The sequence below is a fragment of the Triticum urartu genome, chromosome 4A (assembly GCF_056163025.1).
Source record: "Triticum urartu cultivar PI428250 chromosome 4A, HENAU_Tu73, whole genome shotgun sequence".
Taxonomy (NCBI): Eukaryota; Viridiplantae; Streptophyta; class Magnoliopsida; order Poales; family Poaceae; genus Triticum; species Triticum urartu.
In genome coordinates, this window is record NC_141876.1 from 65595657 (window position 1) to 65739113 (window position 143457).

At 46.3% G+C, this 143457-nt stretch overlaps 8 protein-coding genes, 1 long non-coding RNA gene and 1 pseudogene across 11 annotated transcripts; 7 read left to right on the forward strand and 3 right to left on the reverse strand.

Moving 5' to 3' along the window:
- Positions 1-3562: 3562 nt before the first annotated feature.
- Positions 3563-5550, reverse strand: LOC147974797 (uncharacterized; annotated as a pseudogene).
- Positions 5551-35337: 29787 nt separating this feature from the next.
- Positions 35338-38328, forward strand: LOC125553551 (B3 domain-containing protein Os03g0619600-like). The gene is made up of 8 exons (XM_048717323.2): positions 35338-35407; positions 35486-35588; positions 35705-35825; positions 35926-36376; positions 36471-36673; positions 36945-37293; positions 37379-37587; positions 37962-38328. The coding sequence occupies exons 3-8, from the start codon at positions 35724-35726 to the stop codon at positions 38223-38225; spliced, it is 1578 nt and encodes a 525-aa protein (XP_048573280.1). The 5' UTR covers positions 35338-35407; positions 35486-35588; positions 35705-35723; the 3' UTR covers positions 38226-38328.
- Positions 38329-46291: 7963 nt separating this feature from the next.
- LOC147974798 (uncharacterized) lies at positions 46292-47008 on the forward strand. The gene has a single exon (XM_087520143.1). The coding sequence runs from the start codon at positions 46292-46294 to the stop codon at positions 47006-47008; it is 717 nt and encodes a 238-aa protein (XP_087376269.1).
- A 1425-nt stretch (positions 47009-48433) lies between these two features.
- LOC147974799 (uncharacterized) lies at positions 48434-49480 on the forward strand. The gene is made up of 2 exons (XM_087520145.1): positions 48434-48871; positions 49367-49480. Exons 1-2 carry the CDS (start codon positions 48434-48436, stop codon positions 49478-49480), a joined length of 552 nt encoding a protein of 183 aa, XP_087376271.1.
- A 1438-nt stretch (positions 49481-50918) lies between these two features.
- LOC125553550 (B3 domain-containing protein Os03g0619600-like) lies at positions 50919-53207 on the forward strand. 2 transcript variants are annotated; one of them, XM_048717321.2, is made up of 5 exons: positions 50919-51108; positions 51558-51678; positions 51776-52229; positions 52307-52524; positions 52704-53207. In XM_048717321.2, exons 2-5 carry the CDS (start codon positions 51577-51579, stop codon positions 52962-52964), a joined length of 1035 nt encoding a protein of 344 aa, XP_048573278.1. In that variant the 5' UTR covers positions 50919-51108; positions 51558-51576; the 3' UTR covers positions 52965-53207. The 2 variants fall into 2 exon arrangements, with proteins under 2 accessions (XP_048573278.1, XP_048573279.1); XM_048717322.2 differs by having other exon boundaries at positions 50919-51678.
- A 23206-nt stretch (positions 53208-76413) lies between these two features.
- Positions 76414-83830, reverse strand: LOC125550691 (uncharacterized). Of its 2 annotated transcripts, none has more exons than XR_007301788.2 (5): positions 83332-83830; positions 79796-80129; positions 78248-79362; positions 78078-78164; positions 76414-77133 (listed from the first exon to the last, which is right to left on the reverse strand). It is a non-coding gene; the product is annotated as an uncharacterized LOC125550691 (long non-coding RNA). The 2 variants fall into 2 exon arrangements; XR_015600274.1 differs by having other exon boundaries at positions 78244-79362.
- On the forward strand, positions 80142-81161 carry LOC147974800 (uncharacterized). Its single transcript, XM_087517783.1, has 2 exons — positions 80142-80492; positions 80566-81161. Exons 1-2 carry the CDS (start codon positions 80142-80144, stop codon positions 81121-81123), a joined length of 909 nt encoding a protein of 302 aa, XP_087373909.1. The 3' UTR covers positions 81124-81161.
- LOC147974801 (uncharacterized) lies at positions 81296-82287 on the forward strand. The gene is made up of 2 exons (XM_087517784.1): positions 81296-81829; positions 81934-82287. The coding sequence occupies exons 1-2, from the start codon at positions 81296-81298 to the stop codon at positions 82198-82200; spliced, it is 801 nt and encodes a 266-aa protein (XP_087373910.1). The 3' UTR covers positions 82201-82287.
- A 1409-nt stretch (positions 83831-85239) lies between the features above and the next one.
- LOC125550690 (uncharacterized) lies at positions 85240-86670 on the reverse strand. The gene is made up of 2 exons (XM_048713743.2): positions 85996-86670; positions 85240-85759 (listed from the first exon to the last, which is right to left on the reverse strand). The coding sequence occupies exons 1-2, from the start codon at positions 86552-86554 to the stop codon at positions 85680-85682; spliced, it is 639 nt and encodes a 212-aa protein (XP_048569700.1). The 5' UTR covers positions 86555-86670; the 3' UTR covers positions 85240-85679.
- Positions 86671-102668: 15998 nt separating this feature from the next.
- On the forward strand, positions 102669-108196 carry LOC125550689 (pfkB-like carbohydrate kinase family protein). Its single transcript, XM_048713742.2, has 11 exons — positions 102669-102966; positions 104978-105054; positions 105122-105231; positions 105306-105420; positions 106064-106126; positions 106206-106369; positions 106434-106495; positions 106662-106728; positions 107583-107648; positions 107729-107854; positions 107930-108196. Exons 1-11 carry the CDS (start codon positions 102690-102692, stop codon positions 107958-107960), a joined length of 1158 nt encoding a protein of 385 aa, XP_048569699.2. The 5' UTR covers positions 102669-102689; the 3' UTR covers positions 107961-108196.
- Positions 108197-143457: the final 35261 nt, after the last annotated feature.

The window sequence follows — 143457 nt, forward strand, 5'->3', positions numbered from 1 at the left end:
AAAGAAAGTTGTGGACTCCTTAGCCGTGTAACTATGTTTGGTTTGAGTCTAGGATTGGCCTGCCAAAGTTTTGGCAAAGGTTTTTTCTATCTCATGCTCACGAGTTGGCAAATATAGTGGAAAAAAATTCAACTAAGGTGGACAGAAATACATGGCATGCCACAGGATTGGGCACGCCTCTTCTCGGTGAGCTTCCCCTTCCTTTACGTTCCTTCAGTGACTTTTCCCATTGTTAGCATGAGGCTGGCCATAATGAGGGTGACATAACTAGTACTCCCTCCGTTTTTTATTTACTCTGCATATTAGAGTTGACTGAAGTCAAACTTCGAAAAGTTTGACCAAGTTTATAGAAAACAATATAGACATTTATCATAATAAATATATACGATGTGAAAGTACATTTAATAATAAATCTAATGTTATTGATTTGTTATTGTATATCTTAATATTTTTGTATATAAACTTGGTCAAAGTTTGTAAAGCTTGACTTTGACGAAAGCTAATATGCGAACTAAATAAAAACGGAGGGAGTATCATGTATTTGGAACTCGCAAACATGCTTATGTGGCAGGCAATTAAAAAAGAAAGAGAAGATTATAGTAACATAAGTAGATACCTTCGTCCGGGTTTATTGGGCCTCTTAGCAAAGTAACCTTGTCCCATTTTTGTAAGGCCCCAAAACTTTCCCAGTAAATTTCCCTCGATTCTCTCTTATGCATGCGCGCATGATTGGGCCAAATCCTATTTGGCGCCTTAAGCGCCTGATTTAGTTGTTCCTGCAATTGGGCGCACACCCCCGCTTCCTTCCTTCGCTACTAAAATGCCGGCCCACCTTACCTTTCGTACTATATGTTTTCATAGCCGCAAAAGAGTATGCTTGAGGGAGAATCGAAGCAGTGACCTCCTGCATAGAGGGGGGCCACGACAACCAACGCGCCACCAAACCCACTGCGACATCACACATCGTTTCTTTCCTTTCTTGTCTCCCCTTTCATTTCTCCATTTCCCTTTTCCCTTTTTTAAAATTCGAGAAAATTTCTTTCTTCATGTTTTTTTTTCTGCAAATGGATGAACTTTTTTTCAAATTCGATTAACTCTTTTTATATTTGATGAACTTTTTTCAAATTCGATGAACTTTTTTTCATATTCAATGAACTTTTTTTCAAATTCGATGATCTTTTTTTCATATTCAATGAACTTTTTTCAAAATCGATGAACTTTTTTTCAAATCGATAAACTTTTCTTTGAGTTCGATGAACTTTTTTCAAGTTCGATAAACTTTTTTCAAATTCGATGAACTTTTTTCGTATTCAATGAACTTTTTTCAAAATTAATGATTTTTTTTCAAATTCAACGAACTTTTTCAAATTTGGTGAACTTTTTTTCAAATTCGATAAACTTTTTTTTGAATTCAATGAACTTTTTTCATATTCGATGAACTTTTTTCAAATTCGATGAACATTTTCCTAAGAACAAGAGTATGTACTGTAGCAACCCGGTTTGGTTTTTTCTAAGAAAATCATGACATAATGTAGCAATTTTTGGGAAAAGAAAAAAAACAAACGAGCGTGCGTGAGCCAGCGATCGAGAGTGGGCGGCTAGCGAGCGAGCGGGAGCCAGCGCGAGCCAGCACGCGTTGCTGGGCCAGGCCCATGCAAACGACGCAGTGGGCGCTGCGTTCGCTAGCAGGCGCTGAAGGCGCCAAGGAGGAGCTCTCCAGGATTGGTTAAGCAGCCGCATCATTAGCTGCATGCACTACGCAATAACTGCTCAGCTAGTGCTAAATGTGGGCGTTATTGGCCAAGTGAAAAAGGGAAGCGGGCCAGCAGCTGCATGCCGTATATTGAGCTACTCTGGTTGGCCATTGGCATCCTCGGGACAATGCATTCTTAGCATTAAATCACCGATCATCTGTATTAACTTTTTTCTTTGGTACATGAGTTTTTGCGCCTAATAAACCCGGACGGAGGGAATATGTGTCATGCATGACAATAAATGAGACCACTTATGATACTAAGGGTCTGTTTGGTTCCAATAAGTCACCTGACTTATAAGTCAGGTGACTTAAAACCAATGACTTATAAGTCACGCCTGTTTGGTTGTCACTTATAAGTCACCTAACCATACATTTTCACCTTGTTTTTTTAATGTAAAGGTGATGGGACCCACGCAAAAGGAGGTGACTTATAAGTTTTAAGTTGGGATGAAGCAACTTATGACTTATAAGTTGGGTGACTTATAAGTTGGATCTGTTTGGCAAAATAAGTCACTTCTTTTTCATTTTTTGACTTATAAGTTGGTGACTTATTTGAAACCAAACAGGACCTAATCTACTCCCTCCATTTCCTTATACAAGGCCACAATGGAAAATACAAATTGCATCAATACAAGGCCACCAACACAAAACAAGGCAAAAATTAATGAGGGCTCCTCGTACAAGCAAACCTGCATGCATGCAACGATAAAGACGCTAGCTACTTCCTACCTCCCCTCCGTTCCCTATTCATTGCTTGCGTCTCCTCATCTCCTTCTCTCCTTCTTCCTCCCTCGTCCATCCCATCATCTTCTTCTTCTCTATGGCTAGTGGAGGCAGCGGCAGCCGAGGCTGGGCTACAGGTGTCGATGGCAGCAAGTCGGATGGAGGTGGTAGCTCGGTTTCAAGCAGCGGCGGACGCTGGGCTGCAGGCCACGACGACTCTGTTTCAAGCGGCGGTGGGCGCTTGGCCGCAGGCCGCGGCGGCTACATTTCAAGCGGCGTCGGCCGCTGGGCGGGAAGCAACGGCCGCAGCTATGTTTCAAGCATCGGAGATGGCAGAGCTGCAGGCAGCGACATGGCAGCCGCAGTTGCGGTCTGCCACGACGGACTCGACTTCATCACCGGTCTTGTCGACTCCGACACGGAGACAGAAGACCAGCAGCTAGGCGCCGTCGACGTACATGTTGCAGACTTCACCGTCGAGGGCACGGTACAGTTGCCGGAGAAGATGCCGACATGGAGCATGAGATCTCTGAATGCGTTAGGAAGGTGGCTTCACGTAGAGAAGGAGACCGAACATGCACAGGTGCTGCTCGTCTACAAGGAGGACGACCTTGATACCGATGAGGAGGAAGAAGGTGTCTTCATTGACGACGTAACAGAGATGTATCCACCCCAACAAGTGGTACATATTCCTGATTCCGAAAACTACAACCGGCAAAGTGAGTACGTACCCGATACATTTGATCCGGATACGGTAGTGCCAGATTCCATTGATATTGAACTAGTAGATGAGAAGTAGTCTGGTGTTTTCATGTGTCTTCGATCATTGTTTTGTCAAGTTTGAAGTGTGATTCCATTGTTGGATTATGAACGTTGCTAGCAAGTGTTGTTTAAGTGTGATTAGTTTGTCTTTCATTGCCTTTTTGTTCTTATGATTCATGAACAGTGCTACTCTTGCTTAAGCTCGATGAGTAAGTGTGACAATGGAGTATACAAAACAAGTTGAATCTGAATGATAAAAAACATGCATCATTAAGGCATAGATGTTTCCATTACAAAAGGGTTACGTTGATACAACACCATCTACGAACTGAGAAATTCTTCAGCAGCTAAGATATACGACGGCTCACACTTAAGCCTAATCGGTAGACGGCCTTCCCTCTCGAGCAAATTTTTCTTAATGTGAGGAACAACATAGTGAATTGAACCCTTAAGCCTGAGTGTCTCGCGCATGCAAGCTTGATGACTTAGCCAAATCCGATTCATCCGTTGAACAGGATACTGAACAAAAGATTCCTCCACTTTATCCAATATTTCCTGGATATTTTTTGGCATATTTTTGTGAAACATGGCATGAATAGACGCAAAGTAGCCAAGATCTAAAATGTTTTCATCCGGAGAATTAGGTGCGTGACATACAATCCTAATGTCCCAACCACCCGCCTGCGCCGCCTCTAAGACTTCCTTGTCATTCACCGAAACATGAGTTTTGGCATTGTCCTGCTGGATATATATGGGACGATGACGGTCCTCAGCAGGCCACTTTGCCTTTATTGCAGGAATTACTCTCGTGATGAGGAACGTGCGACTAACTTCCTTGTTCACAACTGGAATCGGCTTGAGCTCCAAAGTCCCACGTTTTCTGTTCTTGCTCTTCTTCAAGGTAGCTTTCTTCTCAACAAATGCCCACACACCTATCTTGCCATCAAAAGTGCAATTTCCAGCAGCATCAAACCTCGGTCTCGCAACGGCGCACAAGAACATCACTTTCTTTATGTAGTTCTTGTTCCTCAAGCTTCTCTTCGGATTTGGTTCTGTGGGGCCCAAGTAAAATTTCTGCTTTTCTTCGTGCGGTAGAACCACTTTTCATCTATATGAACTTGATCATATCCTGCCTTGAACATGGGATTTTCTGGACAACTCTCGGGCACCAGCTGGGAAAGGCAGTACCATACACGTTCCTTCATGTTTTCATGTGTTAAGTCAGGCTTAAGGGCATTTGAGTGACGCCTGATCTTCTTTTCCTTCAACCGCTTGAAAACAGTGGTGCTCTTCATATGCATTGACGCCAAAAGATCACATATAGTTGTCCGTTCATCTAAGGGTATTGCCTCCATCACGGCAATGTCTATCTCAACCCTTTTTTCGTCCACAATTTTTTGCCTTCTTGTTGATCACAGAGTTGACTCCATGAAGAGTTCGGCCTGTATTCCATATGCGCCTAAGACTCCTCGGCGAAACATGCAAGAGTTGTGCCAATCTTTTGGGAAGACCACGCTTCAACCTACCATTACCATTTGCCGCCAAAATCTGTGAATATATGTTGCGCTTGCAATCATCGGAATACCATGTCCTCCTTACAATGTTTCCAAAACGATCTGCACACAAATGGTCATAGTATTTAGTTCATTGCTTACCGTTGAACTTTAGAACTACTGTTTCATACTCACATCCGTTTTGTCACTTGTTGTGCATGAGTAACTAGGCTAATCATCATCTAACTACAGACTATGTACTCCCTAAACATCAGAGAGAGAGTGAAATAATGCAACCTCTATCATGGCAATCTTAACGAGTACGCATGCAAAACCGAAGCTAACACATAAATGGAGCTAAAAACTTACTGAGATCAATGCCCTTGCTGTTCATGACGTCAACCGTTTCTTCCCCGTTGCCGGCCGTGCTCGACGAACCACCCGCACCGGAGGTGTCACCCCCGTGCCAGAACTGCTGCCCGCACTGTCCGTGTCGTCGGACCTTGCCGTGGGATAAATCCACATAGCATCTCCAATGCCCCACCGTTCTTTGGACGGCACGCCCGAAACCATCACGACCCATGACGACGCCGCGGCCTCGACCAGTAAGTCCAAGACTGCCGGCACCGCGTCCACTGCTGGCCTGCTCGAAGCCGCCGTGCCCGCGACCGCTGCGGGCCTGCTCGAAGCCGCCGTGCCCGCGGCCGGCCAAACCGAGACGCCCGCCGTTTCTTCCACCGCCTCGTCCAGTATAGCTCGACGAAGATTGTGCATCGAAGCCGCCTCGTCCGCGGCTAACCAGCCCGAGGGCGGCATGCCCACGTCCGCCCAGTGCGGCGTTGGACGAGGTCTGGCCGGCGCGCCAGCCTTTGGCGATCACGCAACCGACGAGGCCGAGCCTCCCACGTCCGCCGGCTCCACGGCCTGCTGCACCACTTGAACCTCCGCCACCGCCACCATGGACGTCATCTTCAACCTCCTCTACACGGACGTTCAAGTCAGGAAACATGCTTTGGTGTACAGCTGGTCTACAACTTGATGCGCTTTCGTATGAAAAGTGGCCGAGTATAAATAGACAGACTAGTGTTGGCGCCCACGAATGTTTGAAGGAAATGGCGCCGGCGAGTTTTTGCAAAAAAATGGCGCGGGCGCAACGCGCGCAGCCGTTCTAATTCATCAGTTTTTTGGAGGCCCAATGCATGCTCGACATGCTGGCTTGCATGGCTGCATGCAGCGCGCGAAAGAGGCGGGAGAGAGAAAGAGAGAGAGCAGTGTGCGGGATGAAAATTTGCTGACCACGGGGGAGTGAGAGGAGTGAGTGATTTGGCTTCCTGCGCGCGGGAAAGAAAAGGTAGACGGGAGGACCGAAGAGTTTTTGCATGCCACGGCATTAATGACTCCGGTAAAAGAGAAGAAAAGTTAGCTTGTGAAGTGGTCATTAAGTTTTGCCTTGGTACCTGGCCACAAATACAGGTACCAAGGCAAAACTTAATGACCACTTCACAAGCTAACTTTTCTTCTCTTTTCCCGGAGTCATACTCCCTCCATTCCCTTATACAAGGCCACAAACTCAAAATACAGGTACCAAGGCAGAACTTAATGACCACTTCACAAGCTAACTTTTCTTCTCTTTTACCGGAGTCATTAATGCCGTGGCATGCAAAAACTCTTCGGTCCTCCTGTCTACCTTTTCTTTCCAGCGCGCAGGAAGCCAACTCACTCACTCCTCTCACTCCCCCGCGGTCAGCAAATTTTCATCCCGCGCACTGCTCTCTCTCTCCCGCCTTTTTCACGCGCTGCATGCAGCCATGCAAGCCAGCATGTCGAGCATGCATTGGGCCTCCAAAAAACTGATGAATTAGACCGGCTGCGCGCGTTGCGCCCGCGCCATTTTTTTGCAAAAACTCGCCGGCGCCATTTCCTTCAAACATTCGTGGGTGCCAACACTAGTCTGTCTATTTATACTCGACCACTTTTCATACGGAAGCGCATCAAGTTGTAGACCAGCTGTACACAAAGCATGTTTCCTGACTTGAACGTCCATGTAGAGGAGGTTGAAGATGACGTCCATGGTGGCGGTGGCGGAGGTTCAAGTGGTGCAGCACGCCGTGGAGCCGGCGGACGTGGGAGGCTCGGCCTCGTCGGTCGCGTGATCGCCAAAGGCTGGCGCGCCGGCCAGACCTCGTCCAACGCCGCACTGGGCGGACGTGGGCATGCCGCCCTCGGGCTGGTTGGCCACGGACGAGGCGGCTTCGACGCACAATCTTCGCCGAGCTATACTGGACAAGGCGGTGGAAGAAACAACGGGCGTCTCGGTTTGGCCGGCCGCGGGCACGGCGGCTTCGAGCAGGCCCGCAGCAGACGCGGTGCCGGCAGTCTTGGGCTTACTGGTCGAGGCCGCGGCGTCATCATGGGTCGTGATGGTTTCGGGCATGCCGTCCAAAGAACGGTGGGCATCGGAGATGCTATGTGGATTTTGAAGGAAATATGCCCTAGAGGCAATAATAAAGTTATTATTTATTTCTTTATATCATGATAAATGTTTATTATTCATGTTAGAATTGTGTTAACCGGAAACATAATACATGTGTGAATACATAGACAAACAGAGTGTCACTAGTATGCCTCTACTTGACTAGCTCGTTGATCAAAGATGGTTATGTTTCCTAAACCATAGACATGAGTTGTCATTTGATTAACGGGATCACATCATTAGGAGAATGATGTGATTGACTTGACCCATTCCGTTAGCATAGCACTTGATCGTTTAGTATGTTGCTATTGCTTTTTTTATGACTTATACATGTTCCTATGACTATGAGATTATGCAACTCCCGTTTACCAGAGGAACACTTTGTGTGCCACCAAACGTCACAACGTAACTGGGTGATTATAAAGGTGCTCTACAGGTGTCTCCGAAGGTACTTGTTGGGTCGGCGTATTTCGAGATTAGGATTTGTCACTCCGATTGTCGGAGAGGTATCTCTGAGCCCTCTCGGTAATGCACATCACTTAAGCCTTGCAAGCATTGCAGCTAATGAGTTAGTTGCAGGATGATGTATTACGGAACGAGTAAACAGACTTGCCGGTAATGAGATTGAACTAGGTATTGAGATACCGACGATCGAATCTCGGGCAAGTAACATACCGATGACAAAGGGAACAACGTATGTTGTTATGCGGTCTGACCGATAAAGATCTTCGTAGAATATGTGGGAGCCAATATGAGCATCCAGGTTCCGCTATTGGTTATTGACTGGAGACGTGTCTCGGTCATGTCTACATTGTTCTCGAACCCGTAGGGTCCGCACGCTTAAGGTTTCGATGAAAGTTATATTATGAGTTTATGAGTTTTGATGTACCGAAGGAGTTCGGAGTCCTGGATGAGATCGGGGATATGACGAGGAGTCTCGAAATGGTCGAGACGTAAAGATCGATATATTGGATGACTATATTCGGACATCGGAAATGTTCCGAGTGATTCGGGTATTTTTCGGAGTACCGGAGAGTTACGGAAATTCGCCGGGGAGTATATGGGCCTTATTGGGCTTTAGGGGAAAGAGAGAAGAGAGGTTGGGCGCCCCCCCAAGGCCTAGTCGGAATTGGACTAGGGGGAGGGGTTGCGCCCCCTCCTTCCTTCTCTTCTCCCTTCCCTTGCCTTGACTCCTACTCCTACTACTTGGAAGGGGGGGGGGAATCCTACTCCCGGTGGGAGTAGGACTCCTCCAGGGCGCGCCATAGGGGCCGGCCCTCTCCCCCTCCTCCACTCCTTTATATACGTGGCCAAGGGGCACCCCATAGACACAACAATTGATCTCTTGATCTCTTAGCCGTGTGCGGTGCCCCTGATGAAGACATGTACCTAGGGTAGGGACGCGGACCTGACCGAAGAGTCCTACTCTAGGACACCCCTGGGAGAAATCACCTTTCAATCGACTTGAAGGCATCCCACTCGACAGGTTCAAGACACTCGACCAAGAAGCTACCACTCGACCAAGAAGCTACCACTCGGCCATGAAGCTATTCACTCGACTGCCAGGAGATCTACAGTCACTCCGCAGGCAAACGGTCAACTGTTAAGTAGTCTTCATGGTCATTACAGCACTTTATTAGAGGCGTTACCAGTAACGCCCCATCCTAAATGTACTTTACACCCTGCATTACTGAGGGCAGGAGGGGGTCGGCGAACTCTATATAAGCCACCCCCCTCCTCAGTAGGAGGGGTTCGCACCCCTGTAATCCATACACGCATAATCCAGTCGACCGCCTCCGGGCTCCGAGACGTAGGGCTATTACTTCCTCCGAGAAGGGCCTGAACTCGTAAACCTCGCGTGTAACAACTTCCCAATAGCTAGGATCTAGCCTCTCCATACTCACCCCCCTACATCACTGTCAGAGTTAGAACCACGACAGTTGGCGCCCACCGTGGGGCAGGAATCTTAGCGCTTAGTTGGAGAAGTTGTGATTTTTCTCGATCCCTTTGATCATGTTTTCTTGCGGAGTTTTGGTGGAGGACCGCGAGATCCGTCTCGGCGCGCTCACCTTCATCGTCGACGACTCCGCCTAGCTTCAGGAGGCACCGCTCGACATCGACGCGCTCCCCGCCCGCGGTGCGACACATTTCCGCGCATGCGTTCGTGGCGTCCTCCTGCGGCAACCGTCGACCCAATATGGGTCGGCCCCCGTATCGTCTCCCCACCCTGTCTCCCACCAGCGCAAGCGCTTCAGTCGGTCAAGACTTCAGCGGTGGGTGAGGCACGCCGTGGCCCGCCAATCGGCAGCCCCGCAAGTCGCGGCCATCGAGCCCGTCGAATCCCTCTACGGCCTGTTCGATCTGTCGACTGGCTCCGTGGAGACCGCATCCGAGTGCGACAGCAGCGATCCAGCGGTTGAGGTTCTGGCGGTCGATGGAACACACAGTCCCCCTGGTTTCCCTCGCACTGATGGAGGCGCCGGTGGGGGCGCTCCGTCGCATCCCCACGACGAGTATCTCCCCGAACCTCTCACGTCATTGCAGCGAGAGGAGCTTCGCCGCCGGAACATGGACGCGCTCCGCACTCCTATCGTCGGAGAGACCCCCGAGGCCCGGGCCTTGGAGGACGCGCGTTTGGCCAACTTGGCTGAGCGCACTCGACTGGAGAATCTCCAGCGAGCACTCGACGAACAAGCGCGTCGGCGGGCTCCCGAGTCTAGTCGACGCCAGCTCTTCCCGCCGACGCAGGTATATCGAACCCCAGTTCAGAATCTGGCCGCCGCGGCCCGTATAGCAGAATCGATTCAGCCCTCCCAGTCGGAGGCTGGCAGGGGCTTGTTACAGATCAGATCATTGCTCCGGGCGGCGGGAGACCAGAATTCCGCTGTCTCACAATCGCAGAATAGGATCCACAGTCGGTCTGCCGCAACAGATACAGTCGAGTCAGCTCACAGCCCGAGATCGCCCCCGAGGCGTGAGGGACGTGGTGGCCAACATGATCAGTACATGAGGAATGAGCAGTATGATCACCGATTCGACCGTGATGATCGACGTCGAGTGCCAACCCCTCCCCCGAGGAGTGGGTCATATGCGCCTCGACGGCAAGATGACAGACGCCCTCATAGTGTTGGGCAGAGGATTCCAGTCGACCCCAGAGACCCAGGCTTTGATGCGAGATCCATCCTTGTTCAAGGTTTGGTTGGCAGGAACAGAGCTCATCGAGGAGACCACAACAGAGATGCGCCTGCCAGCAGCAGAGTACGCGCTTCAGGGCCAGAGTGCTTCAGTCGAGCCATCAGAGCCGCGGTGATACCTCCCAATTTCAGGTTGGCGACTGGAATCAGCAAGTTCACCGGTGAATCTAAGCCTGACACCTGGCTCGAAGATTACCGGGTGGCTGTACAGATTGGCGGTGGCAATGACGAGGTGGCCATGAAGCATTTGCCTCTCATGTTAGAGGGCTCGGCCAGAGCATGGCTAAATCAGTTGGCACCCAGCAGCATTTACACTTGGGAGGACCTCTCCCGAGTGTTTATCACGACCTTTGAAGGAACATGCAAGCGACCTGCAGGCCTAACAGAGTTACGGTCTTGTGTGCAGAAGCCGAATGAAACTCTGAGGGAATACATCCAGAGGTGGATCACGCTGCATCACTCGGTTGAGAACGTGCCGGACCATCAAGTAGTTTGTGCCTTCAAGGAAGGTGTTAAATACAGAGAGTTGAATCTAAAGTTCGGTCGAACTGGAGAGATGTCTCTGAATCGGATGATGGAGATTGCCACCAAGTATGCTAACGGAGAAGACGAAGATCGACTCCGGAGTGGCAAGCAGAAAGCAGTCGCCCAGGAAACTGGAGGCAATTCCAGTCGGAAGCAGAAGCGGAAGGCCGAGCCAGCCGCTCCTGGGGAGGCCCTGGCCGTAGCCCAGGGAAACTTCAAGGGAAAACCCAAGGGCACCTGGAAGCCCCAAAAAGTCAAGGATCAAGACGGAAATGATGTTTTGGATCTGCCATGTCACATCCACACCAAGAAGGATGAAGAGGGTAATTTTATTTACCCAAAGCATACCACTCGACAGTGCTGGCTCCTGATCCAGCAGTTCCAAGGAAAACAGTCCAAGGATAAGGAAAAAGAGTCGGACAGAGTCGAGGACAAGGAAGACAGTGACGGTGGATACCCCCAAGTCAATTCCACCCTGATGATTTTTGCCGATGTCGAAAGCAAAAGTCGACTGAAGGTCATTAACCGAGAGGTGAACATGGTTGCCCCGGCAACACCCAGTTACCTGAAGTGGTCCCAGACTGCCATCACATTCGACCAGTCTGATCACCCGACGCACATTGCCACCCCTGGGAGGCAAGCTTTGGTGGTTGACCCAATTGTTGAAGGCACTCGACTGACTAAAGTCCTGATGGATGGAGGCAGTGGCCTGAACATACTGTATGCTGAAACATTGAAAGGAATGGGCATTCCGATGTCCAGACTCAGCACCAGTAACATGAGTTTCCATGGAGTCATTCCTGGGAAGAAAGCCCAATCACTCGGCCAGATCGCTCTCGATGTGGTTTTCGGTGATTCAAAGAATTACCGCAAGGAAAAGTTGACATTCGAGGTCGTGGACTTCCAAAGTGCTTATCACGCCATTTTGGGCAGGCCAGCTTACGCACGCTTCATGGCCCGGCCATGTTACGTGTACCTCAAACTGAAGATGCCTGGCCCCAAAGGTGTGATCACTGTCACGGGAAATCGGAAGAAGGCGGAAGAATGCTTTCAGAAAGGCTCAAAGATTGCAGATGCTCAGATGGCAGTGGTCGAGCTGCAAGAGTACCAAAAGACTGCCGATCCGAGCGAATTGCTACGGGCCAAGAAGCCCGCTTCAGAGTCAGCTTTTCAGTCGACTGGTGAAACGAAGATAGTCCACATTCACCCGACCGACCCCGATGCTGCCCTGACTCACATCTCAACAACGCTTGAATCCAAATAGGAAGAAGCGCTCACCCAGCTCCTCCGTGAGAACTGGGACATCTTCGCATGGAAACCCTCTGAGCACCGTCTGCGGGTCGACCCAAAATTCAAGCCTGTGAAGGAACATCTTCGACGGTCCGCCGTCCAGAAGAAGCAAGCCATTGGCGAGGAGGTGGCTCGACTCTTAGCAGCGGAGTTTATCCGAGAGATTTACCACTCCGAGTGGCTCGCCAATGTAGTCATGGTCCCCAAGAAAGACAAGTCACTTCGCATGTGCATAGATTTCAAACATATCAATCAGGCCTGCCCGAAAGACCATTTTCCTCTCCCTCGCATCGACCAAATAGTCGACTCGACTGTGGGGTGCGAGAGATTGTCTTTTCTAGATGCTTATTCCGGGTACCATCAGATCCGTCTGTATGGACCCGACGAAATCAAAACAGCTTTCATCACCCCATTCGGATGCTTCTGTTATGTCACCATGCCGTTCGGCCTCAAGAACGCCGGAGCCACGTTCATGAGAATGATTCAGAAGTGTTTACTCACTCAAATCAGTCGGAATGTGGAGGCATACATGGATGATATTGTGGTCAAGTCACGGAAAGGTTCCGACCTGCGAGCTGACCTTGCCGAAACCTTTGCCAACCTCAGGAGGTATGATATCAAGCTCAATCCATCAAAATGCACATTCGGAGTTCCAGGCGGAAAGTTACTCGGTTTTCTCGTTTCCGAACGAGGGATCGACGCCAATCCTGAGAAAATTGGCACCATACTCCGGATGAAGCGTCCTGTACGCGTGCACGATATCCAAAAGCTTACAGGCTGCTTGGCCGCTTTAAGTCAATTCATTTCTCGTCTCGGTGAGAAGGCATTGCCTCTCTACCGACTGATGAAGAAGTCTGACAAGTTCGAGTGGACTCCAGAAGCTGACACAGCGTTTGCAGAACTCAAAGCTCTGCTCTCCACCCAGCCGGTGCTTGCTGCCCCAATCAGCAAAGAGCCTCTGCTGCTGTACATTGCGGCCACGGGACAAGTTGTCAGTACAGTACTCACGGTCGAGCGGGAAGAAGAAGGAAAGGCCTTCAGAGTTCAGCGCCCAGTCTATTATCTGTCTGAAGTTTTGACCCCTTCAAAACAAATATACCCTCACTATTAGAAGCTTGTATATGGGATTTACATGACCACAAAGAAGGTTGCACACTACTTCTCTAACCATTCCATTACAGTCGTCAGCGACGCCCCACTATCAGATATTCTGCATAACAGAGATGCAACTGGTCGGGTGGCCAAGTGGGCGATTGAACTCCTTCCCCTAGATATCAAGTTTGAAGCAAAGAAGGCTATCAAGTCCCAAGCAATCGCAGATTTCATCGCCGAGTGGATTGAACAACAACTTCCGACTCAAGTTCACTCGGAGCACTGGACCATGTTTTTCGACGGATCTAAGATGCTGAATGGTTCTGGTGCTGGGGTAGTTCTAGTCTCCCCCCGAGGAGATAAGCTCAGATATGTTCTCCAGATTCACTTCGATTCCTCCAACAATGAAGCAGAGTATGAAGCACTTTTGTATGGGTTGCGCATGGCCATTTCACTCGGCGTCCGTCGCCTCATGGTCTATGGCGACTCAGATTTGGTGGTTAATCAGGTGATGAAGGAGTGGGACGTCAGAAGTCCAGCTATGACTGGTTATTGCAATGCAGTGAGAAAGCTAGAAAAGAAATTCGAGGGGTTAGAGCTTCATCACATCCCCCGACTGAAAAACCAAGCAGCTGATGACCTGGCAAAGATAGGCTCCAAGCGAGAAGCCATTCCCAGCAATGTGTTTTTGGAGCACATCCGCTCGCCGTCAGTCCAAGAAGATCCTTTCACAGAAGAAGCCCCACAACCGAAAAGTGCCACAGATCCGACTGAAGTCGAAGTTCCTGCTGTGGTCGACCTGATCATGGAAGTCTTGGCCATCACTCCCGACTGGACGATACCATACATCGCGTATATCCTAAGGAAAGAACTCCCAGAAGACGAGGAAGAGGCTCGACAGATCGTCCGCCGATCTAAGGCCTTCACAGTCATAAAGGGACAGTTGTATAGAGAAAGCGCGACTAGAATCGGTCAGAAGTGCATTACACCAGAAGAAGGTCGGATAATCCTTGATGATATCCACTCGGGAACCTGTGGCCACCATGCGTCCTCTCGGACCATTGTGGCTAAAGCATACCGAGCGGGATTCTTCTGGCCTAGAGCAAATGAGATGGCAAAAGAGATAGTCGACAAGTGCGGAGGCTGCCAGTTCTACTCCAACATGTCACACAAGCCTGCATCGGCCCTGAAGACCATTCCTCTCGTCTGGCCATTCGCTGTCTGGGGACTGGACATGGTTGGTCCACTGAGAACAGGCAGGAGCGGGTTCACGCATGTGCTTGTGGCAGTCGACAAGTTCACCAAATGGATCGAAGCCAAGCCTATCAAGAACCTCGATGCTAGCACTGCTATCAGTTTCGTCAAAGGACTAACATTCAGATATGGAGTCCCTCATAGCATCATCACCGACAATGGGTCAAACTTCGATTCGGACCAGTTCAGAGCTTTTTGCGCCTCTCAAGGCACACGAGTCGACTACGCATCGGTCGCGCATCCTCAGTCAAATGGGCAAGCTGAAAGAGCAAATGGTCTGATTCTTAAAGGACTGAAACCTCGGCTGATGCGTGATCTCAAGAACGCGGCAGGTGCTTGGGTCGACGAGCTTCCGTCAGTTTTGTGGGGATTAAGGACCACCCCTAACCGGTCGACTGGAAGAACCCCATTCTTTCTTGTTTATGGAGCCGAAGCCGTTCTCCCAAGTGATCTCCTTCACAACGCTCCCCGAGTCGAGCTTTACACCGAAGATGAAGCAGAACAGGCTTGGCAAGATGCAGTAGACCTCCTGGAAGAAGAAAGAGAGATGGCCATGATCAGATCAACCATTTATCAGCAAGACTTGCGTCGATTCCATGCCCGACATGTGAAGAGTCGAGCCTTCCAAGAAGGAGATTTGGTCCTCCGAGTGGATCAACAGAAACCACACAAGCTTGCTCCTACTTGGGAAGGCCCCTTCATCATCACTAGAGTCCTCCACAACGGAGCGTATCACCTCTACAATGTTGATCGCCAGATTGACGAGCCGCGAGCTTGGAATGCGGAACTACTCCGCCCCTTTTACACTTAAATTCCTTCCCATAAAGATGTAATAAGAGAAACTTCCGCAGTTCATTTTTATCAAAGTCAAGAGTGTTCCAATGATTGCTGTCACTTCTGTTTACATACGAGAACCCCCAGTGGGTGACTTAGCCGCGAACCCGTTTCGCCTAAGTTCAAAAAAAATCCTACCGAGTGGAGAGCAAACCTCCCACTCGGAGGCTTAGCTGCAGTCCAGCACTCGCCTAAGTTCTCTTGCGAAGAGACTTAGCTGCAGTCAGCACTCGCCTAGGTTTGAAAAATCCTACCGAGTGGAGAGCAAACCTCCCACTCGGGGGCTTAGCTGTAGTCCAGCACTCGCCTAAGTTCTCCTACGAAGAGACTTAGCTGCAGTCAGCACTCGCCTAAGTTTGAAAAATCCTACCGAGTGGAGAGCAAACCTCCCACTCGGGGGCTTAGCTGCAGTCAGCACTCGCCTAAGTTTGAAAAATCCTACCGAGTGGAGAGCAATCCTCCCACTCGGGGGCTTAGCTGCAGTCCAGTACTCGCCTAAGTTCTCTCATTTAGAGACTTAGCTGTAGTCCGGCACTCGCCTAAGTTTGAAAAAATCCTACCGAGTGGAGAGCAGTCCTCTCACTCGGGGGCTTAGCTGCAGTCCAGCACTCGCCTAAGTTTTCTCATTCGGAGACTTAGCTGCAGTTCGGCACTTGCCTAAGTTTGAAAAAATCCTACCGAGTGGAGAGCAAACCTCCCACTCGGGGGCTTAGCTGCAGTCCAGCACTCGCCTAAGTTCTCCTACGAAGAGACTTAGCTGCAGTCAGCACTCGCCTAAGTTTGAAATCCTACCGAGCGAGAGCAAACCTCCCGCTCGGAGGCTTAGCTGCAGCCCAGCGCTCGCCTAAGTATGAAACACTTCCCATGTCCCAAGGACGACAAGAGGCAGGTCGACTGCCACCTTCTCCTTCGGAGCTGCACCACAGACACAAAGTTACTTCGAGTGAAGATCAAATCCCACTCGACGGGTCATCCACAAAGAGATTCAACGACAAATCAATTACGGATGAAGCCTAAAATATCCGAGAGACCTCAGATCGAAGTACTCGAGCCCACAGCTCGGCAGAGTTTAACTGTTACACTTCCACTCGGCATTCCGAGGCAAATTTAAGGCAGAGTTTAACGGATTACAAAATACACTCAGCATCCCGAGGCAAGTTTTTTCATTCCTCAGGAGGAGGAGGACTGGCAGGGGCGACAAACTCATCCAAGTCGATCCCATCTGTGATGCGGGTAGCAGCAGCAATAAATGTCTCCATGAAGTCCTGGAAGTTGTGCTTCCTCGTGTTGGCAACTTGGATGGCGGCCAGCTTCTCCTCCCGCGCCTCCTTGCAATGGACGCGGACCAGAGACAGAGCCACGTCGGCACCACACCGAGCTGAAGACTTCTTCCACTCTTGCACTCGGTCAGGGATTCTGTTGAGTCGAGTCATCAGAGACTCGAGATTGTTCTGGAGCGTGGACTCTGGCCAAAGCGTCGGGTCGATCCGTGTCATGACGACCTTTAGTCGAGCCAAATAATCCACGACGCCGTCAATGCGGGATTCCAGTCGGAGCAGGTTCATGGCAGCTTCGTCCTGCACCGGAGAATTGATTGGATCCAAACCTGTTTCGATCCGCCCGGTCTCCTCTTCGAAGTTCTCGCAAAGTTCTGCATGCACGGCCCAAGGATAAGTCAAATTTCATAAAACTGAGTCGACACAAAAAGATCCAGTCGGAACTGATTGTGCACCTTCGAGCTTGATGTACAGCTTCTTGGCAAAGCTCCTCAAGTAGCTCTCCAGGTCGTCTCTCCTGCGAGCGACGCTTTCCATCTTCTCGCTCAGAGTGAGGTGCTCCTTCTTCCAACGCGAACACTCCCTGTTGGCTTCCTTCAGAGCGGTCTTCAACTTGGTGTTCTCCCCTTCTAATTGGTCGACCGAAGCCAGCTTCTGCGCGGCCAGAGCGGTCTTGTCATCAGCCTCCTTACGGGCAGCAGCCAAGTCCTGATCCTTCTTCGCCAGAGCTTCTTTCAGTTTTTCTGCAAAAAATGACGGTTGAGTCGGAGAAAGCGAAAAGATACTCAAGCCTAAAAACCAACCAGTCGACAAAGGTGTCTTACCTGCGGCGCCGTCTCTGACATTCTGCAGCTCTGTCCTGGCCAGCTCCAGATCAAGGTTCATTTGAATTTGCTGCTTCTCCAAGTCAGCCAAGCGGGTTCCAAGATCACAAGATTTCTGAAGTCAAAGAGGAGGAGTTACAATTTCAGTAAAAAGGAAAAAGCAACAAAGGCAATAAATACTAAGACTACGGTCGACTGCCAGCAGTCCACCATAGTCTCGGGGACTACACCCAGTGGGTGCACTTAGCGTGCCCCCACTGTTTCCTATCCCACTCGACCGTTCCCTGAAGTCGAGTCCAAGACAAGCTGCTTCCGAGCAGTTAAGAGACAATAACAGAGTTTCTAAGACTACAGCCGAAGCAAAACATTCGACAGTAGCCTCGGGGGCTACACCCAGTGGGTGCACTCAGCGTGCCCCCACAGTAAAAAAAGAAGAGAAAAGACGTCGACTGCCCACAGTCGACGAGGTTCCATTCGGCACGACCCGATCAGACAGAGCGAAGAAACTCAACTATGACTCAATTTAAAAAGACTACAGTCGACTGCCAGCAGTCGACCGTAGTCTCGGGGACTACACCCAGTGGGTGCACTTAGCGTGCCCCCACTCGTCCAAGAATTGGCAAAAACACCCAGTGGGTGTGCAAACTTAAAGATCTTCGGAAAAGAGATTCTTCAAAGAACATACCAAAACAGACCAAGTGTTGAAGTCGACTGACCTGGACATTGCTCTGAAGAGCCGAGCTTGCGTCGTAAGCCGCCTGGCAAGCCTCCCGAGCCACTTTTACCTGCTCCATCATGACTCCAGCCTGGCGTACAGCCTCCTTCGCAGCAGCCGCTTGGTCCTCAGGGACGGGGTACGCAGCAAAAAGCGAAGAAGGATCTGCAGTCGACGCTGAAGGCTGCACACTCGTCAAAGGAACAGCGAAAGTCACGGAAACCCGAGTGGGTTCACCATCATCCCGAACTGCAGCCTCAGGCGCGGGAGTGGATTGCGGAGCCTTGCCAGCCAACACCTTCTTCTTCCTCTTCACCCTCAGTGGTGTGTTGTCGTCGTCGTCCGGGAGGTCGATAACATGAGGAGGAGCTGCAAGGAAAACATTCAATCGACCAACACCTTCTTTAGTCGACTCGTAAGCAGGACGGCAGTGATCGTACCAGGGTTGGAGGTGACAGCGTCCTCCATCTCTTGGTCGTCGTTCCTGGCGGAGACCTCAGAAGTTGCACCACTGCAAATCTCGAAAGTTAGTCAGTTGGCCCAGTGAATCGACCAAGGATCCGTCCACAGTCGACAAAGGAAAGCAAGTGTTGTTGTTACCCCGAAATGGTGGGAACAACTATCTTCATTTTGGGCAAGGACTTGGGCGGCTTAGATGGCGCCGTTCGTGGGTGCTTGGGAGCCTTCCCGGTCGGCGGAGGAGAAGAAGTCCGTGGGCGTTTCGACGACTGCCCAACAGGAGCGGACACCTTGCCACGTTCCTGCGCTGGATCGTGGGCGAGCTTGGACCGTCCCTCCGGGTGGGAGGGTTCAGCCTCCTCCTCCTCCTCACTGGAGAAGATGTCGTCGCCCTCCTCTCCCTCACCGTCGGACTCCCACTCGACCTGGTCGTCCCCGCTCTCGCCTCCGCTCCCCTCACCTTCCTCGGTCGGCCCTTGTGCCCCGCTAGGTGTCGAGTACATCTCAGTGGTAGCCTGGAGGACAACGGACAGGACGAAAGTCAGTCAACTTATACAAAGACTAATACAGAAAGCCAGATATCCGACACAAAGACATACCTGATCCACTTCATATGAGTTGTCGAGTGGAATCACCCTTCTGGCTCCTCGGGGGTTGTCTTTGTTCCCCGTGATACTTGACAGCCACCCCGCCAGCATCTCATCGGTGACCTCCTCCGGGTGGATCCGAGTGGTGTCGTCAAGGCCAGAATACAGCCACATCGGGTGGTCTTGCGCCTGGAGCGGTTGAATGTGCCTCTGGAGGAAGACCTCTAACAGGTCCATCCCAGTCACCCCCTCACGGACAAGCTCAACCACTCGACCCGCCAACACCTTGACCTGGGCCCTTTCCTCCGACATGACTTTCAGAGAGACAGGCTTCTCGGCTCGGTCGAGGGAAAAAGGAGGAAGACCAGTCGACTGTCCAGGGGTCGCCTGGTCCTGGCAGTAGAACCAGGTCGACTGCCAGCCGCGAACCGACTCCGGGAAGGTGATAGAGGGAAAACAGCTCTTCCCCCTCGTCTGGATCGCCAGGCCCCCGCACAGCTGGATCACTTGCGTCTTTTCATCACTCGACTTGGCCTTTTTAACCGACTGAGAGCGGCAAGTGAAAATATGCTTGAAAAGCCCCCAATGCGGATGGCAACCCAGGAAGGCCTTGCACATGGAAATGAACGCGGCAAGATAGACTATGGAGTTGGGGGTAAAGTGATGGAGCTGCGCTCCGAAGAAATTCAAGAAACTCCGGAAGAAAGGATGGGGCGGCAGAGAAAACCCTCGGTCGATGTGGGTGGATAGGAGCACGCACTCACCGTCACGGGGTTGAGGTTCGATCTCTCCCTCCGGAAGACGCGCAGCTTCATGGGGAATGGCTCCCCCCTCGACCATGTCGTCAAGATCGTCTTGCCGGAGCACCGAGGGCATCCAGTCGCCCTGGATCCAACCTTTGGGAAGAGCGGTCCTGGAGGAGGATCCGCCCCGAGCAGATCTCTTCCCTTTCCCCGCCGCCGCCGCCTTCTTCGCGCGCTCCAAAGCGGTGGTCTTGCCCTTCACCATCGTCGCCGGAGAGATCTCGCACGGGCTCGCGGCGCTAGGGTGAGAGCGGAGGTAGCAGAGAGACTGGCAAAGGGAGAGAGGAAGAAGGAAGGAGAAGAGAGCGCATGGCTTGGAAACCCCGAGCCGGCAACTTATAAGGGGCCGCTCCCGAGTGGCTGACCGGTAGGCCCAGGCCATCCAGTCAAATCCCGCAACAGACGCGCGCGCAGTACGTGGCGAAAAAGGCGACGCGGAGATCGAGGAACTTCCTCTTTATCGCTCCCGATTACTGCGGCGGCTCCCGTCCCGCGCGCTTCCCAAAATCCAAATCCCGCGACATCCGCGGGCCGCAGAACAACTTGCTAAAAAACAGAAGACCCCGATCGCGCCGGCACTCGGTATGGCACAAACAAAGAAATTCACTCGACGGAAGGCCTGGAATGGATCAAGGCGACTGAAAAAGGTTGGCAACGTCATCCGTGACGATTGTCCCGAAACGAGGCGCTCACATAGCCCGAAGAACCAGTCGGAAAGATCTCCAACTCTTTCCCCACTCTAACCTCGATCCATTCGGGGGCTAATGATGAAGACATGTACCTAGGGTAGGGACGCGGACCTGACCGAAGAGTCCTACTCTAGGACACCCCTGGGAGAAATCACCTTTCAATCGACTTGAAGGCATCCCACTCGACAGGTTCAAGACACTCGACCAAGAAGCTACCACTCGACCAAGAAGCTACCACTCGGCCATGAAGCTATTCACTCGACTGCCAGGAGATCTACAGTCACTCCGTAGGCAAACGGTCAGCTGTTAAGTAGTCTTCATGGTCATTACAGCACTTTATTAGAGGCGTTACCAGTAACGCCCCATCCTAAATGTACTTTACACCCTGCATTACTGAGGGCAGGAGGGGGTCGGCGAACTCTATATAAGCCACCCCCTCCTCAGTAGGAGGGGTTCGCACCCCTGTAATCCATACACGCATAATCCAGTCGACCGCCTCCGGGCTCCGAGACGTAGGGCTATTACTTCCTCTGAGAAGGGCATGAACTCGTAAACCTCACGTGTAACAACTTCCCAATAGCTAGGATCTAGCCTCTCCATACTCACCCCCCTACATCACTGTCAGAGTTAGAACCACGACAGCCCCCCTCCACCATAATCCTCGATAATATTGTAGCGGTGCTTAGGCGAAGCCCTGCGATGATAGAACTTCAAGATCATCACCACGCCATCGTGCTGACGGAACTCTTCCCCGACACTTTGCTGGATCGAAGTCCAGGGATCGTCATCGAGCTGAACGTGTGCTAGAACTCGGAGGTGCCGTAGTTTCGGTGCTTGATCGGTCGGGCCGTGAAGACGTACGACTACATCAACCGCGTTGTGCTAACGCTTACGCTTCCGGTCTACGAGGGTACGTAGACAACACTCTCCCCTCTCGTTGCTATGCATCACCATGATCTTGCGTGTGCATAGGATTTTTTTTGAAATTACTACGTTCCCCAACAGTGGTATCCGAGCTAGGTTTTATGCGTTGATGTTGTGCACGAGTAGAACACAAGTGAGTTGTGGGCGATATAAGTCATACTGCTTACCAGCATGTCATACTTTGGTTCGGTGGTATTGTTGGATGAAGCGGCCCGGACCGACATTACGCGTACGCTTACGCGAGACTGGTTCTACCGACGTGCTTTGCACACAGGTGGCTGGCGGGTGTCAGTTTCTCCAACTTTTGTTGAACCGAGTGTGGCTACGCCTGGTCCTTGCGAAGGTTAAAACAACACCGACTTGACAAACTATCGTTGTGGTTTTGATGCGTAGGTAAGAACGGTTCTTGCTAAGCCCGTAGCAGCCACGTAAAACTTGCAACAACAAAGTAGAGGACGTCTAACTTATTTTTGCAGGGCATGTTGGTGATGTGATATGGTCAAGACATGATGCTAAATTTTATTGTATGAGATGATCATGTTTTGTAACCGAGTTATCGGCAACTGGCAGGAGCCATATGGTTGTCGCTTTGTTGTATGCAATGCAATTGCGCTATAACGCTTTACTTTATCACTAAGCGGTAGCGATAGTCGTGGAAGCATAAGATTGGCGAGACGACAATGATGCTACGATGGTGATCAAGGTGTCGCGCCGGTGACGATGGTGATCATGACGGTGTTTCGAAGATGGAGATCACAAGCACAAGATGATGATGGCCATATCATATCACTTATATTGATTGCATGTGATGTTTATCTTTTATGCATCTTATCTTGCTTTGATTGACGTTAGCATTATAAGATGATCCCTCACTAAATTATCAAAGTATAAGTGTTCTCCCTGAGTATGCACCGTTGCGAAAGTTCTTCGTGCTGAGACACCACGTGATGATCAGGTGTGATAGGCTCTACGTTCAAATACAACGGGTGCAAAACAGTTGCACACGCGGAATACTCAGGTTTAACTTGACGAGCCTAGCATATAACAGATATGGCCTCGGAACACGGAGAACGAAAGGTCGAGCGTGAATCATATAGCAGATATGATCAACATATTGATGTTCACCATTGATACTACATCTCACGTGATGATCGGACATGGTTTAGTTGATTTGGATCACGTGATCACTTAGAGGATTATAGGGATATCTTTCTAAGTGGGAGTTCTTAAGTAATATGATTAATTGAACTTAAATTTATCATGAACTTAGTCCTAGTAGTATTAGCATATCTATTTTGTAGATCAATAGCTCACGATGTTGCTCCCCGTTTAATTTTTATATGTTCCTAGAGAAAACTAAGTTGAAAAATGTTAGTAGCAATGATGCGGATTGGATCCGTGATCTGAGGATTATCCTCATTGCTGCACAGAAGAATTATGTCCTTGATGCACCGCTAGGTGACAGACCTATTGCAGGAGTAGATGTAGACGTTATGAACGTTTGGCTAGCTCCATATGATGACTACTTGATAGTTTAGTGCACCATGCTTAACAACTTAGAATCGGGACTTCAAAGACGTTTTGAACGTCATGGACCATATGAGATGTTCCAGGAGTTGAAGTTAATATTTCAAGTAAAATACCCAAGTTGAGATATATGAAGTCTCCAGCAAGTTCTATAGCTAAAAGATGGAGGAGAATAGCTCAAGCAGTGAGCATGTGCTCAGATTGTCTGGGTACTACAATCGCTTGAATCAAGTGGGAGTTAATCTTCCAGATAAAATAGTGATTGACAGAATTCTCTAGTCACCATCACCAAGTTAGTAGAACTTCGTGATGAACTATAATATGCAAGGGATGACGAAAGTAATTCCCAAGCTCTTCGTGATGCTGAAATCGACGAAGGTAGAAATCAAGAAAAACATCAAGTATTCATGGTTAACAAGACCACTAGTTTCAAGAAAAGGGCAAAGGGAAAGAAAGGGAACTTCAAGAAGAACGGCAAGCAAGTTGCTGCTCAAGTGAAGAAGCCCAAGTCTGGACCTAAGCCTGAGACTAAGTGCTTCCACTGCAAAGGGACTGGTCACTAGAAGCGGAACTACCCCAATTAATTGGCGGATAAGAAGGATGGCAAAGTGAACATAGGTATATTTGATATACATGTTATTGATGTGTACTTTACTAGTGTTCGTAGCAACCCATCGGTATTTGATACTGGTTCAGTTGCTAAGAGTAGTAACTCGAAACGGGAGTTGCAGAATGAACATAGACTAGTTAAGGGTGAAGTGACGATGTGTGTTGGAAGTGGTTCCAAGATTGATATGATCATCATCGCACACTCCCTATACTTTCGGGATTAGTGTTGAATCTAAATAAGTGTTATTTGGTGTTTGTGTTGAGCATGAATATGATTTGATCATGTTTATTGCAATACGGTTATTCATTTAAGTAAGAGAATAAACTGTTGTTCTGTTTACATGAATAAAACCTTCTATGGTCATACACCCAATGAAAATGGTCCGTTGGATCTCGATTGTAGTGATACACATATTCATAATATTGAAACCAAAAGATGCAAAGTTCATAATGATAGTGCAACTTATTTGTGGCACTGCCATTTAGGTCATATTAGTGTAAAGCGCATGAAGAAACTCCATGCTGATGGACTTTTGGAATAACTTGATTATGAATCAGTTGATGCTTACGAACCATGCCTCATGGGCAAGATGACTAAGACTCCATTCTCTGGAACAATGGAGCGAGCAACAGATTTGTTGGAAATCATACATACTGATGTATGTGGTCCGATGAATATTGAGGTTCGTGGCAGGTATCATTATTTTCTGATCTTCACAGATGATTTAAGCAGATATGAGTATATCTACTTGATGAAACACAAGTCTGAAATATTTGAAAAGTTCAAAGAATTTCAGAGTGAAGTGGAGAATCATCGTAACAAAAATAAAAGTTTCTACGATATGATCGCAGAAGTAAAATATTTGAGTTATGGGTTTGGCCTTCAGTTAAAACAATGTGAAATAGTTTCACTAATCACGCCACCTGGAACACCACAGTGTAATGGTGTGTCCGAACGTCATAACCGTACTTTATTAGATATGGTGCGATCTATGATGTCTCTTACCGATCTACCACTATCGTTTTAGGGTTATACATTAGAGACAGCTGCATTCACGTTAAATAGGGCACCATCTAAATCCGTTGAGACGACACCGTATGAACTATGGTTTGGCAAGAAACCTAAGCTGTCGTTTCTTAAAGTTTGAGGTTGCAATGCTTATGTGAAAAAGTTTCAACCTGATAAGCTCTAACCCAAATCGCAGAAGTGCGTCTTCATAGGATACCAAAAGAAAATGTTGGGTACACCTTCTATCACAGATCCGAAGACAATATATTCGTTGCTTTGAATGGATCCTTTCTAGAAAAGGAGTTTCTCTTGAAAGAAGTGAGTGGGAGGAAAGTAGAACTTGATGAGGTAATTGTACCTGCTCCCTTATTGGAAAGTAGTTCATCATAGAATTCTGATCCTGTGACTACTACACCGATTAGTGAGGAAGCTAATGATGATCATGTAACTTCATATCAAGTTACTACCGAACCTCGTAGGTAAACCAGAGTGAGATCCGCACCAGAGTGGTACGGTAATCCTGTTCTGGAGGTCATGTTACTTGACCATGATGAGCCTACGAACTATGAGGAAGCGATGATGAGCCCAGATTCCGCGAAATGGCTTGAGGCCATGAAATCTGAGATGAGATCCATGTATGAGAACAAAGTATGGACTTTGATTGACTTGCCCAATGATCGGCGAGCCATTGAGATTAAATGGATCTTCAAGAGGGAGACGGACGCTGATAGTAGTGTTACTATCTACAAAGCTAGAATTGTCGCAAAAAGGTTTTCGACAAATTTAAGGTGTTGACTACGATGAGAGTTTCTCACTCGTATCTATGCTTAAGTCTGTCCGAATCATGTTAGCAATTGCCGCATTTTATGAAATCTGGCAAATGGATAAACAAAAACTGCATTCTTTAATGTATTTATTAAAGAAGAGTTGTATATGATGCAACTAGAAGGTTTTGTCAATCCTAAAGATACTAACAAAATATGCAAGCTCTAGCAATCCATCTATGGACTGGTGCAAGCATCTCGGAGTTGGAATATACGCTTTGATAAGTTGATCAAAGCATATAGTTTTATACAGACTTGCGGTGAAGCCTGTATTTACAAGAAAGTGAGTGGGAGCACTACATCATTTCTGATAAGTATATGTGTATGACATATTGTTGATTGGAAATAATGTAGAATTATTCTGCAAAGCATAAAGGAGTGTTTGAAAGGAGTTTTCAAAGAAAGACCTTGGTGAAGCTACTTACATATTGTGCATCAAGATCTATAGAGATAGATCAAGACGCTTGATAAGTTTTCAATGAGTACATACCTTAACAAGTTTTTGAAATAGTTCAAAATGGAACAGTCAAAGAAAGAGTTCTTGCCTGTGTTACAAGGTGTGAAATTGAGTAAGACTCAAAGCCCGACCACGGCAGAAGATAGAGAGAGAATGAAAGTCATTCCCTATGCCTCAAACATAGGTTCTATAAAGTATGCCATGCTGTGTACCAGACCTATTGTATACCCTACCCTGAGTTTGGCAAGGGAGTACAATAGTGATCTAGGAGTAGATCACTGGACATTGGTCGAAATTATCCTTAGTCGAATAAGGATATGTTTCTCGATTATGGAGGTGACAAAAGGTTCGTCGTAAAGGGTTACGTCGATGCAAGTTTTGACACTGATCCAGATGACTCAAAATCTCAATCTGGATACATATTTAAAGTGGGAGCAATTAGCTAGAGTAGCTCCGTGCAGAGCATTGTTGACATAGAAATTTGCAAATACTTACGGATCTGAATGTGGCAGACCCGTTGACTAAACTTCTCTCACAAGCAAAACATGATCACACCTCAGTACTCTTTGGGTGTTAATCACATAGCGATGTGAACTAGATTATTGACTCTAGTAAACCCTTTGGGTGTTGGTCACATGTCGATGTGAACTATGGGTGTTAATCACATGGTGATGTGAACTATTGATGTTAAATCACATGGCGATGTGAACTAGATTATTGACTCTAGTGCAAGTGGGAGACTAAAGGAAATATGCCCTAGAGGCAATAATAAAGTTATTATTTATTTCCTTATATCATGATAAATTTTTATTATTCATGCTAGAATTGTATTAACCGGAAACATAATACATGTGTGAATACATAGAAAAACAGAGTGTCACTAGTATGCCTCTACTTGACTATCTCGTTGATCAAAGATGGTTATGTTTCCTAAGCCATAGACATGAGTTGTCATTTGATTAACGGGATCACATCAGTAAGAGAATGATGTGATTGACTTGACCCATTCCGTTAGCATAGCACTTGATCGTTTAGTATGTTGCTATTGCTTTCTTCATGACTTATACATGTTCCTATGACTATGAGATTATGCAACTCCCGTTTACGAGAGAAACACTTTGTGTGCCACCAAACGTCACAACGTAACTGGGTGATTATAAAGGTGCTCTACAGGTGTCTCCGAAGGTACTTGTTGGGTTGGCGTATTTCGAGATTAGGATTTGTCACTCCGATTGTCGGAGAGGTATCTCTGGGCCCTCTCGGTAATGCACATCACTTAAGCCTTGCAACTAATGAGTTAGTTGCAGGATGATGTATTACGGAACGAGTAAAGAGACTTGCCGGTAATGAGATTGAACTAGGTATTGAGATACCGATGATCGAATCTCGGGCAAGTAACATACCGATGACAAAGGGAACAACGTATGTTGTTATGCGGTCTGACCGATAAAGATCTTCCTAGAATATGTGGGAGGCAATATGAGCATCCAGGTTCCGCTATTGGTTATTGACCGGAGACGTGTCTCGGTCATGTCTACATTGTTCTCGAACCCGTAGGGTCCGCACGCTTAAGGTTTCGATGACAGTTATATTATGAGTTTATGAGTTTTGATGTACCGAAGGAGTTCGGAGTCCCGGATGAGATCGGGGACATGGCGAGGAGTCTCGAAATGGTCGAGACGTAAAGATCGATATATTGGACGACTATATTCGGACATCGGAAAGGTTCCGAGTGATTCGGATATTTTTCGGAGTACAGGAGAGTTACGGAAATTCGCCGGGGAGTATATGGGCCTTATTGGGCTTTAGGGGAAAGAGAGAAGAGAGGTTGGGCGCCCCCCCAAGGCCTAGTCCGAATTGGACTAGGGGGAGGGGCTGCGCCCCCTCCCTCCTTCTCTTCTCCCTTCCCTTGCCTTGACTCCTACTCCTACTACTTGGAAGGGGCGAAATCCTACTCCCGCCATAGGGGCCGGCCCTCTCCCCCCTCCTCCACTTCTTTATATACGTGGCCAGGGGGCACCCCATAGACACAACAGTTAATCTCTTGATTTCTTAGCCGTGTGCGGTGCACCCCTCCACCATAATCCTCGATAATATTGTAGCGGTGCTTAGGCGAAGCCCTGCGACGGTAGAACATCAAGATCATCACCACGCCGTCGTGCTGACGGAACTCTTCTCCGACACTTTGCTGGATCGAAGTCCGGGGATCATCATCGAGTTGAACGTGTGCTAGAACTCGGAGGTGCCGTAGTTTCGGTGCTTGATCGGTCGGGCCGTGAAGACGTACGACTACATCAACCGCGTTGTGCTAACGCTTCCGCTTCCAGTCTACGAGGGTACGTAGACAACACTCTCCCCTCTCGTTGCTATGCATCACCATGATCTTGCGTGTGCGTAGGAATTTTTTTGAAATTACTACGTTCCCCAACAGATTTATCCCACGGCAAGGTCCGACAACACGGACAGTGCGGGCAGCAGTTCTGGCACGGGGGGCGACACCTCCGGTGCGGGTGGTTCGTCAAGCACGGCCGGCAACGGGGAAGAACCGGTCGACATCACGAACAGCGAGGGCATTGATCTCAGTAAGTTATTAGCTCCATTTATGTGTTAGCTTCGGTTTTGCATGCGTACTCGTTAAGGTTGCCATGATAGAGGTTGCATTATTTCACTCTCTCTCTGATGTTTAGGGAGTACATAGTCTGTAGTTAGATGATGATTAGCCTAGTTACTCATGCACAACAAGTGACAAAACGGATGTGAGTATGAAACAGTAGTTCTAAAGTTCAACGGTAAGCAATGAACTAAATACTATGACCATTTGTGTGCAGATCATTTTGGAAACATTGTAAGGAGGACATGGTATTCCGATGACTGCAAGCGCAACATATATTCACAGATTTTGGCGGCAAATGGTAATGGTAGGTTGAAGCGTGGTCTTCCCAAAAGATTGGCACAACTCTTGCATGTTTCGCCGAGGAGTCTTAGGCGCATATGGAATACAGGCCGAACTCTTCATGGAGTCAACTCAGTGATCAACAAGAAGGCAAAAAATTGTGGACGAAAAAGGGTTGAGATAGACACTGCCGTGATGGATGCAATACCTTTGGGTGAAGGACAACTATATCCGAAGAGAAGCGTGAGGAACAAGAACTACATAGAGAAAGTGATGTTCTTGTGCGCCGTTGCGAGACCGAGGTTTGATGCTCCTGGAAATTGCACTTTTGATGGCAAGATAGGTATGTGGGCATTTGTTGAGAAGAAAGCTGCCTTGAAGAAGAGCAAGAACAGAAAACGTGGGACTTTGGAGCTCAAGCCGATTCCAGTTGTGAACAAGGAAGTTAGTCGCACGTTCCTCATCACGAGAGTAATTCCTGCAATAAAGGCAAAGTGGCCTGCTGAGGACCATCATCGTCCCATATATATCCAGCTGGACAATGCCAAAACTCATGTTTCGGTGAATGACAAGGAAGTCTTAGAGGCGGCGCAGGCGGGTGGTTGGGACATTAGGATTGTATGTCAGGCACCTAATTCTCTGGATGAAAACATTTTAGATCTTGGCTACTTTGCGTCTATTCAGGTCATGTTTCACAAAAAGATGCCAAAAAATATCCAGGAAATATTGGATAAAGTGGAGGAATATTTTGTTCAGTATCCTGTTCAACGGATGAATCGGATTTGGCTAAGTCATCAAGCTTGCATGCGTGAGACACTCAGGCTTAAGGGTTCAATTCAATATGTTGTTCCTCACGTTAAGAAAAAGTTGCTCGAGAGGGAAGGCCGTCTACCGATTAGGCTTAAGTGTGAGCCGTCGTATATCTTAGCTGCTGAAGAATTTCTCAGTTCGTAGATGGTGTTGTATCAACGTAACCCTTTTGTAATGGAAACATCTATGCCTTAATGATGCATGTTTTTATCATTCAGATTCAACTTGTTTTGTATACTCCATTGTCACACTTACTCATCGAGCTTAAGCAAGAGTAGCACTGTTCATGAATCATAAGAACAAAAAAGGCAATGAAAGACAAACTAATCACACTCAAACAACACTTGCTAGCAACGTTCATAATCCAACAATGGAATCACACTTCAAACTTGACAAAACAATGATCGAAGACACATGAAAACACCAGACTACTTCTCATCTACTAGTTCAATATCAATGGAATCTGGCACTACCGTATCCGGATCAAATGTATCGGGTACATACTCACCTCGCCGGTTGTAGTTTTTGGAATCAGGAATATGTACCACTTGTTGGGGTGGATACATCTCTGTTACGTCGTCAATGAAGACACCTTCTTCCTCCTCATCGGTATCAAGGTCGTCCTCCTTGTAGACGAGCAGCACCTGTGCATGTTCGGTCTCCTTCTCTACGTGAAGCCACCTTCCTAACGCATTCAGAGATCTCATGCTCCATGTCGGCATCTTCTCCGGCAACTGTACCGTGCCCTCGACGGTGAAGTCTGCAACATGTACGTCGACGGCGCCTAGCTGCTGGTCTTCTGTCTCCGTGTCGGAGTCGACAAGACCGGTGATGAAGTCGAGTCCGTCGTGGCAGACCGCAACTGCGGCTGCCATGTCGCTGCCTGCAGCTCTGCCATCTCCGATGCTTGAAACATAGCTGCGGCCGCTGCTTCCCGCCCAGCGGCCGACGCCGCTTGAAATGTAGCCGCCGCAGCCTGCGGCCAAGCGTCCACCACCGCTTGAAACAGAGTCGTCGTGGCCTGCAACCCAGCGTCCGCCGCTGCTTGAAACCGAGCTACCACCTCCATCCGACTTGCTGCCATCGACACCTGTAGCCCAGCCTCGGCTGCCGCTGCCTCCACCAGCCGTAGGATAAGAAGAAGATGATGGGATGGACGAGGGAGGAAGAAGAAGAGAAGGAGATGAGGAGACGCAAGCAATGAATAGGGAACGGAGGGGAGGTAGGAAGTAGCTAGCGTCTTTATCGCTGCATGCATGCAGGTTTGCTTGTACGGGGAGCCCTCATTAATTTTTGCCTCGTTTTGTGTTGGTGGCCTTGCATTGATGCAATTTGTATTTTTCATTGTGGCCTTATATAAGGGAATGGAGGGAGTACTATACATTATAGAGATAGTAACATTGACTAATAACATATGCATGTTACTAGTCTAAGTTATTTCCCACTATAACCAGCCCGAGGAAGGCTTTTGCAAGTGTATTCCAACTATGCATCTTCAATTCGCTTGCCTTTGCCCACTCGATAGCTTACTCGGATTCTATTGCTATTGTCGTCCTTTCGCACCCAATGACATGGTCGTTCCCCCGGCCGGAACGAGATCATCTGACTTGGAAGAAACTACTGCCGAGGGACGTCGTACACCCAGCGCCGTTGATCTATATCCAACGACACTCGCTACCAGCGCTACTTTCACTGGCATGGACACGAAAACAAGCAGCCCATACGGCCCAGTACGCCCAGAACTCCTCGCTCGCGCATCACTGCAGAAGAAAAAAAAGTTGTTCGGCCGATCTCTGTCGCCTCGCTCCTTCAGGCCCGACGGGGAAGAGCAGCCGCTGCTCCTTTAAGGCGCGACGCTGGCCGGCGGGGAAGAGCAGCCGCTGCTCCTTCAGGGCGCGACGCCTCCTAGCCACGCCTCAGAGCCGCGGAGCAAGCTACATCACCGCCGTCGATCTATCGAGGTCACGAAGCCCGCGCTATCTCCGTCAGGCCGCGACGCGCCTAGGTGTGGAGGGGGCGGAGCAAGCCAGTGCCCGGCGACCCGCCGGAGCAAGCATCGTCGCGCCGTCGAGCTTTCTAGGCGACGAATCCAACGCCGTTGGCTACTCAGGCTCTGGACTTTTGTTAGAAGTTCCCTGCTACTTCAGTTTTAGTTGGACAGAACCAGCAGAGGAAGCAATGGCAGCAGAGACAAAGCCAAAATGCCAATTTGAGATTGTAATTGATGTAAATCAAAAGTAATGTGTAATGAATAGTGTGACTGAATTTAAATTCAGTTTGCAATGTCATTTGAGATTGAAGTTCAGTGAATAGTTTGACTGAAAATTTGTTTGGCTGTTGAGTTCGATTTGACTGAATGTTTCATTTGAGAGTGGAGTTGAGCGGTTCCAGGACTACAAAGACGAACAAGTCAATGCTTGATTTGGCTGTTGAATGTACAATTATCATAAAAAGTGACTGAGGTTGAGCAAAATAGATGCCAAAACATATCTCTGGGAGATATGGCTGGAGATTGAGCATTTTAATTTCTACTTGTACAGAAGTTTGACTTGTACATTACTGAAGCGAATGGCAAAATGTTGTCTAGAACTGAACTTGGACTGAACTCAATGTCAAGTGTTTCCCAGAATTGAACTTGCACACCAATGCCCTCTCATTCATTTGCCCAAAAACAGCAGTACTTCACCATGACCCAATGAAAAGATCATCTGTAATTGGCCCCTGAAAATTAAATAAATAAGAATACCGTATGAGCCAGATTTTGCAATCTCTAGTTGGATCATTCTAAATTTTTAAACTACATGGGCAAGATTATACCATCAGCAACTGAGTGAAGCTAAGGTTCGTCTTGTAACCTTCAGGCACCTATGCATTATCCCTATAAACTCTATCATTTGCAACTTGTGCACCACCACCACCTGCCACTTCCCTGACCTCCTGCATCTTGTTGTGAAAGAACATTGGAGGCTGCAAGAATTAATGGACATAATGATAACACCGAAAGCATCGTATTGTTTATCAACATACCTCTTCACCCAACTGTGATGTAGCTCTGCTTTCTCTTTTTTTCGTAGCCTTGTGCTTCTTATCGAGCCAATTTTTTTCCGTTTTGAACTCTTTGTTTGGACCTCCTTTTTCTTTAGACGTGCATTAGTCAACAAGTCATTTGATGGGTTAGCATCTGTCGGAATTGTACACGGATACCCCAATGTGCTTGCACATGCATTAATTTTTTCTTCAATTTGCTTACCAAGGATGTCAAGTGTGTTGTCTACTAACATGACACATTCCGGAAAGTAGGCTGCTCGATCTGCCAAATTATGAAATTTGTGGGACATATATTTGTAGCTAAGCATGGCATCCATATTCGGATTTAAGACGATATTTCTTCCTTCTTTGTCTTGTACAGTTCCACTTCGTGCTTCCTTTGTCCAGCGCTTTAACACATAATGTGGTGGTAGCGACTTGATATTCATCAAATCGAGAACTTTAAGAGCATGGCCACACAATATCCCAATTCTATCAAATTGCTGGCAGCCGCACACAACTTGTTTCTTCATTCTCCTCCTTTTCCTTCTCTTCTTTTTCCTTCTTTTCATTCATCTCTTGCTTCTTCTGTTTTTTCTTCCCTTTTTTCTTCTCCCCATTTTTCTCTTCATATAGATGTTTGACAGCATTCTGCATAATGTGAAAGGTGCATAAACCATGTCGTGCTTCTGCAAACACGTCCTCAACTGCATTTCCCATTGTAGTATCTTGATCTGTATAGAATGTTCTTGGCCCCTTTCCTTTATGGGCTGTTAGAAAAGCCTCAAGCAACCACTTAAAGGATGCAAATGTTTCATCATACATGAGGGCAGCACCAAAAACTACAGTTTCCTTAAAGTGATTGAATCCGACAAAGACACCAAAGGGCCTACTCTCCTTGTTTGTTCCAAAAGTAGTGTCAAAACTAACAACATCACCAAAATGTGCATAGTCCATGATCATTCTAGCAACAGCCCAGAATATGGTCGGTATTTGTTCTTCATAGTCCATTTGCAATGCATATTGGAATGATGGGTTTTCAGCAATTTTGTCTTGAAAATACTTAAGCATGCTACCCACTTGGCCATATTCCATTTCTCGTTGGCGCTTGGTCCGCAAATGGTTCTTGTGATCACGGAGGGTATAACTAAGATTGAGTGGTCCACCAACTTGGCGACTAGCCAACTCATGTGCGGCTTTTGGCCCATTTCCCGCATCATCTGCTGTTGCAGTTTCAAATGCTTGTAACTCTGAAATTTTTCTTTGTGACACCATTAAGTGTAAGGTTTCTGCTAGGTGTAGTGTGTGGTTGTGTTCCAAAACAGCTCCGACACTTTGAGATTTCCCTTCTTCCGGTCCATTTTAAGCTTCATGTGCACTTCACAATCGGTTCTAGTTTCAGCTCGAGGGCGCTTTGTCAAATGATCCCTTTTGTCTTGTGCTCGCTGACCCTCATTTGCACAAACAAATTTACATGATGTAACCTTGCCTTCGGCTGAACTTCTGTTAGTGTACCTTTTCCTAACCTCAAAGCCTTTCTGCCCACCGTAGCTAAGCCAATATGACCAAGCCTCATCTGAGCTTCTAAATTCCATGCCAACATAAGGTACCAAACTAGGCAATACAACTCTGCAAAGTAAAAACACCACGAGTAAGGGGATTGTAGAAGTATCACTGAATTATCGAGAAACTTGGTAAATCTGAATATATGTGCAGAAATTATGTAATAGTAACACTTAAACTATTGAGAAATGATGTAAATCTGAATATATGCAGACTTGTATATGTGCAGAAATTATGTAATAGAACTATCACTGAACTATTGAGAAATTATGTATATCTGAATATGTGCAGACTTGTATATGTGCAGAAATTACCTATTGGAATCTGAATCCTGGTGGGCTGTGATATTGACGAGCAGAGCAAGGCATCCACCTCCGGGCTCCGGCGATCTCTTTTTCGTCGGCTGGCGCCGTCTGCGTACTCTTCGCGCCTTTTTCTGTCTCCTCGCGCCCTTTTCCCCCTCGCCTGCCTCCCTCGCTTCGTAGTGGGCCGCTCGTTTTGGTGCTGATCTGAGCGAACCAGAGAGCTGCCGTCTGATGGTTGATGGACGGTGCCAAACGAAGGACGTCCCTCTGACTTGGAATCGCCAACGTCAGAGGATCTCGTTCCGTTCCCCCGGTACCATTACTTGGACGAAACGAGAGGGTCGCATGCAAGCACGTCCGACGAGATCAAAAAGTACGTGCCTCGTAATCACCGAACCGGTGCCAGCCTCATTTTTGCCCACTTTTTTTGACCAGACCTCCCGCTTCTCCAAGACGGGCCTACAAGTCTACGACTGGACGACTAGACGTCCGTGTGATACAGTGCCTGCCACAGAGTACTCATATCAGAGTAGCAGAGACGAGGATGACAGGGCCAATCAGGGCATCCTACAGCTACAGGCGTGCGCCGCACACATCCATTTGAGACTCCATCCATTTGGTGCTTCTTCTCCTCCCTCCCTCAGAAGTTCAGGTTCTCTCCCTCCGTCTTCCCCTGCTTGGTTTTCCCTTCCGGCCGGCATTGCGGCAGGTCCTTTGCTTTTGTTTCCTGCTTAGCGTTCTCTCTGCATGTCTTGCATACATGTTCATTTTGCTTCTTTTGTTTCAGTCCTTTTTGCTGTGCTCAACAAGATTCTGCCGCTGCTTAGGTAAAGGAAACTTTCAGGGCTTTCTACAGTGAGAAGCTACAGGTTTTTCACTCGTTAAGTCAGGTAACTTGATGGGCAGTTGCAGAGTAAAATTGTAAATCAAAATTGGTGTAGAGGGCAACAAGATTTGCTTTCACTGGCAGTGCCATCTTTCACGATCTGTGTTTTTCTCCTTACAGGAGATTAATAGACGGCGATATGAGGAACTCCTGTGAGTGCTGCAAGAGATACTGGACCCATTTGCATGGAAAGGTCAAGCGTTTCATCACGCGCATGGATAGACACTCTAGGCATAGCATGGTAAGCTCAGTGCTGGGTGGCCTTGATAACTGAATTGGTAGCAATAAGGCATTTCTGAAACTACAGCTAATATATTTCCGGCAAACTAATATTTTTGCAGGTCATACCAGAGAGATTCGTGAACTATTTCGCGTGGAAGCTGTCAGGAACCATCAAGTTGGAAGCCCCCAATGGCAATGTCTACGATGTTGGAATTACTGAGCGTAGGAACAAAACAGTGCTCCGATCTGGGTGGGAGGCGTTTGTCGACGCCAATCATATTGTAGAAAGTGACTCGTTGATGTTCCGATACCGTGGAAATTGTCGCTTCAAGGTCGTGGTCTTTGATTCTAGTGGTTGTGAGAAAGTGTTTTCCTGTGCTGGCATGCTGACCAATATTAGTGATCAAGAACCAAGCACAAATTCTACGGACATTTCAACCAGTTTCAGTGATGGTAATACTCATTCGTCAGCACGACGACAATCAGATGATTGCCAGAGTGGAAGCTCAGGCCACCGTAGAAAGCGAGCAAAGAAAGATGCAATATCCTCACCTTCGGAGGATTCGTCAGGTTAACTTTACCACTGACTTGTAACTGTTTGATCACATTATATGGTAACTACCATCTTACTGCAGTTACCCTTACTCTCGAAACTATTTTACAGGAGAAGACAGTCCTTATGAGCATGAGTCATCTGAATCCGATGGTCAGACGCTCCCAACGCCTCTTTATGTGTTATCAGGGAAGTGCTATTTAACAGAAGAAGATGACGCCAATATAGTTGAACTTGTCCAGGAAATTCAACCCGAAATGCCTTTGCTCGTGGCTATGATGAGGAAGCCCAGTGTGAAACCATATCCTGATCTGGTAATATTAAGTTAATCATACGAATTCCCCATGAAACATAAGTTAACTGTATGCCTTATAACTAGTTCCATAAATAAGTATTTGTCATTCGTTACTGTTTTGAAGTAAAAATGACCAAAACAGAGAAAGATGCACACTCATTGTAGATTCAGTATACTTGGTGCTTTACATTGGAAATCATGCTATCATGGGGATCTCACTTTTATTACAGTATTAATGCTCATGATTAAAACTAGGATCAGTTTCACATTCTGCACCTTTCTCTGATCAGGTAGTTCCCAAGGATTACGCACTCGCACACTTTCCTCGCAAAAATCAGACTATCAAACTACAACTGCCTGAGCAGAGCAAGAAATGGTACTGCGAGTTCCGTGTCAAATCTGATGGAGGTCATTGCAGTCTTTATGATTGTGGCTTTGTTCGTGACAATCATTTACTGGAGGGAGATCTGTGTGTCTTTCAGCCCATGCCGAATCGTAAGGGTAGAACATTCAAAGTGATTGTCCATCTGTTTCGCAAAGCGACTATCGATCATCCCTCAAGTGAAAATATCTCAAAACGTGGTTTGCCAAGCACAAAGAATGCCCCAACATTGTGTATTAAGGAGGAACCAAATGACGGTATGCTAGTATCACACAATTATTATTTATTACCATGCCAAGAGTTTGTATCTTTTCCGTCTTGATTAATATGAAAACCTTCCAGATGAAGAAACCTTCTCTTCGGGTCATGACGAACATCGGATAAGTAAGAAGTATCTTGATCATGATGGTACAGAACCCTACATGATGGCAATGGGTGCCGAACTAACGGAAGTGCAGAACAAGATAGTTTTGGAGAAAGTTGGAGCCATTGCGTCAGATCTGCCCATTTACGTGGCAGTCATGACCAAGACCAGTGTCCACGTCTCACTAGTAAGTCTAGAAAAAGAGTTTTTTCTCATGTTGAGTTGACAATAATTTCCTTTGCAGAAAAATCAGTCCATATAAACATCTGTAAGGCAATTTGCGTTGCGGCCATGGATGTACAGTAGTAGCATAGCAGAAGCAGCAGTAGTTGTCGCAAATTTTTTTTTGATGCATAGTAGTTTTACCGAATTAGATTACCAAGAGTTATGTTTCAACCACTCATCCTTTGTATCAAGAGAAAAAATTTTAGAGGAAAATCAAGAGAAATTTGGATATCTGTACAACAGTTTTGTTCTATCAACTACTATTCCTCTACAAAATTCCAAGCTTGGCTTTCATGTTATTCTAATATGATCAATATTCTGCGTGTATATTGACAGACCTTTGGCACGGAGTACACTGCCAGGTACCTTCGAACGGGAGGCCGTAACTTGGTGCTTCAGCTGGAGGGGAAGAGCCAAAGATGGCATGGCAAGATGCGCGACAAGAAAGGTGCCCTGAGGATAAGTGGAGGCTGGACTTCTTTTGCGAGTGAGAACGGCCTGCGGGAGCGGGACATCTGCCTCTTCGAACTGATGAAAAACAAGGGGGAACTGAAGCAGAAGATGATGGTCTACATCCTTTCCAGAGAATTGTTTGCTTGAGACATGCCTCGACTCTCTGTGCTGGCATTTTGTATATCCATGGGCTCGTTGGTACTTTTGTGATTTGGAAGTGGAAACGGTGGGCATGGGACCATTCGCTGAGTATGGCCAACTACTGTAGTAATCATCATCATACTTCAGTGGCAGCTTTATTTTGTATCCTGAAGTTTAAACAAGTTAATGGTGATGAAGTTTCTATGAGGAGGAGGCCCTGAGGTTTAAAGAACACGTGATGCCTAGTTTCTTGGTTCACTTGTCTACGTCCCTTGGGTTGATATGGCTAGTATCTAGGGATGTAGTTATCTTGTATAACAACCTGTACTTATCCTCTATAAACCCTAGCGGCAGCCCTAGAGGCGCCCTATATAATGATCACGAGACCACCGTGCTAGGTGTGTCGATCCAATCTATTTTCTCTTTGTTTCACATGGTATCAGGCCATCTCGCATAACTGCACGATGGGTTCTCCCTCCTCCGCCGCCATGACCTCCTCGACCCTTGCTTCTCTGCCCATGCCGACTGGTCTCCAGGCGCCGCCGTCTTCCGCTGTTCCCCAACCCTCTGCTAGCCTCATTACTGCCAAACTCACCTCCTCCAACTACCTTCTCTGGAAAGCTCAGATCCTTCCTCCTCTTCGCATCGCCGGCGTCACCGGCTATGTCGACGGCACCACCCCTACCCCAGATCGCCTCCTCCTGCCTGATGACAAGGGGGAGCGCGCCCCTAATCCGGAGTATGCTACCTGGTTTCGTCAGGATCAAATCATCCTGAGCTACCTGCTCGCCTTGCTCACCGACGATGTGCTTCAGCAGGTCCACCTCTTCGACACCTCCCGTGCCATCTGGGCGCACCTCGAGGAGATGTACGTCACGCACTGCCGCGCCAGCGTGGTGCAGATCAAGATGGACATGATGAACTTCCGCAAGGGCAACCTCTCCATGGTCGACTACTTCTCCAAGATCCGCTCCAACGCCGGTCAGCTCGCTGCTGCGTGCCGTCCCATGCATGAGGAGGACATCATCACGGCCTTCATCACCGGCCTCGACAGCGACTACGAGCCCCTCATCACGGCTATCACGACCCGCATCGACGTCATGACGCTGGGCGAGCTCTACTCCCATGCCATCTCCTTCGAGCGTCGCCGTGAGTATCACGTGGCTCGTCTTCAACTCCACACGGGTGGCTCCTCCGCCAACTATGTCGCTCGTGACCACAACGGCAACACCAACAACCGCGACAAGGGCACCTACCATGGCAAGGGCCGCGGCAACTCCGGTGACCGCGGTGACTACAACAACAACAATCGCGGCGGGTATCGCGGTGACCGCGGCGGTGGCGGTGGCAACCGCCAGAACGGGAATGGCAACCGTGGTGGTGACCGCGGTGACCACAGTGGTGGCGGGGATGCACGTCTACAGTGCCAACTCTGTCGGGGTCCCGGGCACTATGCCTGGGAGTGTGCTCAACGCTACAACCACGCCTTCCAACCCCAACACTCCAAGATGGCGGGTCTAGCAGCTGCGTCACCGCCATCCATCCTCGGCGACCCAACCTGGTTCACCGACACGGAGGCCACCGACCACATCACGTCGGACTTGGACCGCCTCACCGTGAGGGAGAAGTATCCTGGAAGGGACCGCATCCACACTGTCGACGGATCAGGTTTGCACATAGCTCATCGTGGTCATGCTCTCCTTCCTACTCCCTCTGCCAACCTTAAACTTCGCAACATACTACATGTTCCCAATGCCGCTAAGAACCTCCTCTCTGTTAGTCGTCTTGCCACTGACAATCATGCTTATCTAAAATATTATCCTACTCATTTTCTTATGAAGGATTTGACAACCAAGAGGGTTCTTCTTCAAGGAAGATGTGAAAATGGGCTCTATCCCATTCGGCCTTCATGTTCTCATGCCCTATCTTCAGTTAGACTCTCTGCTGAAGATTGGCATGCTAGGCTCGGTCATCCATCCACACAAGTCGTTCAGCATGTTTTGGCGTCCAATAAACTAGCATCGTCAAGTCGGGCTTTGACCCATGTGTGTAATGCTTGTCAACAAGGCAAAGCACATTAGCTCCCTTTCCCTAGATCTTCGAGTGTTTCTTCGTTTCTTTTGGAACTTATTTTTTCAGATGTGTGGGGACCTGCCAAAACCTCCTCTGGTGGGTTCCAGTACTATGTTTCATTTATTGATGATTATAGTAAATTTGTGTGGATTTATCTTCTCAAACGAAAGTGTGATGTGTTTGATGTCTTTCATGATTTTCTTGCCCATGTTGAACGCCTCTTGTCTCGTAAAATCATGTGTGTTCAATCAGACTGGGGTGGGGAATACGAAAAGCTTAGCAACACATTCTTTCGGCAACTTGGCATTGCTCATCACGTCTCCTGTTCACACACACACCAACAGAACGGCTCGGCCGAAAGGAAGCACCGTCACATTGTTGACATGGGTCTCTCCTTATTATCGCATGCATCTATGCCTCTCTGTTTCTGGGACGAAGCGTACTTGTCCGCATGCTATCTTATCAACCGACTACCCAGCCGTGTCATTGGCAATATGAGTCCCATGGAAAAATTGTTCTCCACCAAGCCTGACTACGTATCCCTTCGCACGTTCGGATGCGCATGTTGGCCTAACCTGCGCCCGTATAACACTCAGAAACTTGCCTTTAGATCACAGCAGTGTGTGTTTGTCGGGTACAGTATTCGTCACAAAGGCTATAAATGTCTTCACGTACCTACCGCTCGTATATATATATCACGAGATGTTACTTTTGATGAACAAATTTTCCCTTTTGCCAATGCTCAACCCTCTCCAATACCACCCCGCGTCGCTGAACATGCCATACTTTTATTTCCACATGACCACATGAACTATGGTGCACCTGTTTCTCGAACCAATCTGGATGCAGGTACCGATTCAGCGCAGAAAATCCCTCCCACAGACTCTCAGGCTGATCCTGTCTCCCGATCTGCCGCCGCATCCGCCTCGGATCACGCGTCACCTGGCGACAACGCCGTGGCGGCGGCCGACCGCGTGACAACAGGGGACCGCGCGCCAGGCGACCAGACTGGGCCCGGGTCTCCGCCCCCCCCCCCCCCCCCGCCAATCCCGTGTCTCCTGCGGGCGAGCGGACCGGGGCGCCTCCCGTGTCGGCATCTGCATGCGCGCGTCCGCCTCACGTGGTGGTGGCGAGCTGACCGCTGTGCCTCCCGATTCGCCCCAGGCTGCTGTCCACCTGGCGCCTGCGGAGCGGGCCGTTGCTGCTGGCGGCGCTGGATCCCAGGAGGATCTGGCGGCCGCGTCGCCTTCCTCATCCGACACGGGATCCCAGGGGGATTCGCCTGGGCGCTCATCTGCATGCGCTCCACCCGGATCTTCTGTGGCCACCGGATCTTCTGCTCCACCTATGCATACAATGACGACGCGCACACGTGATCACACTCACAAACCGCTGCAACGCACTGATGGTACTGTCACGTACAACCCCTCCCGACGTGCCTTCTTGGCCCTGCGGGAACCAACTGATCATCGTGAAGCGGTCTCATCACCGGAGTGGCGTCTGGCCATGCAACTTGAGCTCGATGCTGTCCGATAAAATGGCACCTGGACTTTGGTTCCTCCTCCTTGTGTCAACGTCATTGATTGCAAGTGGGTGTTCAAGATCAAACACAAACCGGATGGATCTGTTGATCGTTACAAGGCACGTCTGGTTGCAAAGGGGTTCAAACAATGCTATGGCTTGGACTATGACGACACGTTCAACCCGGTTGTTAAACCTGTCACTGTGCGCCTAGTTCTCTCCATTGCAGTCTCTCGAGGATGGTGTTTGCGTCAGTTGGATGTTCAAAATGCCTTCCTTCATGACATTCTCCAAGAAGAGGTATACATGCGCCAACCTCCTAGTTTTTTGAATCCTTCGGTGCCTCATCATTTGTGCAAACTTCGCAAGGCTCTATATTGTCTCAAACAGGCTCCTCGAGCGTGGTATTCTCGGCTCAGTTTTCGGCTCCAACAACTTGGTTTTATAGCATCCAAAGCTGACACGTCTCTCTTTGTCTACAACCGGAGTGGTGTCACCATTTTCATGCTTGTGTATGTCGATGACATTATTGTGGCCAGCTCCTCTCCTCCTGCTACTGCCAAGCTACTTGCCGATCTTCAAGCCTCTTTTGCTCTCAAGGATCTGGGCCCCTTGCATTATTTCCTTGGAGTCCATGTGGAGTCATCGCCAGGGGGAATTGTTCTGTCTCAGCAGAAGTATATCAGCGATATTCTTCGTCGTGCCAACATGGAAAATTGTAAAGTCTCTATGACGCCCATGTCCTCCAGTGAGAAGATTAGTAAGGACAGTGGTGATCCACTGTCTCAGGATGACAGCACCAAGTATCGCAGCTTGGTTGGAGCCCTCCAATATCTAACACTCACGAGGCCAAACATTTCATTTGCAGTTAATTGTGTTTGTCAGTTTCTTCATGCACCCACGACTGCACATCTTTCAGCAGCAAAGAGGATCTTGAGATACTTGAAGTATACTCACAGTATGGGCCTGTCTATTCGAAAGTCACCCTCCATGCTGATAAGCTGTTTTTCAGATGCAGACTGGGCTGGATGCAGTGATGATCGCCGGTCCACAGGTGGCTTTGCAGTCTTTCTTGGACCTAACCTTGTCTCGTGGAGTTCAAGAAAGCAAGCTACGGTGTTCAGGTCAAGCACGGAGTCTGAATACAAGGCACTTGCGAATGGAACAGCTGAGGTAATATGGATACAGTCAGTCCTTGGTGAACTTGGGGTCTTCCTCTCTCGACCTCCTGTTCTGTGGTGTGACAATCTAGGAGCCACTTACCTATCTGCGAATCCGGTATTCCATGCGAGAACCAAGCACATAGAAGTGGACTTCCATTTTGTTCGTGAATGAGTTGCAGCCAAGGCACTTGATGTTCGGTTCATATCTTCTAAGGATCAAGTTGCAGACATATTTACAAAGCCTCTAGCTGAGACGCCATTTGTTTTAAATAGGCACAATCTGAATCTTTGTGTGGGAAGTTCAGATTGAGGGGGAATGTTAAACTGTATAGTTATCAGATATGGCTAGTATCTAGGGATGTAGTTATCTTGTATAACAACCTGTACTTATCCTCTGTAAACCCTAGCGGCAGCCCTAGAGGCGCCCTATATAATGATCACGAGACCACCGTGCTAGGTGTGTCGATCCAATCTATTTTCTCTTTGTTTCACAAATGCAAATTCAACACACATGAGAATGTACATGAATTAGTGACCCCGAGCTCAAGAAGAAGGATTTAGTGGAAGATGGCGGGAAAATTCGTTTGGATGGGTGGATCTTGTCCTTTTTTCCCGAGTAACCAGTAGGAGCACCGGAAATGCCTTTTGGTGGACGGGTGCATCGGTGGATTTAAAAAAAACATATTTCCATGGCGCAATTTTTTTTACGCCATGGAAATATGTTTTTTAAAATCTAGAACGTGTTTGCATCGGCTGCCCCTGCCGCCTCGGGCGCTGCTGGGGGTGGGAAGGGCCGTGGCCGTCAGGGCCCCAACAAGAAGAAGAAACGGCGCGGGCAGGGTCGGGCTCCCGCTGGTCAGGTCCCAGGTACCTCCATCCCGCCGGGCCCTGTCTCCGGCCTCCCCCGCCCACCTTCCTTCAATTGCGGTGTCGCGAGTCACTCTCAAGCCAACTGCGTCAACCCCTTCTGGTGCTACATCTGCAAGGATCCATCTCACCCCGCCTTGCTTTGCCCGGACAAGCCTATCGACGAGGAGTTGATGATGTACGACCACGGGATCGAGGGGTTGGGGTTCTTCCACATCGAGCTCCCCGATGTCCCTACCCCCACCCCCTCCCTCCAGGCTATCTTCACGGTGGTGGGCGGAGTCGCCTCCCCTGAGATGATCGAGGTCAAGCTCAACCACCTCTACTGCTGCAAGTGGGATTGTCAGGTTACCCCCACCTCCGGCGGCGCGTTCTCCGTGGTCTTCCCCGACGCCCTCAGCCACGGCTACGCCAGCGCAGTGACCAGATCACCCTCGCCCACAACAAGCTCGTCGTCGACATCATCGAGCCGATCCTTGACCCCAAGGCGGTCGCGGTGCTCGACACGGCCTGGATCCTTGTCGCCAGGCTTCCTAACATTGCCCGGTCCGAGCGTGTTATTCGCAACATGTCTCAGATCCTCGGCAAGGCAGTGGTGGTCGACGAGTTGTCCCTCCGCAAGGAGGAAGAGGTCCGGGTCAAGGTCAAGTGCCTCGACTCCACTAAGCTGCGTGCCACTATTCGGGTGTTCTTCAATGACTAGGGCTTCGACCTCCGCATCGCTCCCGAGCCGCCCAACCATGTGAGTCGGCCCCGCTACTTCCACGACGGTCCCCCCGGCGGACCTCCTGAGCCCCACGACGACTACTGTGGCCGTCACCACCCCCGCTCACACCGCTCCGATGAGGAGGAGGGGTCGAAGGACCGCCCCTCCTACTCCACCTCGCCCACTCCCCCGGCTCCGTCCTCCAGCCGGGGCGGAAGGCAAGCTGGGCTAGCCGAGCTCCCTCCCTCCGCTCTGCTTGCCGAGGCCTCCGAGGGAAGTGACACCTCGAGCGTTGGCCTGATCATCGTCCCCGCCTCATCTCTGCGCTCCCCTGGTGTCCTTCCCCCCGCCGAGCCGAGCCTGGGCTCCCCTTTGGGCCCCTCCGGGTCCTCCCCGGGACCCGTCGCGGCCATCCCCCGAGTCACCTCCTGGGGCCTCCGTGGTCGTCCCCCTGTGCCTGCTCCCACCTATGACGGGGCCGGCGGCCCCCCTCCCCCCTCCGGCTGCGGATCCCTCTCCGTCACCTGGGGCTGTCATGCCCCCTCCGGCAGTGCCTCCTCCACCGTCTCCGCTGCCGCATGTGGGCCCGGCGCCCCCCGCTTCCACTCCTGCTTCGCCATCGAAGAGTGCGACGCCGACTCCTCTGCTCCTCGGCTGTGCTGGACCGAAGTTCCTGCACCTACCCGCGGCGGATCCCGACATGGATGGGGATACCCGGTGACCACCCCGTAGCCGCCCAGCCTCCCCCTCCGCGGACCGCGACCTACTCCCGCCGCGGCCGGTCTGCTTCCTCCCTGGTGACGGCATCCCGCCGGAGCGCTCGGCTCGACGCTGCGCGTCCCGACGGCAGCTCGGCTCTGCCCATCCATGAGCGGGCGGAGCTCCGGGCTGCGGCCCAGAACCTGGAGCCAGGTACACCTGTTGTTCCCGCCTCTGCCTCTACTTGCTCGTTCTCTACTCTCGAGTAGATTCCTCTTGGTCATCTTGTGAAGGTCGTGACAGACTCCACGGTCATCTTCAAGAGGGAGGTAGCTCCCCCCTTAGTGCAGATCGAGGCCATCAGGGCCCGCGAGATCCTAGACGGTAGACTTGTGGAAGCCCGTGCAGCTCTGCTCTCGCTCCCTGCTCCTGCGCCTATGGCGGAGACTGCCACCCCGACCCCTCCTCGGAGGACCGGGGGACTCTTTCCGTTGGCCGCAGCCGACCTCCACGGTCGCACTCGGTCTCGGACCGCCGCTCTCCGCGCCCAAAGAGCATCCCGTGTCCTGGGGTCAAGCAGCCCCCCAATGGTTTCCTAATGCGCGCCCTCTTCTGGAACATCCGCGGCTTCAGCCATGATGGTCGTCGCCACCAACTCGTTGAATACATGCGATATGAACACATTGACATTGTCGCCATCCAAGAAACCATGCGTACAACATTCTCTCTTCCGGAGCTTGATCGTCTGAGCTCCCACCTCTTTGCTTGGCATTGGCTCACTTCTAGTGGGAGCATCGGTCATTCGGGTGGCATCCTTTTAGGTGTAAAGGATGCCACCTTCGATATGGGTAGTATGGACCGGGGACAATTCTTTGTTAGCATGAAACTCTATGAACGGGCGCTTAACTTCAAGTGGGAGGTCATCATCGTCTACGGCCCGGCTGACCATAGTAGGCCTGCTTCCTTCCTCGAGGAGCTCCACCGGAGGATTTCGTCTGCCTTTCGCGGAGGACAAGAGCAATGCGAATGTTAACTTTGCGCGGATGCAAATGTTTAATGACTGCATTGCTGATCTTGGTCTCTGCGAGATAGATAGGATTGGTGCTAGGTTTACCTGGACCAATCGTCAGGCTTCCCCGACCCAGTCCGTCCTGGACAGGGTCCTAGTCTCCCCGGAATGGGACCTCCGCTGCCCTCTAGCTTCCCTTCGAGCCATCACCCGGATTGGCTCCGATCACATGCCCCTCCTCCTGTCCTCCGCCGAAGAGCGGCTGCCAATTCCCCCTCAATTCCGGTTTGAGACATTCTGGTTGTCCCAAACTGGTTTCGTGGCGGTAGTTGGCGCTCGCTGGGTGGAGGCCCGCGCGCACCCCCACCCCCACCCTCCCTCGGCCATTGACTCGTGGCAATTCTATGCCAAGCGTGGCCAGCAGTTCATGAAGGGATGGGGTGCCAACCTGGGGCAAGACCTCCGCGGTCGCAAGAAGGCCTTATTGACCGCCATCCAGGCCCTGGATCTACGCGCGGACGTGATCGGCCTCTCTCTCGATGAGTGGCTCTCTCGTTACAACTTGGAAGACCGGCTCTCCATCATCTACACTGATGAGGAGGCCTATTGGCGTCTCCGCGGTGTCCACAAATGGGTTTTGAAGGGCGACGCGAACACGGCCTATTTCCAGGCCATCGCGAATGGCCGTCGTAGACGTAACACTATCCCCCCTCCTCTGGGATGGCGCGACCCTCCTGCAGGACCCCCATGACATTTGGGCCCACGTCGACGGGTTCCATAGGTCCTTGTTCTCTGCCGCTCCTAGGAGCGGCCTTTCCCTGGCCCTCGATTGCTGGACCGGCCCCCAGTTGGTTTCTGACGTGGAGAACTCGACCCTTACGGTCCCCTTCGCCGAGGGCGAGGTCTGGGCTGCCATTAGAGGCATGAATCCCACCTCAGCTCTGGGTCCGGACGGCCTCCCGGTTAAATTCTTCCACACTTTCTGGAACATGATTAAACCTGAGGTCATGGCCATCTTCGACGAGTTCTACGTTGGGTCCATCGACCTCGCCCGCCTCAACTATAGGATCATCTCGCTCATCCCTAAGGTGCCCGGCGCTTCCGACATCCGCCAGTTTCGTCCAATCACGGTCATCAATGTGATTTTCTGGATTCTGGCGAAAGGGTACGCCAATAGGGTGACCCTTCTTGTTGACCAAATTACCCACCCCAACCAGTCCGCCTTCATCCAAGGGCGGTATATCCAGGATGGGGTGCTTGTTCTACATGAAGTCCTCCATGAGGTTCGCTCTAAACACCTCAAGCCGGTATTCCTGAAGATCGATTTCCATAAGGCTTATGACACTGCTAGTTGGCCCTTCCTTCGGGAAGTTTTGCTCCGGAAGGGATTTGACGACCATTGGATCTCCAGAGTGATACAAATGGTCTCCTGCGGTTGCACTGCCATGATTATCAATGGGGAGATCCGCCCTTACTTCCCCACCCTTTGTGGGGTTAGACAAGGCGATCCTTTCTCCCCTTTCTTGTTCAATATGGTGGTGGATGCTCTTGCCGCCATCCTGGATAAGGCTAAGGCTGCTGGCCATATTCGTGGGATCACCCCCCACCTAGTCGGCGGCTCCGGGATCTCCCTTCTCCAGTACGCCGACGACACCATCATCATGGTCGAAGGCTCGGAGACGGACATCTCCAATCTCAAGTTCCTTCTCCTCTACTTCCAACAAATGTCTGGCCTTAAGATAAACTTCGACAAGAGTGATGTGATGGTGATGGGCTACTCTCTAGATGAGTGCCTGGCCATTGCCAACCGACTTAACTGCTGCCTGGGCTCCTTCCCCATGACCTACCTGGGAACGCCCATTAGTGACTCCCAGCTCACCGTCACGGAATTGTGCCCGATCGTGGCCAAGCTTCAAACGCGCATTGAGCCATGTCAAGGTAGATGGTTGTCAAAGGCGGCTCGGACGATTCTCATCAGCTCATCCCTCTCTAGTCTCCTCTTGTTCCTCATGAGCTACTACAACCTTCACGAGACTCTGCACCATGAGATCGCCAAAGTCCAGTCTCGTTTCTACTGGGCTGGCGACAACAATAAGCAGAAATACCATATGGTCAGCTGGTCAGACATTTGCAAGCCCGGGAACAAGGAGGCCTCGGTATCATGTGCTCTAAGCGCATGAATATTGCCCTCCTATCCCGATGGCTCTGGCGCATCTCGCAAGGTCACGGTGGCCTCTGGCTCGACATCATCCGGAACAAGTACCTGCGTGGACAGCCCCTAGCCTTCTGTCAGAGATCTGGTGGCTCCCAGTTCTGGCAGTCGGTCGTCCAACTTCTCCCTGTCCTCCGCATCGGGACCTCCATGTCGGTGGGGTCTGGGACGATGACTTTGTTCTGGTTTGACTGGTGGGATGGAGACACCCGCTTCGTTGCGCGCTTCCCCGACCTCTTCTCCATCGCTGTAGACCCTACGATCTCAGCTGAGAGGGCCCTTATTGACTTAGGGCGCCTAGCATTCCGGAGGCCATTTGGGCTCCCGGATTCCACCGTGTGGCGTGAATTACTTGATTGCATCGCCCTCCACGAGTCGGTGGTGGACGATGGCCCGGATGAGGTGCGATGGCACCTCGAGCCATCAGGCTAATTCTCCACCAAGTCTCTCTACCAGGCCATCGCCCCCTCCTCCGCCCCCCCTTACGGCGTTGTGGTCCATCGACTTGCCTCTGAAAATCCGGATCTTCATGTGGCAATGGATCCGCGGTCGGATCCCGTCTGGGGTCGAGGTTCGCAAGCGCATTGGCCCGGGCACTGGCCTATGCCCGCTTTGCGGTGTCCCCGAAGACTCGAATCACATCTTCTTCTCCTGTGTGTCCGCTCAATTCGTGTGGAGCTGCTTTCGAGAAGCGGTGGGTGGAAATTGGTGCCACACTAACTTCCCCGACCTATTTGCCGAACTCCAGAACTCCCCCTGCCTTCTCGCCACATTAGGTGGGTTGAGATTGGGGCCATCGCTTGGACCCTCTGGATGATCCGCAATAAGCTTGTGATCCAGCGCACTCCTCTTCGACCGGCTACTGACGCTATTTTCAAATTGTCTGGTTTCTTGCAGCATTGGCGGCCGCTTAGCCGCCCTCAGGACCGCGACGCCATCTCCGCCTTCATCGCCGACCTCCGCTCGATGGTCGTCCGGCTGTCGCCGCCGCCTCCGCCGGAGCCTGTCTAGGCGCTTGTCTTGCTCTCCGGCGCTTTTCTTTCCTTTTGTTTGGGCTTGTTGAGTTGTGCCCTCAGCATAACCTATTATACTTCTTTGTGAGACTTGGGTGTGTGTGTTTGGACTAGCCCTTTTATGTGTGCTTTCTGGCGGTTTGCTTTATTTATAAAGCGGGGCGAAAGCCTTTTTCGATAAATCATGCATTTTTTTTGAACCGTGAAGTCATGCATCAAAACAAAGTTCCCGATTCTGGACAGCCTAACTAATGCTTTGTAACATTATACCTTAGTTACTATTTTGTTGTGTATTCAATGCTTCCTAGATGGATCATTTTGATCAATGCAATTTAGATTCGACTCATTAGGCTTGTGATACTTTGTGATTATGGTGAATACAATGTATGTACTTTGGTCATGTGTGGTTGTGTAACTACGAGATGTATTTGAAATGCTAACATTCTAAGATAATTTTAATACCATCGATTATTATGAAACCCAATATCAAGCAATAACAGTCGACGAGTAAATATCAGTTGGTGGCCAAAACATGCCCAACGGCTCACGGTCAGCTTATTACCCGATCGTATCATTTGCTAAATTGCACGCAAGTTAGTAAGAACCAGAGAAAGAGAGAAAGTAAAAATCTATCCCTAATAATAAAGCACGGATTGACTCCGTGGGTTCACCGTCACAATACGCTTCTTCCCGTGAATTTACCCTTTCAGTTTTTTTCTTCAACATGTCTATATTTATTTTCTATATCCAAGGTGGTATTATTTTTGAATAGGTGCTTACTGCAACTATCACACTCGATTGGTTAGCTTGCTGCTGCTATTACTTCAGATTTGTTGATATTGCTATTTATTTCATGTACTACTTTTAAATTTTAGAATGTACCAATAGTCATCTAAAGAATGAATTAACAATAAAGTTACACTCTTCAGTCAAATCAATTTACCGGGAATCATACCCACGCATATCCTGATCAACGATCCATCCATTGTCTTATGGCGTTGCTCGACCTGGCCCATTCATAGGAACCGTTGTTTTTTTCCCGTTGCAACGTACGGGCATTTGCGCTAGTAAAACTAAACCAAATCAGATCAGGTGGGCATCACCCATAGGGCTCGTGAGAGAGAGTCATTCCCTTTTTCTCCCGACGAAAAAAGAAAGTTTTTGGTTTTGGCACTGATTGTTTATTTATTTACTATTTAAAGCGCAGATTTTTTCCATTCAAATTTCACCTAGATTTTATACAATTTTGCTCCAAATTTGAAAAAAGAATAGTTGTCTTTGCTCTAAAAACAGAAACAAGACTTCTATGGATTTGACCTTTTTTCTAAGATGAAATCCAACACCCTACTCTCATCGGCCGAACCGGTGGCGCCGGGTCTACAAGTCTATGACCGAACTGATACAATGCCAGCCTAGGGCCGTAGAGTCCCATCCCATCCCATCAGAGCAGCAGAGGCAGAGAATGAGAGGGCAAATCAGGGCATCCTACAGGCCTTCCGTTCGGTGGCTCCACTTGCTTCTTCTCTCCCTCCTCCGCCTTCCCGTGGTATCCATTCCTGGCTCTTCAAGTTCCAGCAACACTTCATCGTTGTGAGCATTGAGTACTACCTTCCAGCCTGCACTGCAGTGAGTCCTTCGCTGTTGTTTGCTGTATAGCATTTTGTGTATCTCTTTTCCTGTGCATTCTGCTTCTTTTCCTCCAGTCCTTTTGTTGGGTTCTGCAAGATCTGCTGCCGCTTAGACAAAGGAAACTTTCAGAAATTCCCACAGTGAGAAGCTATACAGCTTTCATTCTTGTTGGAGACCAGTTAACTTGATGGGTGCGTGCAGGGGCTGAGCATTTAGGCGCTTGCAATCTGCTTGAGCTGTAGCTGGTCCTTCCCGCCAGAAACTCTCTGTACTCTCTGTACTCTGTTTCTTGATTCTATCTTGATATACCGCAAGCAGTCCTCATGCATGATTCGGAAAAAGAAAAATTGATGAGTAGTGGCAGCCTAATACAAAGTGCTGCAGAGGATAGCAAGATTTTCTCTCGCTGCCAGTGCCAGTCATTATCTATGTTTTTCTGCTTACAGGACATTAGTAGGCGGCGAGATGAGAAAGTCCTGCGAGTGCTGCAAGAGATACTGGACTCATTTGCATGGAAAGGTCAAGTGTTTCTTCACCCACATGGACAGAAACTCTAGCCATAGCATGGTAAGCTCAGTGGTGGGTTGCCTTGATAAGTAACTGAATCAGTAGCAATAAGACAATTTTTCAACTAATACTAGTATTTTTATTCACATTTTTGTAGGTCATACCAGAGAGCTTTGTGAACTATTTCGGGTGGAAGCTGTCAGGAACCATTGAACTAGAAGCCCCCAATGGTAATGTGTACGATGTCGGAATTACTGAGCGTAGGAACAAAACAGTACTCCGATCTGGGTGGGAGGCGTTTGTGGACGCGAATCATATAGTAGAAAGAGACTCGCTGATGTTCCGATACCGTGGAAATTGTCGCTTCAAGGTTGTGGTCTTTGGTGCTAGTGGTTGTGAGAAAGTGGTGTCATGTTCTGCTCGCACACATAGCAATATCAATGATCAAGAACCAAGCACAAATTCTACAGACATTTCAACCAGTTCCAGTGATGGTAATACTCATTCGTCAGCACGAGGACGATCGGATGATTGCCAGAGTGGAAGCTCAGGCCATTGTCGAAAACGAGCAAGGAAAGATGCAATACCTTCTCGGTCAGAGGATTTGTCAGGTTAACTTTAAAACTGGTTTATAACGTTTTATCCCATTATATGGTACTCCCATTTTACTCTTGAAACTATTTTACAGAAGACAGTCCATGTGAGCACGAGTCATCTGAATGGGAAGATACTAAACGTATTGGAATAACACCCGACCATGATGATACAGACCCATACATGATGTCACTGGGTGCCCGTCTATCCCAAATGCAGAGGAAGAAAGTTCTGAAGAAAGTTGGAGCCATTGCATCAGATCTGCACATCTACGTCGCAGTCATGACCACGACCAGTGTCCGTGCCGCCCTAGTAAGTCTTGTCTAGAGTAATATTCTTCTGATTTTCAGTTGACAGTTATTTGTTTTGAGAGAAATCAGTCCATATAAGCAACTATGTTGTTTCACCACAGTAGTTTCAGCAAGTCCATAATTGCAAGTTTGCATTTTATTCTAATATGTTTAGTATTCTGCGTGTATATGAACAAACAGACCTTTGCCACACAATACTGTGACACGTACCTTCGGAAGGGGAGCCGGAGTTTGGTGTTTCAGGCAGAGGGGAAGAGCCAGCAATGGCATGGTGAGTTGCACGACACCAATCGTGCCCTGAGGATATTTGGAGGCTGGACTTCTTTTGCGAGAGACAATAACCTGCGGGAGGGGGACATCTGCCTCTTCGAGCTGATGAAAAACAGGGTGGAACTGAAGCAGAAGATGATGGTCTATATCATTCGCCGTGAGCGTTGCTAGTTTAGTTTCACGCTCTTGACAAGAGGAATAGAGGTCTCTCCTCTTTGTGCTGGCATTTTGTATGTTGCTGATGGTGGGGCTCTTTGCTGCTTTTGTGATCTGAAAGTAGAACTGTGGGCATGGCCAGCCATTTTCTGGAGTGAGTAAGAAACCTATATCTGTAGTAGCTTAGTTTCAAACAGACCGTGATTTCTTACTTCAGCGGCAGCCTTATTTTGTGGCATGAAGTTTAAACTAGTTGTGTTGACGATGTTTGTTTGAGGAAGCCACTTGATTGTTTGTATCCTCTGAAGTTTAATGAACTCGTGATTTTAGTTGACTTGTGTGCTTCCCTGGGGTTGATGCAAATTCATCGCATATCAGAATGTGCTCACTACGGTAAATCCAACCACAAAGAATGTCCAGGAATTAGTGAGACAACGTTCAAGATGGCGGGAAAATTCATTTGAACCGATGGATCTTGCCTTCACTAGCTTCTGTTTTTTTGGCCTAAACATATACAACATCAAAATCGGCTATGAGAGCTGTGCCATGATAGGATTATGAAACAATTGGTGTACCTGATGAATAAATATGTATTTCTGCTTTATACTTATTTAATCAGTTTCAACTATATTATAATCAGATACCATTATTTTGAAATTTTAATACTCCCAATCTTAACGAGGCAAAAACAATTGAGCTATGTTGTCAGGTAGTACCCTTTCAGTTTTTTTTATGTCAATCATTAAATTTCCAAAAGTCTTGAATTCCTTTTTTTACCATTGAGTTGTTTGAATATTTTCAAGTTCCAATATACTTTATTCAGAATATCTCTCATTTTTTTATACTTCCATAGTTTAGAAAATTCCTGTTCAGAAAATTGCATTGTCTTCACTTATCACTTTTCATGGTTTATTGTACTTTTTGCACGGTTTGTTTGTTTCTCGCAAAACAAAATCCACTTTGGTTTCAACAGACGACGATCCAGTCGTGGTCCGTAGCGTCCCTCTCGCGTGGCCCCCCTCGTGGTCGACACGAGAGGCGTCAACCCTAGCTGCCAGCCGTCCTGACTCCTCCCTGCCTCCCCCTTCGTCGCCGTCGGGGGACAGCGCCGGTCAGAGCCCTTGTGCTCGATGGCAGCGGCGGAGGGCTGCTCCTCCTTCTCGGGTTGTACGCCAGCGAGGGTGCTGCCTCTTCCTCGATTCATAGCGGCGCGGCGGCTCCCGACGGAAGCGCTTATGGTGGTGCGGGTGGAGATCGACCAGAGGATGGATGTGGGGTTGGGCGTGGCCGGTGGCGGTGGCGGCATCCGACCCGGATCTGATCTTGGCGGTGGCGGCGGCGACTCCGGCCCAGATCCGGCCATGGCGGTGGCGGCGTCCCCTCCGCTGGGGATGACGGGCCAGGTGGTGGGTCCTTGTGGCAGCGCAGGTGGCGATGGATCTTAGGATCCTGCTCCCGGGGACGTCACAGGACGCATGTGGCGGTCGGAGCTTCCTCCAGCGTTGGCGACGCTTGATGCAAGATCGTGGCGGCAGTTACCGTTGTATGGGTGACGACAATAGAGGGCGGCGGTTGGTGCTCCCTGTAGTGCCCGGAATCGGGGCGGCAGCCCCTCTTCATCGACGGCGGCTGACTCCGAGGTCGTGTCGGCGGCTCGAAGTCTAGATATCGAGGTGGTGACCGCCTTTCTAAGGCTGGTGGCGGTACAGGATGTTCCCTCCATCAACAGATCGGATTCGATGTGACTCGGCAGGTGACACATGCGCCTCTTTCGGAGTTGTCGGGTAGTGCCTGCCACCGGCGGATGTTGCGCACAACGTCTTATGCGGAGACGTCAAGTCATGCTTGCTACAGCCAGGTGCTACACAGTAGCTCCGGCGGAGGTGCCATGTGCCCATGTTTAGCATGTTGCTGCTGGATCGAAGGTGGTGCGACAGTAGCGGGAGGTAGGCGATATGGGACATCTTTATCTTTCGTTGTCTTCTCCAGAGGTATCCGGCTATCGAGGCGTCGGTAGTAGGATAAGGGTGGATAGTACAAATGGCTTCAACGACAAATTTATGCACTCCGGTGGAAACACAAGATCCCTGATCGGGCTATGTCGATGCGCCCCTATGTCGTGTCCTTGCTGAAGGTGGTGGGTTGAAGCTTGGCTTTGAGGATGAGAATCCGGAGTTCCACCTTGTGGTGGACTCGCCATCGTCGGCGCATGTGCGACGATTCCTTCTTGATGGCATAGCCCACGGATCGTGTATTTTTTGTTTTTGATGTGTTTGTAACATAGGGTTAGTGGCTATCTGGTGGAGTACTGATGCGAGGCACACGGCCTTGGGTTTTTTCTGCTTTATTTGTGGGTCGATACTTTTCCGGACCAACACAATAGCCTTTTGTGACTATGTCCCTCCCCAAGGATTTGCACCGGTCACCTCACTTCACAGTATTGTCCCTGACTTAGGGTATTCCTTTCATGCCACCCTGTTGGTTTCACCCATCTTGCGTCGGTCATCGGAGCATATAGGATACCAACGGGTCCTAGATCAAGGCGACACAAAAGATTAAATCCATCTTGTGTCGGTCATCGGAGTAGTACCAACATATGTGGCTTGCCTTTCAAAAAAAACATATGTGGCTTGCAAGGTTACGCCTCCACCTTTACCCCAAACATACTACTCCTTTTCATAAGCATCATCAGTAAAAGAGCCATTGCGGAATGGTGAAAGTGCATCTAATCCCCATGGATTAATGTCCATGTATCTCAAGGGACTAATACTTTTACTATATTATCTCAGGAAACTTCCGTTAGGTTGCAACAAAGGAAATAAAAGGTGACCCATGAAATTATCATGAAGACAATTGTTGGCAAGGCCAAGGATTCTTCATTTTCATCTTAGTGATTCAAGGTCATGTTGAGTCTATAGACATGTCGATACTATCAAAAGGGAATGATGATGTTGTGCGAGTTTCTTTCTCTCGGTGTTTAAAGATCAAACTCCAAAAGCCCTCAAAAGCCTTCATTCTCAAAAGCCCTCAAAAGAACAATGAGCATGTTCATCAGGCAGAGGAGCAGAACAATCACAATCAAGTCAACCTAGACCTCAATCTTGTCAATGTCCCAGTTCATTTAGCACAAGGTTGTGGGGTGGTAACTATAGACAAGTAAGGGCCTCTTTGATTCATAGGATTATAAAAACACAGAAATAAAAAAAGTAGGATTGGAATGTCATGTCCATTGGATCCTTATAGGATTGAGTTTGTTTGATTATGTCACGGAAAAAAACAAAGAATTTCTTCCAAGAGGTTGGAGTGGTTGTTAAGGGCCTCTTTGATTCGTAGGATTTTGAACCGTAGAAATAGGAAAAGTGTAGGGTTGGAGTGGCATGCCGCATGCCCATTTGAATCCTATAGAATTAGCAATGATTGTTTGATGCCACGGAAAAAACAAAAAAATTGTAAAACAAGGTTGGAGTGGATGTTAAATTTTTTATGAAATGTGGTACAAAAGATTCCATAAAAAAAATTCCTATGAGATTCAATCATATGAATCAAAGGATCAAGATAGGAAAAAAATCCTAAGAATTTCAATCCTTCAAAAATCCTATAAAATTTCTTTGAATCAAAGAAGCCCTAAAATTCCCGTGGAATGTAGTACAAATTAACGGAATTGATAATGGCCGAACGTCAGATTTCTGACGTCCCGCGCCAAATAACTGTTTCATCGTCTGATCTGAGCACAAATCTTAAAGTGAAAGTCCACGGTCACGTCCGACTGAAACCGTTCGGTAAAAAGTTTTCTCATCCCGAACGAATCCCCCTGACCGCACTTCTCTCTTCCCCTCCCTCGCCTCGGCACCGACCACGGTCGTGTCTTCTCCAAGCACGGCGTCCATGGGCGACGGGACCCTCTTCCTCGTATTCTCCGGCTTATCGAACACCGGGGAACTCGGACGCTTCGCGTTCGCCCGGAGGCGACGGCACCATCCTGCACCACGGCGCCCTCCACGGCCAAGTCTTCTCATCCTAGCACGGCGACCAGGTGCTGCCCATGGGTGACGGGACCATCCTCATCGTCTTGTCCGGCCGCTCAGGCGCCCAGGAACTTGTCCGTTGCACATGACCTATCAGTTGAAGGACATGTTCAGTTTTAATGTCACTAGCTCAACACCGATGATGATTCACCTTGTTTAGCTCAATCTGTATGATGCATGTTTTGTATGATTCATTTTCTTAGTCATTCATGGATTGCAGAAACTTTTTTACTTTGATGCGATGCTAATTGACCAATTTTCCATGGCAATTTTTCGAAATTATAGTTGATGGCAAGTCAAAATATGTTTTTGCCATGTAAACACAAAATATGTTGCCATGTTGCCTCAACTTTTGCTGCCATCCAAAATCTAAATTATTTCTTGCCATGGCAAGACATCATAATATATTGCTATGGAAACACAAAGTATGTTGCCATGTCGAAATCATGTTTTCATTGCCATGGCAAGAAAACGTAATATGTTTTGCCATATTTCTGAAGCTGCCAGTACTATTTTTCCATGGCAATTTATAGATGTTGTTTTCAATTAACCATGTAAATTCTTTTGGAAAAATGACATGGCAATTTTCTGAAATTTGTGTTATCTAGAACATGCAGCCTGTTTGATTTTTGTGTTTTTTGTATTATTTCAGCAATCACAATTTGGAAAACAAGTTTGTTCTACAACGTGGAAAGAGTGTATGTCAGTAGGTTTCCAATCAGCTCATCTTTTTTTGAGATAAAGCTCATCTTTTCTTGTGCTTGTATGCATGACAGGAGCTTCTTCAACCAAACAAGTTTGTTGTGCTCAATATACTTGCATGAATTCGCATTCTTTTATGATACCATCTGTGCTTATTAAATAGTTTCACCATGGCAAAAAATAGAGTGAATTTTGCCATGGCAAATCAAAAGTAAAATTTGCCATGTGCATAAGATTATTTTTGCCATGGAATAATAGAGTAAACTTGGCCATGGCAAATTAAACTAAAACTTGCCATGTGAATAAAAGTTTTTTTTTTGCCATGGAAGAAATAGAGTAAATTTTGCCATGGCAAATTAAACTAAAATTTGCCATCTGAATAAAAGTATTTTTTTTGCCAGGGAAAAATAGAGTAAATTTTGCCATGGCAAATTAAACTAAAATTTGCCATGTGAATAAAAGTATTTTTTTGCTATTTTTGCCATGTGAATAAAAGTATTATTTTGCCATGGAAAATGCAAAAATAGAGTAAAAGTTGCCATGGCAAATTAAGCTAAAATTTGCCATATGAATAAAAGTTTTTTTGACTAGAAAAAATAGAGTAAATTTTGCCATGGCAAATTAAACTAATTTTTGCCATGTGAATAAAAGTATTTTTGCGATGGCAAAAATAGAGTAATTGTTGCCATGGCAAATTAAACTTAAAGTTGCCATGTAAATAAAAGTATTTTTTGCCATGGAAAATTAAACTAAAATTTCCCATGTGAACAGAAGTATTTTTGGCATGGCAAAAATAAAATAAGTTTTGCCGTGTAAAATTAAACTAAAAGTTGCCATGTGAATAAAAGTATTATTTGCCATGGCAAACATAGAGTTAATTTTGGCATGACAAATTAAACTAAAATTTGCCATGTGAATAAAAGTATTTTTTCCATGGCAGTTTTTCTATTTTTGATTTGCTAGTCTGTGTGCAATTGCTAGCTTTTTAATCCCCGGGGTCTTTGTGGGTTTTTGTGTGCGTACGCTGGGACTTTTTTTGGCCCATTTTCTTTAACATGGATGTATCGACAAGGTTGCTCATGAAGGGATTCTAGAAAAAAAAGCTTTCTGGCGAAAGAGGTGTTCGGGCTGGAGCGTTTCTGCATCGAACGACTCTGTTCGGCAGATCCCCCTCCTAGATCGAACGTTTTGTTCGGTCTGCCACCTGCCCAGACCGAACGTCCGATCCTTATCGAGGTCTCAAATTAATCCTTAGAAAAAAAAATTCTACAGGATTCAATCCTACGAATCAAACGACCAATGTAGAATTTTTTTTTAAGAATTCTAATCTTTCAAAGATCCTATGGAAAAATCATTTGAATTAAAGAGACCCTAAAGCCGTGGAGAAGATGCTGTCTTGGACGTGACCGAGAGAGAGATAGACAGGCACGACAGAAAAAAAAATATTTTGCTCAGAGTTATGCTCGGCTGCTCAATTTTGAGCAGCAGTAGATACTTTCAAACTCCTCGAAAGAGAATCTTTTGAAAGTTAAACCCGTTCTACAGTGGCTAGCGAATACTCTGGAAGATGCTGGAACCTAGTCTGAACAAACGGACAAAATACCCTGCTAAGATCTGAATAGACTACCCAGTAGTAGGAATCTAGCTGTAGAATTTCCAGATGCACATATGTTTTCTGACCAGCCATGTAGCCACAGCACAAGCTCGCAAGTTTCATTCTACAGATCTCAGGTCAGGTCAGAACCCGAGCGATCTTCGGCGCTTCCACACTTAATAAAAAACAATTGCGTGATGATTAGGCACAGAGTGGTGAACATATATACTATGTTATTTTAACACCACGCCGTTGATTTCGTCCGCTTCCCACCTAATCAAGCAACGTAGCTGGCACACGGCAGGATGCCCGAGAAGCGACACAAAAAGAAAACAAGGCACAACTCGGAACGAGACCAATTATTATTTCCAAAATGAATTGATTGAGACCACATTATACGCTGTCTGTTTACATGAATGAATTAGCTACAGCTACGGATCAAGGATTCATATTCTCCAGATATGTTGCATTGGACGCAAAGTAATCCCTGATAAGCTTGGCATGGTCTTGTGCCCTATCAAAATTGATATTCAAGCGTCTGAACTGAGATACCACTCTTGATCTCCTATAACCTTCCTCCAAAATCATCACGACAATGGACATCTCAAAATCATTGTCATCTTCTTCCTCCTCTCGGACGAGGAGTCGTCGAAGTACATCTCCCCTCAACCTCTTCATCTAGTAGTTGCAATGTTGAATGATAAATTTGATCAGTATGGTCTGAGCGCAATGCCAGAAGACACTGGGAGCAGCGACGATCAATCGCAAAATCTGTCAATGGGCAATAGATATTTTAGTAGTTTATTAATGGGAATTAGCACACAAATGCACTTGTGGTTAACTGAAAACTGCAGCGAAAACAAGTAATCTCAGCACCACATCACGTACTAATTCAAGGATCGTTGCTTAGTACGGAAGGAAACATATGCAGCAGTATATATGGAGGCAGAAAATGTTACTTAGCAGGCAAGACACTCATCAGCCTAGTGTCTTGTGGTAGGAGTAAGTTTCTGGACAGCACCAAGTATCAACAAAGAGACGCCAGATTTTTACGTGGAAAACCCCTCAACTTGAGGGGAAAAACCACGGGCCGAAGCCAACCAAATCCTCTTCCACTATTATCAAATGTGGGATACAACAAGTTCTTCTCTAGACAGCACTAGAGGATCTCATACATCAAGATTTCTAATTATTTTATGAACACAACAAGATTTGGGGCTCAAGAACTAGGGATTGAAACAATCTCATCAAAGATGATGGAACTGAAGCTTGAAGGAGACAAGGTAGTGGATCTGGACCATCACAATCTTGGGGAGGAGCTCCCTTGCTTCTTCCTTCAATCTTCCTCTTCTTTCCTTGCTCTCTTGGTTTTCTCTCTTCTTCTCCCTTGGAGGATGAACTAATTTTCGTCACTCTTGGTGGTGGCTGCTGGATCGAGGGTAAAGCATCCCCATTCACACATGTGCAAAGTCCAAAATGACCCTAGGTCATAACCCTAATGGGTAGTGGGTTTATGCACCTCTTTGGGCTGCCTAAAAGGCCTCAAATAGTAATCTCCTCACAACTCACATGAGGAGGATATCCCAACAAATCTCCCCCTCCGACTCATGAGAGGGGCACCGCCATGCCCGCTACTTTGAACATGCTTGTAGCTTCTCATTTGGCAATATTTTGATATGTTCATAACGTCTGCATCTGCTCCTGCAATAGGTCTGTCACCTAGCGGTGCATCAAGAACATAATTCTTCTGTGCAGCAATGAGGATAAACCTCAGATCACGGATTCAATCCGCATCATTGCTACTTACATCTTTCAACACAATTTTCTCTAGGAACATATCAAAATAAACACAGGGAAGCAACAACACGAGCTATTGATCTACGACATAGATATGCTAATACTACCAGGACTAAGTTCATGATAAATTAAAGTTCAATTAATCATATTACTTAAGAACTCCCACTTAGATAGAAATCTCTCTAATCCTCTAAGTGATCATGTGATCCAAATCAACTAAACCATGTTCGATCATCACGTGAGATGGAGTAGTTTCATTGGTGAACATCACTATGTTGATCATATCTACTATATGATTCACGCTCGACCTTCGGTCTCCGTGTTCCGAGGCCATATCTGTATATGCTTGGCTCGTCAAGTATAACCTGAGTATTCCGCGTGTGCAACTGTTTTGCACCCGTTGTATTTGAACGTAGAGCCTATCACACCCGATCATCATGTGGTGTCTCAGCACGAAGAACTTTCGCAACGGTGCATACTCAGGGAGAACAATTCTTGATAATTAGTGAGAGATCATCTTAAAATGCTACCGTCAAACTAAGCAAAATAAGATGTATAAAAGATAAACATCATATGCAATCAAAATATGTGACATGATATGGCCATCATCATCTTGCGCCTTTGATCTCCATCTCCAAAGTACTGTCATGATCTCTATCGTCACCGGCATGACACCATGATCTCCATCATCTTGATCTATATCAATGTGTCGTCACGTGGTCGTCTCGCCAACAATTGCTCTTGCAACTATTGCTATCGCACAGTGATAAAGTAAAGCAATTATTGGGTGCTTGCATCTTATGCAATAGAGAGACAACCATAAGGATTTTGCCAGTTGCCGATAACTTCAACAAAACATGATTATCTCATACAACAACTTATATCTCATCACGTCTTGACCATATCACATCACAACATGCCTTGCAAAAACAAGTTAGACGTCCTCTACTTTGTTGTTGCAAGTTTTACGTGGCTGCTACGGGCTTAGCAAGAACCGTTCTTACCTACGCATCAAAACCACAACGATAGTTTGTCAAGTTGGTGCTGTTTTAACCTTCGCAAGGACCGGGCGTAGCCACACTCAGTTCAACTAAAGTTGGAGAAACTGTCACCCGCTAGCCACCTTTGTGCAAAGCACGTCGGGAGAACCGGTCTCACGTAAGCGTACGCGTAATGTCGGTCCGGGCCGTTTCGTCCAACAATACCGCCGAACCAAAGTATGACATGCTGGTAAGCAGTATGACTTATATCGCCCACAACTCACTTGTGTTCTACTCGTGCATATAACATCAACACATAAAACCTGGCTCTGATACCACTGATGGGGAACGTAGTAATTTCAAAAAAATTCCTACGCACACGCAAGATCATGGTGATGCATAGCAACGAGAGGGGAGAGTGTGATCTACGTACCCTTGTAGACCGACAGCGGAAGCGTTAGCACAACGCGGTTGATGTAGTCGTACGTCTTCACGGCCCGACCGATCAAGCACCGAAACTACGGCACCTCCGAGTTTTAACACACGTTCAGCTCGATGACGATCCCCGGACTCCGATCCAGCAAAGTGTCGGGAAAGAGTTCCGTCAGCACGATGGCGTGGTGACGATCTTGATGTTCTACCGTCGCAGGGCTTCGCCTAAGCACCGCTACAATATTATCGAGGATTATGGTGGAAGGGGGCACCGCACACGGCTAAGAAAACAATCACGTGGATCAACTTGTGTGTCTTGGGGTGCCCCCTGCCCCCGTATATAAAGGAGCAAGGGGAGGAGGCCGGCCGGCCCTATAGGCGCGCCAAGGAGGAGTCCTCCTCCTAGTAGGAGTAGGACTCCTACTAGGAGGGGGAAGGAAGTGGGGAGGGAGAAGGAAAGGGGGGCGCCGCCCCCCCTCTCCTAGTCCAATTCGGACCAGGGGGGAGGAGGCGCGCGGCCCACCCTGGCTGCCCTTCTCTCTCTCTTCACTAAGGCCCATATGGCCCATTACTTCTCCTCGGGGGGCTCCGGTAACCCTCCGGTACTCCGGTTTTCTCCGAAATCACCCGGAACACTTCCGGTGTCCAAATATAGCCGTCCAATATATCAATATTTATGTCTCGACCATTTCGAGACTCCTTGTTATGTCCGTGATCACATCCGGGATTCCGAACTAACTTCGGTACATCAAAACTCATAAACTCATAATATAACTGTCATCAAAACCTTAAGCGTGTGGACCCTACGGGTTCGAGAACAATGTAGACATGACCGAGACATGTCTCCGATCAATAACCAATAGCGGAACCTGGATGCTCATATTGGCTCCCACATATTCTACGAAGATCTTTATCGGTCAGACCGCATTACAACATACGTTGTTCCCTTTGTCATCGGTATGTTACTTGCCCGAGATTCGATCGTCGGTATCTCAATACCTAGTTCAATCTCGTTACCGGCAAGTCTCCTTACTCGTTCCGTAATACATCATCTCGCAACTAACTCATTAGTTGCAATGCTTGCAAGGCTTATGTGATGTGCATTACCGAGAGGTCCTAGAGATACCTCTCCGACAATCGGAGTGACAAATCCTAATATCGAAATACGCCAACCCAACATGTACCTTTGGAGACACCTGTAGAGCTCCTTTATAATCACCCAGTTACGTTGTGACGTTTGGTAGCACACAAAGTGTTCCTCCGGCAAACGGGAGTTGCATAATCTCATAGTCATAGGAACATGTATAAGTCATGAAGAAAGCAATAGCAACATACTAAACGATCGAGTGCTAAGCTAACGGAATGGGTCAAGTCAATCACATCATTCTTCTAATGATGTGATCCCGTTAATTAAATAACAACTCTTTGTCTATGGTTAGGAAACATAACCATCTTTGATTAACGAGCTAGTCAAGTAGAGGCATACTAGTGACACTCTGTTTGTCTATGTATTCACACATGTATTATGTTTCCGGTTAATACAATTCTAGCATGAATAATAAACATTTATCATGATATAAGGAAATAAATAATAACTTTATTATTGCCTCTAGGGCATATTTCCTTCAGTCTCCCACTTGCACTAGAGTCAATAATCTAGTTCACATCACCATGTGATTCAACACTAATAGTTCACATCACCATGTGATTAACACCCATAGTTTACATCGTCATGTGACCTATACCCAAAGTGTTTACTAGAGTCAGTAATCTAGTTCACATTGTTTATGTGATTAACACCCAAAGAGTACTAAGGTGTGATCATGTTTTGCTTGTGAGATAATTTTAGTCAACGGGTCTGTCACATACAGATCCGTAAGTATTTTGCGAATTCTATGTCTACAATGCTCTGCACGGAGCTACTCTAGCTAATTGCTCCCACTTTCAATATGTATCTAGATCGAGACTTAGAGTCATCCAGATCTGTGTCAAAACTTGAATCGACGTAACTTTTTACGATGAACCTTTTGTCACCTCCATAATTGAGAAATATTTCCTTATTCCACTAAGGATAATTTTGACCGATGTACAGTGATCTACTCCTAGATCACTATTGTACTCCCTTGCCAACATCAGTGTAGGGTATACAATAGATCTGGTACACAGCATGGCATACTTTATAGAACCTATGGCTGAGGCATAGGCAATGACTTTCATTCTCTTTCTATCTTCTGCCATGGTCGGGTTTTGAGTCTTACTCAATTTCACACCTTGTAACACAGGAAAGAACTCTTTCTTTGACTGTTCCATTTTGAACTACTTCAAAATCTTGTCAAGGTATGTACTCATTGAAAAAACTTATCAAGCATCTTGATCTATCTCTATAGATCTTGATGCTCAATATGTAAGCAGCTTCACCGAGGTTTTCTTTGAAAAACTTCTTTCAAAACACTCCTTTATGCTTTGCAGAATAATTCTACATTATTTCTGATCAACAATATGTTATTCACATATACTTATCAGAAATGCTGTAGTGCTCCCACTCACTTTCTTGTAAATACAGGCTTCACCGCAAGTCTGTATAAAACTATATGCTTTGATCATCTCATCAAAGAGCATATTCCAACTCCGAGATGCTTGCACCAGTCCATAGATGGATCGCTGGAGCTTGCACATTTTGTTAGCACCTTTAGGATTGACAAAACCTTCTGGTTGTATCATATACAACTCTTCTTCAATAAATCCATTAAGGAATGCAGTTTTGTTTATCCATTTGCCAGATTTCATAAAATGCGGCAATTGCTAACATGATTCGGACAGACTTAAGCATAGATACGAGTGAGAAACTCTCATCATAGTCAACACCTTGAACTTGTCGAAAACCTTTTTTGCGACAATTCTAGCTTTGTAGATAGTAACACTACTATCAGCGTCCGTCTTCCTCTTGAAGATCCATTTAATCTCAATGGCTCACCGATCATTGGGCAAGTCAATCAAAGTCCATACTTTGTTTTCATACATGGATCCCATCTCAGATTTCATGGCTTCAAGCCATTTCGCGGAATCTGGGCTCATCATCGCTTCCTCATAGTTCGCAAGTTCGTCATGGTCTAGTAACATGACTTCTAGAAGAGGATTACCGTACCACTCTGGTGCGGATCTCACTCTGGTTTACCTACGAGATTCGGTAGTAACTTGATCTGAAGTTACATGATCATCATCATTAGCTTCCTCACTAATTGGTGTAGTAGTCACAAGAACAGATTTCTGTGATGAACTACTTTCCAATAAGGGAGAAGGTACAATTACCTTATCAAGTTTTCTACTTTCCTCCCAATCACTTCTTTCGAGAGAAACTCCTTCTCTAGAAAGGATCCATTCTCAGCAACGAATAACTTGCCTTCGGATCTGTGATAGAAGGTGTACCCAACAGTTTCTTTTGGGTATCCTATGAAGATTTACTTCTCCAATTTGGGTTAGAAATTATCATGTTGAAACTTGTTCACATAAGCATCGCACTCCCAAACTTTAAGAAACGACAACTTTGGTTTCTTGCCAAACCACAGTTCAGATTGTGTCGTCTCAACGGACTTAGATGGTGCCCTTTTAAACGTGAATGTAGCTGTCTTTAATGCATAACCCCAAAAACGATACTGGTAAATCGGTAAGAAACATCATAGATTGCACTATATCCAATAAAGTACGGTTACGACGTTCGGACACACCATTATGTTGTGGTGTTCCAGGTGGCGTGAGTAGTGAAACTATTTCACATTGTTTTAACTGAAGACCAAACTCGTAAATCAAATACTCTTCTCCACGATCAGATCGTAGAAAGTTTTTTTTCTTGTTACGATGATTTTCCACTTCACTCTGAAATTATATGAACTTTTCAAATGTTTCAGACTTATGTTTCATCAAGTAGAAATACCCATATCTGCTCAAATCATCTGTGAAGGTCAGAAAATAATGATACCCGCCACAAGCTCCAACACTCATCGGATCGTATACATCAGTATGTATTATTTCCAATAAGTCAGTTGCTCGCTCCATTGTTCCGAAGAACGGAGTCTTAGTCATCTTGCCCATGAGGCATGGTTCACAAGCATCAAGTGATTCATAATCAAGTGATTCCAAAAGTCCATCAGTATGGAGTTTCTTCATGCGCTTTACACCAATATGACCTAAACGGCAGTGCCACAAATAAGTTGCACTAGCATTATTAACTTTGCATCTTTTGGTTTCAATATTATGAATATGTGTATAACTACGATCGAGATCCAACGAACCATTTTCATTGGGTGTGCAACCATATAAGGTTTTATTCATGTAAACAGAACAACAATTTATTCTCTTACTTAAATGAATAACCGTATTGCAATAAACATGATCAAATCATATTCATGCTCAACGCAAACACCAAATAACACTTATTTAGGTACAACACTAATCCCGAAAGTATAGGGAGTGTGCGATGATGATCATATCAATCTTGGAACTACTTCCAACACACATCGTCACCTCACCCTTAACTAGTCTTTGTTCATTCTGCAACTCCCGATTCAAGTTACTAATCATAGTAACTAAACTAGTATCAAATACTGAGGGGTTGCTATAAACACTAGTAAAGTACACATCAATAATCTGTATATCAAATATACCTATGTTCACTTTGCCATACTTCTTATCCGCCAATCACTTGGGGTAGTTCCGCCTCTAGTGACCAGTCCCTTTGCAGTAGAAGCACTTAGTCTTAGGCTTAGGACCAGGCTTGGGCTTCTTCACTTGAGCAGCAACTTGCTTGCCGTTCTTCTTGAAGTTCCCCTTCTTCCCTTTGCCATTTTCTTGAAACTAGTGGTCTTCTCAATGATCAACACTTGATGTTTTTCTCTATTTCTACCTTCGTCAATTTCATCATCATGAAAAGCTCGGGAATCGTTTTCGTCATCCCTTGCATACTATAGTTCCTCACGAAGTTCTACTAACTTGGTGATGGTGACTAGAGAATTCTGTCAATCACTATCTTATCTAGAAGATTAACTCCCACTTGATTCAAGCGATTGTAGTATCCATACAATCTGAGCACATGCTCACTAGTTGAGCGATTCTCCTCCGTCTTTTAGCTATAGAACTTGTTGGAAACTTCATATCTCTCAACTCAGGTACTTGCTTGAAATATTAACTTCAACTCCTGGAACATCTCATATGGTCCATGACGTTCAAAACGTCTTTGAAGTCCCGATTCTAAGCCCTTAAGCATGGTGCACTAAACTATCAAGTAGTCATCATATTGAGCTAGCCAAACGTTCATAACGTCTGCATCTGCTCCTATAATAGGTCTGTCACCTAGCGGTGCATCAAGGACATAATTCTTCTGTGCGGCAATGAGGATAAACCTCAGATCACGGATCCAATCCGCATCATTGCTACTAACATCTTTCAACACAATTTTCTCTAGGAACATATCAAAATAAACACAGGGAAGCAACAACGCGAGCTATTGATCTACAACATAGATATGCTAATACTACCAGGACTAAGTTCATGATAAATTGAAGTTCAATTAATCATATTACTTAAGAACTCCCACTTAGATAGACATCCCTCTAATCCTCTAAGTGATCACGTGATCCAAATCAACTAAACCATGTCCAATTATCATGTGAGATGGAGTAGTTTCATTGGTGAACATCACTATGTTGATCATATCTACTATATGATTCATGCTCGACCTTTCGGTCTCCGTGTTCCAAGGCCATATCTGTATATGCTTGGCTCGTCAAGTATAACCTGAGTATTCCGCGTGTGCAACTGTTTTGCACCTGTTGTATTTGAACGTAGAGCCTATCACACCCGATCATCACGTGGTGTCTCAGCACGAAGAACTTTCGCAACGGTGCATACTCAGGGAGAACACTTCTTGATAATTAGTGAGAGATCATCTTAAAATGCTACCGTCAAACTAAGCAAAATAAGATGTATGAAAGATAAACATCATATGCAATCAAAATATGTGACATGATATGGCCATCATCATCTTGCGCCTTTGATCTCCATCTCCAAAGTACTGTCATGATCTCTATCGTCACCGGCATGACACCATGATCTCCATCTTGATCTATATCAATGTGTCGTCACGTGGTCGTCTCGCCAACAATTGCTCTTGCAACTATTGCTATCGCATAGCGATAAAGTAAAGCAATTATTGGGTGCTTGCATCTTATGCAATAGAGAGACAACCATAAGGATTTTGCCAGTTGCCGATAACTTCAACAAAACATGATTATCTCATACAACAACTTATATCTCATCACGTCTTGATCATATCACATCACAACATGCCCTGCAAAAACAAGTTAGACGTCCTCTACTTTGTTGTTGCAAGTTTTACGTGGCTGCTACGGGCTTAGCAAGAACCGTTCTTACCTACGCATCAAAACCACAACAATAATTTGTCAAGTTGGTGTTGTTTTAACCTTCGCAAGGACTGGGCGTAGCCACACTCGGTTCAACTAAAGTTGGAGAAACTGTCACCCGCTAGCCACCTTTGTGCAAAGCATGTCGGGAGAACCGGTCTCGCGTAAGCGTACGCGTAATGTCGGTCCGGGCCGTTTCGTCCAACAAAACCGCCGAACCAAAGTATGACATGCTGGTAAGCAGTATGACTTATATCGCCCACAACTCACTTGTGTTCTACTCGTGCATATAACATCAACACATAAAACCTGGCTCTGATACCACTGATGGGGAACGTAGTAATTTCAAAAAAATTCCTACGCACACGCAAGATCATGGTGATGCATAGCAACAAGAGGGGAGAGTGTGATCTACGTACCCTTGTAGACCGACAGCGGAAGCGTTAGCACAACGTGATTGATGTAGTCGTACGTCTTCACGGCCTGACCAATCAAGCACCGAAACTACGGCACCTCCGAGTTTTAGCACACGTTCAGCTCGATGACGATCCCCGGACTCCGATCCAGCAAAGTGTCGGGGAAGAGTTCCGTCAGCACGACGGTGTGGTGACGATCTTGATGTTCTACCGTCGCAGGGCTTCGCCTAAGCACCACTACAATATTATCGAGGATTATGGTGGAAGGGGGCACCACACACGGCTAAGAAAACGATCACGTGGATCAACTTGTGTGTCTTGGGGTGCCCCCTGCCCCCGTATATAAAGGAGCAAGGGGAGGAGGCCGGCCGGCCCTATAGGCGCGCCAAGGAGGAGTCCTCCTCCTAGTAGGAGTCCTCCTCCTAGTAGGAGTAGGACTCCTACTAGGAGGGGGAAGGAAGTGGGGAGGGAGAAGGAAAGGGGGGCGCCGCCCCCCCTCTCCTAGTCCAATTCGGACCAGGGGGAAGGAGGCGCGCGGTCCACCCTGGCTGCCCTTCTCTCTCTCCACTAAGGCCCATATGGCCCATTACTTCTCCCGGGGGGGTTCCGGTAACCCTCCGGTACTCCGGTTTTCTCCGAAATCACCCGGAACACTTCCGGTGTCCGAATATAGCCGTCCAATATATCAATCTTTATGTCTCGACCATTTCGAGACTCCTCGTTATGTCCGTGATCACATCCGGGATTCCGAACTAACTTCGGTACATCAAAACTCATAAACTCATAATATAACTGTCATCAAAACCTTAAGCGTGCGGACCCTACGGGTTCGAGAACAATGTAGACATGACCGAGACATGTCTCTGGTCAATAACCAATAGCGGAACCTGGATGCTCATATTGGCTCCCACATATTCTACGAAGATCTTTATCGGTCATACCGCATAACAACATACGTTGTTCCCTTTGTCATTGGTATGTTACTTGCCCGAGATTCGGTCGTCGGTATCTCAATGCCTAGTTCAATCTCGTTACCGGCAAGTCTCCTTACTCGTTCTGTAATACATCATCTCGCAACTAACTCATTAGTTGCAATGCTTGCAAGGCTTATGTGATGTGCATTACCGAGAGGGCCTAGAGATACCTCTCCGATAATCGGAGTGACAAATCCTAATCTCGAAATACGCCAACCCAACATGTACCTTTGGAGACACCTGTAGAGCTCCTTTATAATCACCCAGTTATGTTGTGACGTTTGGTAGCACACAAAGTGTTCCTCCGGCAAACGGGAGTTGCATAATCTCATAGTCATAGGAACATGTATAAGTCATGAAGAAAGCAATAGCAACATACTAAACGATCGAGTGCTAAGCTAACGGAATGGGTCAAGTCAATCACATCATTCTTCTAATGATGTGATCCCGTTAATTAAATAACAACTCTTTGTCTATGGTTAGGAAACATAACCATCTTTGATTAACGAGCTAGTTAAGTAGAGGCATACTAGTGACACTCTGTTTGTCTATGTATTCACACATGTATTATGTTTCCGGTTAATACAATTCTAGCATGAATAATAAACATTTATCATGATATAAGGAAATAAATAATAACTTTATTATTGCCTCTAGGGCATATTTCCTTCAGACACTGCTCCCCCTGCATAAGTCATCAGGTATTCAGATGTGGACTTCCTACGATCCTTGTCACCTGCGTAATCTGCATCTGTATAGCCCTGTAATACAGGATCACCATTTCCAAAGCATAGACAAGATGTAGAAGTACCCTTGAGATACCTGAGAATCCACTTCACTGCTTCCTAGTGAGTTTTACCTGGATTTGTCATGAACCGGCTAACAACTCCAACTGCATAGGCAATGTCAGGCCTAGTGCATACCATGGCATACATCAAACTGCCCACAGCAGATTGGTAAGGTACTTTCCTCATTTCTTCTTTCTCCTTCTTACTTGTAGGACATTGTTTAGAATTCAGTTTGTGATGGCCTGCAAGCGGAGAGATAACAGAATTTGCATCTTTCATATTGAACCTTTCAAGTACCTTCTCAATATATCTTTCCTCTGAGAGCCAACGCAGCTTCTTTGATCTATCACGGGAGATCTTCGTGCCAAGTATTTGCTTAGCAGGTCCTAAATCCTTCATGGCAAATGATTTACTCAATGCCTTCTTGAGGAGAGCAATCCCCTTTGTGCCATTTCCAACAATCAGCATATCATCAACATACAACAAGAGAATAATGAAGTCACCCTCGGCGTACCTCTTCATAAAGACACAATGGTCAGGTTGTGCTTTATGGTAACCAAGCCCAGTCATAAAAGACTCAAACTTCTTGTACCACTGCCGAGGAGCTTGCTTCAAGCCATACAAGCTCTTCTTCAATTTGCAAACTAAGTGCTCCTTGCCTGCAACCATGAATCCCTTTGGCTGCTCCATGTATATCTCCTCCTCTAGGTCACCATGTAAGAATGCAGTCTTCACATCAAGTTGTTCAATTTCCAAGTCCATGGTGGCAGCCATGCCAAGCACAACTCGGATCGGAGACATCTTGACCATTGGAGAGAATATCTCACTATAATCAATGCCTTTTTTCTGACTGAATCCTTTCACAACCAATTTGGCCTTGTACCTTGGATGTGAGGTGTTTTCTTCAGTCTTCACTCTGTACACCCACTTGTTCTTGAGTGCTTTCTTGCCTTTTCGCAGTTTCACCAACTCAAAAGTATCATTTTCATACAGGGAATTCATATCATCCTGCATGGCTTCTGACCATTCTTCCTTGTTCTCATCAGACATTGCCTCCTCATAGCATGAGGGCTCACCTGCATCTGTCATCAACACATATTGATGTGGTGGATATTTAGAAGAAGGAATGTGACTTCTTTCACTTCTTCTTTGCTGCTGCACTGGTGGTGAATCAGGTGGATTTTTGTTGGCATCATCATAACCAACTTCATCATCATCATCACTTGATGGCTGCTCGCCACTTTGACTTGTACTGCCTTGATCAGTTGCATCTCCACTGTCTTCAGTGTCATCATCTCCCCCATGATTGTCATGCACGAGAGGAGGACGGATTGGATCCATGTCAACCTGAGGTGTGTTGGTCATTGGCTTCTCTGGTTTCCCAATATCTTTTATTGTTTCATCTTCAATGAACACCACATCTCGGCTTCTCACAATCTTCCTATTTACTAGATCCCACAACCTGTAGCCAAACTCTTCACTTGGTTGGATGAGGTAGATGCACTGCTTTGTCTTGCTATCAAGCTTGGATCTCTCGTCCCTTGGAACATGTACAAATGCCCTGCAACCAAAGACCTTCAAGTGCTTGTATGATACCTCCTTCCCTGACCAAACTCTCCGAGGAATATCACCTGCAAGAGGAACTGAGGGAGATAGGTTAACCACATACATAGCATTCATCAATGCTTCAGCCCAAAAAGAATTAGGTAAATGAGCATGAGAGAGCATAGCTGTGACCATCTCTGTGAGTGTCATGTTCATTCTCTCTGCAAGACCATTGAGCTGAGGTGTCTTTGGTGGACTCTTCTCAAGCCTGATGCCAACATTTCTGTAATACCTCTCAAAAGGACCTCTGTATTCACCACCATTGTCTGATCTCACGCACTTCAATTTCCTGCCAGTTTCTCTTTCAACCTTGGCATGGAACTCTTTGAAGGCTTCAAGCGTCTGGTATTTGTGTTTCAGTATATACACAAAAACCTTTCTGGAATGGTCATCAATAAAAGTCACAAAGTATAATGCTCCACCATGAGATTTTTCAGTCATGGAGCAAACATTAGTGTGCACAATATCAAGAACATTTTCTGCACGATGGAGGGAGTGTACGAAATGCAGCCCTATGTTGTTTGCCAGCAAAACAATGTGCACAGGGTTTCAAGGATATACCTTTCAACTCAGGGAGGTACTCCATGCGAGCAAGAGCGTGCATGCCCTTCTCACTCATATGCCCAAGCCTCTTGTGCCACAATTCAACCGAAGTGTCTTCTTCAACAATGTTCAACACCTCATTGCACAACTTGGTTTTAGTCACATAGAGATTACCTTGCTTACTTCCTCGAGCCACAATCAAAGAGCCTTTGGTGAGCTTCCACTTTCCTTCACCAAAATAACTAGGATATTTGATATCATCAAGCTTGCCCACTGACAACAAATTCAGCCTTATGTCGGGAACATGCCTCACATCATCGAGCACCAATCTGCAACCTGTGTTTGTTTCAATGCATATAGAGCCCTTGCCAACAATCGCTGACGAACCACTATTTCCCATCCTCACTTGGCCAGTAACACCACTAGTGTAAGATGTGAAATACTCCTTGTGTGATGTGATGTGGAAGGACGCACCTGAATCCACAACCCAACTCATGGCATCATCACGAACAACACTATAGCAATCTTCATCTTCAATGACTAGATAGTCCTCATCTGTTGCAGTCATGACTGAACTGCTCTCAGCCTTTTGTTCGGTTTTCTTTGTGAGTTTCCCCTCTGCAAGCTCTCTTTTGTACTTCCTGCACTCGCTATTTATGTGTCTCGGATTGCCACAATGAAAGAAAGTAATATCTTTTCTCTGTTTTGACTTTGATCTCCCCCTGGGTTTGCTTTTGCCTTGCTGAAATCTTGTATTGTTGCGTCCACGGTTCTCATTCTTCCCATGGGTTTCAGCCACATACACATCAGAAGAAGAGGCATCACCCTTTTCCTTCTTTCTGACTTCTTCATTCAGCATACTGTTCTTCACCATCTCCAAAGTCAGCTTCCCATCCGGAGCTGAATTGCTAAGTGACACAACAAGCGTGTTCCAACTATCAAGCATGAAACTCAGCAGCAACAATGCTTGCACCTCATCCTCAAAGTTGATCTTCATGGCTGAAAGTTGATTTATATGGCATTGGAAGACATTTAAGTGCTCAATCACACTTGTGCCATCTCGGTACTCAAGCTTTGCAAGTCTTTTGATCACCGAGGCCTTGTTCATTGATGTCTTCCTCTCATACATAGACTCCAACTTCTGCCATATCTCATATGCATTTGTGTCATTTGCAACATGATGGAAAATATTGTGATTGATGTACAACCGAATCATACCTACTGCCTTTCTGTGCAACACTCTCCATTCTTCTTCCGTGACACCTGTGGGTATCTTGTCTTTCACAATTGGCTCATACAAATCCTTACAATAAAGGATGTCTTCCATCATGGGCTTCCATAATGAGTAATTGGAAGAATCAAGTTTTATCATGCCACTTGTAGTAGCGCTTTCTTCCAAAGCCATTGTGAGCAGCACTTTCAGCAACAATCAAGCAACTGGGATTTGCAACATCTAAGCAACCAAGGCTCTGATACCACTCTGATGGGAATTAGCACACAAATGCACTTGTGGTTAACTGAAAACTTCAGCGGAAACAAGTAATCTCAGCACCACATCATGTACTAATTCAAGGATCGTTGCTTAGCACGGAAGGAAACATATGCAGCAGCATATATGGAGGCAGAAAATGTTACTCAGCAGGCAAGACACTCATCAGCCTAGTGTCTTGTGGTAGGAGTAAGTTTCTGGACAGCACCAAGCATCAACAAAGAGACACCAGATTTTTACGTGGAAAACCCCTCAACTTGAGGGGAAAAACCACGGGCCAAAGCCACCCAAATCCTCTTCCACTATTATCAAATGTGGGATACAACAAGTTCTTCTCTAGACAGCACTAGAGGATCTCATACATCAAGATTTCTGATTCTTGGATGAACACAACAAGATTTGGGGCTCAAGAACTAGGGATTGGAACAATCTCACCAAAGATGGTGGAACTGAAGCTTGAAGGAGACAAGGTAGTTGATCTGGACCATCACAACCTTGGGGAGGAGCTCCCTTGCTTCTTCCTTCAATCTTCCTCTTCTTCCCTTGCTCTCTTGGTTTTCTCTCTTCTTCTCTCTTGAAGGATGAACTGATTTTCGTCACTCTTGGTGGTGGCTGCTGGATGGAGGGTAAAGCATCCCCATCCACACATGTGCAAAGTCCAAAATGACCCTAGGTCATAACCCTAATGGGTAGTGGGCTTATGCACTTCTTTGGGCTGCCTAAAAGGCCTCAAATGGTCATCTCCTCACAGCCCACATGAGGAGGATATCCCAATATTTATTACAGCTTGGGAAGGAACAACAAAAGCCTAGTCCGTGGGTGCAAGCTTGCTGGAAGCCACCGGATGAAAATGTTCTAAAACTGAATGTGGATGCTCGGTATGAGGAGGCTGCAGGTCATGGGGGAACCGGATGTGCTGTCCGCAGTGCAAATTGGAACCTTATTCGGGCACAATCTAGTTGGTATGAATTTGCCTCCTCTGCTAGAATGATGGAAGCATATGCAATTTGTGACGCGGTCCGGCTAGCGAGCGATATGGGATGGCAGTGGATCAAAATCGAGATTGATGCTTTGCAAGTTGTCAACTCGTGGAAGGTCCAAGCATTTGAAAGGGCTAATATTGCACGTCATATGCAGGAGGTCAAGGAGCTATGCGGGAACTTTGCTAGTTTTAGTATATCTTTTGTTGGTAGGGAAGCCAATATGGCGGCCCATCTTTGTGCTCATCAAGCTAGTGAGGTTCGTCGGAGATATCTTTGGATCAACTTTGTTCCAAATTTTCTCCGTGATTATATTACCCGCAAAAGTATTATGATTGAGTAATCAATAAAGCTCATGAATTGCAAAAAATGATAAAGTTATCGCAAAATAGTGAAGAAAGCAAAGAAAAGGAGGGGGCGGGGGGCCTAGAAAATTCATCGCACAGTTGGCGAGCAGAGAGGCGACAACCGCGGTGCACTAGTGCAGAATAGCCTAGCTATGGCGTGCCAAAATTGCCCTTGCTGGCATAGGGTTCCAACACCACCAATATGGTGCCAGGGAAATTTTTTAGTGGTGGCGTTGGCACACACGTCAGCAGTATTATGAGTACTGCTGGTGCGCCACGTGGCTAATGACAGCAATATATTCGTGTTAGCTATGGCGTTGAATTTATAGCAATGCCAGCAATTAGATTTTGTCGCTAATAAAAAGATACCCAACAATTTAAACCTAGTATATATGTAGCCATTTAAACTTACTTACATTCGGCTTCACAAAAGGTTAGTACCTCTAGTGATAACTTCAAATACCCAAACAGTAGTATACTAGCTAGCTAGAAGCAAAAGTGACTGCCAACTTCGAAAATATGTCCAAACTACCTACATATGCGCATTACATCTCTCTCTGAAGAATGATCTTCATCTCACGCAACTTGTTACTGTTGCTCTCCCCCTCCTTTCTGTAATGGACTTTTAGTGTCTTGAGTTCCACCCTCTCGTCCTTCAGAAGCCGTATCTCCTTCAGAGAATCGATCTCGGCAGCCAGTTTGTCCTTCTGGTCATTGAGTTTCAGTTTCTTATCATAGTGATCCAAGTTGTCGTTGATGATCTAATCCCTCTCATTCCACGGGGAGTTGTTCAACTCCCTGAGGGCCTTCATTGTAATCTCCTTTGACGCGACAAGCTCACGACTGAGCATGTCCACGTCACATAGCTGCCGCTTGACAGGTGCTGGAGATGGCTTTCGTACATACGCCTGGCAAGTCAAATATTTGAAATCATCAAAATGGTTAGACATATGTATATATGCATGTGTTTGCAATGCTCATGGATGTTTTTGTAATCTTAGCTTGTTGGTGCTCGATTCGCCTTTGTCGACTTTATCATACGCCGCGAAGTTGCACGGGGACTAGTAGTGGCTATTCCAGCTACTCATGGCTGCAACTACAAAATAATAAGGCAGGATCATATTATCTAACACATGCCAGTTTGTACATAAGCCAATTTGTTTAAACATGATGACTAACTAGCTTTGGACAACAACAATATAACACTATTGATATCTTCACACAATCATATGGATGAAGTGTAGTATATATCTACATATTGACACTCTATTTTGCCACACTTGCCTTACTTTAGGTGCCCAAATAGTTAGCCACACTTTTGCTTGCCATAGAGAATCTTGTCATACTTTTTGTATCTATACATGTGGGCCTTAGTGCTAATAAAAAAAGCTTGCCTTAGCTGTGACAAGAACCAAACACACATCAAGCTAACTTGGTCAAACTTGCCTAAGTTGAGTTGTGACAAAGTGTGGCAAGTTGTGGCTTGGAACCAAACAACTCCTGCGGGACTGTTTGGATTGTGACTATATTTTCCGCATTGTCACACTATTTTGCCACACCTAACTTGGAGCATTACTTTCGAGTGAAAATTTTCTTTTGGACACTGAACACTCAACTATTTGAATCAAATCAAAGATTTAGTGAGAAGGTAATGGATCTTCTAACCATTAGCGCCACCTAGATTCCTAGAAACATATTCAGAGGATTCAAAGTTAGTGATATATGTGAGATGGTGAAAATGTACTACCCAGCAGATTTTCCCCAAGATATTTATTGATTATAACAGCAACTCAAACACTTTGTTTCAGAATTCAGATGCTTCCGCCACCGTATTTATGGATTACAACAGCAGCTCAAACAAATTCAGAAGATTGAATGAAAAGATATTTATGGATTACAACGGCAACTCAAATTAAGACAAGGCTGCACAATTTGATTGACAGATTACTCTATTTGCTCATTACCCTTCTAGTTTCTCTGCCACTGCCTAGTGATGAACCCTACCGATGCAAATAAAAAAAGTGGAGGGGGTGAACTCACCGAGGGGACGAAGATGGAGGCGGTGAACCCTAGCAGGCCGTCGTTTTCACCGCCGCCGTCGCTTCCGCCACCGCCATCGATGAAACCCTAGCTCAAAATAAAATATACCATAATCAAATTGGAGGGCAACGAGTGGCGACAGAGGGAGAGATGGAGGGGAGATTACCTACCCGCCGGAGCCGGCCGGAATCAGAGCGGCAATGACGAACAACGAGAGAGGGTGAGACGAAAGGGGACGAGAAATAAAGCTGGGCAGAGAGAGAGAGGGTGTGGGGTGAGGGGTCGTTGCCCCTTGGTTTTGACCCCCCCCCCCCCCCCACACACACACGCAGCCTCCTAGTGATATTTGGACTTTGCCCAATACAAAATTTAAAATCATCAGTATTTCCATTTAAAATAATATAAATTTAAAATAATGTAAATTATCATTTCTATTTAAAATAATATAAATTTAATAAAATAAAATAATATACTATAAAAATGATCACCACCTAAAAAAAATAAAATATTTCAAAGTGTCAAACTGCATATTTGAAAGCCTAAAACTAAATATTTTAAGTCTCAAACTAAAAAGGAAAACAAAGTAAAATTGAAGTCTCAAAGTACATATTTTTTAAAAATGTCAGTATTTCCATTTAAAATAATATAAATTTAATAAAAGTAAACTACAATATACTATTATAAAGATGATCATCACCTAGAGAAATAAAAATAATTTTGTTTTCAAGTGTCAAACTACATATTTGAAGTATCAACGAGTACATATTTCAAGTGTCAACCTAAAGGCGTTGTTTGGATAAGGGGAACATACAGATCGGAATCTCCATAAGCCAGAAAAACGGCTTAACCGTACAAAATCTTGTTTGGCTCCTCCAACTAACCCATGCATATAGGAAACTCGTTTCACAAAGGCCCAGAATTCCAGGTTTGTGGGAAAACGAGTATTAGTCGTTTTTCCACAAACGCGATTAACAAATACAGATCGCAACTGTCCATCTCCGCCTCCGCCCTTTCCTGAACAACCACATTGGCGCCAATTTTTCTTTCTGCGACTCACCTTCCGCCTTTTTCCATTGCCTATATAACAGGATTTTGTTGGCCGCAGGGTGCGTTCTCCACACAGATCGCACAGGCTGGATGCGATCCCCGGCCACAGGCACTGGATGGAATACATCGCCTTTGGATCTGAACTTGGCCATCTTCAATAGGACTGCACACCTCCATCGAGCTCTTGTTATCATCATCATCTTCCGGTCTTCAATCAGGATTCGTGGCTTCACCCATCCTACACGGTAAGATAAACCATCTAGAGTTACAAAATTCTGCAGTACGAATTGTTTTTGTAAATACGTTCATGCTACTGTTCATTGAATTAATTCTATTGGCAGCGAACCCTATTTTTCATACAACCCCTGATAATTTTATTTAGGCAATTCCTAGATTATACAAGATCCAATAACCTGGTAATTCCTAAATATGAATTTATGGTACATACGAGAATCAGGGTGCTCTACATACATATTAAAATAATCCAACACCGAACCACAATAATATTGTCAATCAGTATATATATCCAAGTGCAGTAGTTAGTTTTTCATGAGAAGGATACAGTTTAAATCATAGTATAAGGATAATTTTGCATAAGTATCAATCATATCTATCCATATTATATAGTGTATGGTAAGAGCTATGAAGTAAGCAAATGAAGATCAGAGTACCTTGTGATGTCCAATGTGAAGTTGCGGCAATAAGTGGGGAAACCTAGCCCAGCTTTATAGTAAATGAACTTCATGCTTGAGATCTTGGCTGCAACCCAGCAAAGTAACTGGTCAGGGAACATCCCATTAGGCGAACATGCGACAAAAATTGAAGTGTCCAGTCACACTTTGAACAAAAGATTAGTTCACTCCTAGACTCCCATTTGTGTACAACGACCACAGGATTACCCCTCAAAAGATCGAAATATTAGTGGCATGCTCATTTTCTTCCACTTCGTAGATTTATCGTAATGAACAAAATGACTCATCTTGCATTATTTCTTCTTGTATCTCCCTGTAGAAAAATATGGATGATGAGAAGGACAAAATAATTAGGAAGGAAAACACAGATAAAGCTAAGCGCCATGTATGGAAATCTTCAGAGGACAAAATACTACTCAATATATTGAAAGATCAAAGTCTACAGGGAGGGAAAGAAGGAACAGGTTACACAAAGAAAGCATGGCGTGATATCTTAGGACAATTCAACGATTCAAGGGTAGAGAAACTTGAATTACAACAACTGAAAAATCGTCATAAGTACTACAGGAGTTGCTACAGTACCATGGACAGACTTCTAAAACTCACGGGATTTGGTTGGGACGATGATGATAAAATGATAAAAGCTTCAGAAGAAATTTGGGAAGAACTAATTAAGGTAAGGATTTGCGAGTAGAATCCATATGAAGTTCTCATATCATAGTATTAACCAAAAACTAAACAACTTGCAGAAGGATAAGTCACTACAGGAATATCGAGATAAGGTGTGGCCTAGTTGGGTAGATCTTCAAGCCATATGTGCTACTTCAACAGCATCTGGAGCTGGTGCTGTATCTAGCAAAGGAAAAGATGCTGCATGTACAAGCAAATCTTCACAAATTGATCTCAACATGGATGTTGAAGTTCATGAGATTGATTCTGATGAAAACAATACTTCCCCTGGTGTCTTCATGAAGAAGTCAACTACCATTGAGCAAGAAAAAAAGAAGTCCACTGGAAGTGGATCAAAAGAAACTGGAAGAGGGCAAAAACGGACAGCCGACGATGCCATATCAGCAATTGACCGCCTTGCAGATGCATCACTTAGCATTGCTGAAGCGAAGAAAACAGTGGCACAACAAAATGAAGCTTACTCGGTTAAATCATGTATGGAAATATTAAATAGTATGAGTAATCTAGATCCCAAAGAGAAACTAAAAGCGGTCAAGGCATTTACAGATGGTGATAAACGGGCCATATTCATTGAGATGGATGATGAGACGCGGAAGCTTTGGATTCTTGATCCTTAGAATTTTTGTAATACACCATTGACCATAGTATTTTATTTCAGTCGTTGTCGTAGATTCAGAAAACAATTTCCATTATGTTTTATCAGCTTGTGTGAAATAATGAACATTGTTTTTCAATTTTATATTGTTCATTTGATGGTTCAGCACTGATATATTTAACAAATATCCTGAGATGATATCAATAGTGTATATTGTGCAGGGAACTATGAACAGCTTGGATGTGCCAGATGATGAACTTTCTGACTCTGAGCAAGTGCTTATTAACAACATTTCTGCAGTGTCCTTGTTTCGTGATGTGTTGTTTACAAGGTTATTCAAAACAACTCGTAACACCTCTATATTAACTGGTGCTCAGAAAACAATAGAGCTGTTAGAGGGACATCCAGTTAGATTTTATGAACTAATTCGTCTTGAGAAGCACACATTCTTCTTGTTGCGGGATGCTTTGTGCGAGAGAAAGTTACTTAAGGATACAAATCGAATGACAGTGGATGAACAACTACTCATGTTTTTACATACAATTGGTCACAATGTTAGAAACCGTGTCATGCAAGATAGATATCAGCATTCTGGCGAACCAATCAGCCGAGACTTCAACAAAGTTTTAGACGCCATAAATGGTTTGCGTGATGTTTGCATAACAGATCCAAGCAATCAAGTCCCATCCAAAATATTGGGTGATGCAAGGTTCTACCCATATTTCAAGGTATAATTTCTATTTGAAGAATATACTCCTTTTACATATGATTTTCATAAGTACAATGTCCACAACATGTGAACATCCTTATTTGACTAAAAAAATCCCACCAGAACTGCCTAGGAGCAATTGACGGGACACACATTGAGGCGAAAATCAGGCTTGATAAGCAAACTCCTTACAGAAATAGGCATGGTTATCCGTCTCAAAATGTAATGGCAGCAGTGTCATTTGACATGACATTCTCTTATGTCGCTGCTGGATGGGAGGGTTCTGCATCGGATCAAGCTATTCTAAGATGGGCTGTTACTAGTGGGGGTTTGGTTGTTCCTGAAGGTAAAATTATAAATATATTAATTATTTGTGTATCTATAATATAAATAAAAATTCTGACTGTGCTATGAAACCTCATGTGCAGGCAAATTTTATCTTGTTGATTCAGGCTATGCAAATACTCCAAAATTTATTGCCCCATATCGCGGAGATCGCTATCATATTGCTTCTTTTCATGGATGTAATCGGAGATATACTGGTGAGAAGGATTTGTTCAACCATGTGCATGCACAGCTGCGGAACGTTGTGGAACGAACCTTTGGTGTTCTGAAAGCTCGTTTTCCAATTCTAAGTAGGAAAGGAGGAATTCCTTATCCATATAGAACCCAAGTTAAAATTGTTATGGCTTGTTGCATCATCCACAACTTCATAAGGAAGGTTAATGAACCTGATGAGTTGTTTGAGCTTTATGAGCATGGGGAAACACAAGAAAATGTTGACCATGGTGTTCAACAAGTTCATGGGCAAGCAAGAGAAGATGATCGAGTTGCTGGTGAGAGAGTTCGTGCTGGCATCGCTCAACAATTGTGGACTAATCATCAACGACGTGTGAACCGACAACAACAAGATGATTAAACGCCGTAATATTTGATTTCCATCTTTAATTAGAGATGTATTTGAATAATTATTGTTAGAACTTTAAATTTCTTTATATGTTCATGAACTCCCCATTCTTTTATAGGCTTATGAACTCTCTCTCTCTCCCTCTCTCTATCTACAGCTACATGATGAAATGTTATTTTTCACCAATCTATTCAGCAAATGAAGCAACAAATAAACTACTTCATTCAAATGGGTGTGTTCTTATGTAAAGCTTGACAGCTTTCAATGCTACAAACGCATCAGATTCTACCTACGCACCAGATTCTACAATGTACCAAGTGCAAAGCTTGACAGCTTTCAGTGCTACGAACGCACCTAAAACTTCTTGTTTTTAGAAAGACCATGAACCTTGCCAGTTCTAACTTTGCTTTCTACAGTAGCACTCTCCTCCAAAGTTCCATTATACAAATTCCAGTATATGTAGCTAATTGTTAAGGCATGTTACTTATGAAGTATTTTTCTGTCGGCAAGTGCATGATACAGACCATGAAAGAAAGATAATTATAGCTCCTCTCTGCAAGTGCATGGTAGACCATGTTAACTAAAGAGTTTGCAAAAAGAAAAATCAAACATACCTGCTCCTCTGAATCGCCATCCTCGAGCTTGTCCTCTGCATCCGCTGTTACTCATGGTCATGCTGGTCAGGGAGCGGGGGCTACAGCTGCCTGCTGTCGCCGGCGCCCCACAGATCTAGTGGTAAAACGGGCTGGTTATAGTGCAGCCTGCACCGCCGGCATTCTAGGGAGGCAGGCATGTGCGTTGAGCTGAAGCAGCACTGCTCGACGGATAGAGCTGGCTGACGGCCGACGAAGCACAGTAGGCCTTAGCGACCTAGCCGTCCAGGGGAGGGGAGGCGGGCAGCGGCGTCGGGGAGTCCAGCAGCAACCGGCGTGGCCGGAGGCGCGCACTAGCCGGCGTCCTCGCGCGGATTTATCCACGGCCGAGAGCAGGGGAGTACCGGTGTCAGCGAGCGGAGGAGGAATCGGAGGGGACCAGCAGGACGACAGACTTGGAAGACGCCATTGTGGCTGATTTGGGAAAGTGAGAGTGAGTCACGGGAGGAGAAAAGGAGGGTATCCAAACAAGGTACATGACCGACCAGTTTTTCTGTTTTCCTATCCAAACGTAACTTTCTGTAAACTTGTTATTTACAAAACGTAACGTAAAACGGGGTTTCCTAAAAATCAGCTAAAAACTCGTTTTCTATAATCCTAACGCTAATCACCGCTATCCAAACAACGTAAAACAAAGTAAAATTGAAGTCTCAAAGTACATATTTTAAAAAATGACTTTATTTCCATAAAGTAATATAAATTTAATAAAAGTAAACTAAAATATAATATAAATATGACACCACCTAAAAAAATAAAAATAAAATTACAGATTTGAAGTCTCAACAACTACATATTTCAAGTCCACACTATACTATAAAAATGATAATACAAGAATGTTCACATTGAAAATATAACAATGCTGGCGTGGGAACCAATGTCACGCCACAAATAAACATAATAATGTTGGTGTTTCATGTAATACCACGTCAGCACTATATTACGCATGGTACGAAATTATTGATCCATATACTTCCGAGGCTCATATATTTTCCAACGCCATCACTATGCCTCTATTAATGACGTACCAATAAGCTAACGTCATCACTATTTTTCCGCTGCGGCTTTGCTTTGGCGTTCGAAATGTGGACGATGTGGCCGTGATTCCGGTGTTGTTAAGCTCGAGCGCAGGCACTCTGTGTCATCTAGACTCTTCGACGGTTCCGTTTTCCGACGAAATGAGGGAATGCGGTGGCCCTGGTCGTCCACGGGCTCACGGCGGCGGCGAAGAGATAAAACGACTCCGACCGTCTATGGGGTGGTCACCACACACAAGTAAGCGGCGGAGAAGACGCCGTCTTGAACGCGACCAAGCAGAGAGCGACGCAGCCGGACGGAATCTTTCGCTGAGAGTTGCGTTCGGCTCCTCAAATTTGAGCCGCAGTAAATTTGATCTCCTCAAAAGAGAATCTTTTCAGAAATTACACCCCTTCTATGGTGCCATGGCTGGCGAATACTCTAGAATATGCTGGAACCTAGTAAGAAGTGTTCAAATCGTACTTGTGGAGCCATAACAAACGGACAAAACACCCTGCGAAGATCTGAACAGACCAGTCGCAGGAGTAGGAATCTAGCTGCAGAATTTTCCAGATGCACATTTGTTTTCTGACCAGCCAACTAGCCACAGCACAGGCTGCAACCTCCAGATCTCAGGTCAGAACCCGAGCGATCTTCGGCGCCTCCACGCTTAATAAAACAATCGCGTGATGATTAGGAACAGAGCGGTGAACAACGCATAAATGTTATTTTAACACCTCGCGGTTGATTCGGTCAGTTGATTTCGTCCGCTTCCCACCTAACCAAGCAACGTAGCTGGCGCACGGCAGGATGCCCGAGAAGCGACACAAAAGAAAACAAACAAAGGCACACAGCTCAGCACGAGATCAATTATTTTTATTTTTCCGATGAATTGAGAATACAATATTGTCTGTTTACATGAATGAATTAGCCACAGTTTTGGATCGAGGATTCATAGTGCTTGCTTCTGAACGGAAATTCAGTGATTCATAAATCATAATGTGTGGGTGCAGCATTAGAAATGGCCGGCGACATCCTCCTGGCTAGCTTCATCGCTTCCTGTCATCAGAGGCGCGATCCCAAGTCCACAATATGATGCGTGCACCCTTCCTTCTGCTTGTTGTCGTGATGATGGCGACGAATTGATGCAATGTAATGTAATTCCCACGCGATTCGGGCAGATGGCGTGCGCTCGTGCGCATAGGTCGCCTGATGAATTGGGCTGCCGCCTTGCGAGTATGAGTTGGCTTCGTCTTCCTTCGTCTGTGGGGTGGATTGATTGACGGTGCGGTTGATCAGCTGCACAGCTTGACGGTGCACGCCACCGCCTGCGCCCAGTACTTGAGCCTCGCCTTCACCTCATCTGGGCTGTCCCCTGCAACAGCAAACACATCAAGAGAGAACAATTGAGTTCAAATGCTCAATAGCAATCCAATCGAAGCATGAAGCGGAAATCAACAGTAGGTTATTATAGCTTAAATTGATCCAATCATGAACGGGCCATTCTAGAGAGTTCAGATGAATCAAGAACCGATGTTGAACGAACAGACTTGCTTTTTCACATCGGAGGGCAAGATCCAATCATATTGAGGTCGAGCAATCTGAGCTTACCAGGGCAGGAAATCTTCCAGTTGGGGATGGGCTGGGCCGGCGGAGGAGGCACGACCGCCGGCGGCTCCGGAGCCAAATCTTCGACCTTGGACGGCGGCTGGTGCTCGTCGAGGAACCGCTGGCTCATGGAGTAGCAGAGCTCGAGCGCGGGCAGGGTGCCGCACAGCTCGGGGATCTCGTTGTAGCTGAAGCCGAACCCCAGATCCACGCACCCCTTGAGCTCCTCCAGGTCGTCGTCCGTCAGGCTCCTGGCGCGCCCCACGCCGGAGTCCCCGGCGCCCGCTCCGGCGCCGTCCGGGGCCGCGTCCTCCCCGGCGAGCACCACCGGCCGCGCCCTCCGCGGCCACGCCGCCTCCCACTGCGCGCCGCACCACACCTCCTCCGCCTCCGCCTCAGACTCCTCCACCTCGGGGCCGTTCTTGACCCGGCGCTGGGCGCGGCGGCGGTTGCGGCTGCGGCGGCGGCGAGGCGGAGGCGGCGTCTGCGGCTGCAGGGAGCATGCGGTGGCCGCCGTCGCCGTCGAGGCGGACTCGTCGAGGTCGGAGCCGGAGCTCCACATCGTGGCGGCGGACGTTGAGCTGCCTGGGCTGCTGGCTCGCTCGTCTCACGCGGTGGCTCCGCGTCTTCCGCTGTCTCGGTTGCTTTGCTGGATGGTTGTGGGTGGGGAGAGAGGGAGTGTGGGCCTATAAGTACAGCTGCGTTAATACGGGGGGTATGGTTTGTTGCCATGTGGGGCCCGCTTGTGTGGCTGTATCGTGGGATGAGTCTTGGCCGAGTGTGCCATGGGGGATGCACATGTCACATGTGGCCCTCTGACGTGTCCGGCCTAGTCACTCGCCGTAGCCATGCTGTAAATATCTTTTCTATCGGCAGCTTTTATTTTTTTTACGAAAATGACTTGATTCAAATTCAATTATAGAGGGTTTACAGAATCTACAAAGCATCCCAAACATAGTAAAAATTGCATAGAGATCCCTATACAACCAAACGACTGCTACCGTCGCCAGAACGAGCCGATGACGCGTCGTTGTTGCCGGACCTTATGGACGACAGCTGAGCAGCTATCGTGCATGTGCTCCGAGAGACCAACGTCCCGATGACGCAGTTGCCATCATTGATCCTTCGAATCGTTCTGAAGCACTTGACACTAGAATTCGCCATCGTGTACGTCTGGCGAGAAGCCCTGACCTCATCGTTCCGAGGAGACGACAAAAATCTACGCCGGAGCTCTGTCGATTACATTCCATCGAAGGAATTCAAGGAGGATCGGCGCCCATAAGTCCATCTCGACAATAGAAGAAAAACCCTACAACTATTCCTACCTTCACCACAAACCCAGACACTCAGATATGAGGTCCCCTCATCCTCTCGCTGCTGCAACGGCCGATGGAGGCTAGGGGAACACGCGGTGGCACCGGGCATTGAAGGAAGGAGCAGTCGCCGCCTTCTAATCGCCTCCTGAAAGAACCCTATGAAAAATGTTTGCACCACTAATTTATATCTATCTGAGTTCTTTTATTGGCAACGGTGTGCTAAAGCAACCCAAAAAGCACGTTTTCGAAAAGTTTTTACAAAAATTCCTTGGTTGCCCCATATTTTGCGTTTGGGGGCGAACATTTGGAGCACACTATAGAAATTTGTGGCGCGGAGGAAACTTCACATGATGTGCCACCTCACGTGAGCATGACATGGAGATTTGAGTAAAATGATGTCTCATTGATAAGTGGGTCTCATAAACAAATGCTGTCAATATAGAGACTCTGAGTTTGCAAATTAGCTCAACAACCAATAAATGGAGGCGGCGGCGACTCCCCGAAGATAAAATAAAGTTCTCCCCGCCTAGCACCCCCTCATGCCCGGCGGTGCTTCTAGCGTCGTCGGAGGGAGTGTGGAGGTTTGTCTCCAGCGGACCTCGTGGGATCCGGTCGTCGTTTGTCTTCGGTGGATCCGCTTGGATCCGGTTGTCGCTCGTCTGGCGTTCGCGTGTCTACATGTTGGATCTTTCGGATCTATGCTTCTCTTCTTCGACGACAATTATTGTTCTAGCGTGTTGGTCCTGTGGAGTCTTAGCACGACGACTTCCCCAATGTCTACTACAATAAGGTTTGTCCGGTTCCGAAGAGGGAGGGACGATAAAGTGGCGCCTCCAGCTCGCTCTATTGTTTATAGTCGTTATTAGGTGGTCTACAGACCTAAATGTAAGTTCTTTTACTTTTGATGTTCTTTATACTACCTGATAGTCGATGAATAGATTAGAAGTTTCTCCTACAAAAAATAAATGAATAAATTCTGAATAAATCCAAATGCACATGTGGATTTTTTTTTCCAGAAAAAACTTGATTCTTGATTTCGATTTAGTATAGAAAAAACTCCATGCGTTTTGTTCAAGCATCAAGAGTCCATACAGAGAGTTCCAGAAGAATAATTGCAAACAGCCCATTGGACACGTTAGCTAGGTCCGAAAGCAAGAACACTTCCAAGTCTGAGTTCGGAAGGAAGGCGACCTGCAAGGTGGCACCGCTGGCCAAATCAATGGCTCCAAGCAATAATAATCAGAATTATACTACTCCAACTGGTCATGATCTCGTGCCTCGCATGGGGCGCTGTTTAGGGCTGCAACCCTGGCTAGATTTGCTACTGACAGGCACGTCTTTGCTTAAACAAGTCCTGTGCAGTGCAGCAGCATCATCATTCATTCACACACGGCGGTGCCGCTGTCCAATGGCTTTTCTCTGTGCTCCCTATCAACTCGGCAAATTTGGCTCGGGCTGCACTGTAAAGTTTGAGGGCGAAATGGAGCGGAGAAAGTTGCTCGAAACAGGACAGCATGAATCCAACTCAGGTGCTTGGAGAGGCCTCCTTTATCGAAAGCCCTTTTTTGCTCATTGCTTGCTTTCTTGGGCACTGCGTCTGTGTTAACTAGTGCTTAATTTAGCTCAATCATGTTTGTCTAAAGTAGTAGGAGCGTGCACCCGATTTGAAATTCAAAGTTTTTCAAGCTGGTCGGCGGTTCCACTTCCAGGTAAGCTAACGGCTATGTAGCATTGTAGGTTTGTACTTCCTTCCTCTGGATTTATTAGGCATTCTCACATTTGAAGCCAATATTTGACCATATGTTTACGTAATAAAATAAATTATACATGGGAAAATGGTACCACTGAAACCTTCCTTGACTAAAAATTCAATAATATAAATTTTGACATATCACTCATATTTTGCAGATCAAATATATGATCAAAATTTAACCCAAAATTCAAGGGGGGGCTAATACATCCAGACAAATGTAGTAGCGATTGGTATTTTCCCAAGCACAACGGACAAACGAATTCTGTTCATTTGCTCTCGGACGCCTTAATTTGCTACAGATCAGTCGTGGTAATCTGTCGGTTGGCACTCATCTTCCGGTGGTACTAGCAACTGTGAACATATTAGTAGTAGTATCTTATTTGCCAAATAACAACAAATTAAGCGCGTTGTCTTGGCCAATTCTGTCGATCTTCAATTTTATTCGGCACATATGATTACTTCCAGGGTTAGTGTGGGCATGTCATGGATTTGATTTGATGCGCAAGGAACATTCAGGTTAGCCTTTCGCGTCAAGTTACCGGCCAACATACTTCCGTTGGCAAGTTGCAACTAGTTAGCTAGCTACTCTCTTCGTTCCGAATTACTTGTCGCGGGTATGGATATATCTAGATGTATTTTAGTTCTAGATACATTCATTTCTACGACGAGTAATTTAGAACGGAGGGAGTAGCTAGCTAACCTAATGTCAATATGTTAACTGAGCCGGCTCAAAACAAAACAATGTTAATCGAGCCATCTCATTGGGCAAGCTGTAAGGTGTGTATAATAAGCTGGCGGCCGTTGGGCCTACCGGCGCTTGATAATTGAGGTTACACAAGTGTCCCACAACGGTAGGTCTACTTGCTAATAGATTATGTTCTTGATCATTGTTTTCTTGATTGATAATGCCTCGAATAATGGTCGAATATTCTAGAGTTTACGTACTATATTTAGTTTTTTGAGAGGAAAAAAAGTTATGATTATGCAAAAGAAATGATGGGGCGGTAATCATGTCAGAATGCATGTCGCAAACTATGTTAGAGCGACCACAACAACGTCAAATTAGCAGTGGCGGCGCCAGGAAATGAAGGCTGGGTATCCATTCAATTTTTTTTGCTCTAAATGCAGTATATGAACCAAACATCCTTCAGGTTTAGTTCAATTTTAGTTTACACACAAATCTTCAGATTTCTAACAAAATACACGGCAAAAAATACCTTGGAGCTGGTCAGCTGGAGGAGACGGACATCCGTGAAGGGAGTCGAGTCAGCAGGTGCCACTGGAGGCCGGAGGCCGGATCTCGGAGGCGCAGCACCTTGCGGAGGAGACGGTCGGACGACGGTCGGCAGACGCAGGACCGGGACCGACCGCCGGCGGGACGCCCTGACCAGCTGACCGGCGGACGTGGAGGGAAGGGGTGGAGCCGGAGGCCGAGGCCCGAGGGGAGGGAAGGAGAGGGCCGATCAGACCTGGAATTGCCACCGCCCACCGCCACTAGGTTTGGTATTGGGAATTGGGGGAGGGAGACTGGGAAGTGGGAACTGCTGGGGCTGGGAAAGGACGAGGGGCGCTCGCCTGCTTGGCTCCTCACCCGCTCGGTCGTCTGTCTGGTTCACTGTGTGGCTCGCTTTGTCCTCTGTTTGGACTGGGCCAATACTAACGTATGTATATTGAAAAAAAAATTAGGCCTAAATCTTGGGTATTTCAGGGAATACCCAGAAAGACCCCCAGCGCCGCCGCTGCAAATTAGGCGCTTGTTCTCTGATGGATGCCTGATCCCAATCAACTCCGTGGTTAGCAATATTATTATAGTCTTATAATAGTAAAAAAAATAGTAAATGATCTCTTCTTCCAAGTGCCAAACTGTTACAACAGCACAACGCTGCATAAAGAGCTCTTAAAGAAACTGTAATTACATCTAGCTCCTTCCCTTTTGCAGTTAGCACCCCAGGCAGCCCGGGTGAACTTTGCCTACGCTAGAAAGGATACCGCATAGCTATCATGCATGATAATCTTACACTGTCGTCTTGCGCACATGCGCTGCATCTCCTAGTTGATGTGGGATTGGGAAGACAAATTGAACATTTGCTTGCTCTTTATGTTCCACATGACATAAAGGCTATACGCATTGTGCTAATATCTCGTTTCTCTGTGAATGGATGCATGCCTTCTCACGAATGGGAGCTTTAGAAACACAAATGGTGTTTTCGTTGTAGTCTCTATCTTATCTTGTCAGTAATACGAAGATATTTTTCGATAGTTACTTGGCTACCTTCGATGGTAGAAGAGTGGGACACCATTGACTCTAGCTGCCATGGACTGTGACCCTGCTAAATATACTAAACTGACAGGCAAGGTAGTTACTCTGCAGTCTTGGCTGAACTTTCCAAATCTTATGCTGGTGGACCAGGTCAATTTGCTGCACCAATCAAATAAATAAATAGCTGCACCAATCAATTTATGTTTGTGGCAAGCATAATAACATATCCTAAGTTTCCTGTCAGGACATGAAAATTGACTGGTATGGCCTTCAGAACATTGATTACAAATCTCTTATAATATGGTTCGAAGATTTAAATAAAAAAGGCAGTGAGAAATGAGAACCAATGAGAGGACAGGACGGAAATATCTAGGAACTTAACTGAAGCCGTCTTCGTTCAGTGTATATATCAGGAATGTACTGGATGGATAGATACGAGTGCATGGTACTAAATTCAGGCTCTCCTCTGCTCATCGTTTGTACCTCCTGATAGGACCGGCCAAGCCAATTTTCAATAGAGTTGTTTTTTAAGGAAAACGTGTGGAATGAAAAGAGCAATTGCATACGTGGGCCCGATAAATTGAGAGGTATTCTTTGCTTCAAACAAAAGAAACCATACGACCAAGTATTCTTGTGATATGGATACCGAAGGAAAACCTCTGTACACATATACAGATATACATGCAACATTTTTTTTGTTAACTAGTGAAATGCTGACAATACTAAATTTTTTTAGAAAAGAAGGATTACCCCCGGTCTTTGAATCTGAGCGTTGCATGCAGCCATTTTGTTAATTATTTTCATGGACCTTACAAATCATTACATCAATAAGCCTAAAGTCACCATCTTGACGACACCTGTCGTTACTCCTACCCCTCCTATCCCCTTGATGCAGGGGTGCCGAATGTCCGAGCCTAATACCAAGCAGACATCGCACCAAAACCTAACATCTAATGCCAATTGCCCCATCCCAGCCACATACCGGGAATGGATCACACACCGGTCCGGCGCACTCACCGAGGCTACCGCAACCGTCATCCACATAGCCATGTTCAGAGCAGGTACCGACGCAAAGACCTTGCCACGTCAGTTGTCAACGCCACCATGACGCCAGACAGCGCCACCGCCCTACGCTCGTCCATCTAGCCGCATCTGTCGTCGATATCTAGCTGCACCATGCCGCCAATACTCGTCGTCATCGGCGCCGTGGTCAGCGACGACCACCACCACCCCGCGGCGGCTGACGGCGTTCAAGCCCAAGACACAGAATTGGATCCGATCTGAACCCGGCAGCGGTCGCGACCACCGATCTTTCCCACCACGCAGCCGTCACCATGCCGTGAGCAGGCAGCCGCCGCCGCCGTGCCGCACACAACGTCGCCAAGAAACCGGCCCGCCGCGCCGCCCGATTTGGCTGCCCCGCGACAGACAGGGAGGGAAAATCCCCCCCCCCCCCGCCCTAGCCGGCCAAGCTTTGCCCGACAGCACTCCGAACGGCGGCGAGGAGAGGTGGGGGCGGGCCGAAAGGACGGCGGCTAGGGTTCCTCCCTGGGTCGCCCGCGGGGCGACAGGGGGGGGGGGGACAAGGGGGACGAGCCCTTTGAGATATTCGGGAAAAGTTTTGCCGCCATCGAAAAAGTTTGTTTGTCGAGTGCATTTCATCGGGCAGCCGGCAATCAGGGCCTTTTCTTCGTGGAGTACTCGTGCTGGACTTATAAATCCAACCGGACGGAATACCCACTTGTATATTTTCTTTTCAGTGGAGATAACTAGACAAGTGAGATATATATGGCACATATAACAAAAATTTCCTACAAAGAGCCAGGGTATAATATTTGGAAGGTATATTGATGCTATGCAAATGCAATCCACCTAGGCGACGGCGAGAACCGGCGGGAGCAAAAAACCAGCGACGACTGGAAGCCAGCTGCAGCTTCTTTTTTTTTAAAACACAAATGTATTCCATTACCCAGGCAAGCTAGACTCGCCAGCGACAAGTTTTTTTACATGGCTCGGAAATGGATCAAGCCAAATCTGATAGCTCTTCCGCTCCATACATACACCATGAGCAGCTAAACAGTGTGCAGAAATATTACATGCCGTGGGCAGGTTTCTACTTTACAAGATTGAAAAGCTGATTGCAACACTGCTCTTATCTCTTTAAACAGCACGCCTAGGCTTGAGTAGTCGTACAGGTCGCTTGTGATTGCCTGCTTTAGAGCAACTGCATCCGTCTCTAAGATAACTTTTTGGCACCCCATTCTTGACGCTTCATTCACAGCATAGAGCATGGCCAAAGCTTCAACTTGTAGTGGTTCAGCAACATTTTCCAAACTCCCTGCTCCTGCAACTAGTGCAATTCTATGATTATTTTTTATGGTAAAACCCCACCCTCCTGATTTAGTTGATAGCCTAAAGGCTCCATCAGTATTAATTTTAAGGAAATCATCAGGCGGAGGACACCAAACCTGGTTTACAGCCTGCACATTTTGCTCCTGTCGCTTGATGTATTTTTTTGTATTCCAACAAGTGCAGCTGAACTGAATATATAATTTCCTCTTCAGTCCTAATCCTTTCTCCTTGATTAGCTTTGTTTCTTTCAGACCACCATAACCACAAAAGGATGCATACTTTCAGACATTTTTCCTCTTCCATGTGCAAGATATCCTCCACCATCGAGATGGCATTTGGGCAATTGAGAAGTTGCATCCGACTTTCTTCCAACAATGCAGTTCTCCAAACGGCCTTGACAAATTTGCACTTTAGGAAACAATGACCTCCATCTTCATCCATTCGATGGCATACTGGACATCTTGTATCCACTTCCATTCCTCTATTCTGTAGTTTCATTCTTAGAGGTAAGCTATAATGGGCCAGTCGTCATAGGGAGTGCAGGATCTTGTTGGGCAAGGGCAACGTCCATAGTTTCTTCCAAAATGTTATCCTATGCTGATCATTCTTACTTGATGACGAAGCTCCACCATGTGCAGAGTTCCTGGCTTGGTTTTCCAACACTACTTGATATGCAGATTTTACTGAAAATATACCCTTTTTGTCAAAATGCCAGGCAGGAGTGTCCTTAGCACCCTCTCGGATCGGAATTTGGACAATTACCTCTACATCTTCTTTGTTGAAAGTTTGATCAATCAGTTGTAAATCCCATGTGCCAGAGGTAGGGTCAATCAAATCTGAAACCTTTGTGATAACATGGTTGCCTTGCTGAGATGTTACTCCCCTAGAAACACCCCTTGGTAGCCAAGGATCTGCCCATATATTGATATTGCGTCCATCTCCTACTCTCCATATGATTCCACTTTGCAACACCTGCACTCCTTTCAAAATGCTTCTCCAACTATATGAAATGCCATCTCTTGGCCTCGCTTGTAACAGATTCTGATTTGGATAGTATTTAGCAGCCATCACTTGAGCGCATAGGGAAGATGGGTTTTGTAGCATTCTCCAAGCCTGCCTTGCCAACATAGCTAAGTTGAAAGAATATAGGTCTCTAAATCCCAGCCCTCCATCCTTTTTGGCTTTTGTGAGCTTGTCCCATCCAACCCAGTGGATTTTATTTTCTTTATCCAATTGACTCCACCAAAACCTCGCAATCATTGAGCTGACATCTTCACACAGAGATTTGGTGAGGTCAAAACATGCCATCGCATAAACAAGGATTGCTTGCGCTACAGCTTTGATGAGGACTTCCTTACCGGCCTTTGAGAGCAATTTTTCTTTCCCACCTTGTAACGTTTTCCATACTTTTTCCTTGATATATTCAAAAGCTTTGGTTTTTGATCTACCAATATAGCATGGTAAACCCAAATATTTTCCGGAGAAGCCTTCTATAGCAATATTTAGCTGATTCATGAGCTCCTCTTTGTCCTCCAGCTTTGTATTCTTGCTGAACAAGATGGCTGACTTTTCCTTATTTATAGCCTGGCCCGAGCAAGCTTCATAGGAGTTCAGAATTTGATTAAGCTCGCGACTGCTGTCGGCATTTACTTCTAGGAGAAGAAGTGAATCATCTGCAAAAAGAAGATGACTTATGCTTGGGGCTGTATTACATAATTTGATTCCTTTCAACCTTCCATTCATCTCAGCATTTTGTAACATGGCCGAGAAGCCCTCAGCGCATAAAAGAAAGAGATATGGAGAGAGAGGGTCACCTTGACGAAGCCCCCTCTTAGGAATAATTATCTCTGTGACGTCCCCATTAACTTTGATTTGGTATTTCACCGTTGTCACACAATTCATCACAAGCTGCACCCAACTTCTATTGAAACCGAGTTTCAACATGATTCCTTGCAAGAACTTCCATTCAACTCGATCATAAGCCTTGCTCATGTCAAGTTTGATAGCAGCATAACTTACTCTTCCACCCCTCTTCCTCTGCAAAAAGTGAGTCATTTCATATGCTAAAAGAATATTGTGAGATATCATGCGTCCAGGAACAAATGCGCTTTGATTGGGGGAAATTATTTCAGGTAAAATGTTTTTTAATCTTCTGGTGATTACCTTTGATATTAGTTTGTAGACCACATTGCAGAGGCTGATGGGTCGCAAATCCTTCAATCTCTCTGGTCTAGTTGTTTTTGGAATCAGAACTATCATGGTGTTGTTCCACTCTTCAGGCATCTCACCACCTCTCAACACCTTGAGCACCTCCTTGGTTACTTGCTCTCCTACAGTGCTCCAGAATCTCTTAAAAAAGATTGCAGGCATGCCATCAGGTCCGGCAGCCTTTAGATCACCAATATTATTCAAGGCAGCTTTTACTTCTTCTTCAGTATATTCTGCACAAAGGAGCTCGTTCATTTGGTCAGTTACTCTAGGTTGAACTTCTGATTACGTGCGGTCGAGCGCGCGCCGTATATCGAGGGCATCAGCATCGATTCTCCCGCCGGATGCGAATGTACCAAAGGAAGGTAGCTCTGCTTACTAGGCTAACATAAGATGGCTCGATGGCATCTGATTCCCACTTGTAGCAATAATACTAGACTCACGGGGTGCATCCGACGGACCTTTACGGGGTGGCCAACGTGCCCTCTCATAATTCGCCCCCCTGATTTTCACTGATGGGCCCACTGCCCTTAATTAAATCCTAGCCATTAATACTTAATCAACCCCGTAAAACCCCGTAAACACCCCGTGAGTGTAGCATTGCTCCACTTGTAGTGCCCCCGCGACGCCACTACATTAGGTAGAACCCGATCGAATCACCAGTGACTAATTGCGATGTGAGCTTTGCATCCTATCCGTAGTGCGTGGTTAAAACTAATCCTACACTTGGCCAAGAGCTACGTCGGATCGACAGGATGGCTGCGTGGCTAAGGCTGGTCATAGTGGGGAGTAACTTATACTAGTGTCATGCATATGACACTAGTCTAACTTACTACCTTCAAAAAAAATAGTAGTAGTGTCATATATGGTTTCATTTATTAGCTTGTAGACTCATTCCATCTTGGAAAGTGCTATATTATACTCCCTCCATTCCACAATGTAGTGCTTCCTCTATCCACGTGCTTCAACTTTGACCGTAAATTTAACTATCAAGACCAATTGCGGCGGGAGCAAAAATTATATCAGTGAATTCGTATTCGAAAGAAGTTTTCAATTATATAATTTTTCCCCGCCGCAGTTGGTCTCGTTGGTTAAATTTATGGTCAAAGTTGGACCTCGGAAAACGTGGGCGCACTATATTTTAGAATAGAGGGAATAGTAACATATTATGTTACCACATCTCATTAACTACTTGCCACATAAGCAAAATTTTTTTGGAATGTACTATGTTACTTGCTAAGTTACTCCCACTATGACTAGCCTAAAGAGCATCTTCAACGGCTCTCCTTTCTAAAAGAATTCAGTACAAAGGAGGTTTTTCTTTCACGGTAATACGTGTCTCATTTATAACATAAGAACGATCATGCAAGTCACATACACACCCATCTGACAAAACTGAACAAATAGTGTTAGTCTTTGTGCAAAGGAACTAAAATTACAAACAACACCTAAGAAACCTCTGAGCTTGACACCAACGCAAGTCACCTGCCTCCTAGAGCCGCCGGAGGATGGTGCTGGAATATTCCATCTTCCCCTATAACCCCATGCACATTGACGGGAGCTAACCATCAGAGTTTTCATGTCTCGGTGCCGCCCCGCCTCGTCGTCACACGTCGTAGATCGCCCACGTTGCTGGTTGACGCTTGCCTCGCAGCCGACGCCCCGCTGCCGCCACTTCACCACCGGTCTACAGCGCCACACGTCGTTGATCGCCATGCTGCTGGCCGACGCCTGCCTCACCGCCCATGGCCTTGCTTCCACCACTTCACCACCGGTCTACGCCGCCACACGTCGTCGGCCGCCCGCGCCGCCGCAGCACCATCGCCATCTACCACCTATGTCGCTACCTGTCGGCCACCCACGGTGTCACTGCAGCACCACCACCACTTAGTCACCACACGCCGCCGGTCGCCTGCGCAACCACCCATAGCCCGCTCCGCGCACACAGCCAGTTGTTCCAGTTGGGGCCCCAACCCACTGTGCCGTCTGCATCCAAAACTCTGTCAGTGTCTTCATGCACGCTAGAGAGAAAAGAAAGAGAGATTACCCACTGACATGTGAGGCACATATGTGGGACTTAGTGCAGGGGGTTGTATTGGTGATCTGCTACGATGGTATATATATGATACCCAATAAATTTATTGAAAGAGCACCAATAAGTATTTTTATGGAATGGTAAGCTACTGAAAATGCTCTAAACGGGCTTTGCTCAGCCCACCATAGCTACACGGGCACTGTGGAGGGAGAAGATGGCCAGGTAGGTGGGTAGCGCACACTTGGATTTGATTTGTGCTGTATCTAAATTTCTAAATGCAACTGGGTGTGGTGGGGGTTTCGTGCCAACGCAAGGGGCATGTTTGATTACCTGCACCGATTTTCAAAGGTTGCAAGAAAAAACAGGCCAAGCTGAATGGAGCCTAGTTGAGGAGAAACGGGGCAGATATGGTGTTCGTACGTTGTTTGGTTGCTTGCATATGAATTGCTTGAATCATGAAAGCTATCTTCCGCGGTGTTTGATTGCATACATGCATGATTATTGGTAGTTGGCAATTACATATTAATAAAGAGGTTACAGTTGAATTCACACGTGACAACACACACATGTTTACACGTGCCAGCACACCCACACATTTGCATGAACGTGACAATACACACACACGTCCACATAAACAACATACACATGTGACAACACTCTCACAGGTTCGAAGCACCGTTGTACATTACACTGAGGAGATCAGAATGGACTAGTGAGATGTATATTTATTCGTCTATGACCGTCAAAATAGAATACGTGCAGCACGAAAGTCATGTGAAACGTAGAGAAGGAAAAATTCAAAATGGTCAACCGTCTGTAATGAATTTGTCAAAATTCATCCAACATAACTTCAAACATAAACACAAAATTGAACATTTATCGTCATTGAAATCACGAACCAATTGCCTAAATAGAACCACAACGCCGATCTGCATCTTTTTCGTGTGCAACTTATCTCAAATTGAAGCACGGTTGTGTAGATTGGAAGAGACCAGGAGTCATATTACATTACGCTGGTCATATGTAGATAGACTCGTCTATATAGACTCGTCTATGATTTGTGAAACAGAAAATGTACAACACGAAACTCGTGTCAAACAGCTGAGGTGGAGCTACTCATCAAAGGAAAATTTTCAAGCGGTCGAATGTGTGCCACGATTTTGTCGAAATTCATCCTAAAATGCTCCAAATGTGAACACAAAATTCAACATATAGAGTGAACAAAACTACGATCCGACCACCTGAATGAAATCAGAGCATGAAGGTGCATCTTTTTCATGTACAACTTATTTCAAATTGAAGCACAATTGTGTAGAAGAGATGAAGGAGATTAAGGAGACGATTACATGTAAACACATGCAAACCACCTACAACTATGTACCACCAGAGTCACCCATGTGCGCTCGAGAGCATTGCTCGGGCATGGCTCGCTGGAAATGGTCAATTCGTCCATTCCTCCAGAGCCATGCCTAGAGGTGCTTTTAAAAAGCATGCCGTGCATGCCTAATAGTGTTTGCATGTAATCAAACAGGAAAAAAACTGCATCCATCGGGCCTAATTGAGCTGTATGCAGCCTACCAAACACGCCGAAGGATGTAGCTTATACACGATGGATCCCTCAAAGAAATACATATGCAAGACGACAACGTAAGGGCATCTCCAATGCCGAGCCTCAAACTATAGGCATCCGTCTAGACTGGACGGTACAGACGTGTTTTGCCATTGCAACATGGTACCTCATCCGTACACGGAACGGCTCATTTTCCTGCAAACTGTGGTGGGGGTGGGTGGGGGGGGGGGGGGAGGGGGCTTTACGGGTGTCCGGACCATGGCCACACACGTGTCCGGCACCTAGGTCCCACCCAAAACCCTCTCCCTCGCTCGCGCCCTTTCCCGCCCAAGGCAGTTGATGCGCATTCAGGCCGGTCGCGCGCCGCATTCATGCCGGCCCAGAGCATGTTTATTTAGGTTGTGTTCGGCATTGAGATGGACTATCATAATCCATTTGCTCAGACTCGTTTTTGTTGCTGCTTATTTTGGTGTTTGTTTTAGCCGGTGTTACCTACTTTTGTGGCAAACTTTTTTTTATAGAAGATTGTAAGTTAAGTTGAAAATTGAGACTTAGAACCTTCAAATGTATAAACTTCAAACCTATCATTATATATATTAACTATGATATATCAACATAAATCAGAAATTATCTCAAAAATGTGCTAGTGTTGTATTGGACCAAGAAACAAAAAAGGTGTGCATCTCCTATGATACCCACTCGAAACTTATGGCCGTCCTCCTTGTTTACACCCCCCCCCCCCCAACTCCATCATATTCATTCTAATTTTCATCTTCAACTTTGTAGTTCGACGGATGTTAAAGTACTGTAATCAAAGATACAACCTACATGTACAAGGGTTCAAACTAAAATACAACTACATTGTAAAATAAACTCAAATAAAGTGAGCAAAAAGCACGCTTTGGACAAACATAGCAGAAACAACTTGTGTCAACACATTGGTGGGATGACGACATTGGAGGTTTAAATGATCGGGGCCCTCATCGGTGGATGAAGAAGATTTGGTCAAATGCTATGTTGCATAAAAGAGGTGTGTGGATTTTGGTATTTGTAGGCATCCATAAATCATGATTATTTGAATGAAAAATAGTCACCATATATTATTAAAAAAATCCCACTGAATTATGTAAAACATTTTTAACCATTTAAGGCCTACAAATACCTTCATTAAAACATTATTAAAAAAATAGTGTGTGTACTTCATGTAATCAATCAGAACACCTATTCCTTCATTTTGAACAAATATTTATACCAATTGTACACAATTTTTCATCATATTATATTCCTACTTCTTTCATTTGCAATTAAAAAACACGGACATTAGTAGTCCTAAAATATTGATCTATGTGATATTAAATTTGTTCGCTTACTTCTCAATCAATACTTTGACTCATTTGGAGTTTAGACATTGTACCAATTATCACCTTATATAGCATAAAGCAATATACATATTATTTGTTATTGTATTTACATTACCAACATTTTATATAATAAAACTAGTTGCTTGTGTAAATAATGGTTTTTGTTTGTAAGAGAATTAAGATCAAATCTTGATGAGTGGAAGTAAAATGATCGAGGAACATGAACAAGATGAGTAAAATATTCAGTTTTGCTAAAACACATCTAAATATGCCATAAGTATTGCACATCTAAATCCTATGTCATTGATCTTATGCGAAGATTCGTGTTTTTTTTATACTTGATTGAGTCACTTAGATGTGCAAACATCTAGCTCCCGAGTTATCATGCACCCCACACGCCAGGGAAATAATGTAATACAAAGTTTTACAAAAATCATAAAATTAAAAAAACGAGAGATTTAGAAACTTTTTTTGGAAGTATCACATAAAAGAAGATTTTTTACAAGAACAACACAAAGAAGGTAAAAGAAAATATGAGAGAGCAAAAAAGAAACTACATCCTCAAAAAAAAAAACTACATGTGGCGGCTCGGTCAATCATAAAACTTCGTAATCGGCCAGTAATCACAAATCCCAATATTGATATATGCAATCAAACTATAGTTTCAGTTTGCACTGTGTAGGTGTGTGTACGTCTATGTTGTATTTGTTTTTAATTAGCTAGGGCTTCTTAGTTCAGAGTTCGCGATTAAAGAAAAGTAGCTTAAGGCCTTTGGCTTGTTAGCCCACGCAAAGAAGATAAGAGAAGGAAAATGAAAAGAATGGAGATATAAGATTTGGCCGATGTTGTGCTAGAAAAGTCGAGAGATGAATGATTGAGCTAACAGGATTAGACCTGTTGAAAAATAATGAAAAAAATGAATAGATTTCAAAAACTAAAAAGAAAAATAATTCTTTGGAACTACTCCTCCGTTCCGAATTACTTGTCGCAGGTATGGATGTATCTAAATGTATTTTAGTTCTAGATACATCCATTTCTACGACGAGTAATTTGGAACGGAGGAAGTAGGTGTCATGATTAAATTAAATATTGTCTGTAGCTAAACTAAGAGAATCGAGAAAACTCGTTACAACCCCGTAAGAATTAGATGGTACCCTCACGTTGCTGCGGAAATGTGTTGCTATATAAATTAGTGAGATTGGAACATGAATATTTTAATTTATAATATGAGAACTAAACAGGAAATAAATAGGACTTCTTATATTTATTTATTTTGTGAATGGATTCCTTATATTAATTATTGTATAGGTATAGAATATTTATAAATATAAGTAGTTTGAGATGACATGTTTGCATATTAAAAAAAATAGTCTGCAGGATGACCTATTTAGTTCTGTATGATTTCTACACAAAGAATATGGCTTTTGTGTCTCTACAAATATTATGTTTTTGTCCGCTCAACAACGCTCGACTTCAAAAAACTTGTGGTGAACATTTCATAAATATACACCCTCTCTGTAAGTAATACCGTATAAATATATATTCCCTCTATTACTTTACAGAGAGAGTATATTTCTCGGCTTGTTCGGTGATGATGGCTTTATTATATATAAAGTGGGAAACCCATTTTCGTCGTATATTTTCAAATAATAATTGACAAAAAGATACTAGAAACAACGAAGCACATTATCGACTGATTGCGCCGCAGCCCACATGCCACAACATTCTTCCAGGACTTTCCAAAGAGCATGGTTTGTGAAAAAAAAAAGCGAAACCATGACTCATCAAAGTTGATTGCTATCTGAAAAATATATAATGCCGAACAGGGTGAGGCGACGATGAATGAGCCTGTCAATGGGCGCGTGCCCCCACGCGTGGCGGCACCACCTACACCACCGCGGCCGCATGTGGGCCGCCTCCCCGGCCTTCCGCAGGCAGCTCGTCCTGCTCCGCTCTCTCGCGCCCACCACCTGCGCATACGGCGGCCGCGCCTCCTCGAGCTCTCTTCGTCCCCACGCGATGTCGGCGGCGGCCGGGCCGGTGTACGAGGCGGACGCGGAGGCGGTGGTCCGGCGAATCACGCCGCCGCTCGACCGCGCAAGGCACAAGGGTCAGGCAGGTCAGTCAGCCGCCCGTCTTAGCTCCTTGCTGGCCCGCGCTATCTGCGTGCGTGCGTGCGCGTTAGGTGCTGGACTGGCTGGCGATGCTCACGCGCACTCTGTGTTCGTTGGAATGCCCCAGTGCCGAGTGATCTTGGGTTGTAGATCGCAGAAGTAGCGAGAGTCTTCGGGTTGAAGCAGATTGTTTCCTTAACCTGTGAACAGTGTCAACGTTGGCCGAGCCAGCATTTAGTTAGAGGGGAAGTTTACCACCTAGGCTAGGGAAGCTATTGGAGAAAATATTGGGGGCACCTGTAGGGCAGTCGACTGAGAATCTGTGAAATCGCAGTCAATTTTCAGCCACCATCGGATTGCAATCCCTGTGCTCTCCTTTGTCTTCAACCTCCATCCATCGGATTCTTTCTTTCAGATACTTTTACAATGTGGAATTTTCTATTTAAGCCTAGAGCACTAAGTACCTCCCCACAAAAGAGGCTATGTAGAGCAATAGATAAATGGATTTATCTGGCATTTGTACCAAGCATTTTTTTAGAGATAGAAGATATATACTGAGCTTGAGATGAAGCTGGTATGTTGGTTGTTGGGCTTAACTAGCAACCGATGGGCTGAGTATTCAAAGAAAAACAGTGTGCCCACCGCCTGCCCACAACAATACCCATGGTCGGCAAGATGGGGATGATTCACGAATGCAGACCATGCGGTGGTCTTTCGGCTGGACATACACAGTGCTCGCTGGCTTGAGGGTGAGACGCTGGCCACTGGTGCAAGATGTTGTGCCTAGAGAGATCATGAGACATACAAGTGGAGTGGCCATGATAGAGGTGGCCTTGCAGGGTGGAGTGTGGTGAATTAGGGATTTATGGCATTCAAACTCTTGTATGTATCTTCACCAAAGACTTATTGCCCATTGATGCCTAACAAGAAATTTTAAATATTTAGTGTTCACTGAGGCACCCATTGGGTTGCCCATGGGTGGAAAGCCGAGCCTATACCCGACCCACGACATAATAGGATGCCCCATGGTTTTGCCCATTTGTGAGAGAAGAAACCCATGACCTACCTGTCTGGTTGGGTACCCATGGTACCCGATCCCATGGGTTAAATTTCCGTCTATGTGTGTAGATTGTGGTTCAGATGTTAAATGTCATGAAATTAATACAAATTTGAGCATGAGCTTTTGGCTGTGTTGGAACTGGGAAGATCATGCGGCATCATCATGAAGAAACATCATGCATCATGGGAGAGAATTGGTGTTTCGGGCATGTTGAGTTGGGGCCGCCTCCAGTTTGGAAGCCTATTTTGGGATCTGTGCTCTGCGTTGTTGTTGGGACTTGCAGGTGCTAGAGCTGTGGGACTTTTAGAGACCAGGCGAGCTGCATGCCTGACTATGACCCATGGCTGGCAGCTGACAAGCACCATCATACAAGAGCCTACGTGACAGGAAGGATTTTGATATCAATGCATGTATAAAGCAGAAGATTAGACAATGCACATGTGTTCTTTAAAACACATGTTTTTTAAAGGTGAAAAATATGAATCCAACTAATTATATTTTGAGGTAAACAATGGACAATGCTAAATACATGGGACCCACTATCGACAGATGTAGTGTACTTTTCTTCGATCCTATGTTCAGGGATACCAAAAAAGTAACTTTTTGTGGATGTTAAATTCTTATGTTTTTGAGTTTTTCATTGGAAGGCATGCAACTCTTGTGAGCATCTCTGGTGGCCAGGCTTAGATTTATGACAGCAAATTTTGGTGTTGAATTATACATATGCAATCTTTTGAAGAGATCCTGTGCACACAATTGACCTTATCTTCATATATTTTCAGCGTCTCAGCTCTAAGAAAAGTGGAGCAGTTGTAATTTCTGGGGTGGAACCTTTCTAATGGGTGTTAAATCTTATTTAAAGTTGTGGCTTGTGCATTCCATTTTGTTGGATGTTTTCAAATTGCAACAAAAAATTTCTTCGAACTTATTGGTAACTTGTCATTATTGCTTTCCAGGGAAGATAGCAATAATTGGTGGATGTCGCGAGTACACTGGTGCTCCTTATTTTGCCGCTATCTCTGCATTGAAAGTTGTCAGTATCTTCTAAAATTTACCCACATGACTTGCACGTCGATGCTGATGTTTCACATGTTGTTTAGGGTGCAGATCTCTCACATGTTTTCTGCACAAAAGATGCTGCAACAGTAATCAAGAGCTATAGCCCTGAGTTGATTGTGCATCCAATATTAGAGGAGTCCTACAGCGTAAGGTAATTTCAGATGAATTTTGCAGCACATTTACTGTAATATCATGTTTCGGATAACCTCAAATCTATTTTTGTAGGGATGATGAAAGAGAATCTGTTTCTTCTAGCATTCTCACTGAAGTTATAAAGTGGATGGAGCGCTTTGATTGCATTGTTGTTGGCCCCGGCCTTGGAAGGGACTCATTTCTTATGGTTTGCTTGCATACTTTAACATCTTCTGAAAATATAATTAATTTCTGTCCTGTTTAGTTCTTTTTTCTTGGTTTTCATTGGTTGCTACTTGCTAGTTTTGACTGTTGCTGCATTGCCCTTATTTGATTCCTTAAACATCTCCGTATTTAGAATTTTCTGTTCCTTCTGCATTTATTGTTTTGAGGCCAGCTTGAACCTTGAATCAGGTGGCATTTATATGTGTATTTGTGCTAGTTAAGTCAAAACGCTTTATTGAATCTAATTTGACGATCTTTCCAATATTTGAAAGGTGTTTGCAGTCATGAAGTTGCTAGATTTGTAGGTTGGAGTTTATATACACATGTATTCGGTCATGAATCGTTAGGCATGAGGGGTATATTCTTTGTAGGGTGGAGTTAATATGCACACAAACTCAGAATCGTTAGGCATGGAGGTTAAACTGTTAGAAATTTGGAGAGTAGAAGAAATATAATAATTCAATAATGTTTTGATATTATGGAAGTTTCTATTTTGTATCACCGTCTCACAGTCACATCAATGATTTTTTGTTGAGATTCTGTCATCTAGGTTTAAGTACAGTAAGAATAAGATAGTATTTAGGTTATCTTCTGTCTTACCTTTACTTCACTTTGCCTATTTGTAGGATTGTGTCAGTAATATCATGAGGCATGCACGACAGGCTAATATCCCAACTGTTGTGGATGGGGTATGACTCGAACTTATTTACTTACCTTTTGTACTCCAAATTAGGGGTCAAACTTTAATTTGTTTTGTATGGTCTGCAGGATGGCCTTTTCCTTATAACCAATAACATTGGTCTTGTTGAAGACAACTCACTTGCCATCTTAACACCAAATGTATACGAGTACAAGCGTCTTGTGCAGAAGGTTCTTAACTGTGAAGTAAATGAGGAAAATGCTTCTGAGCAACTGACTGCACTTTGCCAAAAGTATGAGCAGAATATTTACTACATTTTTCTTTTAATGTTCATCTGTAACCTTGTTTTCTTTCAGAATTGGTGGTGTAACCATCATGAGGAAAGGAAAAGCAGATGTAATTAGTGACGGTAAAAAAGGTATACTACAAAGCTGCTTGGTTACGACTGTTAGCTCATGTTTGAAATACATGTGCTTACTCTTCGTGGCCTCATCTTTTTGTGTATAATGCTGCAATTATCTTTGTGACTACTACTAGTACTAACTACATTTTGTTTTAACTACTGGATATTTCTTTATCTGAAGTCACACAAGTGAGTACCTTTGGTTCTCCAAGGCGATGTGGTGGTCAAGGCGACATTCTCTCTGGAAGGTCTGTTGGCTTCTCGGTGCTGAGTATTCCCCACTGTACCCTGTGTCACGCTGACTGTCTATCTCTCATTGTAATTTGTACAGCTTTACATTTGTGCACACCATTAATACACTTTATGCTAATGTTTTCTCCTCTTTCACCAATATTAATGTTCTAATGGTAAGGATGCATTTTTTTAGCATCTGTTTTTGGGTAACCAAATGAATGAACATAGAGTGGTTATTTGTGCTCTAACCTGCCTGCTCTCTAAACTTTAGATGCTTTATGATTGTAATCATAGTCGATTTCGAATCACAAACACGCTTGACGCTTCTAAACTTCAAATGATGACCTAGGCTATATTTTCCACAGCAAATTGACGAAACTCATTCCACACAAGCATACTTCTATTGAGCTCACGTGATGTGTTTAGGTTTGCAGAGCACATCTGCATCTAATGCTTGGAACATATGTATTGGATCCATAATTGCTTCGCAGGGTTATACTGTTGTAGTTAATTACTTGACATTCACCTTTGTGTGTTGCTTACACTTTGATTTTTTTCTAATAGTTACACTTTTACCATAATTGATTGGACAACTTCTTCCAATAATTCCCAACCTTAGCTGTACACTTGTAAGGTGGTTGGTTAGTATTATCTAAAAATAATAATGATAATGATAGGTCAACATTAAGTTTCGGACATCACTGAATGGTCTTTTTCGACATCTTATGTATGGTTTTTTTGGGTGTTCAATCAACAAAAAATAATAATACAAGCAACCATGAAATTTTATGTTTCCTATATCTCAAACACACTCCATTTGAAACCAAGGTTGGTCGATTTGTTATCTAATCTTGTTTACTGGTGATAGCGTGGCAGTATTTTCATCATGGGCACAGCACTTTCTCTTGTCAAATGAGCAACCTAAAGAGACTAGGTAATGCTTATTCCTGTTTATCACTAATAATCTAACTCTCTCGTTTAAATAAGATCTGATTTTGCTTTCGCACAATGCAGTGTGAATCCTATGGTTCTTGGGTGCATAGCTGGCTCTCTATTGCTCAGAAAAGCTGCGGCGCTTGCATTTGAGAAGAACAAGAGATCAACCGTCACTACTGACATCATTGAGTTCTTGGGCCAAAGGTCTGTTGTGTCAGCACTAGATTTTCATCTTGTATGACGGTTCTTTCATTTGAGAATTTATTTCCTTTGTTGCAGCTTGGAAGATATCTGCCCTGCTGGGCGGTAGTTTCTTGTGGGTTTCTTAACATAATACTGGAACTGCGCCTAGGCATTCTACAATAATAATAGCGATCCTGTTATCAGGATGTATCATCACCGTCTTTATGTATATATAACTCTAGATGAGGATGCTACAATGCTTGGATGCTATGATATGTTATGTATCCCCGCTGTCTAGAAATCCTCAGTGAATTGAAGTTTAGTAGTAGAAGCAGTCGCGGCAGGCATGACGCTTTTCGGTTCTCTTTGTTGGATTCCTTTTGTTGGCTTTGTGCATGAACCGACATGGGAACAGACACGACACAGGAACACATGGTTGGAGAACAATTTTGCAATGACAGCGTTATGATGAAGATAGGAGATGTTGAAAAAGTAAACTACTGCTAAAAATACACCTAAAATATAGAAGGACCCTATAATGCCCTTATGGCAGCTCAGAGAGGTCACCTGAACTATCGTTCCCTACCGGAGGTCACCCAAGCGAACGCTATAACCTGAGAGCGTTTGCGTATCTGCGAGTGTTCACTTAAAAAACCACTTTAGTGAGCTTTCCCTTAGAGAATGCTTGAGAATTGCCATGTTACAACAGATATATTTGACACATTATAAAATAGATTTGTCATGCTGTAAGTGAAAAATTGTTATGCTAGCAGAAATATTGTTAGAAATTCACCAAGCTGTAGCAGAGTAATTGTAACACACTTTTTGATGATTTGCCATGCAGCATGGAGAATTGTCAAGCCTAAAGAGAAAATTCCCAATGTGTCTGGATTTGTCGACAGAAGAAAATTGTGGTGCTAAATTTAAGGAAACACGTCTCTTGCTTTGAGATTCGTACACAAAGATTGAATGTGCCACATAGCATTTGCTCAAAAAAAGATCCTATGAGATGACGTCAAATTGTTAGCATTCACAAAGGGAAAAACAGTCGGCGGATCCCTTTTTTAATCCATGCGTGCGGGGGCCCCGGCCTCATCCACTTCCACTTCCATCCACCTCTGCCCCTACCACCCCACTCGTGCTTCCTCGTTAGCGACAACTGAAACCCTAGACATGGGGTTGTTCAGTGGCAGTGGCTCCGGCAAGAGCAACCGGAAGTTCACCCCCGACACTTCCTCCTCCCGCGCTCCTCCTCCTCCGCCGTCGCCGCGGGCGCCTGCCCTCCCCGCTCTACAGCGTATGCACATCCTGGTGCACCAAGCGCGGTGGTACTGGGAGTTCAGGTAGTCGCTGCTGTACCCAGACGTCACGCCGCCGCACCACTGGCATCTCGATCCGCAGTAGATTCCGGTGCCTGCGGTGCCGCGGTCACAATGGGCGCACATCGAGGAAGTGCACAGGCGCCGGGCGCAGCTCACGGCGAAGCAACGTCGCATGCCCGAGTACGCGACAGACTCTTCCCATTGGGAGGTCTAGTTTACCCTCGAACACGAGGAGCAAGGGCGGCTTGGCGTGCAGCACCACCACGTCAACCCCAGTCTCCCCCCGTCGTCAAGCCGGAGGAGGAGAACGAGGCTGCCTACCAGGCGGCATTGGCAGCGGCCTTCACAAACTCCATCGAGGAGGAATGACTGAAGGCGAAAGCGGAGGAGGCCGACTACTAGGCGTGGCTGGGGAAGGCCATGGCCCTCTCTGCAACCGGCAGGCTGGCGGAGGAGCGTGCCGACGGCGAGCGACGCATGCAGAGGGAACGGGAGGAGGAGGAAGAGGAGGAGGAGGAGCGCGCCTGCGTCGCTGCATTACCACCGCCGCAGCAGACGCCGGATGGGGCAGCCCTGGCGGCTTATCAGGCCGCCTTCCGTCTTCATCGACCTCATAGGCGGCGATGACGACGACAAGGGCAAGGGCAAGGCGGACGTCTAGGGCTGCGTGCGAGCACGAACTTTTTTATGTTTTAGCTAATGTTTAATTATGTTTAAGTGGACTTTGGCTAGCAGTTGACCGGTCACTTAGGGCTAATTAAGTTTCTATTATGGTTATCTGTGCCATGTGTTTATCATTTTCTTTTTTGTATGCAGGCAAATTTGGATCGGCCTCCCATTGGACGCACCAGCCGACCCGTATGAAAAAGCGGACGCGCCCGTCCGCTTGGCCAACCCAAACGGACAAAAAGCGAACAAACCGCGCATCCGTTTGGGTCGCCCGGTTGTAGTTGCTCTTAGCATGCAGTTATGCATGGGAAATGACCTGCCACAATATTCAACCACGCATGGGAAAATGTTCGTTGCACACACCGCTGCAAGCCGGGTGAACGCCCGTGCAAGCATGACGCGGTGCTGCAAGTGACTAGGTGAGCTGATGCGAGAGCAGGGTGACGCTGCTGCTAGCTACCTAGCTGGGCTGCGAGGGTGACACGTTCCCTCTCGGAACCACAAGCCTTCTTGAGGGAAGCTTCGGTTTGTAAGAATCTTACACCAAAGTTTGTTCCAATTCGGCCAAAAAAATTACCGCATCATGTTGGTACCATGTCATGACACAATGCAAGTATCATGATTTTCAGGCGTGTTTTGGATTTACAGGAATTAAAAAACCAAGTTTCTCAATCTTTCCGGCCGATTCACGATGCCCAGATGTTTGAATTTCATTCCCATTTCTTGCATGGGACCTATAAATTCACCCAAGGACACACATGTGATATTTCAACCAACTTTGGTGCACTGAAGCGTGTGCTTGTAGTTCAAATTTGAATTATGCATATTAAATGCGCATAAACTCAATTAATGTATAAAAAAGGCCAAACGAATCCGGGATAATTCCAAAATTTAGCATGATACTTCTATTTGGTCTAATCTGCCTGTGTTAAAAAATTTAAGGCGGAAGAAGGCAGTGTACGTATGTCGTTTCGCACACGGAGATGACAAGTTCCCTCTCGGAACCACGAGCCTTTTTGAGGGAAGCTCCAGTTTGCAAGAAGCTTACACCAAAGCTCGTCCCAATTCGGCCAAAAAATTTATCGCAGCATGTTGGTGCCATGTCATGACACCATACCCAGTTTCATGATTTTCAGGCGTGTTTTGGATTTACAGGAATTAAAAAACCAAGTTTCTCAATCTTTCCGGCCGAGCCACGACGCCTAGATGTTTGAATTTCATTCCCATTTCTTGCATGGGACCTATAAATTCACCAAGAACACACATGTGATTTTTCCAACCAACTTTGGTGCACTAGAGCATGTGCTTGTAGTTCAAATTTGAATTATGCACATTAAATGCGCAGAAACTCAATTAATATATAAAAAAGGCCAAACGAACTCGGAATAATTCCAAAATTTAGCACGATACTTCTATTTGGTCTAATCTGTGTGTTAAAAAAATTAAGGAGGGAGAAGGCAGTGTACGTATGTAGTCTCGCACACGGAGGTGACACGTTCCCTCTCGGAACCACGAGCCTTCTTGAGGGAAGCTCCGGTTTGCAAGAAGCTTACACCAAAGCTTGTCCCAATTCGGCCAAAAAATTTACCGCAGCATGTTGGTGCCATGTCATGACACCATGCCAAGTTTCATGATTTTCAGGCGTGTTTTGGATTTACAGGAATTAAAAAATCAAGTCTCTCAATCTTTCTGGCCGAGCCATGAAGCCCAGATGTTTGAATTTCATTCTCATTTCTTGCATGGGACCTATAAATCCACCTAAAGACACATATATGATTTTTCAACCAACTTTGATGCACTTGTTGGGTAACGTAGTAATTTCAAAAAATTTCTTACGCACACGCAGGATCATGGTGATGCATAGCAACGAGAGGGGAGAGTGCGATCTACGTACCCTTGTAGACCGACAGCGGAAGCGTTAGCACAACGCGGTTGATGTAGTCGTACGTCTTCACGGCCCGACCGATCAAGCACCGAAACTACGGCACCTCCGAGTTTTAGCACACGTTCAGCTCGATGACGATCCCCGGACTCCGATCCAGCAAAGTGTCGGGGAAGAGTTCCGTCAGCACGACGGTGTGGTGACGATCTTGATGTTCTACCGTCGCAGGGCTTCGCCTAAGCACCGCTACAATATTATCGAGGATTATGGTGGAAGGGGGCACCGCACGCGGCTAAGAATATGATCACGTGGATCAACTTGTGTCTAGAGGTGCCCCCTTGCCCCCGTATATAAAGGAGCAAGGGAGGAGGAGGCCGGCCCTAGGAGGGGGCGCGCCAAGTGTGGAGTCCTACTAGGACTCCCTAGTCCTAGTAGGATTCCACCTCCCATATGGAATAGGAAAAGAGGAAGCGAAAAGGAGAAGGAAGGAAGGGGGCGCCCCCCTTCCCTAGTCCAATTCGGACCAGACCAAGGGGAGGGGTGTGGCCACCCTTGAGGCCCTTTTTCTTCTTTCCCGTATGGCCCAATAAGGCCCAATACGTATTCCTGTAACTCTCCGGTACTCCAAAAATACCCGAATCACTCGGAACCTTTCCGATGTCCGAATATAGTCGTCCAATATATCGATCTTTATGTCTCGACCATTTCGAGACTCCTCGTCATGTCCCCGATCTCATCCGAGACTCCGAACTCCTTCGGTACATCAAAACTCATAAACTCATAATATAACTGTCATTGAAACCTTAAGCGTGCGGACCCTACGGGTTCGAGAACAATGTAGACATGACCGAGACACGTCTCTAGTCAATAACCAATAGCAGAACCTGGATGCTCATATTGGCTCCCACATATTCTACGAAGATCTTTATCGGTCAGACCGCATAACAACATACGTTGTTCCCTTTGTCATCAGTATGTTACTTGCCCGAGATTCGATCGTCGGTATCTTAATACCTAGTTCAATCTCGTTACCGGCAAGTCTCTTTACTCGTTCCGTAATACATCATCTCGCAACTAACTCGTTAGTTGCAATGCTTGCAAGGCTTATGTGATGTGCATTACCGAGAGGGCCCAGAGATACCTCTCCGACAATTGGAGTGACAAATCCTAATCTTGAAATACGCCAACCCAACATGTACCTTTGGAGACACCTGTAGAGCTCCTTTATAACCACCCAGTTACGTTGTGACGTTTGGTAGCACACAAAGTGTTCCTCCGGCAAACGGGAGTTGCATAATCTCATAGTCATAGGAACATGTATAAGTCATGAAGAAAGCAATAGCAACATACTAAACGATCGGGTGCTAAGCTAATGGAATGGGTCATGTCAATCACATCATTCTCCTAATGATGTGATCCCGTTAATCAAATAACAACTCTTTTGTTTATGGTTAGGAAACATAACCATCTTCGATTAACGAGCTAGTCAAGTAGAGGCATACTAGTGACACTCTGTTTGTCTATGTATTCAAACATGTATTATGTTTCCGGTTAATACAATTCTAGCATGAATAATAAACATTTATCATGATATAAGGAAATAAATAATAACTTTATTATTGCCTCTAGGGCATATTTCCTTCAGCACTGGAGCATGTGCTTGTAGTTCAAATTTGAATTATGCACATTAAATGCGCAGAAACTCAATTAATGTATAAAAAAGGTGTAGGATCGAAAGTATGTCTAGAGGAGGGTGATTAGACTACTTAACCAAATAAAAATCTAGCCTTTTCCCAATTTTAAGTCTTGGCAGATTTTAGCAACTTAGCACTAGTCAAGTAAACAACCTACACATGCAAGTCTAAGAGTATAGCAGCGGAATGTAAAACATTGCACATGAAGGTAAAGGGAGGAGTTTGGAGGAAGCAAACACAATGTAGACACGAATATTTTTGGCGTGGTTCCGATAGGTGGTGCTATCGTACATTCACGTTGATGGAGACTTCAACCCATGAAGGGTAACGGTTGCACGAGTCCACGGAGGGCTCCACCCACGAAGGGTCCACAAAGAAGCAACCTTGTCTATCCCACCATGGCCATCGCCCATGAAGGACTTGCCTCACTAGGGTAGATCTTCACGAAGTAGGCGATCTCCTTGCCCGCACAAACTTCTTGGTTCAACTCCACAATCTTGACGGAGGCTCCCAAGTGACACCTAACCAATCTAGGAGACACCACTCTCCAAAAGTTAATAGATGGTGTGTTGAAGATGAACTCCTTGCTCTTGTGCTTCAAATGATAGTCTCCCAAACACTTAAGTCTCTCTCACTGATTTGGATTTTGGTGGAAAGATGATTTGAGTGGAAAGCAACTTGGAGAAGGCTAGAGATCAAGATTCATATGGTTGGAATGAAATATCTTGACCTCAACACATGAGTAGGTGGTTCTCTCTCAGAAAATGTATGATGGAAGTGTAGGCATGTTCTGATGGCTCTCTCCCTGAATGAAGAGTGGGTGGAGGGGTATATATAGCCTCCACACAAAATCTAACGGTTACACACAAATCACCAAACTCGGTGGGACCGAATAATGAAACTCGGTTGGACCGATTTAGTTCAAAATGTGAACGTTAGGATTTTCGATGGGATCGACATGTCAACTCGGTGAGACCGATTTCATTAGGGTTAGGGCATAACGTAATCTCGGTGAGACCGATTACACAAACTCAATAAGACCGACTTTGGTAATAAGCTAACCAGAGAGTTGGTCACGCAAACTCGATGGGACCGATTCGCTCATCTCGGTGATACGAAACGTTACGAAGGGGAAACATAGAGTTTGCATTGTGAACTCGGTGGGACCGATCGCTCATTTCAGTTGGACCGGAACGTTACGAAGGGAAACAGAGAGTTTGCAATCCCATCTCGATGAGACCGAGATCCCTATCGGTGAGACCGAAAAGACTAGGGTTTTGTGGCAGTGGCTATGTCAACTGAACTCGGTGGCGTCGGATAAAAAGTTTCGGTGGGGCCGAGTTTGACTTTTGGTTTGGGACATATATGGATATGAGAAAGTGGTTGAGGGTTTTGGAGCATATCACTAAGAATTTTGAGCAAGTAACCCATTAAGCAACACCTCATCCCCTTTTAATAGTATTGGCTTTTCCTATGGACTCAATGTGATTTTGGATCACTAAAAGGTAAAATGTAGAGTCTTGAGCTTTAGAGCTTGAGCCAATCTTTTGTCCTTAGCATTTTGAGGGGTCCATTTTTCTAATCCATGCCAGCCAATCATTGAGCTTTCCTGAAATATTTATCTTGAAATAGTATTAGCTCAATGAGCTATATGTTGTTAGGAATTACCAAAACCACCCAGAGATAGTTGCACTTTCAAAAGGCCAAACGAACCCGGAATAATTCCAAAATTTAGCATGATATTTCTATTTGGTCTAATCTACCAGTGTGAAAAAATAAGGCGGGAGAAGGCAGTGTACGTCTGTCGTTTCGCACATGGAGGTGACACGTTCCCTCTCAGAACCATGAGCCTTTTTGAGGGAAGCTCCGGTTTGCAAGAAGCTTACACCAAAGCTTGTCCCAATTCAGCCAAAAAATTTACCTCAGCATGTTGGTGCCATGTCATAACACCATGCCAAGTTTCATGATTTTCAGGTGTGTTTTGGATTTACAAGAATTAAAAAACCAAGTTTCTCAATCTTTCTGGCCGAGCCACGACGCCCAGATGTTTGAATTTCATTCCCATTTCTTGCATGGGACCTATAAATTCACCCAAAGACACACATGTGATGTTTCAACAAACTTTGGTGCATTGGAGCATGTGCTTGTAGTTCAAATTTGAATTATGCACATTAAATGCCCAGAAACTCAATTAATGCATAAAAATGCCAAACGAACCCGGAATAATTCCAAATTTAAACATGACACTCATGTACTAGTTGCATGTTAACTGTACATAAATGTTCTAGCAATTCAAACACCATCCTTTTCCTCCGTAACACTATTCTTCTTTCAAAACATAATGAAAAAATCAGATATACCACAAACAGTTTACTAGAAAGAATCATGTGGGATGCGCTATAAAGTATCTTGGCGCACCGTCTTGTCTGGCTTACGCAGGAAGCTTCATCGTCTACAGTCCACCGCCCCCGCTTGAACCACACTTGCGCGCCAGTTTCTCACGGCACCGAGCGAATTTTTTTGCCACCGGGGAAATATATATCTCCCCGCCCCCCTGATACGTCTCCAACGTATCTATAATTTTTGATTGTTCCATGCTATTATATTATCTGTTTTGGATGTTTAATGGGCTTTATTATGCACTTTTATATTATTTTTGGGACTAACCTATTAACCGAAGGCCCAGTGCAAATTCCTGTTTTTTTTGCCTATTTCAGTGTTTCGCGAAAAAGGAATATCAAATGGGAATGAAATCTTCGCGAGGATCGTTTTTGGAACAAACGCAATCCAGGAGACTTGGAGTGGACGTCAAGAAAGCAGCGAGGAAGCCACGAGGCAGGAGGGCGCACCCCCACCCTCGTGGCACCACCGACCTACTTCTTTCGCCTATATATACTCATATACCCTGAAAACATCCAGGAGCACCACGAAACCATATTTTCACCGCCGCAACCTTCTGTACCCGTGAGATCCCATCTTGGGGCCTTCTCCGGCGCTCCTCCGGAGGGGGAATCGATCACGGAGGGCTTCTACATCAACACCATAGCCTCTACGATGATGTGTGAGTAGTTTACCACAGACCTTCGGGTCCATAGTTATTAGCTAGATGGCTTCTTCTCTCTCTTTGGATCTCAATACAAAGTTCTCCTTGATTCTCTTGGAGATCTATTCGATGTAATTCTTTTTGCGGTATGTTTGTCGAGATCCGATGAATTGTGGGTTTATGATCAATATTATCTATGAAACAATATTTGATTCTTCTCTGAATTCTTATATTCATAATTTAAATATCTTTGCAAGTCTCTTCGAATTATCAGTTTGGTTTGGCCTACTAGATTGATCTTTCTTGCAATGGGAGAAGTGCTTAGCTTTGGGTTCAATCTTGTGGTGTCCTTTCCCAGTGACAGCAGGGGCAGCAAGGCACGTATTGGATTGTTGCCATCAAGGATAAAAAGATGGGGTTTATATCATATTGCTTGAGTTTATCCCTCTACATCCTATCATCTTGCCTAATGCGTTACTCTGTTCTTATGAACTTAATACTCTAGATGCATGCTGGATAGCGGTCGATGTGTGGAGTAATAGTAGTAGATGTAGAATCGTTTCGGTCTACTTGTCACAGACGTGATGCCTATATACATGATCATGCCTAGATATTCTCATAACTATGCGCTTTTCTATCAATTGCTCGACAGTAATTTGTTCACCCACCGTAGATTATGCTATCTTGAGAGAAACCACTAGTGAAATCTATGGCCCCCGGGTCTATTCTCCATTATATTATTTCCCGTCAACTAGTTATTTCTGTCGCCGTTTATTTTGCAATCTTTACTTTTCAATCTATACAACAAAAATACCAAAAATATTTATCTTATTATCTTTATCAGATCTCACTTTTGCAAGTGGCCGTGAAAGGACTGACAACCCCTTTATCGCGTTGGTTGCAAGGTTCTTGATTGTTTGTGCAGGTACGAGGGACTTGCGTGTAGTCTCCTACTGGATTGATACCTTGTTTCTCAAAAACTGAGGGAAATACTTACGCTACTTTGCTGCATCACCCTTTCCTCTTCAAGGGAAAACCAACGCATGCTCAAGAGGTAGCACCCCTCCCTCCTACCAAAAGCCACATTTCCACTGTTCCTTGTTGCTTTCCAAGTTCAAACCTTCACTGCTGCTTACTGGCAGCTCAGCCTCCTTGCCGGCGACCCTTCTTCTTGCAGTGCCGCCTCCTTGCCGGCTACCCTTCTTCTTGCAGCGCCGCCTCCTCGCCGGCGACCCTTCTTCTTGCAGCGCCGCCTCCTCGCCAACGACCCTTCTTCTTGCTGCACGGCCTCCTCGTCGCCGACCCTTCTTCTTGCCACGTGGCCTCATTGATATGGTCAGGTAATCAACACCCCACCCACACCATCCTCCTCCTTTCCCGTCCCACATGCCCTGACCGACGGTGCGACACCTTCCACTGAAATCACTACCCCCTCCTCCAATTAAGCGCCGCCCACAGCCATTTTGCATGCAGTATAACATGGAGCTCAGTAGCATGCGGCATCACGCGTGCACGAGGTCGCTATGGATACCATGCGTGTCGACCGCCAAATCTTGGAGGAGCACCTCATCTTCAAGGCCACCATCGCCGCCACCACGCGGTTGTCTACTTTAAAATACAGTTCGTGTTGTTTTCTTGAGGCCACCGCTAGTGCCTTCTAGTGATTTGTCCTCTGTAATGTTAATATGCAATCTAATGTTCAGTTAACAGTTTGGTCCTCTGAAATGTAATGTTCAGTTAACACTTTGGTCCAACAATTGCTACATTTAGTAGTACTGTTCTCAAGCATTCTTTGTTTTGTTAACTGTCTTATCTTCTAGTACATGTTTCTATTCTGCAATGTCGTGCTCAGTTAACTATTTTGGTTCATTTGGTCTGTTGTCCATTTAACATTTTGGTTCAGTTCTGCAATTTGATTTTCATTTGTTGTGGGTATGATTTTGTATTGTTATGCATGTGACACCAATCGAATTTGGTTGTACTCAATACATATTCTACTGATAGTATGGCAACTCTCAGTTAACCTGATCAAGATCTTCCTTATGTGTGTTGCAGGGAAACAATGGGAGACACCGCGGTTTACCATCGAGGTTTGTTCAAGCAGGGTCCTTTGGCTAATAGCACATTATTGTGCAGTTGCAGGAATCATTCTAATATTTAGGTTTCTTACAATTTGGTCTTGCACACGTAGGTCCTGCTGTCAGAGGCTTAGACCCACTGTTCAACCCATTTTGCATATGGGGAAATGAGATGTCCATGAATATTAGTCAAGTCAAGAAACTCAGAAAGATTGTTAGGATGAAGAAACTTGCGACGAATAATAACAAGATCTTTGTTTGCACAATGAAGAAGACATCAGTCAACTATAGGGTGGTACCAACTCTTTTACCTTGTTTTTACCCCTTGCGCCATTTCAAAATTTACAACAGCGATTTATGCATAGCTTTGTTTTCAATATTTTTCAAAGTAGTTCACCGATGATTACCGCTCAAACCACCTGCATGGTCAAGAGGCAAGGAAGATATTCATTCAACACCCACGGTACAATATTGACTCTTGCTGAAGAGGACGAAGGTTGGGCGAGCAATTATCCATAGCCACTGGCCTAAAGTTGCAAGGACATTCAACATCACTGAAGGCTCAATATTTGCCTTCCGCTTCTGCAGTTTCCCAGATGAGATTCATCTGTCTATTTACCGTGTATGATGCTACTTTCCAAAGGTTTTTGATGCTGCATGTGAAACTTGGTGCTATTGTGTAATGGCGTAACTGAGTGCCAAAGCTATATGATGTAATTCGATTATGAAATTTTGGTTGCTTTTATACGGATATGAAATATATGGCGTGTTTTATAAGAAATATCAGTTTGATTAGTACATGGATTATCAATACTAGGCTAATTACCCTGCTTATTGGGGTTTTCTATTATAGGCGGTTACTCAGACATCACCGTGGGCGATGAACTCAAACAACCCGCACGGTTTCTAGAAAGTAGGCGTGTTCGATCAACTAACAATCACACACGGCTTCCGACAGCTAACTATTTGCGTTAGGCCACCTTGCACAAACGTTTCCACACAAAGAACTGTGTGTGATATACATACCTACGGAAATGTTTTTCTAGGATTCACTGTGTGGGATGTACATAACTCCGGAAATGATTTTCTGGGATTCACCGTGCAGGATGTACATACCTACGGAAATGATTTTTTGGGATTCACCGTGTGGGATGTACATACCTACAGAAATGATTGGGTTTCGATGCCTCGCCCGATTGCACATGAGCTCATTTGTTGTCCCAGGAGGGCCTATCCCCGATGGTTTCTGGGTCATGTGGGAAGGACCCCCCTATCGCCCACACTCACTTGGCGACGGTTCCAAATGCCATCGTGGAAAGGGGTTAAAAACGTTTGTATAGCACCTCACTGTACAAATGTAGAGAGAAATCTACAATATACAAATCACCTCTCCTAAAGCCTTCAAAGACTTTGGACTTGCCGGATTCCATACGCACAATGCATCTATATTTGCCAAAGATAACAATCATATCAAGATCACAAAGCATTGAGACGGACATGAGGTTGTATCCAAGGGACTCGACAAACATCACCTTTTCCATGTGTCGATCCTTTGAGATAGCAACCTTAACTAGACCCAATACCTTACTTTTTCCTTTGTCAGCGTAGGTGATGTGCTTCAGGTGAGACTGAGTGAGGGGAGCATCGGTGAGGAGATTCCTATCACCAGTCATGTGATTCGTGCAGCCACCGTCTAGAACCCATTCAGTGGCTTTAGGTGTGTTATCCTGTAGAAGCATTAGTCTGACTTACAAATTCATATCCTTCAGAATGAAGAATATGATGATCCATTTTGCAAGTGAATTTTATCAATAGAACCTAACTAGCAACACAAGGGATGTGTGAAATGAAAGATTCATTTCATCATGATTAGCTTGCAACCCAACAAGCACTTGTCAGGTCTTCAGCAAATTCATCAGATATTCGTTGTTGTCTAAAGACCTGACCCTGTAGAAGAGATTAGTTTTTATTCCTAAACCACTCATATCTGATGGGTGGCTGAGAAGCAATGTAACACAGTGCATTGATAGAGAATTTAGGCATTGAAGGATATGCATTTCTCTTCACAGGGGGGTTATAGTACTCATATGAATATGTGGAGAAATTCTTCTAAGATTTGTGAATGTAATGATTCAAAGAATAATGCACATATTCATCAGATGTTGTTTGTTTCCATGTGAAACAGAAGCATTAGCATGATGATAGGTGGTTATGTGACCATTTGACGATTTTGGTCCATGTAAATAATTTGCCCTAGGATATTTCTTCCTTTTCGATGGTGTCATGATGACATTCACCTAAAGGATTTCCAGAAGGCTTTTGGGCACCCAGATTTTCTTCATTGGGGGACCATTCCTGCAGTTATTACCAACAAATCTGGCAAATACTTCACCATTCTGATATTTGAACAGTTTATAGTTAGAGTCAAATGGCACATCTGAAGAATATGAAGTATCACAGTTGTAACCAGATAAAGTGGATGGATCAACTAGAGGTCCTTTTGCAGCAACCCATGTGGTTTGGGGATACTGCTCAGGTTTCCAATATGACCCATCAGCATTGAGCTTTCTCTCAAAAGCAATATCCTATTTCCTAGGGTTCCTATTCAGAATATGCTTCTTGAGCACATCACAAAGAGTTTGGTGCCCTTTGAGGCTTTTTTAGATGCCTGTGACATACAATTCCTTCAACCCTACATTTTCGTCAGTAACACTTGTGGTCTCCTCGGATGAGGGGATTGAAACAACAGAAACATTTGAAGATATTGCAGTAGCTGAAGCATTTGAACATTCAGCTGAAGAATTTGCATTTTCATTTTCAAGCCATTTCAAGAAAGGTGCAACAAATTCTTTTTGAGCGGTACTGATCTATTGAGCGAGTAATGAATTGTTCTCTTTCTGAAGATCATCATGAGACGCTCTCAGCTTCTTGAGATCTTGCTTCCTTTGAAGAAATTCATAGGACAACTTTTCGTGATCAGCTGAGAGGGCCACATGACGAATTTCAAGTTCACTATGTTTTGACTGAAGACGCCAAAGTTCTTTAGACAAACTTTAACAATGATCCATTTCCTCATCTAACATATCCTCGCTTTTGTCTAACAGTTTTTGCATCTTTTCCATAGCAGTTTGTTGTTCAGTTGCAATCTTAGCAAGTTTCTTAACCACCATCATGATCGTCGTTGTGAAAGTGTATCTCTTAAATACCCCTATTGGGTTTTGGTGATTAAATAAATCAATTAAGAGCACTAACATTTTATCAAGTCTATTTCCGTAAGATAGTCCTCATATTTTGAGTGGAATGTCAATGGTGACCCCTACCTCCAACTTCTCAATATGTTGTCTATATCAAGCTCTTAGAATGTAATTTATAGGTTTATAAGTGAATCCAAGATTCACGATGAGTGTAGGACACTCGTACTATCAAGAGGGGCATAAGAAAATGTACTTTGGTGTGAACTCCAAGAAAAACTCTCAAGCGAAAGATCCTAAAAGAGTCCACTCAAGCCACTCAACTATGTTATTTTTGGTACCGCCATGTTTTCCCACGTCAGAACTACAGATCATTTTGTTTCGGTACTTCTGAGCCAAGTTTTCTTGAAACTTTCTCTGTGAGCTCTGTGCTTCCAAGCCTTATCGGATTTTCTTCTTTGCAGAGTCCCAGTATAGGACCGGTGCTCCCGAGAAAATCCTCCCTGTATCTCCTAGCTATGACTCTGGCTTTCATGCCATGTTTTCATTTGAGAACTTCTCTGTTTACTACAAAATATCAAGATGTTGGTTTTACTTGGCTTTTTCGAGTCAGTTCCATTTTCATAAGAAAAGAGTCACCTTTTTGCTATCTGGAACCTTTGTTATTCTTTGACCCAGTACTTCTGAGTATTGTGTTTTAAGTGATGCTTTCTGGAGATGCTCGGACCATTCAATTTTTAATGTGTGTGGTAGTTCCAAGATCATTTCTCCAGTGCCTTCGAGCTAGTTACTTTTTCAAGGCAATGGTCATATTTGTGGTGAGCTCTACAAGTAGACTAGCATGCCATTCCACTCCATTTTCAATCATTGGACAACCACTTCGTTCAAATCTAGAGAGTCTCAAGGCAAGAAGACAATAAAATAAGTCTCGAGGTAACAGTCATACCTCTTGAACCTGAAAGTGCTAGTTACCGACTAGAGGGGGGGGGGGTGAATAGGCGATTTTTATGAAAGTCTTCAAAACACGAGGTCTTTGAAGACAAATAGTAGAAATGATATTGATATGCAACGGAAGATAGACTGCACTAGACAAGCCATAGTCAAGTAAGCAATGTAGTGAAAGCACGGAGACTATCAGCAGCTAGGTAGTATGGATCAGGATGGAAGACAATATGAAGCCAAACAGGAAATAGTCTTCACTCAGTGAAGTCAAACAGATCATACAAGCAGGCAATGACTTCACGAAGACAAAGTATAAAGTAAAGGGAAGTGGAGGATAGAACCAGTTGCTTGGTGAAGACAAGGATTTGGTAGACCAACTCCAGTTGCTGTGAGAACTGTACGTCTAGTTAGGGAGGTTGAGATTTAACTCAGAAGACCGCGCCTTCACATTATTCCCCTTGAGCTAAGGACACCCAGTCCTCGCCTAATCACTCTATTAAGTCTTCAAGGTAGACTTCCAAACCTTCACAGACTTCGTTCACCGGCGATCCACAATGACTCTTGGATGCTCAGAACGTGACGCCTAACCGACTGGAGGATTCATAGTCCTCAAGTGTAACAAGTCTTCAGTTCACGTGGACAGAAAGACTTTAGTGATGCCTAACACTCTTTGGCTCTGGGTGTTTTGGGCTTTGTCCTCGGAAGGATCTCTCTCTCAAATGCTTCGGTGGTGGGTTGCTCTCAAACGACAAAAGCCACGCACTAACTCTGAGCAGCCACCAATTTATGGTGTAGGGGGTGGGCTATTTATAGCCAGGAGGCAACCCGGCCTGATATGTCTGAAATGACCCTGGGTCACTAAGGAACCGACATGTGTCCAACGGTTGAATTTCAAACACATGCGGTAGCTTTACTTGGGCTACAAGCAAAGCTGACTTATCCAGCTCTGGATAAGATTCGCTCTCATTGTCTTCGCTCGAAGACATAGGATTTAGGTTGAGCATCACATCAGTCACTCTGACTTTGTTCACTTGGTCCCCACTTAACAGTACGGTGGTTCCTATGACTCAACAAGGAAGAAAAGGAAACTACGAAACAACTATGTCTTCGCACTCCATAGTGAATGTCTTCACATGTCATAATCTTCATCGTGAATGTCTTCACGAACCACCATTGTCTTCAATGTCTTCACACATTTTTAGGGGTCATCTCTGGTAGGTAAACCGAATCAATAAGGGACTACTACCTATGTTATCCTGCAATTCTCACAAACACATTAGTCACTCAACCAAGTTTGTCGTCAATACTGCAAAACCAACTAGGGGTGGCACTAGATGCACTTAAAATTCCCCCCTTTTGGTGATTGATGACAAACTGGTTGAAGTTTTCAACGGGGATAAAAGTATGTGAAAGTTAAAGATCAAAGTCATTGTCTTCATATGTTGCAAAAGGCTCCCCCTGAAGATGTGCATATAAGTAGTTTGCTTTTGAATACAAATACACATGGCGGGTTATACTCTGTGGAGATCCTCTTCAACATACGAAGACAATTCATCATGCATATATAAACATAGCGAAGATAATGACATGCACAATGAAAAATGGGCGTATGCAGTATGACTTCATGCGGAGTTTATCATCGCATCACAAAGTAGCAGCAAAAGTAGCAGACGACCATCAAGTTTAAGTGTTACAACTCAAAGGCCAGATAGTTTCAAAACGTGAGTTGTAAGAACTTAGCAAAAATAATGCAACCACCCCATATGGACTCACTTGAAGACTATCAACCTCATATGCTTCTCCCCCTTTTGTCAGTAATGACCAAAAAGGTTTGAAGACATAGAGGATCTACCCATTCCTAGTTGGAGTAGGAGATGGAGCAGGGTCGACGTTGGAGTTCGGTGGTGCAGAAGGGCCTGAAGCAGAATCGTGGTGCAGTGCAGCCAGAGTTGGTGAAGTGAAATCCTCCTGATGCGAAGCATCCTATGGTCATCCCCATGGACCTACCATCGTCTCATCAAGATCCAAGAGGACCCATGACACGAGCACGAGCTAGAGCTCTCGAGAACGAGGTGACCTCCTTCCTTAGTTATATCACATATGATCCTCTTGAGACATGGCTACTACCTAAGTCCGAGATGTTGTGCATGATTAGGTACCAAGAGGACCCTCCTGAAGATGCACGTGAAGACGGAAAAGTCCCCAAGTTCAAGGATGAAGAGAACCGACGGGAGGAGTCAAGAACAACTCCCAGGCCCCGGACATCCGGCCATGACCCCTGACATCCGGCCGCTGGAAGTGTCAATAGCAGCAAGGAGCTAGCGGCCAAGTCTATAGGGCTCGGACATCCGGTGACAAGCCCGGACATCCAGCCCGCCCCGCGCGCCCGGATATCCGGCCCTTCGCCCGGAAATCCGGACCCCGCCTATCCAGAGAGCAACAAGACCAGCGGCTCCAGCCGGACATCCGACCACCCCAGCCCGGACATCCGGCCCCTCGTGAAAGCTTGGACATCCGGCCCGACGCCCGGACATCCGGCCTCCCCTATCTGCGCACAGTGTAAGGGCCCGAGGCCCGTGTTCCCCTTCGCCCACCTAGACTATATATACTCTTCTCCTACCTACGTTTTAGGGTTAGCAAAGTAGTAGCTCATTTAGAGATATAGCTTTGCTCATCCATTATGGATCTACTCCACGAGAGATACCGCAGCCCCTCTACGGAGAAGATCCCCTTGGACTCAAGACCCCCTATTGGTTGGCCCCATCAAGACCTCCTTTGGAGAAGAACCGGTTACCGTGTATCGTCCCTTGTTGACTTTGGATCTTGTATCTCCTTTTGTGTTCATGGATATAGCACATGTGTGATCATATTTGTTGGTTTGAGTGTTTCTCTTGTGTTCCCCTTTGTGATTTCCCCTCGTGTTCTTCGTGTTCTTCGCGGGATCCGCTCCTTTCGTGAAAGATCGTCCATCTAGGGTTCCACCCTACATCATCTTGGTATCTAGAGCCACGTTGATCATGATTTAGGAGCCTCCCCGTTGTGTTTTCTAGCCTTGTTTTGTTGATTTTGTACCTAATTCAAAAATTCCCCAAAAAAATAGCCCCCAATTTTTTTTGTGATTTGTTGGTGTGATGAAGTTTTGTTGGATTTGATCCGCGGATTTCATGTGTTGCAAGTAGATCTAGCTTTCCCCCATTTCCTAATTTTCATCCACAAATTGCCTGAATTTTGCCCCGGATTTGACCTCTCCACGCGAAGTTCATCAAGTTCGTCCACGGATCCAGAGCCCGGACATCCGGCCCGATAGCCCGGACATCCGGCCACCCCGGACATCCGGCCCCCAAGCCCGGACATCCTGCCCCTGGCAGCATCACTTCCATCCACCGCCCCGTTTTCCGTCCAAATTTCGCCAAATTTTGTTCCGGTGCCCACATACACTTCCGCATACCACCACCACTTCCGCATAGCACCACCATTCGCTTACCCCTACCAACTCCAACAAACACGTTTTTCTTTGAGAATTTGAGTTGCGGTTCCGTGTCCTATTGTGTTTCGACTATGCCTGATGCGGAGGAAGGCCTCGCACACGACGATAAACACCAAGATGTTGAGGATGAAATTGGGGGCCAAATCATGAAAGTCCAGCCCGTAGTAGAACATGAGTCCGTGGACAAACGGGTGGAGAGGAAATCCCAGTCCACGGACGGAATGGGTAAGAAAAACTACCCTCTCATGGGGTTCGGGCGTTGGGACGATCTGCCCCGCGTTTGGCAGCCGGTGCGCGATATCCGCAGCTAGGTATCCGGCTTCCCGTAACTTTTTGATGTTCTCCTCCGTGACAGAGGAAACCATCCACTTGCCTCCTGCTCCAGACATGCTTGGAGTGGTTTGAGAAGAAGAACACGAGCTTGGGCGCTAGAGCTCGAGTGTGCGGGAATGAGTAAGCGAGGAGGAAGAAGGCGTGGGTGAAAAAAGTAAATCTTCGTCCCTTTATGAGTGCGGAAGAGGCGATGTGTCTCCCCACTTGCCTAGCAAAACCGCTTATTCCCCAGGCGCCGTAATTGATGGCGCAGTTGGGTTACGTCCGTATTGATGAGAATCCCGTGATAAGGGGAACATGATCTCTGCTTTGACAGGACGCTTTGCATCAAGAGCAACAAGCAATGAGCGAACGCATCGACAACCTCGCCACCGACTCGTGACTCTCCGAGCAACATACAAGAGACTACTTCGACCACAAGCTCGATGACCACAAGAAAGAGAATGACGCAAGAATGGATGAGATTCGTGCTTTGTTGCTCAACCGCTCTTCTTCCACTTCGCCCTCATCAAGACGGAGCCACTCAAGTCGACACTCCGACTACACCATCTCCGGCTCAAGTACACTGACATCAAACACTCTTCGTCGTGCCGAGCGCCAAGATCGTCAAGCCAACCATAACCCTCTACACGACAACAACTCTCGAGAACAACAACATCGTCAAAACCAAGCTACCTTTGCGCAAGCACGAGAACGGAAACGACAATGCCAACACGAATAGGAAGAGCGAGCGTGACTACACCAAGAAGCACAAGATGCAGAGGCACAACATCAAGAACAACAATTGCGAGAAGCTCAAGCACTTGAGGCACAACAAGCCCTCCGAGAATCAAGTCGAGCTGTAGCAAACTGAGGCTGACAAGCTCATGAACATCAAGAAGCGCTTCACGAAGAAGTTCAAGAGAGGAACTATCAAGCTCGATTGCATCGTCAAGCTCCACAAGCTCGCCAAAAACATCAAGTTCAACAAGAGCAAGTTAACAATGGAAATCCTCCACGGCAAGAGCAAGTTGTGAGAGACGATCCTCCTCGTCAAGGACGTCATCATCCCCGACCCAAACACAATGAAGTGCAACGCTACGACAAGCTAAAGTTCACCATGCCCAAGTTCAATGGAAGCAATGATCCAGAAGAGTACCTTTCATGGGCATTGAAGGTCGACAAAATCTTTCACTTGCACAACTATGAATAAGAGAACAAGGTCGTGATGGCATCCCTTGAGTTCCAAGACTATGTCCTCATTTGGTGGGAACAAGTCATTGAGCACCGAGAGGCAAAAGGTGAACCACCCATCACTACTTGGGCACAAATGAAGGATGTCATGAGAGCACACTTCGTGCCAACCTACTACAATCGTGACCTCTTCAAGAAACTCCAACTACTCAAGCAAGGAACCAAGAGCGTTGAAGAATACTACAAGGAAATGGAGATTGCCATGATACGAGCCAATGTCACGGAAGATGATGAGAAAACTATGGCACGTTTTTTGAATGGACTTAATCATCCTATCCAGAAGATCGCCGACTTCCAACGATACTCGAACCTCATCGAGCTAGTGCATCAAGCTACCAAAGCGGAACGTCAAGTGCAAGATGACTTCAAGTATGCCAAGTTCTCATCCAAGTCCTATGGCTTCTCCAACACCCAAGCTTCAACGACTCCAACACCTTCTACATCAACCAAGCCTTCTACAAGCAACAACGACAAGTCGAGTTACAAGAAAACTTCGACAACTCCAAGTCATCATCCTACTACAAGCAACTTCAAGCCGAGAGCTTCACCATCATCTACCCCAACCGATGAGACCGTCAAGACAAGTTCCTTCAAATGCTTCACATGCGGAGGCCGAGGCCACAAGTCCTTTGAGTGTACCAACAAGAAGACCATGATCCTCAATGACGATGGTACATACGACTCCATGAGCGAAGGAGAAATGGAAGCCCTTGAGCAAGTGGCAATGCACTGGCAAGTGAACGACAATGAAGAAGAACAAGTCTTTTGTGATGAAGATTCAAGCCCCGCTCTAGTTATCTCCAAGGTCTGGACTCTTCAACATCAACAAGAATAAGACCAAAGATGCCATATCTTTCATACCAAGGCCGACATCAATGGAAGGTCCGTCAAGGTCATCATCGATAGAGAGAGTTGTCATAACTTAGCAAGTGAAGAACTTTGCTCCAAGCTCCAATTGCCCAAGACGAAGCACCCATCGGCCTATGGCTGAAAACCTTCAATGTCAAACCGAAGGTGGTGGGAGGCCAGCAAGCAGAGTGCGGAGGCGCCATGGTGGGCAAGATGCCTAATGTCACCTAGCTCAAGGGCACCTATGTGGATACCATAAAGGGGTGGCAATCGGGGTGGTTCTACATCACTGAGCTGCGCGACTCCAACTGGGCGGCGAACCCCAAATTTCGATCCGGAATCCCCGCACGGCTCACCTCCTGGAAAAATAAGGGCATGTCCTGGGGTTCCTCGGTAGAGCTGAACGGACTCCAAACCTGTATCCAGAACATGACGAACAAGAATCAAGCTTGTCAACATGGTCCAGGTTATGCTCTTCCGCCAGATCCTCCCGTGTCAACGACAGGAATTTGTTTTGTGGGAGTTTGACTCGGCCAAGCACCAGACGCTACGAGAGCTCTATGACACGACGCACGAGGCCGTCTGGAGGGTGCTGTTCAAGAGTGCCGAGATGCCTCCCTCCCTCATCGAGGACCGCGGACTCAGCGCAAAGCGCCGCGCCCATCCGGTAGGCTTTTATATCTCTCAGGGTATTTATTTGCCCCGGTTTAGTTATGTGTTGGGTCTAAGCTGTCATGTCATTAACAGGACTGGATAGAGACAGCGGAGCAGCTTGATTGCCCAACCCCCCTGCCCGAAGATCCTGCAGATGCTCTTCTAACGAAGATGCTGACTCCGGCACCCTACGAGGTGCCGGAAAAAAAGACCAAGAAGAAGGCCGCTGGGACCCGAAAGGGTCTCCGGTGCAAGGTTGTATCGGAGTCATAGGACGATGACTCCGACGCGCACTCCTCCCACGGAAACGAGGAAGAGGAGAAAAGTTCTCCCCCCCAGCTGGGGGAGACAAGAAAAGGAAAGCCGACCCATACGGGGAGGCCGAAGGGTCCAAGAAGGGAAAGACCCACCCTCCAGACTGTGCCACGACGGCCGCCGACAGCGGCGACGGGTGGCTACCCAAGGACAAGCCCCTGGCAAAGTTGTAAGTGTCCGGACACCATATTACTTCATGGTATGTTTTATTGTACTGCATTTCCTCATGCCGAACATGATTATGCAGTCCGTCCTGAGCTCATCTCGATGTACCCTCATCGAGCGGCTCTTTGGACTCGTCAGATATGAACAACGGTTCTCCTCCGACTGCTTCCACCCCTCGCCTGACGGACAATGGCGAGGTGTTGTCTCAAAAGGCACCGAGCCAAGGGGAGGTGGTCCCGGGGGCGCCTCGCTGTGATTTCCCGGACCCTGGGTACCAAGGGAGCAAGGCTCCTACGGGCTTTGAGTTCGGGCTCCAGCCAGACACTGCGCCGGAACCTTCGAGGGTTCCGGACTCCAGCAGGCGGTCCCCCATTAAGGGGGGCCAACCATCCGTGCCGGTGTCCTCTGTCCAACCAGAGGCACCGGACAACTTGCTGGAAGCGCTTCACAGTGCTTCCATCGACGAAGAGCACCGCACTATTATGAGTGCGGTGGTCGAGAAGATTCAGTCCGCCAAAAATGGACTGACCGAAGCTTGCGCCAGCCTCCTAACAGGCTTTGAGGTAAGCAATCAAAATATAAGAAAATATTACCGCATAGATAGTAGCCCCTAATGCTCTGTTCGGCGTTCGCGAAGAAAAGCTGAATAGAGGATCAAATGATAACTCAGGAGTCTAATTGGAGTATGTTTATGTGTATGTGCAGGCTTCACTGCTGGCCACTGCCGCACGTACTACGGAGGTCTCTGCGCCGAAGCAGGCCCTAAAGCGGTTCGAGGACGAGCTCGGCCTTACCAAGAGGCAGCTCGAAGAGAGCAAAGGTAAGATATACCCCTGTCTATATAGTTAAAAAGAAGTTCGGGTGTAAAGTAATAGGATCATCATGAATTTTTCAGGGGCCACGACCGAGGTGGAGACCCTGAGGAAGGCGTTGTCCGAGGCCGAAGAGAAAGCAGCCAAAGAACGCATTGAATGGGAGAAACAAGAAGCCCGAGTAGGCAAGGTGTAGCAAGAGCTCGAGGCTCTCGCCAAAAAGCACGAGTCCTTGGAGCTTGACTCCAAGACGCGAGAGTCCGAGCTCGCGTAGGCGCTTGAAAGCGTCCGGAGCGCCAAGGCTGAAGCCCACAAGGCCCTCCAGGAAATTGATGCGGTGAAGAAGATAGCAGCAGGTAAGGCATTCATTATGCAAAGCGAGCACGTGAAGGAGACTTTCCTTTTTCTTACCCGAGTTCGGAGCTCTCCAGGAGCGTTTGCAGATCTTCCTCGCAGTGTACGGGATGCCGCGGAGTTTTACCAGGCTGAGGAGGGGAGCTCAACGAAGAAGTTGTTCTGGTCTTAGTATACTGGGACCGAACACCCCGTGCCCTTGAGCGGCCAGCTGAAGCAATTGGTCGAGCTTCACAAGGCGACCGAATAGGCCATGAGGGGCCTTATAGTTCGGATGTGGCCTGGCGAGCCCCTGTTCGGCAGCTACTTTGGCCTGGTGGGGCGGCTAGTGGAAGCCTGCCCACGGCTTGAAGTCATCGAGCGGTCCGTCTGCATCGAGGGTTCACGCAGGGCTTTTGCCCGGGCAAAGGTGCACTGGGCGAAGCTGGACGCCGTGAAGCTGGTGAAGGAGGGGCCGCCGGAGGGCAAGGAGCATCGCTGCCCCGAGAATTATTGTGAGAGTGTCCTGAAGGGTTCCCGCTTAGTGGCAGATGAGTGTGCCAAGGATGTAATATTTGAATGAACATGCTCATGTGATCCTGTAACATGAAACGAGTTCGTTTGCGCCATGCGATGCTTTCTTAATTTAAAATATTACCTTCTATGCGGCCGTTTATACAATCTGAGAGTTGGCCAGTCATCGGCTTCTACCCCCATGTAACTAGTACTAGGGTGTTCGGGATAAATCTGAACACTGTTTACCCCAATTTTGGGTCCTTCGAGGGAGGTGTTCAGCGCAACGAACCAGGCAATCGGACTATAATGCTTTATCACTCTCACTTAGCCACAGAAGTCTATGATTTTAAATTTTTGGCGAAGCCCCTGGCATTCGGAGGGCTGAATTTGGGGCGCTATACACGCCTAAGCCGGACAAGGCCGACTCCTCACCCGAAGCGGAAAAAGTATTTAAGGACTTGAGACCTCTCGAACAGCGACCAGTCTCTCGCCTTATCATGACAGTCAGTTTTTGGCTTTCTCTACTAAGGTGCTCGTCCGGAAGAACCGGGACACAATCGCAGTAGTTCTCCCACCGCTACCTTAGCCGATATAGCGGAACATAAGGTACCAAAGCATGGGAGCCGGGCAACCCAACATTTGACAAAAAGACATGATTCCGAGCTGATGCATATAATGCTATAAGTTCGGGGTGCCGCACTGTCGAAAGTGTTCGGACTTCTTGCGTCGTATTATGGGGTAAACGAGGACCCCTGGCGAACTGACCGTACTCGCACATGCGGGTGCGGATTGTCGTAAATGGACATATAAGAGAAAGAGAAAAACTTAAATAATGCAATGACAGATTAATGATATGCATTGTTATTTAAATGATACGTCGAAGCGTACTTGGTACAAGTAGTGCAATAAGCATAAAGTAGGACAATTTGAAATGTCCTATCCCAGGGCAAGCTGCGCCTAAAATAGTGAAAAGCGGGTATATCAATTATTACTAGAGACCACCTGGTGGTTCCCGTGTTCATCTTAGCTTCTTGCCGCCTTGGTTGTTGCTTCCGGAATGTGTCCGACAATCGTACTACTGGAAAGGGCTTCCAGAGGGTTAGGCCCTGAAAGAGAAAAGGAACGTCAAAGGTATATAGCCCCTAGTGTGGTTGAGCCACAATGCGGGGCGTGTCCTGATCGTGCCCCCGCCTATGTCCATGGTATTTTTAATGTGTAGTTATGTGCGCGCGGCACGGATTTTGTCGCTTCACTGGGACTGGGACGGGGCCTGGATTGCTAGGTGAGCTCTGATCATGCCAGGCGATCCTGTTGTAGCTTGTTCCGGACTCGCTTGAAGGTGTCCAGGGGCTGTGACGCCGAATGAGTGGTCTGCCTGAACAGGCTGCTTTGTGCCTCTGCTGCAAGGGCTGCAGTGTGCTCTTCCGTACGGAGCAAGCGTTCTGTGTTTCCATTTACTGTTATGACCCCGCGAGGTCCTGGCATCTTGAGCTTGAGGTATGGGTAACGCGGCACTGCATTGAATTTTGCAAATGCTGTCCGTCCGAGCAGTGCATGATAGCCACTGCGAAACGGGACGATGTCGAAGATTAACTCTTTGCTTTGGAAGTTATCCGGTGATCCGAAGACCACTTCCAGTGTGATTGAGCCTGTGCAATGGGCCTCTACACCTGGGATGACGCCTTTAAAGGTGGTTTTGCTGGGTTTGATCCTCGAGGGATCGATACCCATTTTTCGCACTGTATCATGATAAAGCAAGTTCAGGCTGCTGCCGCCGTCCATAAGGACTCGAGTGAGGTGAAATCCGTCAATGATGGGGTCTAGGACCAGTGCGGCGGATCCTCCATGACGGATGCTAGTGGGGTGATCCCTGCGATCGAAGGTGATTGGGCAAGCAGACCATGGGTTAAACTTTGGGGCGAGGGGCTCCATCGCATAGACGTCCCTTAGTGCACGCTTCTGCTCCCTCTTGGGAATGTGGGTTGCGTATATCATGTTCACCGTCTTTACTTGTGGGAGAAACCTGTAACGCCCCAGATACGACTTTCCAAATTTGTATCCAACTCTTGCCATTTCCGGCGTTAAGTTATATTTATTTCTCGGGTTCGGGTCTTTGTCTCCGTGTGTTGTTTTTGTTTTCTTGCATCTCATATCATGTCATCATGTGCATTGCATTTGCATACTTGTTCATCTCATGCATTCGAGCATTTTCCCCGTTGTCCGTTTTGCATTCCGGCGCTTCGTTCTCCTCCAGTGGTCATTTCTAGCCTTCTTTCGTGTGTGGGGATTAAACATTTCCGTATTGGACCGAGACTTGCCATGCGGCCTTGGTTTACTACCGGTAGACCGCCTGTCAAGTTTCGTATCATTTGGACTTCGTTCGATACTCCAACGGTTAACCGAGGGACCGAAAAGGCCTCGTGTGTGTTGCAGCCCAACACCCCTTCTTTTTGGCCCAAAACCCACCAAACTCTGCTCCATGTCGTAGAGCGTTCGATCACGATCGCGTGGCCGAAAACCGCACCTCATTTGGACTCTCCTAGCTCCACTTATGCCTATAAATAGCCCCCCGTTTCGGATCTCGGATCTCTCCCCGTCCAAACCCTAAAAAAAAACAGATCTCCGACCGAGCCGGACACGTCCGACCCGGCCGGACAAAATTCTCCACCCGCCGCCGCCACGTCAGCACCACAGGACCGCTTCGCCGCCGGCCCGGGAGGCCCGAAGCCGGCCCCCGAGCCCATCTCCGCCGCCCGCCGCCGCCTGTCTTCTTCCCCGCGCCCGACCACCGCCCGCGGCCACCATCGCCGGTCGGAGACCGCCGCACCTCGCCGGCGCGCGAGCCGCGCCCCGCCGCCGCCTGCCTCGCCTCGGGTCGCCGCCCGAGCCGGCGCCGCCCTTCGCCGCCGGCGCGCCGCCGCGGCCCCGTCCCCGGCCTCTCCTACCTCTTCCCCGAGCTCCGGCCGTCCCTCTCCTCTCCGGCGATTCGAGCTACAGGGATTCCGGCGAACATCGAAGAACGCGCCAGATCTGGATCTGGGTCATCTCGGTTGACTTTTTCGTCCCTAACCCTAATTTTTTATGCCTACTTTGACCACCCGTAACTTTGCATCCGTAGCTCCGATTTGGGCATATGATATATCAATATCTTTGTCTCGATGAGTACATCATTTCATTCCATTGCATCATTGTCATTTGAGCTCATCTTGATGCCCAAAATGCTGTTAGAAGGAGGCTTCGTGAGTTAATTGTCAGATCTGCTAGTTCATCTTAGACTTTTGTCATTTTTGCCATGATTATTATGTGCATGCTATGCCTGGGAGTCCTTCATATGTTTTGTTAAGCATTTTGTCTTCTTTCCAGAGGTGCAACCCATGCATTTTTAGGATGTTTGTGGTGACTTGTGCAAGCTTGCAAAGTGAGGCACCCGGGAAATCTGTTTTCAGGGACTTAGTTGTTTTCACTAAGTCTGGGATATTTTAGTTCATGATGCCATATGTTCATCTTGTTTCCTAGTGATCCGTGCCTCTTTTGAGGATAATCAGTAAAGGAGTTTTGTTAAACATGTTATGATATATCCATCCATGTCTTTGTTTGAAATTATGGAGCACCCTAGCTTGAGTCAATCGAGCTCTACTTTTGCTTTGTGGTGAATCTGGGCAGATCGTCAACTCGTTTGCGATTTTGCCGACGTTGTTGTAGTTGATCCGTGGATGATATGCCATTGTTCTTGCCATGTATAGCTTTTATTTTGTGCCTTCTTAATGTCTGTATGCTTGCCTTGCCATGACTTGCACCGTGGTGAGTGCATCAAGCTCGTTTACATGCCTTCGTGAGTTATATTTCAGCATGTCTCAGTTTTCACTAAGTCTGAAAACTGATTGTGTTTTAGCTATGTTTGTGTGCCCGTTAATATATTTTGTGAACCCTTTTGGCCCCAGGTCACTTTGGGTCTTTTGTTAAGCTTGTTGAGTAGCCCCATGCCATGTTCTTACTTGTTATGTTCAGATCATGTATCATGTTGTTTTGCTGCTCCGAAGAGGGCTTCGTGATCTGAAATTTCAGACTAGTGTTAATTTCACTAAGTCTGGAATCTGTTTTGCATTTGCGTTTTTGCCATACTTGTTTGAACCTCATAATGGATGAATTGGCCGTGGCTCAGTGCTAGTCTTTTGTTAAGCATCTTGTGTGAATCCCTGCCATGTATTTTGTTGTCATGTTTGGTGGCTGTAGCATGTTCATTTCGTTGCATTTGGATGCCTACTTGCTGTAAATCGCAGACCGGTGTCATATCTTAAAACGCTTGCCATTTCCAAACCGTGACTCCGATTCCAATGATCTTTATATCGTTTTCAAGCGATTTCATCCCCTCTATCCAGTGGAACCCTTGGAATTCCAAGTTGAGGCCAGGTTCATGCATTTAGTGTCATATCTTGCATTTTGCATCCCGCATCGCATTCCATATAGCATATCATCATTTCATCATATTGCTTGGTCTTGCACGTGGTTGATTGTATCCTTGTTGCTTGTTTGCCTTGTTGGGTAGAGCCGGGAGACGAGTTCGCTACCGAGGAGCCCGTTGAGTTTGCTTGTGAGGATCCAGTCAACTCTGACAACTGTGCAGGCAAGATGATCATACCCTCGAAATCACTACTATCTTTGCTATGCTAGTTTGCTCGCTCTTGCTATGCCAATGCTACGATGCCTATCATTTGCTTGTCAGCCTCCCAATTGCCATGTTGAGCCTCTAACCCACCATGTCCTAGCAAACCGTTGATTGGCTATGTTACCGCTTTGCTCAGCCCCTCTTATAGCGTTGCTAGTTGCAGGTGTAGATTGGAGGCCGTTCCTTGTTGGAACATCATTTATTTACTTGTTGGGATATCATTATATTGTTATGTTATCTTAATGCATCTATATACTTGGTAAAGGGTGGAAGGCTCGGCCTCTTGCCTAGTGTTTTGTTCCACTCTTGCCGTCCTAGTTTCCGTCATATCGGTGTTATGTTCCCGGATTTGCGTTCCTTACGCGGTTGGGTTATAATGGGAACCCCTTGATAGTTCGCCTTGATTAAAGCTTTTCCAGCAGTGCCCAACCTTGGTTTTACCATTTTCCACCTACCCTTTTCTTTCCCTTGGGTTCTGCAGACTCAAGGGTCATCTTATTTTAACCCCCCCGGGCCAGTGCTCCTCTGAGTGTTGGTCCAAACCGTCAGCCGCCGGTGGCTACCAGGGGCAACTCTGGGCTGGCCTACCGGAAGTTTAGACAATCTGAGTGTGCCCTGAGAAAGAGATATGTGCAGCTCCTATCGGGATTTGTCGGCACATTCGGGCGGTGTTGCTGGTCTTGTTTTAACCTGTCGAAATGTCTTGAGATACCGAGATACCGAGTCTGATCGGAACGTCTTGGGAGGAGGTCTATTCCTTCGTTGACCGTGAGAGCTTTTCATGGGCTAAGTTGGGACTCCCCTGCAGGGATTGAACTTTCGAAAGCCGTGCCCGCGGTTATGGGCAGATGGGAATTTGTTAATGTCCGGTTGTAGATAACTTAAACCTTAATTAATTAAAATGAATCAACTGAGTGTGTTGCCGTGATGGCCTCTTCTCGGCGGAGTCCGGGAAGTGGACACGGTGTTGGAGTTATGTTTGCGCAGGTTATCCTTCTAGATTCTCGCTCGTGCTTTGCCTCCTCTTCTCGCTCTCTTTTGCGAATAAGATAGCCACCATATATGCTAGTCGCTTGTTGCAGCTCCACATATATTTGCCTCATCCATTCCTATAAGCTTAAATAGTTTTGATCGCGAGGGTGCGAGATTGCTGAGTCCCTGTGGCTCACAGATACTATAACTCCAGATGCAGGTCCAGGTGATTTCGCTCCAGGTGACGAGTACGAGCTCAAGTGGGAGTTCGACGAGGACTCTCAGCGTTATTATATTTCCTTTCCCGATGATCAGTAGTGGTGCCTAGTTGGGGTTTGATTCAGGGCCTTGTCGCATGTTGGGTTCTTTTCCATTTTGGCGCCGTAGTCGGGCCATGAGTGTTTGTTTGATGGATGTTATTTATGTACTTTGATGTGACGTGGCGAGTGTAAGCCAACTATGTATCTCCCCTTTATTATTTATTACATGGGATGTTGTATTGATTGCCTGACTTGCGACATTGCTTTCAATGCGGCTATGTCTCTAAGTCGTGCCTCGACACGTGGGAGCTATAGCCGCATCGAGGGCGTTACAAGTTGGTAATCAGAGCCTTCCCCGACCTTAGGAGCCCCATTGCTTGATCGTTTTTAGCAGCCGAGTTGTGTCTAGAAAAAAAATGTTTTGAGTCCTTAGGAATTATATATCGGAGAGTTTACGAATTCTTTTTACTTCCCATCTCCTCATCGCTCTGATAAGGCATCCTGACGTAGAGTTTTAACTCTTCTCTTCTCAAATTTCACTAATTTTTTTTAGGATCACGCGAGTATCTTGGATTTGTTCCGATGGCTTATGATGAGAATACTGTCTTGGTGCCTCCTGTCAGGGGTTTAGTGGAAGTGTCCCGGGGAGTTGAGCTCTGAGGTGTTGTCATCATAATTTTATCGTTGCAATTCTGGAATACTTGAGATATGTTCGCTGACATCGAAAATCTCTTTTATGCAGTTCGTTGGTGAGATAACCTCGACGCCACCCAGTACTGGGGCGGGAGTTCGATAGTATCGCCATAACTTGTATAACGGATGCTTTTCGAAGGTTGAGGTAGATGGTTTCCGAAGTTTTCTTGGTTATGTGTTGAAGGATGGATACAGCTGGATGTAGGATTTGCTAGTTTGGGTGAGATATTATGCTTCCCCTGTATCCCCAACACCTGATTGCATAACCGGAAAGGTTCGGGAGTTTCATAGGTGGGAATTCTAGTAGCTCTAGTTCTTATTCCACGGATATTGGTTTGAGATTGGGATTTCTTACCGATTATTCGTTCTTGATCCGTACCTTGTTGATTTATTTCCCTACCTTAATTCTACGTGGCTTCTCAATTTATGGATATGTGACCATTTGAAGAGGAATGCATTCGTTCATTTTGTTCGGATGTGAAGACTATATGTTGCAATTTTCATTCCGTTGGATTCAGCTTCAATATTTATCTATCAATGTGCTAATGGTGGTCAACCTCTTCAGGATGGCTCCTCCAACGCGCACGACTCCGAATCCTGATCCGCCACCGCCTCCACCTCCTCCAGAGGCATGGCAAGCTGTGATGGCCGCAACCAATGCAAACACTCAGCTGATCATGCAAATTATCCAAGAGCGCAATCAAGGCAGTCAAGGGAATCAAGGCAGCAATCAGAGTCACTTTGCTACACTCAACCAGTTCCTTGCTAACGGGCCAAAGACTTTCAGTAATTGTGTTGAGGCAACCGATGCTGACGATTGGCTTGTGGATCTGTGTAAGCATTTCGAGTGCAGCAACGTCAGGCCTGAGGACTTTGTCAAGTTCGCTTCCTTCCAACTCAAAGATCAGGCAGCAGAATGGTTCCAGCAATACAAGGATTCCAGAGGTGGACGTGTTATCACTTGGGATGATTTCCGTCAAGATTTCCGAGCTCATCACATTCCGCAGAGCGTGGTTGAAAGCAAGCGTGAGGAATTCCGCAATCTGAAGCAAGGTTCTTTGTCTGTCTATGACTACAACAAATTGTTCCAGAAGCTTGCCCGCTTTGCCAAGCAGGACGTGCCTGATGAGAAGAGCATGATTTATCAGTTCAGGGGTGGTCTCAGAGAGGATATTCAGCTCGCTCTTGTTCTCTTCGAGCCCTTGAGATACGATGAGTTCTACAACATGGCACTGAAGCAAGAGGCTGCTCAGTTGAGGTGTGATGCTTCCAGGAAGCGAGCCAGAGATGTTACTCCTTCTTCCTCTACTCAAGTGGCCAAGCAGCAGAAGTTTTAGCTTCCTCCTCCTCCGTTCCGTCAGCCGTATCAGCAGAAGAGCAAAGGTGGCAGTGGTTCTTCCCACCCACCCAACCCAGGCTTTCAGAACAAGACTTCGTCTCAAGCTCCAAGATCGAGTGCTCCGTATCACCGTCCGCTTTCAGAGGTCACGTGCAACAAGTGCCAACAGAAGGGTCACTATGCCAACAAGTGTTTCAACCAGAGGCGTCTTCCTCCTCCTCCTCCTGTCAGATCGGCAAGTACAGCTGTGGTCAAGCATAACCCCAAGTACGCCAAGGTCAACATGGTGAATGCAGCCCAGGCAGAGGATTCGTCAGATGTGATCATGGGTAACCTTCCTGTTAACGATGTTCCTGCAAAAGTTCTTTTTGACACGGGTGCATCGCATTGCTTCATTTCCAGACCTTTTGCATCTAAGCATGGGTGGTTTTCTCAAGTTATGCATAAGCCATTAGCAGTCGTCTCTCCGGGTAGATGCTTGCTTGCTAACTACGAAGTTCCGGATATTTCTATCATGATGGGTGATTTCAAGTTTCTGGCTTCTCCAATGGTTCTTGGTAACTCGGATATTGATCTTATTCTCGGGATGGATTGGCTTTCTAAGCACAAGGCTCAGCTTGATTGTGCTGCCAGGCAGATTCAATTGACTCATTCGTCTGAGGATGTAATTGTCTTTGCCGCTCGGGATAATACTATCCGTCTGTTTTCTCTCAATGAGAAGGGTGAATTGGATGCCATCTCGCAAATTTCAGTCGTTTGCGAATATCAAGACGTCTTTCCAGAAGAGCTCCCAGGAATGCCTCCGCACCGGCCAGTTGAATTCGTTATTGAACTTGAGCCTGGCACAAAACCTGTGTGCAAACGTCCTTACAAGCTCGGACCTGAAGAGTTGAAGGAACTGAAGAAGCAACTCGATGAGCAAGAAAGAATGGGTCTTATCCAGCCTAGTACTTCTCCGTGGGGTTGTGGTGTTCTTTTTGTGAAGAAGAAGGATGGAACGGACCGACTTTGTGTTGATTACCGTCCAGTGAACAAGAAGACCATCAAGAACAAATACCCACTTCCCAACATCAATGAGCTGTTCGAACAACTCAAAGGTGCCCAAGTATTCTCCAAGCTTGATCTCCGTATGGGTTATCACCAGATTCGCATTCGTGAAGAAGATATTCCCAAGACAGCATTCAGAACAAGCTTTGGTTCATATGAATACACTGTCATGTCTTTTGGCCTCGCCAACGCTCCTCCGACGTTCTCTCGCATGATGAACTTCATCTTCAACGCCTACACCAATGACTTTGTTTTGGTCTATCTCGATGACATTCTGGTTTTCTCCAAGAACAAGGAAGATCGTGCCAAGCACTTGCGTTTGGTTCTCGATAAGCTCAGAGAACATCAGTTCTATGCCAAGTTCTCCAAGTGTGAATTTTGGCTCGATGAGGTTCTTTATCTTGGTCATATCGTCTCTGCCAAGGGCATTTCCGTGAATCCCGAGAAGGTTTCCGCAATTGTGAATTGGGAACCTCCTCAGAATGTGAAGCAACTCCGCAGTTTTCTCGGTCTCGCAAGCTATTGCCGAAGATTCATGGAAAACTTTTCCAAGATCGCGAAGCCTCTCTCAAATCTTCTTCAGAAGCACGTCAAGTATGTTTGGTCTCCAGAGTGTGATATTGCTTTCAACACTTTGAAAGAGAAGTTGATCACTGCTCTAGTTCTGACTCCGCCTGATGAATCCAAGCCGTACGAGGTCTTTTGTGATGCCTCTCTCCAAGGTCTTGGCGCAGTATTGATGCAAGAGAAGAAAGTTGTTGCTTATACATCTCGCCAGTTGAAGCCTAATGAGAAGAACTACCCCACTCATGATCTCGAGTTGGCGGCAGTTGTGCATGCTCTTTTGACTTGGAGACATCTTCTATTGGGAAGAAAAGTGGACATTTTCATTGATCACAAGAGTCTCAAGTACATCTTCACTCAGCCTAATCTCAACCTAAGGCAAACTCGATGGGTCGAAATGATTCAAGAGTATAATCCGAGTATTGAGTATACTCCAGGCAAGGCCAATGTGATTGCTGACGCTTTGAGCAGAAAGGCCTACTGCAACAGTCTGATTCTCAAGTCTTATCAACCCGAGCTTTGTGAAGCTTTCCACAAGCTTAATCTGCAAGTTGTTCCTCAAGGTTTCCTCGCCAACCTTCAAGTCTCTCCTACCCTAGAAGACCAGATTCGCCAAGCCCAGCTTCTTGATGCTATGGTGAAAAAGGTGAAGATTGGGATTGCCAAGAGTCAGTCCAAGTACAAGTGCTACCGCCTTGATGACAAGGACACTCTCTTCTTCGAGGATCGTATTGTTGTGCCCAAAGGTGAACTTCGTAAAGTGATCATGAACGAGGCTCACAATTCTCTCCTCTCCATCCACCCTGGGAGCACGAAGATGTATCAGGACCTCAAGCAAGCTTATTGGTGGACTCGAATGAAGCGCGAAATCGCTCAATTCGTGAATGAATGTGATGTCTGCAGAAGAGTGAAGGCAGAACACCAAAGGCCAGCTGGTCTCCTCCAACCTCTTGCCATTCCAGAATGGAAGTTTGACCACATTGAAATGGACTTCGTGAATGGGTTTCCAAAGTCCAAGCGTGGCAATGATGCTATATTTGTTGTCATCGATAAGCTCACCAAGGTGGCTCACTTTCTGCCTATCAAAGAGTCGATCACTGCAGCTCAATTGGCGGAACTCTATACCTCTCGCATTGTCTCTCTGCACGGTATTCCTCAAGTGATATCTTCAGACCGTGGCAGCATTTTTACCTCGAAGTTTTGGGATTCTTTCCAGAAGGCCATGGGCACTAACATCCGCTTCAGCACTGCTTTCCATCCTCAAACAAGCGGTCAAGTCGAGCGTGTCAACCAGATTCTTGAAGATATGCTCAGGGCTTGTGTGATCTCCTTCGGCATGAAGTGGGAGGATTCTCTCCCTTATGCCGAATTCTCCTATAACAACAGTTTTCAAGCAAGTTCGGGCAAGGCCCCATTTGAAATTCTGTATGGCAGGAAGTGCCGTACCCCTCTCAACTGGTCTGAAACCGGTGAACGTCAGCTGCTGGGTAATGACTTAATCACAGAAGCAGAAGAAATGTGCAAAGTCATTCGTGATAACCTCAAAGCAGCCCAATCCCGCCAAAAGAGCTACTATGATAGTAAGCACCATGATTTGGCTTTCGAGATCGGAGATCATGTTTACCTCCACATCTCTCCTATGAAAGGTACTCGTCGCTTCGGTATCAAAGGTAAGCTTGCCCCTAGATACGTGGGACCTTTCAAGATTGTCAGCAAGAGAGGCGACCTCGCCTATCAACTTGAGCTTCCTTCAAACTTTGCAAATGTTCATGATGTGTTCCATGTCTCTCAGCTTCGAAAGTGCTTCAAGACTCCTGACCGCACCGTCAACTTCAAGGACATTGAGCTCCAAGAAGATCTCTCCTATCGTGAGCACCCAGTTGCTATTATTGAAGAGACTGAACGCAAGACTCGCAATAAGTCAATCAAATTCCTCAAAGTCAAGTGGTCTCACCATTCCGACCGTGAAGCTACCTGGGAACGCGAGGATCACCTCCGTTCTGAGTACCCGGAGTTCTTTCAGTCCTAGATCTCGGGACGAGATCTTTTCGTAGTGGTGGAGTGTTGTAACGCCCCAGATACGACTTTCCAAATTTGTATCCAACTCTTGTCGTTTCCGGCGTTAAGTTATATTTATTTCTCGGGTTCGGGTCTTTGTCTCCGTGTGTTGTTTTTGTTTTCTTGCATCTCATATCATGTCATCATGTGCATTGCATTTGCATACTTGTTCATCTCATGCATTCGAGCATTTTCCCCGTTGTCCGTTTTGCATTCCGGCGCTTCGTTCTCCTCCGGTGGTCATTTCTAGCCTTCTTTCGTGTGTGGGGATTAAACATTTCCGGATTGGACCGAGACTTGCCATGCGGCCTTGGTTTACTACCGGTAGACCGCCTGTCAAGTTTCGTATCATTTGGACTTCGTTTGATACTCCAACGGTTAACCGAGGGACCGAAAAGGCCTCGTGTGTGTTGCAGCCCAACACCCCTTCTTTTTGGCCCAAAATCCACCAAACTCTGCTCCATGTCCTAGAGCGTTCGATCACGATCGCGTGGCCGAAAACCGCAC

Coding starts and splice junctions, on each gene's coding strand:
- LOC147974798 (XM_087520143.1), top strand. CDS start 46,292: ATGCAAATGTTTAATGACTGCATTGCTGATCTTGGTCTCTGCGAGATA.
- LOC147974800 (XM_087517783.1), top strand. CDS start 80,142: ATGGATGATGAGAAGGACAAAATAATTAGGAAGGAAAACACAGATAAA. Junction 80,493..80,565: donor TTTGGGAAGAACTAATTAAG/GTAAGGATTTGC, acceptor AACAACTTGCAG/AAGGATAAGTCACTACAGGA.
- LOC147974799 (XM_087520145.1), top strand. CDS start 48,434: ATGAATATTGCCCTCCTATCCCGATGGCTCTGGCGCATCTCGCAAGGT. Junction 48,872..49,366: donor TGGACGATGGCCCGGATGAG/GTGCGATGGCAC, acceptor GGTTTCTTGCAG/CATTGGCGGCCGCTTAGCCG.
- LOC147974801 (XM_087517784.1), top strand. CDS start 81,296: ATGATATCAATAGTGTATATTGTGCAGGGAACTATGAACAGCTTGGAT. Junction 81,830..81,933: donor GGTTCTACCCATATTTCAAG/GTATAATTTCTA, acceptor AAATCCCACCAG/AACTGCCTAGGAGCAATTGA.
- LOC125550689 (XM_048713742.2), top strand. CDS start 102,690: ATGAGCCTGTCAATGGGCGCGTGCCCCCACGCGTGGCGGCACCACCTA. Junction 105,232..105,305: donor GAGGAGTCCTACAGCGTAAG/GTAATTTCAGAT, acceptor CTATTTTTGTAG/GGATGATGAAAGAGAATCTG. Junction 105,421..106,063: donor GAAGGGACTCATTTCTTATG/GTTTGCTTGCAT, acceptor GCCTATTTGTAG/GATTGTGTCAGTAATATCAT.
- LOC125550690 (XM_048713743.2), bottom strand. CDS start 86,554: ATGTGGAGCTCCGGCTCCGACCTCGACGAGTCCGCCTCGACGGCGACG. Junction 85,760..85,995: donor CTGGAAGATTTCCTGCCCTG/GTAAGCTCAGAT, acceptor TTGCTGTTGCAG/GGGACAGCCCAGATGAGGTG.
- LOC125553550 (XM_048717322.2), top strand. CDS start 51,577: ATGAGAAAGTCCTGCGAGTGCTGCAAGAGATACTGGACTCATTTGCAT. Junction 52,230..52,306: donor TCGGTCAGAGGATTTGTCAG/GTTAACTTTAAA, acceptor ACTATTTTACAG/AAGACAGTCCATGTGAGCAC. Junction 52,525..52,703: donor CCAGTGTCCGTGCCGCCCTA/GTAAGTCTTGTC, acceptor ATGAACAAACAG/ACCTTTGCCACACAATACTG.
- LOC125553551 (XM_048717323.2), top strand. CDS start 35,724: ATGAGGAACTCCTGTGAGTGCTGCAAGAGATACTGGACCCATTTGCAT. Junction 35,826..35,925: donor GACACTCTAGGCATAGCATG/GTAAGCTCAGTG, acceptor ATATTTTTGCAG/GTCATACCAGAGAGATTCGT. Junction 37,294..37,378: donor TAAGGAGGAACCAAATGACG/GTATGCTAGTAT, acceptor AAAACCTTCCAG/ATGAAGAAACCTTCTCTTCG.